The 140,865-nt window shown below is 46.6% G+C and overlaps 4 protein-coding genes and 1 long non-coding RNA gene across 10 annotated transcripts; 1 reads left to right on the forward strand and 4 right to left on the reverse strand.

Moving 5' to 3' along the window:
• Positions 1 to 4,464: 4,464 nt before the first annotated feature.
• CASS4 (Cas scaffold protein family member 4) lies at positions 4,465 to 39,706 on the reverse strand. 2 transcript variants are annotated; one of them, XM_059133074.1, is made up of 7 exons: positions 39,362 to 39,706; positions 19,047 to 19,469; positions 13,546 to 13,647; positions 12,187 to 12,267; positions 9,751 to 11,061; positions 8,215 to 8,292; positions 4,465 to 6,375 (listed from the first exon to the last, which is right to left on the reverse strand). In XM_059133074.1, exons 1-7 carry the CDS (start codon positions 39,395 to 39,397, stop codon positions 5,965 to 5,967), a joined length of 2,442 nt encoding a protein of 813 aa, XP_058989057.1. In that variant the 5' UTR covers positions 39,398 to 39,706; the 3' UTR covers positions 4,465 to 5,964. The 2 variants fall into 2 exon arrangements, with proteins under 2 accessions (XP_058989057.1, XP_058989058.1); XM_059133075.1 differs by lacking the exon at positions 19,047 to 19,469.
• A 7,008-nt stretch (positions 39,707 to 46,714) lies between these two features.
• Positions 46,715 to 57,699, reverse strand: CSTF1 (cleavage stimulation factor subunit 1). 3 transcript variants are annotated; one of them, XM_059132836.1, is made up of 6 exons: positions 57,562 to 57,699; positions 53,679 to 53,879; positions 51,817 to 52,094; positions 51,473 to 51,670; positions 50,258 to 50,648; positions 46,715 to 47,313 (listed from the first exon to the last, which is right to left on the reverse strand). In XM_059132836.1, exons 2-6 carry the CDS (start codon positions 53,845 to 53,847, stop codon positions 47,054 to 47,056), a joined length of 1,296 nt encoding a protein of 431 aa, XP_058988819.1. In that variant the 5' UTR covers positions 53,848 to 53,879; positions 57,562 to 57,699; the 3' UTR covers positions 46,715 to 47,053. The 3 variants fall into 3 exon arrangements, with proteins under 3 accessions (XP_058988819.1, XP_058988817.1, XP_058988818.1); XM_059132834.1 differs by lacking the exon at positions 57,562 to 57,699 and adding an exon at positions 57,387 to 57,531; XM_059132835.1 differs by lacking the exon at positions 57,562 to 57,699 and adding an exon at positions 57,353 to 57,484.
• Positions 57,700 to 57,755: 56 nt separating this feature from the next.
• On the forward strand, positions 57,756 to 76,174 carry AURKA (aurora kinase A). Of its 3 annotated transcripts, none has more exons than XM_059132839.1 (9): positions 57,756 to 57,983; positions 62,025 to 62,071; positions 64,710 to 64,989; positions 66,266 to 66,320; positions 67,536 to 67,727; positions 68,599 to 68,737; positions 72,575 to 72,723; positions 74,963 to 75,137; positions 75,266 to 76,174. In XM_059132839.1, exons 2-9 carry the CDS (start codon positions 62,030 to 62,032, stop codon positions 75,449 to 75,451), a joined length of 1,218 nt encoding a protein of 405 aa, XP_058988822.1. In that variant the 5' UTR covers positions 57,756 to 57,983; positions 62,025 to 62,029; the 3' UTR covers positions 75,452 to 76,174. The 3 variants fall into 3 exon arrangements, with proteins under 3 accessions (XP_058988822.1, XP_058988821.1, XP_058988823.1); XM_059132838.1 differs by having other exon boundaries at positions 57,756 to 57,974; XM_059132840.1 differs by lacking the exon at positions 57,756 to 57,983 and adding an exon at positions 61,450 to 61,470.
• LOC131807464 (uncharacterized) lies at positions 66,315 to 74,967 on the reverse strand. Its single transcript, XR_009344502.1, has 2 exons — positions 73,383 to 74,967; positions 66,315 to 70,062 (listed from the first exon to the last, which is right to left on the reverse strand). It is a non-coding gene; the product is annotated as an uncharacterized LOC131807464 (long non-coding RNA).
• A 1,676-nt stretch (positions 76,175 to 77,850) lies between the features above and the next one.
• On the reverse strand, positions 77,851 to 87,634 carry FAM210B (family with sequence similarity 210 member B). The gene is made up of 3 exons (XM_059133202.1): positions 87,390 to 87,634; positions 80,579 to 80,754; positions 77,851 to 80,170 (listed from the first exon to the last, which is right to left on the reverse strand). The coding sequence occupies exons 1-3, from the start codon at positions 87,573 to 87,575 to the stop codon at positions 79,954 to 79,956; spliced, it is 579 nt and encodes a 192-aa protein (XP_058989185.1). The 5' UTR covers positions 87,576 to 87,634; the 3' UTR covers positions 77,851 to 79,953.
• Positions 87,635 to 140,865: the final 53,231 nt, after the last annotated feature.

Raw genomic sequence — 140,865 nt, forward strand, 5'->3', positions numbered from 1 at the left:
TAAACCAAGAGGAAGTACAGACACATTCAGGGAGGGTGACAAGTCCAGTTTTGGCAGTCCCTAAATCTGGTGTAAGTGCTATGAGAATCCATTTACAAGGTAGGAAATAAAAGCCAGGAATGATTAAGGGATTTAGCCAAGGTCCCACAGCTAGTAAGAGGGAGAGCTGAGACTAGGTTACAAGATTAGTTTTCTCCCCTCTGTCCCCGAAGGACAGAAAATCAGGTTACAGAATACCATAAATGCAAAGATCTTTAGACAGACTCTCAAACCAGTGCTCTTTTCTGGCGGCTTAATCTTCCCTTCACCAAGTTCATTTGGAGAAATTAAAATAAAAATAACCACTCTTTATTAAACCATGACTCCACTGGGGGATTTGGAGGCACTGTTTCCTCTGTCTTTGTAATTTAGGACATAGGGCATATAATGCCTTCCATTTCCCAAATGACAAACCTGAGACTGAGGTGTACAATCTTGGGTCAGGGGCACACAGCAGTTGAGTAAAAGGAGTGCAGGTTAGGAGGCATTCTCAGATGAGGCTCTTGTGATTATGCCATGTTCCTTAGCCTCTCCCCAAAAGCTTCTGTGGCGCCCCGCAGGGCCAGCTGGGTGGATGCTGAAGCTCGGGCGCTGGATATTTTTTCTTTTCCTCCTTGGTGTCCTCATTTAGAGTATTGGTTTTTAGGCTACTCTGTGCTGCAGACAGTACACAGCTTAAGGTTTGAGGAGTTAATATCGTCAACAGCAACTAATTTGTGTTGAGAGCTGGCTGAGTGTCAGCTCCGTGACTTGAGCTGTTTTGTTCCAGGCACGGTGACACACTGATGTCATTAGCTGCTGTTACTTTCCTCTGTTTTTGCGGAATGAACCGATGCAGGATATTCCCTTGCAAGGATCTTTGGTGACAACTTTGCCCCAATCGAACTGTGGATTTAAAGGACAGGAAAGGAATAAAACCAGGAAAGAGAAAACCATCATCCTCTGGCAAAACCAGTATTTCTTAACCTCTTTGGTGTCATTGGACCTGATAGAGAATTTGATGAAAACTTTGGACTTACTCTCCAGAAAAATATCCAGTAGTACATAGAAAATCTTGCTACAGTTTACACATCTATGTATTTCATGCTTCCCCTGCTGAGGCTCAGGCTAAGAACAAGTACTTTAAGCGCTCCTACTGCCTGTTACAATCTTTCCCAAATGTTTCAGCCTCCTGAACGTTGAGAGTTTGATTTCGTTGAGGGTTTGATTTCGGGTGAGAGCTGCCCTCCCATAGTGCTCTCCCATAGCTGGAGTTTACAATTCTGTCTGGACAAGGCAGGCATGCAGAGTGACTCATTTTAAGAGTTAGCATGAAAAAATGACAAAAGCCTGTGTGTTAGGATTTTTCGAGAGTATCACAACCATCATGTACGGTTACACTTCTGAGGATGTCCCAAAGAGGGTTAAAGTCAAATAAAGTGGAAAGCTAGAAGTAATTCATCCTGACATAATTCAAGACCAAAAACAATTACTTTTGATTTTCAGTTTTAGGGAAACATTAAAAGTATTTCAGGAATACACGGGCCTTTCATGAACTGGCCTTTAGCTACCCATCCCAGCTGATATCACCCATGTTCCCTTTCCTCTCTTTGTTCCAGCCACATTGGTCCCTTCTCTCCCTTGAGAGCTCCAGGTTCATTTCCACTTCTGGGTACTTACCTTGCTGTTCCTTCTCCAGGAACTCTCTTTTCCCACTGGTTTCCAGATTGCCTCCCTTGAGTGACTCAGTGTCTGCTCCTGGCAGGAGGGGTGGGGGGGTGTATCCGTAGAGCTTCTTCCCTGATGTCTCCCAGTAAAAGAGCACCCCCCCCCATTCCTCCATCCACTACCACCACCTTGATTGAATTTCATCATTGCACTTACGCCACTGACCTCATGTTATAAATCTAAGTTGGTATCTTGTTTAACATGGACTTCTTTGCACTGGTTGTGATTTTTTAAAACATTGCCTCAAAATTCAATGTATCTTGATTACAAAGGTTTGGGGTGCCCCCTTATGTTTTGCATTCAAGAAGAGTGCTTCACTCATCCCACCTCTCCCTGGCCCTGGATTCCCATCCCCCTCAGCTGGAAGGAAGGCTGGAAGGTGCAGAACCTGTGGTTTGTCCCCTGTAGCAGCTCTAGTGATCAGTAGAGGCCTGGTGGATAGGAGATGTGCAATAAATAGTTGTTCAAGGAATAAAAGAAAGGAAAAGGGCATTAGCAAACCACCTACACAAATGGGCAATCTTTGTAAATGGACAGATTTTGGAGACCTGGGTGGATCCTTGGGGAGAATATGAAATTTTAAAGAGATGTTTTATTTAAAAAAAAAAAAAAAAGAAGGCTAGTTGCCCCCAAACCAGACCAGAAACACAGCTCCCCGGTGCTTGTCACACAGAAGATCTCTCAACGAGGGCCTTCACCACTTCCATCCTCCTGATGAAATTCAGCTTAATTGAGGTCAAGTTGCTATCACCACCACACCACCCACCATTTCCTCTTCCTACTTTGAGAGGAAGTGGCACAGAATTCTGGGCATAAAAGAAAACTACTTAGCAAAACATTGTTAAAAGTTAAAAACTGTGATATTACTTTTCAGTGTTTTTCAGAAACAATTATCCGATCGAATTAGAGGAAACTCATCTCATAACTGCCCTTCCTAAAAAAAACAAAAAAACAAAAAAAGGGAAGGAAACACATTTAGCTAAGAGCAGCAGCTTTCATTATTTTCAACCCAATGGTTTTGTATTTTATCAACAAGGGCTTGAATTGGTTAGTTTGAACTCGTCTCAAAATACATGCAGAGAAACCCCCCCAAATGTTACGTAGACAGATATATCTCCATATATATTGATCTGCCTATCTGCGTACATACATCGATAGTATTCTGAAAGCAATGGGGATCTGTTGATTACCTGTTAGAGCCTCTCACGTATGAGGGACCAAAAGAGTTAAAACAGCTAAAGCATTAAGACAGGATGTGGAATGTAATAGTCCCTTAATAAATACGTGCTGTTATTACTATGGTGCAAAAATCATCTTGCTGGCTGGAATACAGGTACTAGTGCCTCCCTGCACCGACCCTGTCCCTGCATGTCCTTCCAGCACAGGCATTGGTGAAATTTTGTTCTGAATTACCCCTTCAAGGTGATTTTTAGCAAACAGTCTTAGAAGACAGAGATCATGTCTCTCTCCAGAGCACAAAGGCAGGTTTGCTTGCTGTCCAGTATCATAAAGATCCTGTCTGCCTCTAAGGCAAGTCTTGGTTAGGTTTGCGCAGAGGCTGCTAGGAAAGACTGGGTCTGCCTGTGCTAAGCTCTTCGGCTTTGGCACAAACTCAGTGTGCGAGTGGCATCACCCGTGCCTTCTTTTGCTCTGCCCTGGGACATGGGGTGAGGTGGAAATGATATAAGCATAAGCTGCTTGCAAGGCTGTAAGGAAAATCCCGTGTGTCTGGGTGGAAGAGTTGACATAGAAAGCCTAAATAATATTCTTAGAAAGGCTGGCTTGCCAGGATGACCTTTGGTTGTTTGTAAAAACTTAGATCTGGGGAGGGTTCCCACCATCCCTGGAGTTGAGAATGGGTCCACGTGCCAAAACTGTTTGTACACACAATGTGGTTCATACTGGACACCTGCTTGCCTTTGGAGAGACTGGAATTCGGGAATGTACCATGTAAAGACTGCCAACACGATCAACCCCATGGAGTCCTGGAGGTGAGGCTCTCATGACCTTCCCTGGCTGGCAACATCTCATGGATGTTGTCACAGTTTGTTGCTGAGGGAATTAAAAGTGCCCCCTTGTGACTCTTGGCCACTTCAGCCTGGTTTCCTCTGTACCAAACTCTTTGAGCTTTTCCCTCTGCTGTCTCTTTTCACTGTACTAGATCAGAGTCATGAGTAGGAAACACAAGGCTAAGTCTTGGGATTCCTCCTTGTGAATCACTGGACCAGCCATGGTCTTGGGGACCCCAGACATAGTTGTTGACCCCAGAATCTTATGTCTTCTTGAAATATCCATGTAAGTGGCAGGCTAACTTGCTAATTAAAAGCAGGGGGATCCCAGACATGTCATAGCTATGGCAGGGCTCTTCTTTCCTTCTCTCAGGACACATGGGAGAGAGAGAGAGAGAGAGAGTGTGTGTGTGTGTATGCGCGCACATGCATGTACACATGGGGAGGGGTGAATCCCAAGTCTAGGTCAACCTGAGTACTACATTCTCTCCTTGTCCTGGGGATTTCAGGGGCCGGCACCTGCTCTAAGTTAGGCTAAGTAGAATCAAGCCTCTTTCTTTTCTTCCAGCCACAAACAAAAGACATAACCTGGGGCAGCCACCTTGCAATCACGAGAGTTAACACAGAGAAAGTGGGACTGAAAAACTGGGCACCCACACCAGCTGTCCTTGAAGCCAGTCTGTCCCTGGGTTATTTTAAGACACTTGAGTCAATAACTTTCCTTTATTGCTTAAGAAAAGTTGGATATGGTTTTTGATCACCTGCAGTAGGAGTTCTTGCCAATACAGATCACAGCTGTTCAAAGAATGTGGCATCTCTGTTCTAGTGCAGAGAACCCAGCGAGCTTCACAAAGATGCGATCCTTCTTTAGAGACCCTAGGAGCAACTCGGTGAAAACAAGCAGCTTTCTAACAGTCAACCACTTAGAAGTGCCTGTTAAGTGCAGAGTAGCAGGCAGGTTGGTGACATTTCAGATAACTTCCAGCCTGAGGATGCTGGTTCCAGGTTACAAAGGTGTTTGGTGGCTGGGATGTATACAGGAGACATGGACCTTCACTTGAAGCAAAGTAGAGATGGTGTCACCATAGCAACGTGAGCTACAGACCCAGCCGCAAGGAGAGGAAGAGCAGGTGGTTTGACTTGAGGGGAGCTCTGCACCGCTTTCAGATCTGTGCCCAGCAATGGGTATCCTGTCCACACCACACCTCCCGTTGCCTCACCACGAGTGATGGCTTTGTTTTTGCCGCACTAGCCTCGTGCATGAGCACCTGGCCTCTATGGTATCTCCTTGCACACTTTGGGGAGAGACATTTGAATAAGAAAAGCAAACATGGGTGGCTTCACTTTGATATCAGAACCTGGGTGACATGGATGGATCACCAACTTTTCCGAAGAGAGGATTGCTACAAAGAATGCTTCAGTTCATGATTATATTTACATAACATTACAAATGGTCACAGATTGGCGACTGTTGTAATACAAGCCTTTTCTGAGTAAACATACTGAATTTATCAACATAGACTATTACATACAAAATAAATTAATAAGGAACCCAACAGAATACGTTATGTTGTAAATATAAGGTGTATCTTTAACTCAGTTAAGGTAAAATAGCATATATATATATATGTTGTATAAGATGCAGGTACATGATTTGTACCAAATCTTAATTCAATTCAAAATGAAAAACTTATCACATCTGCTAACGGATGCAACAGAAATTCATCATTTGAGGATCAGTCCCTCCTCCTTCACCGTCTTGCTAACACCTGACAATTTGTGCATGTAATCCTTCATCACTTACCGTCTATCTCGCCACTAGACTGTCAGCTCCCTGAGGGCAAGGTCTCTGGCTCACGGCTATATGCCCAGCACCTAGAATCTGACATAAGTAGATGCCCAATAAATAAGTCCTGAATGAATGATTTTAAGGCAGGCATACATTTGACCAATATAAAATTGGTTTCTACAACATCCCTGCATACACTGACTCCACAGGCTATGCTAAAAACTCCGCAAAGCTCTTTCTTAATACCTGGACCTCTCCGGGCTAAGTCAATGTCCTGGGGTTGTTTAGCCACTCGATAATACCAGCGTGTACTCAATGGTGCATCCCCAGGTTGGCTTTGCCTGTAGGACAGAGTTGCACATGTCAGGCTGGGAAAGCTGAGGCTAAGAGGTTAACGAGGAGACAGAGGGGGAAGGAGGCTCATTCTAAGGTCCCTCTGAATTGCCGAGTGTGTTGCTCCAGCTTCTGGGCCTCGGCCTGGAGGTGCCCCAGGGCTGCAGGGCTGGGGTACTTGAGCACGGCGTGCTTGGTGGCCAGCGCGAGGTTCTTGAGCAGGCTGCACAGGTGACTGCTGCCGCAAAGAATCTCGTTGCGCACGTCCCTCTCCTGGGTCTCCTTGCACAGCGTGTCCACCAGCTTCTGTCCCACCATGATGACCAGCTTGCTCTGCGTGATGAAGACCTCGGGAGGCTGGCTGTTGCTGAGGCTGTGGTTAAATACGCTGATGGCTTTGAAGAGCGCCCCAAAATAGAGCCGACAGTGTTCAGAAAGTTGGAATCTCTTCTCAGGATTCTGCTGACTCAAAGGTTGCAGGATGAGGGAGCTAGGATTCTGGAAAAGGGAAGAAAACCATTAGTGAGAGACAGATTTGATCACCAGGCTATGGTTGTCTCCTGTTTCCTCATTTGCTCAATTTTCTAGACTTTTTATAAGAAAAAACACAGTTTTGTTTGGGAAGCTCCGCAGTGCACCATCTGCCTAACAAATTAATCTTTTCAAAGCACTGTTAACATATGAATTATAGTATTTATATATACAATCTTACATATTTTGTTGTCTATATAATTTCATATGTTAAGTATATAAACTCTTTTTCAGTACTCCCAACAAACCATTAGCTGCCTATTCCATTAGACAAAACATTAGACAATGTCTAAATCTATAACTTAAAAAAAATAAAAGAAAACTTGATGGTGAGATTTAAAAATTTACTCAAAGAACAGATTTTAAAGGATTTAAGAAAAATCTTTAATTCTGTTATCAGCAGTAAACCTGAGCCCCCAAAATTTCTAGAAGAAATCCAAGTATGTTGACCTAGCTCCCTAATGTTATGATATTTCTCCAAATTTCTAGTAAGATTTCATCTAGAATTTTACTTCCGTGAGTTGTATTTTCCAAAATGTGGAACCAGTATCCCCCCAAAGCCCAGGCACTATTGAAAGGTTCTCAGCATCTAGCTTACGGGCAGTCACTCCAGGTAACCATCCAAAGACCCTTCATTAGGACAGGTGGGGAGACTGGAGCTCTCTGAAGTGGGGGGCCTGCACGTGGTCATTCATTTAGCAAAATGAAGAGCCAGAGCTCTAAGCTGAGCCTGCTAAGTCTTTTCATTAAACTGCTCTCTCTCATCTACCTTCCATCTCAAAATTCCTAGCTTGGCAGCACTGACAGTGTGCGGGTCTGATTTTTTTGTGCCTCCTCCGCTTTGTTGAAACTCTACCCCATAACATGAAGGTAGTGGGATACGAGCCCGTGGAAGGTCCCTGGGATAGGATGAGGCCATTTGGGTGGGGCCTCGTGATGGGAATAGTGCCCTTGTCAGAGGTCACTTTCCTTCTCTGCTCTCTGCACGAGAGGACAGGAGAAGACAGAGGAGAGCCCTCCCCAGGATCTGACCATGCTGGCTCCCTGACCTAGGACTTCCAACCTGGGGTTCTTGTCCCAGCTTGCCCCCGAGAAAATGAACGATCTTGTCCACATCATGAGGCATCCACCCTCCCTCCTCCACCCCTACCCACCCCCGGCCGGGGAGCTGACCTGGCTCAGTGATCCTGGGTTTCAGGTACTCAGACAACTTTCACAACTGATGCCCTTTTTGTCTCCCTTTTAACCTGACTTGCTCCATCTTTGTCTTTAAAGGAATTTACTGGTTTTACTTATATTCGTTTAACGGAAATGCTTCAAATTGGTAACTGGAAAATCATTGTCATTTGCCACCAGTAGAAGGTAACCAATAAAAATAAGCACAATGATAACATCTTTGACCAAAAAAAGAAAGAAAAAGAAAAAGAAACATCAAGTGTCAAAAAGGTGTTGATGATACACAAACTCCAAACCAAAATATCTCTTCTCCTGTAATCCGAAGCATTAAAAGAAGCTGTCAAAGGGAGTGGGAGTCCGAGCTGCCAAAGGTCAGGTCAGTCCCACCTGTGATAAACCTGCAGACAGCCGAGAACTATGTCACTAATGGTTCAAGATTCGTGCTCCATGTCCTAGGCTTCACTGGACTTGTTCAGGGCTCCTTCTACTGCAGACAGGAAAAACTGTCACAAAAACAGCTACTCCCAAGGGGGTAATGACTAGCACGCCAACTCATTCATAGCAGGAGGCATCTCGAGGGATAAAAAGTGTGTGAGTCAGAAGTCCGGGAGACACGGTGCTATCACTTACCTGTCCTTCCCAGTTTTTGTTTTCATCCGACCTTCCTTCCGAGATGGGTGTTTCTGTCTCTTCTAGGTTAGACGACTTCTGAAAAATGAAATCCCTTCCAATTACCAATGTGAGTGGTTTTTACACTGTACAGAAGTTTTTTTTTTCCCGAAGATTTTATTTATTTATTTGACAGACAGAGATCACAAGTAGGCAGAGAGACACACACACAGAGAGAGAGAGAGAGAGAGAGAGAGAGAGGAGGAATCAGGCTCCCTGCTGAGCCGAGAGCCCCATGTGGGACTTGATTTCAGGACCCTGGGATCATGACTCGAGCTGAAGGCAGAGTCTTTAACCCACTGAGCCACCCAGGCACCCCTGTACAGAAGTATTTAAGTCCATTTTAAAAAACTTGAACATTTCTCTTTATATTTTTGCCAGTGGTTCTGCCTCCAGATGCCTTTTTTAAATTAAAATCAACAAAGGAAACTTTGCAAGACCAAGGACTGAATTTTGCCTACCAACACGGCTTAATACAAGGACATATGAGTTTTTAAAAAATTATATATACATTTATATTTGTATTTATACTTATATATATCATACCTCTTTATATCTATGTCTATATTTTTAAATTAGGGAATGAGAAATACCCAGATTTCTAGCTTCTCTAGAATGTGTGAAAGCTGTACTATGAACCAGCATGCACTTTAACAAAATACTATGCAAGACTAGGGCTGAAAGGGCCAAGTCATGTTATCCCCAGGTTACGTGCCATGCCTCTTGGCTCTCGCAATCCTTGAATGAGAGGCTCTCTTTCTACAGAGTCCAAACTCATGCAGCAAAGAATTTCTAACAGTAGCTGCAGTCTGGAGACTGCTAAGACCATAGGCAGTTGGAAGGGTGTTTACACTTCCTCTTCTGTTTCTAAGAAACACAAAAACAATGACTAAATCAACAGCTTTCAAAAATGCAAGGAAACTGGGTGGTGAGATTAAAAAAAGGGGCTCAAGGAACAGATTTCAAAAGGTTTTCAAAGTCCTTCCTAACTCTAGTATTAGGGATGATAAACCCCATGGGACTTTCCAGAAGACATCCTACATGCCTTAATATTAAGTGTTTAATCTTACTTTTTTTTTTTTAAAGATTTTATTTATTTATTTGACAGACAGAGATCACAAGTAGGCAGAGAGGCAGGTAGAGAGAGAGAGGAAGGGAAGCAGGCTCCCCACTGAACAGAGAGCCCGATGTGGGGCTCAAACCCAGAACCCTGGAATCATGACCTGAGTGGAAGGCGGAGGCTTTAACCCACTGAGCCACGCAGGCCACCCCTTAATCTTACTTCCTATTAAGATTTCATTTAGAACATTACTTTCATGAATTTTATTTTTTAAAAAAATGGAACCAATGTCTCTCAAAAATTATTGAAAGATGAGTATCTTTCAATATCCAATTATTGAACTATCTAACAGTGAAAGCTTCTTAGCATCTAACTGATGGGCGACCACTCCAGATAAAATTTGAAAGCCTCCTTACATTATACCACCCTGAACTCACCGGTTCACACATAATTGTCCCATTTTTCTTTAGTAGCTCAGGGGAGTGTTCATTTTCCTTTTGTTTATTAAAAGGAGTACTTCTTTCGTATGGTTCCATTTCCCTTTGGGGAAGCTGGATGCATTTTGCAGGTTTCAGTTGTCCATGGGGGGTCATCTGCAAGGTATCTTCCTTTTCACAGTTCTGTTTGAAAAGGAGCCTCCCATTGGCAATGACAATGGAGGCAAACCTCTTGATGTCTTCTGGAACCATCCGCGCCACCATGACAAATCGCTCGAGGTCATCTGGGCTATTTTGGACTTTGTCCGTCACAAGGACTTCCAAGGACCACTTGCAGTTATCCAGGCTTTCCTTCGTCCCAAGCAGGATCTGGTAGGAGCTGGAGATGGTCTGTAGCTGGTCCCTAATCCTGGCCTGAAGGTTCGTGTCGCTGAGGTTACAGGCGGTCCCACGGACGCCGCGCGCAAAATCCAGAAACGCTCTCAAGGATTCTTCCACGCGGTCGGCCGCGCTGCGGATGGCGCTGAGGTTGGCCTCCAGGTAGTCTCGGAACCTCCACTTCCTGCTGACAAAGAGCATCAGGCTGGCGACAGAGCTGGCCACCTCGTGCTGCAGAGCCACGACCGTCTCTCTGGCCAAGTCCGGGTCCAAGGAGAGCTCCTTTCCTGACTCCTCCAAGCAGGAGCCAGACGAGGAGTCCGTGGACGTGGAGGAGCACGAAGAGACCACGCTGGCTCTGCTGTCCGAGCTGGAGACGGAGAGCCGGTCCGAGTCCGGAGACAGCGACGGGGCCCGACCCGAGAACCAGGAGGAGCTACCGTCCGCGGCGATCTCCGGAGCCTCGCCGACTCTCCCCGGCTCGTTCACCGCCTGAGGGTCGCTCGGTGTCGCTTTAGGGATGTCGTAGATGTTGGGCTTGGTGTTCTGCTGCTCCACCCGGGGGATCAGAAAGCTTGAAGGCACCTTGTAGCCAGCATCCTCATCCAAGGGAAATGTGTCCCTGGGTGCCAGGGCTTTATAAGAAGGAATTTCGGGGAGGCTGAGTTTTTTCTGCATGGGCACATTTTTATGCAGGTGCGGATAGTGGGACCATGTTCTGCTGTTCAGAGGATTCTGGAAGCTGGACATGGGCCCTGGGGGACGGTGGGGCTCTGACTCTTCCACAAAGCTGCTCAGAGATGCATTTGTGCCTTTGGCTTTTTCTGGAGACACTGGCGAGTCATACATCCATTCTGATTTCTGGGGACTGGGTAACGTGCTGTAGCCACCTCGCCTCGGGGTGATCGCTGATGTCGGGGGCGCACACTGTCCCTGTGAAGAACCACACAAAAATGCCCAGGTCAGAAGCAATAAATACAAAGAGGATTCGAGCAACCCATGTGACAAATGTATATCACACTGGGGGCCTACTAAGTGCCGGGTACTGTGCTTCTTGGAAATCTGATTGTCATTCCCCTCCTCAAGCACCTTCAGTGGGTCCCCATTGTCATGATCACTCAAGGCCCTTCATTATCTGGTTGTACCCACCTTGAAGCCTCCCCAGCATGGCAGGCACCGGCCTCCTTAGGGGTCCCGTCACCCCCGCGGTTCACTTCCCCTGAACTCAGAGTGCTCTCTTAGCCCGCAATGGTTCATTTTGCTCGAACTAGTTCTTCTGTTCTACATGGCCGCCCGACCCTTTCCTTTCCCTCTAACAACCTCTTCTACGTTCCTCACGATACTGCGGAGATGACATCTCTTTTGTAAGGCCTCCCCCAGAACACTTGGGAGTAGGTATATGTACTGTAAATGTGTGACAATTCAACAATGAATGTGGATTCCAGATTTTCAAATTAAGGCATGTCCCCTATAAACAAATAAAAATCTACCACCTTAACACAACATATCTCTGAGACGAAGAAGAAGAAAAAGGAGGGGGAGGGGGAGGAAGAGGAAGTCCTTGATTGGTTAAGGTATAATTATTGGTCAGGATGAATATACTATTACTAGGACATTTTGGAGCCAGAGCCAAACTTTAAAAAAATTCAGCAATAACAACTACATGCGAACCCGTACAGAGTCAGCAGGAAGTGGAGGTTCTGAGACTGACCAAGTCAAGAGGAGGAGAGGCAGGAGGAGGAGAGGAGGAAGCATTTACCTAAGATCTACTGAGCTTCTGCTCCGTGCCAAGCACCGCACCTGTACTGGGTCGTCTGCGGGGATTATCTCAAGGCTCGCAGTTAGTCCGTCATGAGAAACGGAGGCACAGAGAAGGTAGAGGACTTGCCCAAACCATGTTGCTCACCTTGTTCCTGAACACCGCTGCCCTCGGGGGTTTCAAATGAGATCAGCTCTACTGTGAGCAATTTGCCTTCCCAATCTGACCAGGCTAATAAAACATCCCAGAGGATGCTCCCATTTTCCCAGCATCGAATCTCTGGGCCTCGTCATACTCACACTCAGTTGGCTGGCCGAGGGACCCAGTCCTGCCTTCTGGGGGCTGGGGGGTATATCATATAATTGCCTCTTCTCTGGCTCCTGGGGGAAAGACAGAAAAGGATAACTTGGATTTTTCCTTCCCAATGGACGCACATCACAAACTCTGCCCACACCAGCATTTTTGTTTTTGTTTTTGCTTTGTTTTGTTTCCAAATGAAAACAGAAACCACCAAGGAATTTGGGGCTTTTGGTCATGATGTTCACATGGTGGAAGTTTATGTAGTTCTGTTTTCAACAATGTGGACTTTGTGCTTTAAAAAGATGCCTTCTTGGGACACCTGGGTGACTCTGTCGGTTAAGCATCTGCCTTTGGCTCAGGTCATGATCAGACCATGATCTCAGGGTCCTGGGATCAAGTCCCATGTCAGTCTCCTTGCTCAGCAGGGAGCCTGCTTCTCCTTCTGCCTGCTGCTTCCCCTGCTTGTGCTCTTTCTCTGTCTCTCTGACAAATAAATAAATAAAATCATAAAAAAAATAAAAGAAGAAGAAAGAAAGAAAGAGCGAGCTGGACTCTGGAGAGGGGTTTTCTTTGGAGAGAGCTGACCTGGGAGTTTCCCACTGATTCCTCCCCACAGGGGAAGGGTGCGATGCATTTCGTTCCCCTCAAACAGAGTGGAAAGGGCACCAATGGGACCTTCAGTGATGAATTGTGCCACCTGGGTGTGGGGTCGATGTGCACAGGGACTACCTCCGGCTTGGGCAAAGGTTAGGGTGAGAATCCAATGGCTGTGCTGGGGATGGCCTGTTCCTGGGCAGGGATCAGGATGAAGAACATGGCCACAACTGTTGAGGGCCCCCCCCCAAATTCTTGGTCATCAAGATAAATAATAATGGAATGCGAGATTTTAAAAAAATCACAATGTGCAAAACTCAGGATGAACAAAATGTCACCATTTTCAGTAAAGGCAGTGTCAAGAGGGCGGGGGTGAGGTGAGGTGAGTCCTGCAAGCGTGTGTCTTTATTTAAGACTTTTGTGCCCAAGGCCACCTCGCTCTGCTGGCACAGCTGTGTTCCCCGGGAGTGTCCAGGAGAAGGGAGGGAGTGAGCTCATCCACGGGCCAGAGGCAGATCACACTGAGCTGGAGCAAGGAGTGTGGGACATCTCAGGAGTCTGAGCTTAGGGATGACCAGCCCCCCCCACCCCAGGGAGGAGCCTCCTGGGAACCTGGCACCTGTGGGTGAGAGACCTCAGCCACCCGGGGGGGGGCGGGGGAGGCAGGTGTGGGGAGAGGAGAGGCGGGGCGCAACTTGCCCCAATGCAGAAAAGCAATCTGCCTGCCTAGGGAAACCCCACAGCTGGGCCAGGCCGACACTCACCTTCAGGGCTGGGGGGCCCCGGCTCTGGGCCGGAACGTCATACACCTGAGAAGGCAGCGTTGGCAATGAGGCCCGAGCAGGTCTGGGCATCGTGAAGAGGGCCTTGGAGAGAGAAGAGCAGAGGGAAGGAGACGTCACCGCAGAGTCCGCAGATCAAGCTCCAAGCTAGCCTCGCACAACAAAGGCAGCCAGAACAGCGCAGAGGCCCTGTCCCTGCGCCCACCCCTGACTGGCGGCCCTGCACTCCAACCGCGGGCCTGGACGGAGGGAGGGGAGGCCCCGTGGTGGCGGGGTGCCCACAGCTGCCTGCATCAGCCCCACCTGGGAAGCAGGCTAGAATGCAGATTCCCGGGCCCCGCGTCCGGGGTACTGAGGTCTCTGAGTCCTGCCGGGGAGCCTGGGAATCTGCAGTATCAGGGAACTTCCCAGGTGATTCTGATGTTCTCGAGCGATCGAGGCTGTGATTTGAGTCTGGGGTGTTAACTATTCATCTGATGACGCAGGGGCCGCCGTGGTGCACCGGACAGGCAGGTGGGGTCCAGGGTGTAAAGTGGAGGGACTTGCGGGGGTGGGGAGGGGGCAGGGGACCTCTCGCAGGACTTGTCGCTGGGGATGAGGGTCGATGGGGCAGCAGGAGGAGACGGGACCAAGGGTGGCCCTCAGCCATGGTGGCTGTGTCTGTCACTGGACTCCAGTGAATCCTCTAGAAGTCATGAATGTCCCCACACCGGGTACCACGCTGGCTGCTCCCGGCCGCAGCTTCCAGACCTGGCCAGGGAAACCAGGGTGGGGCGAACTTCAGAATGATACAGTTGCCCAGCTCCACATCAGACCTCTCTCAAACAAGGACCTCTCCAGGAGGGGCCTGGCAATGGGTGATTTTATAGGGAAATGGGTGCTGTCTGCCAGGGTCAGGGTCTAACAGGGGAGGAATAATGTGTGGACACAGGCAGGACACAGGCTGGAAAGCAAGACAGGGCCTTGAGGAGAGGAAAGGGTCAAGTCCGGAGAAGCTGGCAGAGGGAGCCTGCATTTCCCACCAGGTCCCCAGGAACCGGTCCCTGGAAAGGGCTTTCTGAATTGGATGGTGTGGCTGGTGAGGACCTGAGTCTGTGCAGACGGGGAGGGCCAGGGGCGGAGCAGCTTATGAGGACAGGGTCAGAGTCCCTTTGCTCACCAGGGCGACCCCGCATGGCATGAAGGAAATGCGAGTATCTTCTTATTTATTTGCTTGTTTTGGGTGAAAGAAAGTGCACAGCTTGAGGCAGAGGTGGGGGACCCGCAGGTCCCACCACCCGTCAGGCTGGAACCATGGACGCAGATAAAGCAGGTGCAAAGCAAATGGGCCGACATTCCTTCCCACAACACAGCTGTCAACTGTCCAGATAACCTTCCCGCGAGTGATGACTGCTTCCGTACTCACAGAGAAAGCTGGTTCTCTAAAATCCTGGACTCTCGGGAGCACAGCAGACTGAAGTCACGTCAGTGAGAAGAGAACATCCCGCTCTCGTGAGAGAAGCAGGCTCGCTTTCCGTCCCCACCGTGGAACTTGTAACATGGGGTATCAGATGGGACACTCCCCACGTACCCCATCCCAAGGAGAAAGCAGTCTGCTTTGCAGTCTGGGCTGAGGCTGATCCTTGACACACTGCCCTGTTTTGCAGAGAGCCCATCAAGACAGCCCTTGGTATACAAAGGGTCATGGTCCGTTACCTCCACCTCTGGCTTGTTCTGACACCCCAAGCTCTCCCCTACCACGGAGCTTTTCCAAATGCACCCCCACGGCCTCTTCCCCCCTAAGACCCAAGCCCCTTGTCTTTCTGTAGCTGACTTTGTGGGGAGATGGCCCACAGAGAACAAAGGGGTTTTCCTGGGTGTGGAATTTCAGGTGGAGGAAGCGGGTTCAGAAATGCCCAGTGTTTCTTGGAACATGGAGGTTCAAGGTGGCAGTCAATTAAGGAACATGTTTTAGAACCACAATTTCAAAAGGTTTAGGGGCACAGACAGGAACTAGTGGGTCTCAGAATAATTCCACCAGGAAGTTGGATCCTTTTACTTGAAATATGAACGATTCCCCTTTCTGAATGCAAACCAACATCAAATGGGTTCTTTGTATGGTGATTAAAAAGAAAAAAAAAGTCAAGCCAGCATATTATATTAAGGAAGTTGGAATAAAAAGTAAAACAAAGCTCAAGCCAGTGGTTCCCCTAGAGGAAGTGACCAGGAGAAATCGTGAGGGGCTTCTGGGGGCTTCTTTTGTTCTGTTTCTCCCTCTGGATCCTAGTGACTAAGCTACCCCCTTAGGATCTGGAGGTTACGTCTCAGTAAAAAGTTAATTGTGAAGAAGAGAGAGCGTCAGCCACAGAGTTAGGAAAGGGCTGGGCAAGGGCAAGCCGAGTCCAGGGGCGTCGGCAGCCACGCACGGGCGCAGGGAAGCTTTGGTCCCTGGAATTCCTCCTCCCGGGGCCTAGTTGGGCCCCGTCACCTCCCTGGGAATTGGTTCCCTCATTCCTAACATGATGAGTCATTCTCAGGACCCACCGCGGTGTCTTTTAGCAACAAAGATGTCTGATCCTGTCACATGGATTCCTTGATTAGAGAACTTGAGAAACGGGACGTATTTTCACCTCCTTGGTTTTTGATTTTTGGCTCACCTTAATCTAGTGGTTGTCCATGCAGGGCTAAGGGCAGTCTGTGAAACAGGTCGCCTGGGCCAGTTCCAGCCTGTGAACTGCCCGTTGGAAAACAGCTCAAAGCTAGTGGCCAGATTTGCTGAGTTACCCCCCTGACCGCACGGACGGGGCAGCACAGTCTGCCTCTACTGTGGAGCAGAAGCTTCCGAACTGGGTTTCATCCACTCTTTCTAGCTCCTTTCTTCTTGGGGTTGAAGGAGATATTTAGAATCACTAGAATCACTAGAAGGCACAACTTTGAGGAGCCCTTAGAAATGGGCAAGACAGGGGCACCTGGGTGGCTCAGTGGGTTAAAGCCTCTGCCTTCAGCTCAGGTCATGATCCCAGGGTCATGGGATCGAGCCCTGCATCGGGCTCTCTGCTCAGCGGGGAGCCTGCTTCCCCTCTCTCTTTGCCTGCCTCTCTGTCTACTTGTGATTTCTGTCTCAAATAAATAAATAAAATCTTAAAAAAAAAAAAAAAAAGAAATGGGCAAGACAGAGAGGTACAGAGGGGTGCTGGGACGGGTCCACTCTCCCAGCGTGGCGGTGGCTGCCCCACAAGCCAGGTGACCTCTGGTACTGCTGATTTCCCAAACCACAGGTGGCATCGCTTGCTCTCAGAGACCCCCATCCCAAGCACAGAGAAGGCGATACAAATAAAATGTTGGGGAGGAGGGAGCAGAAATGTTGATGGGGCAGCAGCCACGGAGGAAACGGAAACAGGAGAAAAAGGCAGGAAAGTTCCCCAGGTGTTTTACTGGGCCCACCTCGAGAGTCCCTGGTTTCTGAATTCCCCCATCGGGCTGTGGTTTCTGCCCACGGCCGCAGCCATGCACAGGGGAGGGCTCCCATCACAGACACGCTTCGTGTCAAGGACATCTCCCAGCCAATGCCCTGACCCTGTGCTGAGTTAGGTTGAGAGAGTAAATGCATCCTTCTCTTTATCGTGATGCCCGTCTAGAAGCTGGGGTCCACGGTCACTTCATTTAGAAAACATTCAAATGGTAGGAGCCTGCCTGCCCGGGGCCCAGGTGCCAGGGCCAGCTGGCGAACAGCAGGCGCAGCCCTCGTTGGCCTTTTAGGGAGAGGGGGAGCCTGGATTAACTCCAGCAGAGGCCACTTGTCGAGGGAGGACCCACCACCCAGGCCCCCGCTCTGAGTCAGCTGCTCTAGCAGCAGCTGGGTGGGCCAGCTGTCCCAGGGCTGCCTCGTGGGCTGCTGCAGAAGGCTTGACCCGCTTCCGATGGGGCTTTGTAGTCAGCCCCTCTGAACCGCAGCTGTTTTGTGCACAAATGTCTACTTCTCTGCCTGGCAGCCCTGGGGGTTAGAAAATCTGAAGCATTCAAAATATTTTAAGAAACCAACACCTTTTAGGGCACTTGGGTGGCTCAGTTGGTCAAGCGACTGCCTTTGGCTCAGGTCATGATCCTGGAGTCCTGGAATCGAGTCCCGAATCCGGCTCCCTGCTCAGCAGGAAGTCTGCTTCTCCCTCTGACCCTCCCCCTTCTCGTGCTCTCTCTCTCTCTCTCAAATAAATAAAATCTAAAACCAAACCAAAACAAAATACCTTCAAATTTAAAAAAAGAAAGGAAAGAAAAGAAATCAACACCTTTCCATGGTTGGAGGTGCTGTGGGGAAGGCTACAAGACCTTCCCAGGGTCCCCAGCTCGTGCGTCAGGGGCAGGGTGGGATGGGGTGGGGGTGGCGGCCGTCCTGGACACAGACCTTGCCAGGATCCCTGCCCTAAGCTTAGGCCAGGTAAGACCAAACTGCAGGAAATCCCCACAGTGACCCCAGACCACAAAAATCTGTTCTGCTTGCTTAACACCTCATACGGCCTAGGCCTGGGGACAGCAATCCATTGTTTTCTTCCTTTCTTCTTTAAATTCCTTTCCATTAAAAAAAAAAAAAAAAAAGTTTTCATTTTGCAATTATCTAGTGCTTCTTTTCCTCTGTTTCTTTTTAATTGCTATTTTTGAAAACTGCTGATGTCATGCATACTGTATATAACACACAAACCAACTTTCTGATCTCTCGGCTCCTTGACTGTGTACCCGCCCCAAGCCAGGCACAGTCGCAGGCACAGGAACCATACGAGTGACCAACTCTACTTCTCAAGGGAACCTTAGTCAGTGAATGAGCACACACACTTATATACACACAGATCATCTGGTTTCTTTTTCTTTTTTTAGTTTTTGTGTGGTTGGTTTTGTGTAAACGGTTATTTTCCCCCTTCTACATGCCTCCTAGAACGACTTCATCTTTCTTTCAACAAGTGCCCAGTATGTTGCAAACATTTATATAACCAGTCGCCCCATTAACAAACATATAGGCATCTTCGATTTTTCCCTATAACAAAAAATGCTATTATGGCCATGGCCTTCTCCACTCAAATCTATGTTTGCCTCCTTGGGAATTTCTGTAGTAATTCTGGAAGTAAAGTTTCTTGGCTGAAGGGAATCTAGATGTTAAATCTGTTGGGTAATTTCTTGCCTTTGAACCCATCAGAAGTCCCAGTGTCTGAAGGGCCATGGTAAAGGTCCTTAATACTTTCATAAATACCCTCACTAAGCATTCGATTTCCCAGCGAGCATGGGCTTCTTGGAGAGCCGGGGTTGGGGGGGGAAATCACTGGAGTGCTGAGAATATCAGCAAGAAGCAAACTGGGCGCCAACGCAAGCCCACCCATCATCACCCAATCAAAGGTGTCCAGGTTCCCATTTTGCACACGGTTCCTCCTGCTGGACACCACGAACTGAAGGGCGAGGTCAGCCCCTGGGTGTTACATACCCCTCAACGCATCTGTTTTATCTGGAAACATGCATACCTGTTTCGGAAAGCTTAGAGTCTTTTCACAGACGATCCTGGCCCCCGCCGGTGGGTCAGGGAATTCGTAGACTTGGGTGGCGGTTCGTGGAGACCCCTCCACCCAGCTCCTCATGTCCTCGTACACGGGGCCTGCAGTCGGGGGCTTGAGTAGGGTGGGCACCTGGTAGGTCTCCTTGGAGCAGGTAAGAGGTTCTTCCAGGCCTCTCAGGAGAGGGGCACACGGCCTGTCTGCGGGAGCCTCAGGGAGGATTTGGAGGCGGTTGGCAGGGGCCAGACCTTGCCTCCCGTGGAGCAAACACTTCCACCAGCCCTCGCTTTCTGGCACGTTTTGTTCCAGAATGGTCAAGATGTCTCCTCTGCAGAAAGCCAGCTCGTAGGAGCAGTCTGGGTGGTTGTCAAAAAGCGCTCTGGCCAGGAGGGTCTGGGGGCGGGAGGAGAAAGAGCTCATTGTGATTCCTGCTGCCAACATCCACTCCGTCAAGGCCACTGGCTTGGAAACACATTCGAATGTTTCCCTGACCCCATAGGCTCTTGTCCCTACTCTTTGCCTGATTCCTTCCGACCCATCCTTGCGGACTCTGGCGAAATGTCCTGTCCTCAGGGCAGTCTAACTTGTCGAGTCTCCTGAATGTGCTCTCAGGGCTCTGTTTCCACTGTGACGACCCCGAGCTGCGTGGGTCAGCGCAGCAGAGCACGTAGTCGAATTGAAATCCTGGCTCTGTGACTTCTTAGCTGTGGCCTTTGAGCAAGTTAGCTACTCTCTCTGGGCCTCAGTTTCCTTGTCTGTTAAATGGGACTAGTGATAATATCTCCCAGGGCGGGGTGGTGGTGGTGGTGGTGGCAAGAATGAAAAGGACTATTATGTACATAAAGCTCACTGAACAGAGCCTGGCCGTTAGCAGGTGCTCGGTAAAGGCTGTTTACTGTCCTCATGATCACGGTGCTCTTTGTCTGGTTGTTGTTATTTCTCTCCTGAACTGGATCCTAAGTTCCATGACTGCTGCGACCCTATCTCCCTTATATGCTGCTCGGTCCCCAACATCAAACTCAGATTCAGATGCCTGGGAGTTGCTCAGTCGACCTTCCTTAGCGGGGGAGTGAGGAAGGAGAGACACGGGAGTTAGTGACTAGTTTGTGGCCACACGACCAGGATCAAAACCCAGTCAGGGGCGCCTGGGTGGCTCAGTGCGTTAGGCATCTGCCTTCAGCTCAGGCCATGATCTCGGGGTCCTGGGGTTGAGCCCCGCGTCGGGCTCTGCGCTCAGCAGGGAATCCATTTGTCCCTCCCCCCCCCCACAACCATGTTCATTCTCTCTTTCTCTAATAAATAAGTAAAATCCTAAAAAGAAAGAAAGAAACCCAGTCAGTCTCCCTAATTCTCAGATTCATTCTCTTCCTGTAAGCCACACACACTGTCCTGCCTCAGGGACAGCAATGGGTAAGCCTCCTTCTTATTGGATTTTGTTACTATAATTACATGAAGACAGTTTGTTTCTCGGGGTTTTAACATAACCACCTGTTACTACGTCAATGCACACTTTTCACAGAAAAATTAGGAAATGCAGAAGAACAAAAAGAGGTGAAAACTACGCATAATCCCACCACTCAGAGGTAACTTTTTAGACCATTTGGTATTTAGCCTTCTGGTTGCTTTTTTCTTTCTTCGACTAAATTTAGTTAATTATACCTTTGATAGTCATTAACTCCTAGTACATACAGTTTATAAATAAGACAAAGCAAATTGACCTGCTGCCCCATTATGTTTGTCAGGGAGCGTTGCTTTTTATTTATTTTTTTGCGTAAAGTCTTTCTGTTATGAAAACGGAATTGGAGGTCCAGCTGCGGAAAAGTATCGTTTTAAGCACACAGTGAGGTCTCTGTGCATTTAGAGAAACACTATCACGTGTAAATCCAAGCATAAGTCGAGTCAGGTCCTGTGTACAGACACTGATAATCCCACATTAAATCTACTGCAGTTGAGGTCCCAGGAGATCAGGAATAAGTTCTGTACCTGGAACTTTCTTCTTACCACAAAAGCAGTAAACGTTCAGGACAGAGAGAGTACAAAGTAATGATGAGCAAATAGAAGAACGCAGAAGTGCCTGCCACGGATGACCACTGTCACTCCTTGGGGTCGTCCCCTCTCGGGTCTTGTGCCTTTTCGTTCATATTATGCGCAGAGTCAGCCGTGTTTCAAAAGCCTCATGCATGGAAGAGCTTGCTCTTCCTGGTTCAGGGACATTTTAGCTAATTCCAGTTTTTAGTTATTACAAACAGTGCTGGGAAGATCGTCTTTCTCACTAGATCTTTGCCACGTTCCTTATTTATTTCCACAGAGAAATGCCCAGGGGGCTGAAATCCTTAGGACGCCCCCTGCCCTCATGGCCCTCAGACACGGCTGACCCACGGACCCTTCCATCCACTGTGAACGGGACCGCCCACTTCCTCACACCCCATGACCCTCGGCAGGAGCTCTTGGTTGGATGGTACATTTGTTTTAAAAATCTTTGTCATGGAAACTTGAGATTTTTTTTAAAAAAACACATTCTTGGCAATCAACTCATTTTTAAAAAGAAGGAACACAGAGGTTGAGCCTCTGCCTTCGGCTCAGGTCATGATCTCAGGGTCCTGGGACCGAACCCCGAATTAGGCTCTCTGCTCGGCGGGGAGCCTGCTTCCTCCTCTTTCTCTGCCTGCCTCTCTGCCTACTTGTGATCTCTCTCTCTCTGTCAAATAAATAGATAAATAAAAATCTTTAATAAAAAAATAATAATAAAAAGAAGGAACACAGTCCCGAAGCATTAGAGGTGTGTGTGTGTGTTGCGGAGGACCTTCCTGCCTGTGGGCCTCTCTCCTTCTATCCTTGAAATCTCCCCTGAGAGGCTGTGCCAGGTTACACGGAAAAGCAGAGAGCCCAGTTAGGGCTAATAAACACTGATTGCCTCCGGGGTGTGAGGGACTTCATGAAGTGTCCCCTCGGCCACCTACAAATTCTTTGTTAAGAGCAGCCGACCTTGGCTGAAATTTTATGAGCTACAGCACTGTTCTGTGTGCTTGAGTTCGGAGATACCAATTTTGATCATGTGGTGGTCCACTCTGTACGCTTTCCACGGCTCCCCCGTAGCCCGCGCTCTGCCCAAACCTTCAGACCCTGAGAGATCCCACTCCCGCCCACATCTCCGGGCTCGTGGTATCACTTCCTCATCAGCCCCACAGGAGCACACCCTTTGCGTGGGCTTGAGTCCCTCACACAGGCTGCTGCCTCTGTCTGAGAGTCAGCAGCTGTGTGCCGAATCAGACCCACTCATCTTTCCAGACTCCTCTTAGATGTCCCTACTTGGCAGAAGGATTCCTTGACACCCAGACTCCTTCAGACTACCCTAGTTCTCTCCATTTTTTTTTGCTCAATGCTTTTCCGTGTCAGGACTGATGACATTGGCATATAATTCATTAAGTAGGTGATGATCATCTATTCGGTGTCTCTGTCCGGGCTAGAGCACCGACTCCGGAAGAGGAAACCGTCCTCACTCTAACCGCATCCCCAACTTCCGGCACATGGCAGGTGCTTATTGGCGGCTTTTTGAGTGAATTGGGTGGATAAGGCGGTGGATAAGGCCCCTGTGTGCATAAAAGGACACACAGCTGAGCTGAGAGCTCCTGTTTCTTTCTAGAGTAGGATAAAAAGGAGGGTCTCCGAGACTCTCTGCCCATCCCATTAGGTGGCCTTTGATGGGAATGACCACCACGATGTCCAAAAGATGGGCCACAGGACCTGGCTAGTCTGCTTACTCGGCAACTGTCCCATGGATGTGGTGCGGGCGTGTTTCCAGCCTGGGGAATCGAGCAGAGCCAAAGCATTTAGAGGGAACAGAATTGTCGGTTCTTATAAAGAGTACCAATTAGGGCGCCTGGGTGGCTCAGTCGTTAAGCATCTGCCTTCAGCTCAGGTCATGATCCCAGAGTCCCAGATTGAGTCCCAGATCGAGTCCCACATCAGGCTCCTTGCTCAGCAGGGAGTCTGCCTCTCCCTTTGACCGTCCCCCTCTCATGCTCTCTCTCTCTCTCTCATTCTCTCTCTCTCAAATAAATAAAATCTTAGGGAAAAAAAGAGTACAAATTAAAGGCCAGGATTTAGTGAAGTTCTCTGTTATTTTGTAGATTTTTTTCCTAGTTAATAGTAATCTCTGTATAGTAAGAAAAGAACCTGAAAGGTTACGGTCTATTACCTTGTCAGACTTTAACCAGATTTAATAATCGTTATTCAATTGCCTGCGGCTACCTGGATTCTTAAAGGCTCTCTGACCCAGTTTGAACATCTTCCTGGTTCTCTCCTTAACGGATCCGTGTAACAAAATCCATGGTACCTTCCTGAACATTACACTGCAACCGTTCACACTGGTGGGAAAACAAAAACACAGTCTCCAACCAAGCATCACGACTTCACGAAATACACTTGGCACAGCCGTAAAAGAAAAAGCAGATCATTGGAGAGCCGCTGGCATTTGTTTAGAAATAAGATCACGTGTGTGTCCAGACAGAGCAGTTGCCGCATTATGGCCGCTGCTCGGAAGCACCCAGACTGGCATCAGCTTCTGCAGCGGATTTGCCTGTTACGAGAGGCAGGGACTGCTTCCTGGAGAACAGCTGGCTCGTACAGTCAGCCACTCCACGCAGCACCCACAGCTGTCCACGACGAGAGCCACCATCTTACGACTCTGGGCCTCCCGCCTGCAATCTGCAGGGCAAACACGCCTCCCTAACAGGCTGTAAACTCCAGGCAAAGGAAAAATCCTATGCATGTTGCTATCACTTAACTGTCTTCGTTCTAATTGGCAGGGATGTCTCCGGACACCTCGTGCAATCAGCCAAAGTCTCAAAGTTTTAATAGCAAAGCCCATCAAAGTTTCCGTTCCGAAAGAGGAATCTAATACAAGTGAGGCATCTTGGGGGCTCTTCACCTGGGAAACAGAGGACCGTATTGAATGGGGCCCTACTTTGCATCGGGGGCGATGCGGTCATTATACCCCTTATGGATGCATTTTCTTATCCTCATCTTACAGAGGAAGAGGCTGAGGGTCAGAGAGATCAAAAGACTTGTCTAAGGTCACCCTGACTCTAACGGCTCTCCTCACATCCATTACTGCCCCGTTCATTCCCCTTACAATCCATTCTCCAGACATTCAAGCACATAAGTATTTAAATCCTTAAATCAGATCATGCTGGTTTCTTATTTAAAAACCTCCAGTGGCTTAGAAATACACTTAGAACAAAATCTACATTCCCTGTCTGGCCGCCCTCCTGGCCCACCACTCCGCCTGTTGACTTTCCTTCAGCCACATTGTTTTCTCCCTTTTCCCAGACGCACTGGGCTCGCTTCCACCACAGGACCTTTGCTCTTGCTACTCCTCCTGCCCAGAGCACTCTCCCGCCAGACCTTGCCTGACTGGCTCCTCTTACTGATCTCAGCTCAAAGGTCACCTCCCGAAGAAGCTGTCCTTGCATGAAAGTCACTTCTTGCTGAAATGTCCCTGACCACCCACCCAACTAAGGCCAATCTCCTTGTCGGCGTCCTGATGGGACTGAGATGCTGAGCCTTTAGGCTCACTGAGGAAAGAACGCAGTCAGGACAAGCCAGACGTTTTTGGGCCTACGGTCGGGGTAGGGAAGGGAGGAAGCAGCAGCAGCAGCAAACACTCAGCATTCACCTATGTCCCTGGCACTGTGCTAAGCTCTTCATGGATAACACTTGGAAGCAACCGCCAGCCCGCCACGAGGGAACCTCACCACCATTGCGATACTCTCTGAGCCCACTCACCAGGTGTTATTTTAATAGGGTGTTAATGTGGAAATGTCTGTGTAGATACTGAGAAGATGAAGGAAGACGTATGTTTATACTTTTGTCCTCTGTGGCCACACTGACAGAGTCTGTGAGCAGTGAAAGAAATATTCCTGACTAATTTCCAGAAAGAGCATTTCCCTCACATGCCCCACCTCATGCAACAGCTGGGGAGGAAAAGAAAATGAAGATGAATTTGGAAGAAAGAAACAAAGACGAAGTATAAGATTTTCTGGAGAGGGGGTGCCTGGGTGTGTCAGTGGGTTAAAGCCTCTGCCTTCAGCTCAGGTCATGATCCCAGGGTCCTGGGATCGAGCCCCACAGGGACTCTCTGCTCGGTGGGGAACCTGCTTCCTCCTCTCTCTCTGCCTGCCTCTCTGCCTACTTGTGATCTCTGACTGTCAAATAAATAAATAAAATCTTTAAAAAAAAGAAAAAAGATTCTCTGGAGAGACCTTTACACAACCGTCAGATGCAAGGCATTCGTCTGTGTTGAACGAGCTATGGGAGTAACTAGCTACAGCTGGAGAAATCTGGGATGTTTGTTCATTCATTGATTCATTCATTCACCAAGATCGTACGGAGCATCTACTATATACCCAGGGCCCTGCTAGGGATACAGCAGTGAACAAAGTTCCTGATCTCGTGTCAGTCTACGTTCCAGTGGGGGAGACAAACCTAATCAGATTTTCCCAGAAAGCAACAGAGGGTTTCTGCCCTTCTTCCGGACAAGGAGGGAAATACAGAAGTTATGAGGAATGCGGGTGTAGTGAGAACAGAGCCGTGGAAATTGTGGAAATTGTGCTCTGAGGGTGAGGGGGTAGGAGTTAGTCAGCTCAGGAGTCATCCAGGCGAAGGAAGAGAAAGGTCTGAGGGCTGCGGGGGCGCGATGGAGGGAGAGGGTGTGTGTGGAGCGGGCGGCGAGCAGAGGAACCGAAAGGTGGCGGGGCCGGAAGGGAGAGAAGTAAACAGAGGATCCAGAGCTCGAGTCCCAGCCGCTGAGGCTTGCGTCTGGTTGCCCGGTGAGAGGGATCGGAGTCGGAGGGAGCGGCCGCGAGACCAGAGAGGCTCATCAGGGCCAGCGGCCCAGCAGATGAGGGCACAGGCTGGGTTTAGGACAGCCCGGGGAAGGCGGTGGTGAAGGATCGCCTGCGATCTCTACGGCAAGTCTCGAGAGAGGGGAGGAGGAACCCAATATGGACCAGGGAGAGTAGCCGGTTCTCGTGCTTTCTGTCTCCTGCAGTGGCACAGAGAGCCAGCCGCCGCGGCTGCAGCTCGAAGCAGAACCACAGGGAACGAGCCCGTGGAGGGGCCGCCGCGGAAGCTTCGGCTCTGTGCCTCTCTTAGTCATCACGTTCTGGACCAGCAGGGTGTGTGCAGCCTCTATACCTTCCATTGTGCTTTCCTCCCTGGAAAGAACAAAGCTGCAGACACTCAGAGCCTGAGAGCAGGGCGGGGACCCAGGACGCTGTCTTCAGGGTTCGCCTCATTTGAGAATGTTGCATGCCTCAGACCAGGAGAGGTTATGCCACCTGCCTGAGGCCACACAGCGGCGGGCAGCAGCGTGTCTGACGCCAACGCCTGCTTTGCCAGCTCGACGCACGGCCTCTCCAAATCGAAGTCAACCTCTTGCTACTTACAGAAGAAGCAGCGAACTCACATGATGATAGGAGCTGGGCAGCAAGCGTACTGAGGCCAGGGGTGGGACATTTGGGAGCGCTGGAAAGTGCAGCGAGCGCACACAGATTTTAAAATATAACTTCTTGGGCCAAGCGAAGTGTGCTGCTCCTGAGTCCAGCCACCGCCGGGGTCTTGGAGGCCCCGTGCTGCCCTCCTTTGCAAACCCGGAGCTCATGCGCAGGAGGCTGGAGCATTTCTGCTCAGTGCAGGGCTCCCGAGTGAGCAGATGATCTGTTTGATGTGCCCCCTACCCCGCCCCTTACGTTATGGCCAAGACCACGCGCTGACTCCTCACAACACAAGACTCCTCTACCCTTTCCCGTTGCTCCCCTCTCCCCTTCCCCACGGACACAAGTGCTATCCCCACCCCTATACTCCAGGATTCCTAAGATTAAAAAGTTAGTAGCCGGGGGTAGGAGAGACCCTGAGATGATTTCCTGCAAAGTAGGCAGAAGATCGTCATTTCCTTGGGAACATAAATCGTACCACAAGGTCTCCAGTGCATGGCCGGAAACAGTAAACATACTAAGCGTTCGAGCAAGAGATAAGAGACTGTACATGTGGCAAGAACCGTGAGCCCCAAGTGATGGCTGCCCCCCTGCTCTTACACTGTCATAGAATCTCCTCACTGACAAAATGAGCATCTGACTTCTACTGAACTCCTTCTCTGAAAAATGTCTGTGTTTAGCATTTTAGCCTCTTCCTCAGGGATTCCATGACTTGTTTCCAAGAATTCTTTGTTTTAGGAGAAGGTAGCAGAATTGTTCATACTTCCCCTCTGAGGATCATGAGAAAATAGTAACATATAAACCACATTTTTTTTCAAAGCACACACTGTAAATATTCGAAGACTTTGACAGATGGCAAGTATGGCTCTCTGAAGTTCGTACAGGCTTCCCCTGGGTGGAGGAACTTTGACTCTGAGATCAGTGAGAGCTTCCCTCATAGACCTCTATGGGGCGGCTGAACCCAGACTCGGGACACCAGGAGTAGACACGGAGCCGAGAAAACCCTTTGATCCTCATAGGGACAATAGTCTCCCTCGAAAGCCCTGGAAGAATTCACTGGAAGTATCTCATGCTGGGGAAATACACAGACTTAGAAGGATCAAAGCAGGGAGAACGGTGCCATTGGCTTGTTTGCACGCTTACTTTCCATCGTTTTTAAACGCACATTATGTTTAGAAAAAAAGAAGTTTCCAAGAGTATAAGCAAAATCCCCTCACCACCTCCATTTTCTCATCCGTATTCTCCAAAAAGGAGAGAAAGACAGAAGAAGAAGGACAACCCTGGGGAAGAGACAGAGGGACAGGCGACTCACTTTGTGAGAGGTTTTGGCGGGGAGCGGCATTCTGTGAGGTAAGAGGATAGGACAGGTGTGTTTTTAAGGAGTCATGGCAGAGATGGTCTGGAGAGGATTCCCAGTGCGCAACCCCCCATACCAGTGCAGCCTACTCCGCACACACGCTGTGTGTTAGCTGCTACTGGTCTCCTGCAGTTAATCAAAGAGAAAAGAATCCCCTTGACTCTGGGCTGCATGTTGAGTCGCATCACGTTAATTTCGGTTTTTACTACTTAGCCACTTGCCCGTGGATGAGGAGAGGTCACAGTCTTCCGACTTCTGGGCCAGACACTGCAATAATTCGCCTACATTATTTCTCCTGGTATTTACCACCCCACGGAGCAGTTACTGTGACTAATGTTCTGTTCGAGAGATGAGAAAACCAAGGCACAGAGAGGGTGATAAAGTATCGTAAGGGGCTCAGAAAACAAGACGCAGAACGGGAATGGAACACAAGCAGTTTGGACTCTGCAGTCTGCCCTTGGCTCAGTGCTTGGCTCAGCCAGCCAGATGGCACGTGCGTCTTGACAGACGAGCAAAGGACAAAGTGTGCCTCCAAGAGAAGGATGGTAAGCGGATAAATACATTTCATTTTATTTTAGTTTACTTTTTAAAGATTTTATCTATTTAACGGGGAGAGAGATACCAAGTAGGCAGATGCAGGCAGAGAGAGAGAGGGGGAAGCAATCTCCCTGCTGAGCAGAGAGCCCAATGAGGGACTCGATCCCAGGACCCTGAGATCATGACCTGAGCTGAAGGCAGAGGCTTAACCCACTGAGCCACCCAGGCGCCCTGATAAGTACATTTTAAAGATTTTATTTATTTGTTAGAGAGAGAGAGAGAGAGATACAGAGCGCAAGCACAGGCAGACAGAGTGGCAGGCTAGAGGCAGAGGGAGAAGCAGGCTCCCTGCCGAGCAAGGAGCCCGATGTGGGACTCAATCCCAGGACACTGGGATCACGACCTGAGCCAAAGGCAGCCGCCTAACCAGCTGAGCCACCCAGGCGTCCGGATAAGTATATTTTAATTAGGTATGTACGTTGCATGGTCATTTATCAGGATTAGATCTTGCCCTAAAAATTCAGAACACAGCTCACAGGTTATTATTGGTAAAGAATGATACACTTTCATAATGGAATACCATAAAGCCATTAAAAAGAACGAGGTAGAATTTATATGAGTTGAAATGGAACCATCTCCAAAATATAGTATTAATTTTAAAAAAATCAGGATGACTAAGTGTGGGTATGGTGTGTCCCCATTTATGCTATTGTGAGTATAACATCTTTGTGCAAGGTGACATAAGTTTTTGGTTGGCACTTTCCCTCTCTCTGGCTGGGGGACCAGAGCCCAGGAAACCACAGATATTTGGGATTAAAGGAAAACATGCTTTTAGCCCATGCTCACTGGTAGTTAGAATTTTGTAAACCCTGGGTATGTGTTTTAGTTTTAAAAAAGGGTTCTATTGGAAGAAAATGGCTTTACGTTGGTAAACTTGAGTGACTGTCATTAATCATTCCTGTCCATTAGAGAGAAGAAACCTTGCCTCCAAGTCAACTTCATCTCAGCTGAAAGCAGTTTTCCGCACAAGTCATACCACCAACAGAGAAATTAGGACGATGTTGCAAGATACAAGAGCAGGTGTTGTGTGCCTGTAACGTGCCTGTAACGTGGGGGCGACCTGCTGCTGCTTCCTTCCCCACCCCCAGCTGTATTCTGAAGTCTGTCGTTGAGCTGGGACCACCTTCTCTTCCTTTTCTCCACCCCCCACCACCCCGTTTCCCGTTTTCCATTTGTCCCTCCTTTCTTCTTCCCTCCTCTTGAAGAAGCTCCCCTTGAAACAATTGTTCAAGAAAGAAGTTGTTGCCTTAACTTCTGTTTTCCCTCATGGTTTCAATAACTTTCCAGAGCAACGCTGACATTGACAAGTGCAATTCCACAAGGTATAGGGAACTAGGTGTCACGGAAGATAGCAAAACGGTACATTTCATAATCAGAACGCGCCCTGGGACTTGCAACGGTATTCACTACTCACCTTTCATGGGTCATGCCTAATGTGCTGAGAGAGCTCGTTGGTGCTATTGTGGGGCTCGAGACAACTCTGCGACAAGAATCTGCATTTTAGGGGCGCCTGGGTTAAAGTTTCTCTGCCTTCGGCTCAGATCATGATCCCAGATCCTGGGATCGAGACCCGCATTGAGCTCTCTGTTCAGTGGGGAGCCTGCCCCCCCCCCCGCCTCTCTGCCTACTTGTGATCTCTCTCTGTCAAATAAATAAATAAAATCTTTTTAAAAAAAAAGAATCTGCATTTTGGTGGGGGGTTAAGGGTAGGAGAAGAATAAATGAAGCAAGATGGGATCGGGAGGGAGACAAACCATAAGAGACTCTTAATCTCACAAAACAAACTGAGGGTTGTCGGGGGGGTTTAGAGAGAGGATGGTTGGGGTTATGGACATTGGGGAAGGTATGTGCTATGCTGTGACGTGTGTAAACCTGGCAATTTACAGACCTGTACCCCTGGGGCCAATAATACATTATATGTTAATGGAAAATAAAAAAAAGAATCTGCATTTTAGTCTCAGAAATATTTGGGCTTTTTTTTTTTTTTTTTTTTTTTTAATGAGGTGACAGCTAAGTAATTTCTTGCATCATTCTACGGCATAAAGAAGAGTTGTTTCTCTTGGAGCTGGTTTTAAAGGCGTAGCAAAAGGAGAGACACGGAAGGAAAGCTGCTGTCGCCTGTCAAGAGAGGCTGAGGCTGGCAAAATCAGCGAGTTTGGGCTCCAGCCGCTGCTCTGAAAAAGTGGACGCGTTCTCCAGTGACAGGCTCCAGAATGCGGACAAAGTGACCCCAAGTCACTTTCACTGAGACACCGAAATACCCTTTTCTCCCAATAACCTTTATGTTTAGAGTAACACTCAGGCTTAAAAAAAAAAAAAAAAAAAATTAACCGAGTAGCATATAGTTTTTTAAACAAAATATAAATCCTCTCTTTTTGGTTCCGAAGCCAAAAATGGGCCATAGAGCAACTTTCAATTGCTTGAACTGGTGTGACAGCCCTTTGAGGACGATCATTACTGGCACTCTTAACTTAGGGGAAACATTTGAAATAACAAGTAATAGACCCCTTCACACGGTTAATGTAGAGTCCCAAGCAGTTTGAATAGTTGCAAGAAATGGATGCCCACCAAGAGAAACGCTGATACTCACATTCACCTTCATCTTGATCCTTTAAAGAAATTATTTTTCAGAGTGATTATTCCATATCCTGAAAAACACCGGCAGAAACCTCTTGGGAGGGGAAGTCCTTCGGTGGCAGTTTAAGCCGGAATGCTGAGGGGTGTGGGTCTAAAACAGTTGTGCGTGAACCGTGTGCTCCTTCTGCAACTGTTCTCGCCAGCAGATCTGAGCTGACCGCAACAGCCCTACCAAAGGATGGGGCCGGCCACAGCAGGCCTTCCCTCCGCCTGTGCCCTGCTCCCCGCCCCCATCCATCGGGTGCCAATAGCTATTGTGGTGGGAACAATCCTGACGAACATGGAAATGAGACGCTACATGAGAGAAAAAGAACACCTTAAGTCAAAGACTGATTCCTTGTTCTAACACCTGTAAAAATGGCCCTGGTTGATGGCATCCTCTATGAAAAAGCAGAAACGTGAAGTGATTTCTCCACCGTAACGTTGACCTCTGAACCCTCCAGCTTTGAAATCTTCTTGAAGGTTCAGATGAGAAAGCCCCTTATCCCAGGACTTCCGTAGCTGTGGAAGGTCCTGCCCACGGATAAGACTTTGAGGAAGTGACTGACCAGAAAAAAATTCCGAAGCCGACCAATGGAAGTGAAGTATTTTCTTCCCTGAGGCCTGAACGCTGTGGTTTTCCAGTAGGTTTGGGTCTTGACCAGATCCACTTGTTTGAATCTACTTCCCCTATTGATGGGAACCTTGCTAGAATGCACTTTTCGTGCTTCATTGATTTGGCAATCATATATTAAATCCCTACTGTAGGTTTGACACCGTATGCTGGGGGCAGTGAGCAAAGCAGTACAGGTCCCCTTGATGTAGCCTCAGGATAGAAATGACGCAATGAGAAACCAGGCCTTCCAGTAACTGATATTTAATTGGTTGTGGCCCAAGATGGGTGTCTGTTATACCAAACTGTGTCCTTCAGTCCACTGTTCCTCACCGCTCCCTCCTCCACCACCTCCACGTTAACTCTTGGCCAGTCACATCCCTGGGTTATCGATTAAGATACCTTGTTTGGAAAAAAAAGAGAAGTTGGAAGCAACTTCTGGAAGTGGTTGAGGTTGAGCCCTTGCTCGTGAGAAGCGCAGGGAGGGAGGAGGGCGAGTGACTGGGAACTTCTTGGGGCCTCCACAGCTGGGTTCTTTCCCTTTTAAGCTTCCTTTCCTCTCTTCCTGTTTTCTTTCTTTTTTTTTTTTTTTTGAAGGAAAAAGAAGAGGAAAGACAGGGGCTACAAGAAGGTGTTTCTGTGCCATTGTGCCCTGTCCGATGAGGAGGACACTTTGTCTAGGATGGCACTTGTCAACTCCGTGTGTCTATTAACTGCTTCCCGTCATAGCCATGTGTCATCGTTCTTGGTACATTGTTTTACTTAGAGTAAAATGTTAAAAGAGACCAATTACTAACAACTCTTCCTAAGCTACCTTGCCTGTAAAATTGTTTGATGAGCTAGTATTCTTTTTTTTTAAATGCATATGAGAATACATAACAGACGTTAGAAAAATGTTGTATCTGTGTCCCGCATCTAAGATCGTCTGGGAGGCTAGCAGTCAAGGGCCCTTCAGGGTGTGATTTTTTTCCATCTGATTGATCAGGAAGAATTCAAAGCTGGCCCAAGCTGTTTAACAGATTACAGAAAGATAAGGGAAGGTTCATACCTGTTCACTGAACTCTCTATGCCCCAGGGTCATTTTTAGGTGTGTTAGGAAGCAAGGAGCCACCCTGTTACTTGAGCTCGTGGTCTCCCCTCTGTGGATGTAAATTTATCCCAGTGCCTGGACTTACCCACTTTGTTGTCAGTAATGAGCTATGGATAAACCCGTCGCAGGTCTTACTTGGGAAACCACACGGACAGTGAGACACTGGTGTGTGTAACTGGCTGCGCTGACCTCACAATATTCATTAATCTCCTCACTTCGGGCAACATCCATGCAGGAAAGAACCAGCTGGAAGTACTCGCTGTCTATCATCAACTCTTATGCCCTTTCAACCTCGGGGCAAGTTTACATTCTGAACCTGAAGTGAACATCCCCCAAAGCCCTTTTTACTTTCTGTTAACTGGAGGGCAAAAATTGCCAAGGGAGAAAGACCCTACTGCTTTCTTGTCTCATTCCTTCTGTTTTCTTCTCCCTGGATGACAGATTGCCTGTAACAGATGCAGAGCAAAAGCTGCTTTTGGTTCTACGGAGAAACAAGACTTTCAGGAAAAAGAACAATACTGTCTATCCAGTAACTTCTAAGCTCACGGAGACATTCTCTCGGGAGTGCGTGGCCACATGGGTAGCCCAGACGTGCCCGTGGATGACTTTTCAGTGGTTTCCGTGTTTTTCCTAGAGGAGTCTGCAGAGACTGCAAGCCTTTGCCCAGAAGCCCGGATGCCGGCCCAGGTGCGGGACACACTGCCTTCTTGCCATTACTTCTGTCCCCATGGTGTGGACCCAAGCCTCCTCTTCCACTCCAGCCCAAAATGACTTATGAGCAATACAGATGGACACGGTTCCTAAAGTATTTATTTCCCCTTTTTGCAACTCATGTTGGAGTATCCAAATATCACTTCTCCCCGCCTCCCACCTCCGTCCTTTGAAGTTATTTCCCCTCCAGGCACTTGTCATTTCCTCCCTTAGTCATCCTAGTTCCAAAATGACCATGTTCTGTTTTTAGGGCTGCTTCCCCATTCGATGATCATGCAGACTACTTTTCTTTGAATAGTCTGGTAACTTTGGGGGTCGTGAGGGTGTTCTGTTGAGTTCTTTTTTTTTTTTTTTTTAATAGTGAGCTCTCTAGCAAATAAACTGTTACGAGAATAAAAGTTATTAAACAGGAGTGATCATACAATATGATGGGTATTTTATTCACTAAAATGACAGTTTATTATATTGGGAAACGGGTGGTGTTTAGAACAGTGCACGGCACAGGGCAGGCACCCGTTAATTTGTTGAATGAATGAAAGGTATATTGCCTGGAAATAAGGTTGGTAGAAAACAAACATCAGTTTAAAAGGATGCGTAGCATGTGTCGTTCAATAAAAACTGTTTACATCTTTCTTTGGTCTTCTTTCTGTTCATTTCCCCTGACAGTTTCAAAATGTCAAAAGTTTTTTCAAAGGACAGGGAAGGGGTTTTTGTTCGTGTGCACTGGGAACAGCACGGCGGCCTGCAAAATGGAAGGAGAGACCCCCGCCCTTGTCTCCTGACTCATCCTCCGCTTCTGCTCTTCTTGGCCAACATCCATTTGTTGCATAGCAGCCTGAGTGATGTCTTAGAAACATAAGACCATAAGACATCAGATCATGTCATCTCCTTCTTTAAATAGGCCAGTGGCTTCCTTAGCACTTAGAATGCACCTTAAAGATCTTACAGGACCAACAAGGTCCCACGTGAACAGGACCCTGCTTCTCCCTGCAGTCTCGTTTCTGCCCACTCTCTCTCCTTGTCCCTCTGCCCCAACAACGTCGGCCTTTTTGCGGATCCTCCAACAGGCTGAATCTCTTCCTGCTGTAGGGCCTTTGCCTTTGCCGTCTCCTCTGCCTGGAATGCTTCTGCCATCGGACAGGTCTCCGGGGAGGCCCTCTCTATCCATCACCTCGATCAGATCACCTTGTTTTATTTTCTTCAGGGCAGTTCTCAACACTGAAGTCATTGTGTCCAGTTACTCATCTACTGACTTTCTGGCCCTACTAGGACATCAGCTCTGTGTTGATCATCCAAACCCCAGGATCCAGTAACTACATTGGATCCCGTTGCTGGGTAGATGGCTAAACTGTGGACAGTGAACTGTGTTCTCTGGCTGGCTGTCATATCTGGGATGTTTTGCCTTGTGAGGCAGGTAAAGGGATGGAACTGCTGGACAAGGTCACAGGGAGGCCGCAGGTCCTTGTGACCTTGACTTCAGCTGCAAAGGCTCAGATCTAAGGCAACTTCCGACCATGGGAGTGAGAAGGGGGCCAGTTCTCGAAAGTCTAGGCTGAGTGGATCAGGCTGGGGCCAGGTAGCGGTTAGGGAGCTTAGAGTCGTGGTGGCCTCAGTTCCCAGGTGTCTGACAACTAGGAAGTACTGTCTCTGACCTTGTGGCAGGGCAGGGCTATGTCGCAAGTGTTCCATCTGCACTCTCTGTGACCTCCCACTTATTCACACACAACTCAAATTGTTTATTGGGCACCTATGGACAGGTACTGCTGTAGGCACTGGAGACCCAGCCCTGAGTAAGAAAGCCCAGAAGACATACAAATGGCTATCAGACACATGAAAATGTGTTCATCATCATTAGCCATCAGGGAGATTCAAATCAAAACCACATTGAGATACCACCTTACACCAGTTAGAATGGCCCGAATCAACAAGACAGTAAACAACATGTGTTGGAGAGGATGTGGAGAAAGAGGAACCCTCTTACACTGTTGGTGGGAATGCAAGTTGGTACAGCCACTTTGGAAAACAGTGTGGAGATTCCTTAAGAAATTAAAAACAGAGCTTCCCTATGACCCTGTAATTGCACTACTGGATATTTATCCCAAAGATCCAGATGTAGTGAAAAGAAAGGCCATCCGTACCCCAATGTTCATAGCAGTAATGGCCACAGTCACCAAACTGTGGAAAGAACCAAGATGCCCTTCAACGGACGGAATGGATAAGGAAGATGTGGTCCATATATAAAATGAAGTATTATGCCTCCATCAGAAAGGATGAATACCCAACTTTGGTATCAACATGGACGGGACTGGAGGAGATTATGTTGAGTGAAATAAGTCACGCAGAGAGAGTCAATTATCATATGGTTTCACTTATTTGTGGAGCATAAAAAGTAACACTGAAGACACAGGGAGATGGAGAGGAGAAGTGAATTGGGGGAAATCAGAGGCGGAGATGAACCATGAGAGACTATGGACTCTGAGAAACAAACTGAGGGTTTTGGAGGAGAGCAGGAAGGGGGTTTAGGTGAGCCTGGTGGTAGGCATTAAGGAGGGCACATATTGCCTGGAGCACTGGGTGTGCTGCATAAACAATGAATCTTGGAACACTGAAAAAATAAAATAAAATAAAATAAAATAAAATAAAATAAAAAATGAATAAAGAAAGCCCAGGTCTGTCCCTTGTGGAGCTGACACTCCAGAGGGGACGACAGATGATGAATAAAGGGAGAAACAGTTGGGAAAGATGATTTCAGACGTTGATAAATGAAGAGGAGGAGGAAGCTGAGAATGACCAGGGAGGGTGTGGCTGGGGACGTGCCTTGGGTGGGGAGGTCCAGAGAGGGGTCAAGCTAGTGAGTGAGCGAGTGTGGAAGATGCTTTCGGGGAAGCCCCATGGCATCCAGCCCCCAGATGGAGCGTCTCAAGGTGGGGGAAGGGGAGGCAGTGAGGTGGGGGATTTGGCGGGAGGAGGTCAGGTTGGCCTTGCGGCCGTCGTAAGTTCTCTGCACACATTCCCGCTGCCATTCCTCAACAAAGACTGAGTGAAAACGTCTTGCTTCCCACCTCAGAGGTCCTAAAGGCACAAGGGGAGCCTGCAATTCTCCCCGCCCGCAAGTGACATCCGCAGTGCGCAGTGCGCTTGCCTGGATGCGCCGAGGCAGGCACCGCCTAGCTGTTGGGCCTGCCTGTGTCTAGACAAGCCCTGGGAACGTTGGCAATCTTTACCGAGCCCCTCCCTGAGGGGCTGGAGGACCGCTCCACCCAGAATTGGGATGGAAGAGAGCTAAAGGATATTTGCTCTTCACTGGAGGTGGAACCTGAAATGTTAAGGACATCTCAGAACACTGAAACGTGCGTGAAACATAAGTATTATTTTGATCAGTTCTCTGGACAACCACCCTTCAGAAACAGGGGAAAGACACGTGTTTGAAAATTCCTTTCAGAAAACCAAGTGAGCCTACAGCCATATTGACAGAAGAGAGAAAGTGCAGGTCTGGGGTAGAGAAAAGTGCAGGGCTGGGGCAGGTAGAGAAAATACTGTGAGAAAGTAGGTATAAAATAGAATCAAATTTCAGAAATTCTCAGAAAGCGAAGGAAAACTAATACCATGCTTATCTGACTCTCCTTCAATTCCAGCCAGACAAAGATGTCTGTGCCCAAAGTTGCCAGTTTCAACATGAGCTCTAATGGTGTGCACGGGTACACACACACTCAGAAGTGAATACAATTTGTAACACACGGGACCCTGTCACTTAAGTACACGCAAACTCTGTTTTCATAAATAAGGCACTTGTAAAACTACCCAAAATCCCAAACAAGGCTTTACTTATAATAAAATCACTTATTCACCCTTTTAGACCTAAATTTCCAGCATTTCTTGAATGGAGTTGAACATGGAGGCAACCAGCTACTGTCCAGTAAGCCAACGAATGACGTGTTAGATGCAGCACTTTGCCACCCGTGACGAGCTACTACCTCTGTTGCGAATGTACCACTCCCCAAGTTTCCCGACACTAATACCATCTTATTTACTTTCCATTTTTCTTTTGGTTTTATGTGAGAATTAGGGAAAACCTAATCAAAGTCAGACAACTACACGAAGGCTGCTGGTCACAAAGGCGGAGACTCTACTGACACAGAACAGTTGGGTGACAAGCAGCAGAACCAGGGGACAGCCTGATAGGCAGTCACGGTCACCCCCCACTGTCCGCAGGCCACCTTCAGGGTATGAGAGGCATTCCGGGATGCCCCCAAAGAACCTGACGGTGCTTCAAAGCCAAATGCGCTGAAAGCTGAGAACCACTTACATGGTATGACCCCTGACTGCATGGTGTCCCTCTAATAAAAAGCAATTAATTAACAAAGGAGATCAACTGTGCTAAAATAAATGGAACTCTAATAGGTATTGCTCATTGTAAAAGGTGAGAAGCTCAACAGTTGTTCCATTAGTGCTCTTACTTGTAGAAAGCCTTTAAATAAGTATATTATATCATACGTGCATTGATATGTTTTGTAGGCATCCCAGAGCCGAGGTTGCCTCTGGACTAGGAGTTGAAGATGTGGGTTCTTGCCCTACTGCTGCTGGTATGGACTTAGTGTTAGAAGGACATTATTAATTCAACGTTAAATTTTCTTGCCTGTGATCAGATTGGAGTTGTACAGAAGAATGTCCTTGTTTTTAAGAGATACATATTGATGTGAAGCGTCCTTTAGGGGTGAAATGTCATTATGCCCAATCGATTTTCAAATGGTGTGACAGTAACAACAAAGTGTGCACACACCTCTGTAAATACACACAAGGAGAGGCAGACAAATGTAGCAAAGTGCCAGGAATCAGTGAATCTAGGTAAAGGCTACGCAGGGATTTACTGAATTACTGCCCCCCCCCCCCAGGTTTCTAATGGTTTAAAATTTTTTCAAAGAAAATAGTTGTGTATAAAATTCCAAGGTTCCTTAAATATTTACACACAATCCATATGAGTGAGGCCGGCATAGGTTACTCAGCGGTAAATTTCACTGGTGACATCCATTGTTATTATTTTAATACTAAGTAACATATTCGTAATTCATATAAACAAGCTTCCCCTTTAGTAACTGTTTCACTTCTTCCTGTTCTACTTCACATTTTAAAAAGGTGCAGCAAGATCATCCTTGAGCTTCATTTTCCTTGTGTCCCAGCTGTTTTTCCTTTAAAGCAGCCAACACAACTTTCTAAATAGTGAATCTTTTTTGATTCATGACACAGACTTGAGCCCCACTCATACGTATCAGTACAAAAGTTCTCGGGAATTAGTGCGCAGAATGTTCCCTGTGGACCCAGCCCCTCGGGGGCTGAAGCCGGAGGTAGACTCCGCTCTGGGGAAGGAGCACGGGATCAACCAGGACACCTGGGAGAGACACTAACTGTCTGCAGGGCCCAGAGAGAGGGGAGGCCAGCGTGGGCGGAGGCCGAGACTCACGTCTTGCTCAAGAAGTTTGTTAGAAGGTGAATGGTCGCCAAGGGATGGGTGAGTTGTATCATCAACCCCATAACCTGCCTTCTGCTAGGAAGTCATTTCATCCGTCTCTCAATCAAACTGGCAGAGGCTTTAGAACACATATCTTTTCCACACTTAGACTTAGTTAAACTTGGTTAAACTTCTCCATCTCAAACTCACATGCACTACTATTAGTACGACCTCAAACTCACACTCACTACTATTCACCTTTCAACTTCATTAGAAACTTGGAGTGCAAATCGGTCCCTGTCCTTAGCCATACCAGGGTGTCCCACCGCCCGCCCCTCCAAGCAGTCCCCGTCACTCACCTTGGGCATACCATCCATGACGCCTGCTCCTTTCATCGTGGTGTGAAACAGCTCCCGTGAGCTCTCCGGCTGATATCTCCGGCTTCAGAAGAGGATTATGCAATGTCACTGCATGCCTCTGGCCTGTTCTCAGAAACTGAATTCTGTGGAGCTATCTGACAACACGGGAAACTGTCAAAATGATTCTCCCAGCAGGCAGACTTTCTGGAAAGCACGATAAGAGTAAAATAAAAGGGATGATGGAGAGGGGACAGAAATCCAGGCCACACTCACTCCTCAATGCCTGGCCTCTCACTTGGTCTAGAAGTAGGGATTGTCACATTTAAGCTATGTGAAACCACAAAAGATGAAAAAAAAAAAAAAAACGCTCTTCTGCTTTATAGGGTGAAGTTCCTACTTTGAAAGCTCAGCGTATGAGCGCGTTGCATTCTCGTCCCCACAAACACTATGAACAACTTCCACCAGACAGAGCAAGTTCATTTTTTTGATTAGAGGCCGCTAGGCCAAATTTGCGATCGTGGTCAGCCTCTCTTCCTTCCTGCTTCCTAAACTTGCCCCACAAACAGCTGGGAGAAAACAAGTCAAGGGGGGTGTCCTCAAGGACCCCGTCCCGACTCATCTCTCCTCTGGTACATACCGCTCCTTGCTCACCGGCCCACCCAGGCCCACCTCCTGGTCTCGGCTCACAAAACTTCATGACGAACATTTTGCGAGTGCTGACTCTTTACCAGGGCTCTCTGCTGAGCACTTTTCTCTTATCTCTTAAATTGTCTCTTAAATCTCACCCATCCATCATCTGAACTTGAAACCACAGCACGGGCTCAGTGCAGTTCAGCATTACCTGCTAAGTATTTTTACTTTCCCTGAATTCAGAGTAAACGTTCAGAGAGGACATACAGGGAAGAAGACTTGCTAGCCACAGTCACAGCACCACGAACTGGTACCCATTCTCCTGAGCGTGGCTCAGGTTACACCTCCAACAGTTTGTCTCTCCCTGTTGCTACCTTCGTGCCGTTAGGGCCCTCCCTGTCTGGTCTGCTGAGTACCCACCCCCGTGTCGTCAGCGCTCCCACGTCTGAGCACCAGGAAGGATTTACTGGAAATAGCCAGCTGATTTCTGGCTGAGACAATTCATATTTTAAATTGTTATCATTGTTGGAAGTTAACTCCTGGGGCCAAGTGACGGACGTGTCACAGATGGGAGCCGATCAACGGGGAGGGAACAACGAGCCCACAGGGTGAGGACACGAGCTGGCTTAGCAGCAAGTTCAAAGCGGAGATTCACAGGGAGGACGTCAGAGATGGGAGAATGGGGAGTCACGGAGGGCAGGTTTCGCGAGGAAGGTATGACAGGAGAGGCGGGGCAGATCGGTCGAGAGGCCGAAATCGCTCCCAGCTGCAACGCCATGAATATGCAAAAAAAGAGATGAGGTTAGCAAGTTCCATTGAAGACATCGAAGCAGGGTCGGATGGAAGAGCAATGAGTCAGAAGGGCTGAGGTTTTGAGTGACAGCCTGGACTAGCCGACGGATTTTATCCCGTTGGTCTTTTGCAGATAGGATGACTCATGCGAGCGGTACCCCTGCCAGGCGTACAGCGGGCAATGCTTGGCAGGCAAAGGCCTGGACAAAATGGCAGGTGATGTCCATGTTGTTGAATGTGAATCTGGACATTTTTCCGGGGTGTGCCTCTTTGCTCCTTTCTTCTGGCCCTAAACTGCATGTCTGTGTTGGTGGGCGTGGATGCTTCCTCTCAGATGAGGAAGATGCGGGCACTGCTGGGCTCAGGTTGAGGTTCAGGCTTCCAGGGTGGGAATCCATTAACCTTAATTTGAGGCTTCTGTGTCCGTTTAGTGGACACACTAAATGGACACAGAATGTGTCCATTATGTCCTGATTTTGTTTTGAAAAGTCCTTATCTCTCAGGCACACATACTGGAATATTGACAGATAAAGATCCGAGATTTGCTTCAGAATAATTCAGCAGAGGGGAAAGTGGCTAGAGGTATAGGTAGAAGAAGATGAGCTATGAGTAGCTGGCTGGGGGGGTCGAGTGATGGCTACATGGAAATTCATTATATTGTAATCTTGACATCGAATTACAAAAGCAACAGCTTTATTAAGACAGAATTCACATACCGCAAAATTCATCCTTTTAAAGAGCACAATTCAGTGGTTTTTTCTTTGTTTTTTGGTATATGCAGGGTTGTGCAACCATCAGCACTATCTAATTTGAGAAAATATGATCACCTTGGAAAGAAACCCATAGCAGTCACTCCTCATCCCTCTGATGGACTCCAGCTCCCAGCAACCATTGTTTTTGTTTGTTTGTTTGTTTTTTAATTGTATCATGCACCTTCACATATATTTGAAAAGAAGTAAAAAGGATGGACAAACTTGCTCAAGGTCACACGGTGATGGGACTGAGGCAGAAACCAGACCCAAGCCTCTCAGAAGAAAGCTAGACTTTGCACAAGGTCCAGTCTGGACGGTTCCCGCCATCTCCTCAAACTCCCAACAGTGATCTTTCCCACAACTGAAGAACTGACCCTTGAGTTCCTAATACAGGTTAGAATGCTGTAATTTGCATGTCTTATTTACTTATTTAGGAGAAACAACCTAAATTAAGAAACAGAATGAAGTCACAAAAGCCACAGATTTGGTCCCAAAAGGAAACAGACTCACGCTTACACAGACTCCTAGTTTTGAATTTTGTGAATGAGGGGCTTGGCTTCTCAGTCTCCTATCTGGCCCTGTCATTTTACTGAATGAAAGCCCTTAGACATTTTGCTGCAATCCATTCGTATTTACTTCTTTAGGCGAAAGTGTCCTCCTGTGCACAAATATTCCAAGAGTTTGCTATTCCAGGAAGGTAGGTGGCTTTCGTATCATTCCGCTGACTGAGGGTTGAAACAGCTGCAGTTCAAGGGAACCGAGTCCGAGACTCTAATGAGATAATTTTCCCCCTTCTCTCGACAAATGCTACTGAGAATGGTATTTTGGATGAATTTTGTCTTCAAAGCCTGGGGCATCTGACCACTTCACTTCTAGAGCTCCTAATAAATGTGCAGGAAGGTTGACTGCTTTTGTAGATGGGACTGTGTTTTGGGTATGCTTTATACTGTTTTCACGTGCACTTCTGGCTAGCATGCTCCTTGAGGGGTAGTTTTCGGACGCTGGGCACTCAGTGCCCGAGTTTTTCAAGTGCAGCTGGACACCAGGTGAAGAATGTCCAAAGCATTAAAGGCTTAGCAGGAAACTTCAGACTGCATGGTTTAAAAAAAAAAAAAAAAATTATTTATTTATTTGACAGAGAGAGAGAAAGAGAGAGAGAGAGAGGTCACAAGCAGGCAGAGAGGCTGGCAGAGAGAGAGGGGGAAGCAGGCTCCCCGCCGAATGGAGAGCCCGATGCAGGGCTCGATCCAGGACCCTGAGATCATGACCTGAGCTGAAGGCAGAGGCTTAAACCACTGAGCCACCCAGTTGTCCCTAGACTGCACGGCTTTCAAAGCATCTAGTAATCTGGCGGCTTTTAACCTCAAGAAGGTAACTCAAATTCAGCTCTTTTGGGGAAAGCAGAATTTCATAAATTGTCAACAAATTCAGCTAAATTCTCCAATGCACAGATGAAACAGGGAGGACTGAGATTTTAAAGGTCAGTGATGACTCTGTTTAACAGTTTGAATTTCGATGTCATGGTGGAGGGGGTTAAAGCAAGCACGACTTGAGAAACAGGATGCAAAAGAAACGCTGAAGGCATCAAGGGGGCCAAAAGCTGGAGGAGAGGGGGGGGAGTGTTAGCAGGAACACAAGAAAATCCCTGGGCACCACACGGGGCCGCAGGCAAGGGGTTACTGTCAGGTGAGTGGCCAGCTGAACAGTGAGTAAGAGGTTCACTGGATTAGAACACCCACCAAGGGAGTCAGAAGGTGAAGTAGAAAAGCTCCAGAAAAAGGCCAAAAGCCCGAGGAATTAAAGTTATAGAAACGTCAACTATTGGGGTGCCTGGGTATAGCTCCGTGGGTTAATGTCTGCCTTTGGCTCAGGTCATGATCTCAGAGTCCTGGGATAGAGCCCCATGTGAGCGGGGAGTCTGCTCAGCAGGGAGTCTGCTTCTTCCTCTCTCCAACAAATAAATTTAAAAGATCTTAAAAAAAAAAAAAAGTTGATTATTTTCTACAAGGTTTTTGTTGTCCAGATCCTCTTGATCACTTTTTAAAGTCTCTTGGTCCTCGGTCCGTTTCATCTCTTCATGGTCGATGTACTCACATACCATGCATCTGATTAATTCCAAGTCTTCAAGTCTGACTCTCGGGTCTAGTTTCTACTGCTTCTCCTCATGGGGGCAGTTTCCTTAAATACTTGATTATGACCCCGTGATTCTCAGAGCTGGATCTGGGACACTGGAGCCTGGGGGAAAGTTGTGTTCTTCCTTCATTGGTGTTGGCTTTAGACTCTTGGGTTGCTTGTCTCCAGCCACAAAGGTAGTATGAGTTGTTTGTTCCCACCTTAAGTGAGATGGGACTGTCAGAGAAGACCCGCCCCACACACCTGAGCCAGCACCCAGTCAGGCAGCTTTCCTCTTCCCGGGAGGTGGAGTTTTTGTAAAGTTCACCCTTTCAGGGAATAGGGCTCCTTCCGGGTTCTAGGCTTTCCTACCAAGTCTGGACCAAAGCTCCCACGTGAGGTCACAGCTCAGAAATCATTCGGCTTCAGGGGCTTGACAAATGTCCTCAGTGCAAATGGCCACCCCATAGCTCTTGATTATCTAGATTTGAACTTTCTGGTTGCTTTTGCCTCTCAAAAATTCCCTGAGAACTTATTGCTAGCTCAGCCTTTTAGAGATTAAAAATAAAAAGAAATTCTGTACAGGTGTGTGCTGAAAAGGTTCTGAGAGTATCCGGTTCACCATATTTTCAGAAACAGAAGTCTCCCTCCCACCCCAAATCTGTTGCTGAGACACCTCCCCCACCCCACAACATCACCTTTCCTCGGCTCAACTGAAGTCTAAGGCGAAAGGTTGGTTTCTCTGAGTCATCAAAAGATATGGAATTATATTTAGTTTTAGGTAAGGCACATAGCTAAAGGAGGTTTGGCTATAGAAATCTGACTTCTAAGCAGAGACAGTCAATTATCATATGGTTTCACTTACTTGTGGAGCACAAGGAATAACATGGAGAACATGAGGAGATGGAGAGGAGAAGTGAGATGGGGGAAATTGGAGGCGGATACAAACCATGAGACTGTGGACTCTGAGAATCAAACCAAGGGTTTTGGAGGGGAGGGACTGGGGGGTTGGGTGAGCCTGATGGTGGGTATTATGGAGGGCACAGATTGCATGGGGCACTGGGTGTGGCGCAAAAACAATGAATTTTGGAACGCTGAAAAAAAAATCTGACTTCTAGAACAAAACACTAAAGAAAGTATGAAAAGTACCAAAGTCATAATTGCTATATGAGAATATAGAATGGAAACATTCAAAGTAAGGTCCAAAAAAAAAAAAAAAAAGAACTAGCTTTAAATTATTACATACAAAAAGTTTATTTTTTAGAAATCACATATCTTTAAAAAAATAACACAGAAGTTGTAAGTTCTGACCCTGACTTATTATTCACTGTTTGAAAGCCAGGGTGTTATGTGGTACAGTTAATGACATGCTGATGTCATGTCCATGTAATATAATATTCCTGGCCTTTATACCAGTTCAAAATATTAATGTGATTTTATTTTTTAAAAGATTTTATTTATTTGAGACACAGATATCAACAGAGATAGCAAGAGAGCAGGAGTAGCGAGGAGAGGGTAGAAGCAGACTTCCGGCTGAGCAGGGAGCCTGACGAGGGGCTGGATCCCAGGACTCCGGGACCATGACCTGAGCTGAAGGCAGAGGCTTAACCGGCTGAGCCACCCAGGTGTCCCAAAATGTGATTTTTAAAAGAAAAAAGAAAAGAAAAAAAAAAGGTCTGTTTTGGAAACACACGAAGTATCTTGATCTTGTAAACGGGAGTCCTGAAACTATAGATCCACTGCTGAGACCACTCCAGAAACTGGAAAAAGCAGGCATCCTTATTTAAATTCATCAATAGTTAAAAAGACCCAGTGGAGCTTAAATCAGGAATGCTTCGGGGTCACTCTAGTGCATGTGCTGGAGTAGAAGGTGGTCAACCTCTGTTGTAGTTTCATAGGGCTGAAAGCAAAAGCAGCAGCAAAAAAAGAAGCCAGGAGCTTTGGCTGGTAATTTTCTATGGAACTGGTTATTCTTTTTCCTATTCAGTAGGTTTCTTCCAATCTTACAAAAGCAGCACCTGCAGATGGCCAAGTCCAAATGCTGGAGAATCAAGACACAGAATAAAAATAAATCCAAACTCCCTATAGACTAAAAAATATCGCTCTTTGGAAATCTGAACTAAAACTCTGATTTAACATATTAAGAATGCCTAAGATGGTTTCCTAGTCCAAAGACTTGAAATGATCCTTAAGGCGGATGACTAAGAATTTTTATGCAGTAAACCTCAGAAGATTTTAAAGTTTCTAAAACATAAAACACTTTAACTTTAATCAATTTGATATTTTTATCAAATGACCCTAAATTCTAATTCTAGATATTCCTACCCAGATCATGAGGTATTTGTATTTGGGGATAAATATAAACCAAAGTCTATCTTTCAGAGGAGAGGTTAGGGTTCCCTGATCTAGCTTGAGCTGAATCCAGAGAAATAGTGTCACATCCTAAAAAGTTTTGAGAAGAAGAAAACCCCCATCGGTTGGTTAACTGCAAAAATCTTCCAAGAACAGAGTTGCTGTGTGCATCCACGATGAGTAGTGATGATTCATGCTGAAGAGAACTGAAAAACGAGATTAAAATTACACAAGAACAAAGTCAATAGGTATTAATCACCTGTGAAACAAGTGAGTAGCTGAGCAGCCGTGGGGTCACCTAATTTTGATTAGATTGGATGGATCTTCAATTAGGTTTTCTATAGACCAGCAATAATCTTATTAGAAGTATTCACTGAAGATAAGCACAGCAGGCACGGAAAGGACAATGTGGGAGGTACAATGAAACATCTGGTCTCCTACACATCTTCAGGAAAAACTGGCCGCTATTTTATTGAAGTGAAAAAGTGTAACACTAAAGTCAGAGATCTGAGCTTTATTATCAGAATGATGTCATTTTAGGATAGAACTGATGGATGCTCTAAAATGGTTTTAATACAGCACAACACTCGATTCTCAGAGCTGTGTGCCCACTTGTCGGTCGATATGTATTCTGCATGGAGACACACGGACAAGGAGGGTGGAGAACAGGTACAAAAGGTGACAAAAATGCCAAATGAAAATTCCTCGGGACAGGTTCAGTTGAGATCTAGAAAGCACTTTAATACTCTATCCTTCTTCAAATGATCAAGAGATTCAAGAGAAATGGCAAGTCCTGTATTTACAAAACCGATGAAAATCACACTGTAATAATCAGTGAATGCAGAACCACCGCACAGATCTGCGTTTCCAACTTTTCCCACCATGATTCTACATCAAGGTAAAAAAAGATTCTTTTGTACAAATCCAAGAAGGACGGAGAGATGGCGGCACACCTGCCAGGTGGTGCAGTGACTTACGACCGGAGCTGCTGATGGGGCGCGGGGGCAGAAGGGGCACAGTCCTCGAGACAAGAACCCTAGATCCTGGAGGCGGGTTAGTCCGTGGTGGATCTCCGGTACCAAAACCGTGCTCGGAAGTCGTCGCTGCACGTCATGAAGCCGGGGTTGGTGGGCGAATGCACGATGCAGCGCACGATGTTGTTGTGGCCCAGGGAGAGCAGGTTGCGGCGCTCGGCCGTGCGAGAGTCCCAGCAGCACAGGCTGATGGTCCTCTCGTCGGGGAGCAGCACGTAGTCCTCAGTGTGGTTGAACACGGCCTGTGTTCGGTGCACCTGCCGCCCGCTCAAGCCGGCACCTGCACAGAGATGAGAGGTTACGGGTCTGAGCGCCAAGGCTAGCTGTCCACGTTGATGTTTTCCATCCTCGGACTCTCGCACGTTGGCTAACTATCCTGTCCCTGGCAAAACAGCATTTTAAAATGGAAGGAATACACATTTGTTGTGCAATTTGGGATGCTCCAGGAAAGCATGCAGACCAAAATCACCCCAGCTTGCTACCTCGGGCAACTAACTGTGAATGCTCTGATATACCTCTAGGCATAAAAACATCTTAAGAAAAGATACAAAATTGGTGCTACATGTCTTTTCTGTCACAGTTTAAATCAACTTTTTGTTGGGTACATTCGTTCTTCCATGTTTTTTACTGGCTGCAAAATGCACCATTGTTAGGAAGCACTATTACTAGTTACTTCTTCTCCTGCTAGGCATTTAGTTTGTATCTGATCGCAAATAACACTGCAACAAATTCTTTGTACTGAACACATGATTTCCTTGATTAAATTCCTAAAACAGAATTACTGGGATGTATGGACATCTTCTCTCCAAAAGGAAACTTTAGGCTTTTTTAGGACCAGGAAAATACAGATTTTATGTTTAAAATACTGTATGAAGCATAAAAAAGAACTGCCTGATAGTTTTGCACCCAGAGTCAGTATTCTGATGAACACCCTTTCTCCAAATCTCTACGTTGTCCGTCATCTGTAAAGCAGGGCACACACCACTGCTTTCATTCGACAGGCTGGAGCAGAGCTCTGTGAGGAGGGACTATGGTTTCATGGATAAAAATACAAGTGTTGGTGTCAGATCTGGACTCAACACTTATAAGTGATGCGAACATGGACAGATCACACCGCCCTGTTATGCCTTCAATTTCGCTTCTGTTCTGTGGAGGGTAATGACAGCACCCACTCACACGGTGGCTGCCAGGATCTGCATAGGGTACAACACACATAGAGCTTTGCAGGGTGTTTATTTTTCAAGGCTGCATACTGTGAAAAGGATGCCGAACAACAATTCACTTCATTCTCTCCCTTTCACCTACTCTAGATTTCGTTGGCATGGAACCTTGCTGTGTGCGCACGTGCATGCTTGCTCAGAGTCTTTTTAGACTAAATTTCTAAGAGTGCACCTCGTAGGCCTGATGCTGAAAATTTTGATACAGGACACCAACCTGCCCAGTGGAAATACTTTACCAGCTGACACTCCTAACAATAGGATATGTAATTTCCTAAAATGTTGATCAATACATTGTAACAGCAATCTTATAAATTCCCGCCACCTGACGCATACAGAAAGATACTTCCATTTCCATTTCTTAGGTTTACAGAACTGCCAGTCACCTTGCCCTCTCCTGGAGCTCACTGACTGCGCATATGTCCACTTCACAAGCTCTGCGCACTGCTTCCCTGGTTCAGCATTTTTAGTGTTCTGAATTGATTTTTAACATTGAAATTTCTAACACTTGATAGTCTTTCCTTGTCTTTCAATATTTCAAGAACCCTTTGAATTCTAACTAGACACTCGAGCTGGAAACACAGATCTAAGCATGCTGCCATGGAATCTTAGCCTGTGAATTAGAAAATGAGGGAATTTGCATACAAATTCCGTAGAATCTCATTTTGACATCAAATCCCAATTCTCCACCAAAACAAACTCATCAGCCACATGTAAGCATGAAACATCCCAATAGTGGGACGCCTGGGTGGCTCAGTTGGTTAAGCAGCTGCCTTCGGCTCAGGTCATGATCCCAGCGTCCTGGGATCGAGTCCCATATTGGGCTCCTTGCTCCGCAGGGAGCCTGCTTCTCCGTCTGACTCTGCCTTCCACTCTGTCTGCCTGTGCTCGCTCTCGCTCGCTCTCTCTGACAAATAAATAAAATCTTAAAAAAAAAAAAAAAAAAAAAGAAACATCCCAATAGTCACAAGACAAAACAAACACAATAAATCTCGAGACTCTAGCATGCACCCTTCCTGATACACTGCACTCAGTTACTTCTGAAGATGGAGGTTTTCCCACTTTCACTCCGATCACTTTTGTATCTTCTTTTTGCAACAAGCATACAGTCCTTGAACAATAAGAATTAAAGAAATTCTTCAAAATAGCTCCATACAATAGTGTTTCAACAAAGTCACCAAGAATTATGATAAAAATGACTTTCCACAAGACTTGTCAGTTGTACCGCCTGTGTCAGAAGCCAGACAGATGGCAGGAAGTGAACTTGGCGGCCAGGAGACAGATCAGAGGGGGTCATGCTGCACCCTAGTGGTTCAGATGTCTCAGTCTCCACCTCTTCACTTTTCTAAAAGGCTAACTAATAACCACCACAGCCAGGCCCTTATAAATTGTTTTCTTATTAAGTTCCGGTCCTGGTGATTTTAGTGTATGACACAAACATCTCACAACACAGGAAACTAGCTGAAGTTTCCTAGAGGTTTTCTACCAAACAATAGCCTTGGCAGCTCTGAGGAACAGGGAATGAGACACAGTATTTTACCAACATTCACTGCCCGAGTAACTATTAGGGTTACCGGCTGTCTTAGGAATAGGCCAAGATCTTCCCTCTCAGCCTTCTTTCCCTAATGCATATATTTACTGTGACGCACTAACTCAGGCTTTTCTCTGGACTGCTCTATGTCTGAGGAAAGAAGGCGGACCACTGGTTTACAAATGGACCACCAGAATCTCAAATGTTAATTGCATGGAATCAGATCTCATTTAAGCCATAAAGTATGAAGAAGAATAAGGTTATGAAACTATCGTTCTATTTCCAGCTCTGCTTCTTATGACCTGCAGCCTTGGCTGAATGACCTAATGTCTAAGCCTCGATTTCTTATTTAAAAGAGGAATCACACCTGCCTTGCTCAATGCATACATTTACTCTGTGGCTCTCGTGAGGATTTAAGGGTTCTGGAAACCATAAAATGCTTCAGAAACATTAAGTAATAGCAATTTTTCACATACCTGTGTATCTGACCAGCGTTCGTCCTGTGGATATCTCCCAAAGTTTAGCTACAGAGTCTTTTCCACTGGAGAGAATGTATTTCGAATTTTTGGAGAAAATGGCAGAACAAACTTCAGCACCATCATGGGCTTTCTCAAAAGTTGTGATGCATCGATTTGAAACACCATCCCATAGCTTGATGCAGCCGTCCTTGCTACCAGTTACATACATATTGGCGCTAGGATTGTAATTCACGGAGCATATAGCATCGGTGTGTTGATCTTGAGGATTGCATGAGACAAAACACTGAAATGTATTGATATCATAAAGCCGAAGAGTAGGGTGCTGAGTCCCAACAAGTATAAAGTCTCCGGAAGGATGAAAAGAGATGGAGCGTAACATTTCGGCTTCCTGTTAGGACAGAGACATTAAGTAACCAACTGGTGAACAATTAAATCCGGAGGAAATGCGGAAAGTATTTCATTGATGGAAAGAATACTCAAGACAATGGTCAGATGTTACACAGGTATAAGAAGGAACAATGAACTTTCTAGAGTATCATTTGAACAGAGATTTTAAAAACTATTTCCTGGTGAGATTACTTATTCCAAAAACCGCAGGAGCGAGCTTCATTATTTCCAAATTAACATCGGGTGAACTCAGAATGGAACACTATCGGGCTAGAATACATTCACATATGAACGAACAAGGATAAATACAACTTGTACACGGGAAGAGCTTCTTCAGTTTGTCCTGGGTCTCCAAATATTGAGTAAAAAAACTAAGTTAAATTATAAAAAGGTAGAAGCCACTACCAAAACATTAGTATTTCTGAGCTTCAAACTCAAAATACAGTACCAAATGTCACTTTTCCGGGAAACATCTGAGTTTCAATGGAATGATTTTTTGATTGCCATTAAGTTACACTTCAGCCAAGTTGGTCTGTTTTATCTTTAAACAGGGTTCTGCAACCCTTAAAAAGTGACATAGATTGTGAACCCTTGTTGCATACACTGTGGCCAGCAGTCCTGACCAGCCACGGAGGTGGGCACAGGAAGCATGCGGACCACGAGTCCATGCAAATCGGATTCCCGAGCAACCTGAGGCATGCGTCTTTGTTGCTCCTGTTTTATAGGATGATCACTGAGCCTACTTTAAAAAAGGGAATAGTCATACAATAATAACTCTTAGTTTTTAAGAAAAAAATGTAAAGCTCCTTTCCAAACATTCCTAACCTGAATGTATTTGAAGGCTCTTTTTGCAGATGGCTTGGAATAATCAAATAATTTAAGAGTATAATCCCTTGAGCCAGAGGCAAGGATCTGTTCTGTTGGGTGGAAAGCGAGACATGTGACTTCATCCACGTGGTCGTAAAGCGTTCGAATCACTGGGTGGTTTTCCATGTTCTGCTGTGCAGTCTCGTTCATCATGACCTAGACCAATGAGAAAATAGGTGCTCAAACTCTAAAATCTGTCTGATTCAAAGTACCCAACTGTGCTAAGTTAAGTCTGATCTACTGGTCTCTCATTCTCCCAGTGAACAACAGGCACACAGCACACGCGTCACTGGCATTGTTACCTCTATCGGCATGGCACTTTTGGCCAACATTCTCTCTGTGTCAAGTATCTTTATGGAAGCGTCAGCAGATCCAGTAGCTATTAACTGCCCATCTCTACTGTACGTAGCTACGCGGCACGGTCCTTTATGGGAAGTGACATAGCACGTTTCGTACTCTGAAGCCTCTGGGGACATGGTCTGGACATCTGCATCAAATTCCAGGTCAATTCCTGTGCCCGGGGCAACTGTATCTGAACGACCAATTGCATACTGAACTGCGGTATCATCATTTTCCATTCCTGAAAGGAATAAAAATTAAGTGCATGAGGGGTGCCTGGGTGGCTCAGTGGGTTAAGTGTCTGCTTTCAGCTTGGGTCATGGTCCTAGACTCTTGGGATCAAGCCCTGCATTGGGCTCTGTGCTCAACGGTGAGCCTGCTTCTCCCTCTCCATCTGCCCTTCCCCTTGCTCATGCGGTCTCTCCCCTCAATAAACAAATAAAATCTTTAAAAAAAAATTAAGTGCATGAAAAAATGTTACTTTAAAAAGCCAAGACGAAATTCTGGATCCAGTGTCACTTTACTCTTTCTTGGAGCTGCAGGACATCTAGCCCTTCACAAAATAATGTCTGCCGACCGAGGTGCATGCACAGTGACAACCCTATAGGCAGTAAGGATCAGGGAAGCTTAGATTCCAAGAGGTTCCATCAGCTCCCCCAATTTCTGCCTCCAAAATTTCCTACTTTAATTACAACTACAGAAATGTAAAAAAAAAAGCAATTCTGTAGTTATGCTGTCCATTTTTTCCCATTCTGTATTTTAGTATTTTAGTGCTGAGACCTGTTAGTAGCAGCTTTGAGGCTCATTAAGTCAGATACATTGTTAGCAGTAACACTAGTGAAACATATCTGAAAGAATGTTGATATTTAAATAAATAGAAGTTTCTCAAGAAAATGCATTTTAAATTTAAAAATAACTTTACATATCACATAAAGATTATGTTTATTAAGTATAAGAAAAATTAGGAATACAGATGAACACAAAAATAAAAATTATCTTCTATTAGATCACCCGGAGATAGTTACTATTAACATGGTGGAATGAAATTCTTCTGGACCTTTGTTACAATTCTTAAAAATAGAACCACACTATATGGTATTTTGTAAGTTGTTCATTTACTCAAACAGAATAAACATCTGGCCAGTGTAATGTTTATCTATATCATGTTGCCGGACCCAATGTGATGGATACAAGAATACTCACAACTAACTTCTTATTTTTGGGTATTTCAGTTGTATTCATTTTATTTCCTCAAATTCGTATAAAAATTATCAAAATTAGCATTGCTAAGTCAAAGGGTATAAACATTATGGTCATTCTATATTTTACTGAGTGCTTTCTACAACCCAGGCAAGCATCAGGATATCCTGTTGAACAAGACAAGATCCTGGTCTTTATTGAGCTTACTGTCTTTTCTGGGGAGTACAGACTGCGTGGGAAACAACCTGAAACAGTGAAGAAAATTTCAGACAGTGATTCTATTATGAAAGAAATGGAAGTGTTGTTTTAGAGCACCTGGGGAGGTATTGGGAAGATAGCAGGTTATTTTAGAAGAGGAGAAGACGACTCTCTGAAACACCATTCGAGCTGAAATCTGAAACCATATTACAATGAAAGAACGCTTCAGATAATTCTTACACAGAGCTTGAGGCTAGAACCAGCACGAAATCGTCATAACTTGGAGTTTGCTTACTCTTTCAGTATCTAGCACTGAACTTGACACATACTAGGCACTAAAACGAAACAAAAATAATCTTGAACAATTCTGATTGTGAAAACATCGGGAACCTTGTCACGGAATCAATGAATCTGCATTCAAAGCTACCTAGTTTGATGAGATGCAACAGCTGCTCCGAGGGCGCACAAACAGACTGAGGCTTGATTTCATTAATGAGGCCATTAGCAATGCTGATGTAGCCATCATAGAGCAGCTGGCTAATGATCAGCTTGTAGAGCTGCTGGCGGTCCTTCAAGCCCACTTTGGTTCTGTACATCTTGGAGAAGAGGAAGCCAATCTCCTTGCCGGCTGCAAGATGAGAAAAGAGGGGTGGTGAAGGGCAGAAGCACTACTAAGTCACAGAGGCAACACAGCAATCTGGTCAGACGTGTGGGGAGCACATCCCAGCTCTACTAGTCGTGTCATCTTTGGTCATCAACCTCCTTCCTCTGAGATCATGTTCCTCAGCTGTTAAGTAAGTTAGTGAAGGTTAAATAAGAATGGTGTGTGCAGAGCAGTGAAATCATGTTATTCAAATTCATGTTAGCTAATATTTACAGAATATTACAGAACTTTTTGTCAATTTTTTTTCTGTCAAACTACCTGCTTGCCATTTTAATTCTATATTGCTATCCTAGAATCTTCTATTTCTTCTGTTAAAAGACACTAACTGGGCCACCTGAGTGGCTCAGTGGGTTAAAGCCTCTGCCTTCGGCTTAGGTCATGATCCCAGGGTCCTGGGAGAGGGGAAGCCTTCTTCCCCGCCCCCCCCCCCCCCGCCTGCCTCTCTGCTTCCTTGTGATCTCTGTCAAATAAATATATAAAATCTTAAAAAAAAAAAAAAGACACTGGTTTTTGCAATAGGTAAGACAGCTGCTATTGCTGAATGTCTAGACACTACTGTTTCCACCAGCTGAGCTACATGTTTACTCATGTCAGTTATGTTCATTTTTTAAAAATAGGGTTTATTGGGCGCCTGGGTGGCTCAGTGGGTTGAGCCGCTGCCTTCGGCTCGGGTCATGATCTCAGGGTCCTGGGATCGAGTCCCGCATCGGGCTCTCTGCTCAGCAGGGAGCCTGCTTCCCTCTCTCTCTCTGCCTGCCTCTCCATCTACTTGTGATTTCTCTCTGTCAAATAAATAAATAAAATCTTTAAAAAAATATATATAAAAATAGGGTTTATTTATTTATTTTACAGAGACACAGCGAGAGAGGGAACACAAGCAGGGGGAGTAGGAGAGGGAGAAGCAGGCTTTCCACTGAGCAGGGAGCGCCAGGCGGAACTGGATCCCAGGATGCTGGGACCATGGCCTGAGCTGAAGGTAGGCACTTAACGACTACCCAGGAGCTACCCAGGAGCCCCAGTTATGTTCATTCCTTTAAAAAAAAAAAAAAATAAATCATTTATTTATTTATTTATTTTACAGAGAGAGAGAGAGAGAAAGAGAGAGAGAGAGAGAAAGAGTGTGTGACTGAGAAGCAGGCTCCCTGATGAGTGGGGAGCCAATGTAGGACTTGATCCCAGGACCCCGAGATCATGATCCGAGCCGAAGGCAGATGCTTAACTGACTGAGCCACCCAGACACCTCCCAGTTATGTTCATTAAAACACATTTTAAGGTAGGAGGCCAATGCCTTGTTGGCTCAGTGGGTTAAAGCCTCTGCCTTTGGCTCAGGCCATGATCCCAGGGTCCTGGGATCAAGCCCCACATCGGGCTCTCTGCTCCGCAGGGAGCCTGCTTCCTCCTCTCTCTCTGCCTGCCTCTCTGCCTGCTTGTGATCTCTTTCTGTCAAATAAATAAATAAAATCTTAAAAAAAAAAAAAAAACCACACATTTTAAGGTAACTAAATCTGTTATATTACATAATATAATTACATAGTAAAGAGAAACACAAGGGCACAAAAGCCACGATGCTATGAAAACTAAATCAAATTGAATGCTTTGGAAAGATTCAAAGATGAATTGCTTAATAAAATACTGGCAAAAAGGATATGGCTAAAACAACAATAAAAACATGAATAAAAAGGGCAAAAATCTGAAGGATTGTGCCCTAAGATTGGTTCAGAAGTGGTTAAGGTCTTCCTTAGAAAGTAAAATGAAAACTGCAGATGATGGTTTCTGATCTATGCAAAAAAAGTCAGTACAAATGGTGAACATGAGTGCATAATTTGACTTCCAAAAATCAATGTCTGTATGTATATGTATGTCTGGACAGCTATCAGAGGGCCACAAGAATTTGGGGCTGTTAATAAAGAAGAGAAGTTGCAGGCAGACAAGAAACTGCAAGAGCACAGGGGAGAGAGAGGAATACCAGAAAGGAGTGAGCAGTAACACTAGCCCTGCCTGGACTTTACCGGACTTTACTGGAACGGGGGTGTCTTATAGTAATGGGGTGGGGAACCATGTTTTCTAACTCCCTCTGGAGAATAACTGAAGCTATTGATCCTAAGAATAAATAACAGGTACTGAGTATTTAGCATGTTTTTTCTTACTTAGTCCTCAACACCACTCTGTAAAGGAGATCCTGTAATCTTATATACAGATCAGAAGGGAAAATAACTTGTCCAGGGTCCCACGACCTTGGAGTGCATGGAGAAAGCGGGACTGAAATACAGATGGTTTAACTCTAGACTGTGTTGCTGATGACTACTTGTAGCGCTCCTTGAAAATTTAATGACAGAGGCGCCTGGGTGACTTAGCCCATTAAGCTTCTGCCTTGGCTCAGGTCATGATCCCCAGGGTCCTGGGATCCATTCCCGAATCCGGAATCCGGCTCCCTGCTCGTGGAGGAGCCTGCTTCTCCCTCTGCCCCTCTCTCTGCCCCTCCTGCTCCCTCTCTTGCTCTCAAATAAATAAAAATCTTTAAAAAATCTAATAATTTTAAAACTTTAAAATCTATTAGACATAAGTGTAGTATATAACACACAGCGTGCAAGCAACCTGTATGCATTATCTCACTAAATACTCACCTAATCCTGTTTTAGAGATAGGCAACCTGAGGTGCAAAGAGGTTAACTCACCCAGGCTATCTGACCTCAGAGCTCCAGGCCTTATTGGGCTGCACTGACCGGTGTTAATAACAGCTGCTAACATTTATTAAGTACTTGCCAGGCACAGTGTTAAGCACTTTACAAGCGTTAGCTCACTGAATGAAATCGAAGTATTTAAGCACACGTAGAAACAGCTGTATACAAATCTATGCTTGTGTAGACAACACTTGGACACAAAAGAGATGATGAAACCGGCACAAAGAAGTTAGGAAACTGAAAATAAAATGTGGCTGGGTAACGCGTCAAGGGGCCGCCAGGACAGCCCACAGCAGCGCCCAGAACTTAACCACAAATCTCTCCCGCCTCTGCCCTCACGCCAGGAGCATCACGGGGCACACAAAGATTAAGAAAGAAAAGGACGAGGCCCGCTTCTCAAGTCTCCCAGAACGTTCGCTCGCTGGGCTACTGAGTGCCCAATTACCGCCCCCAATTTGCAGATGAGGACGCCGAGGCCCGAGGACGGGAAGCACAAGCCGCAAGAACTGTCTACACCCGGAACTGGAAGAGGGACCAGGGCGGGGACACACATGGCCCCTCACGAGGCTCCGCTACCATCCCGCGGTAGAAGCGAACTAAGGACGGAGTGAGGGACGCAGCGAGGCCTTCGAGGAACAGAAGGGGGTGTGCAGGCCCGGCCGGGCAACTCAGGGCGCATGCCAACCCTCTCACTATCCGGCCTTCCCGCCCCGCTCATCTTTCCTGTGGTCCCATAAAGACCCCTGCGAACCGCACCAGCCGCTCTCCATGCATCCCAGGGCCCCAGTACCCTCTAGTCCGGCTCTCTTGATCTCCCGCTCTCTCCCAGAAAAATGGAGGCGCGAATTCTGCCCAATCGATCGCTCTGAGCGCACGTTCCCTGCGCACGCGCAAAGGGCGAAACGCCGAGCGCTGCGCTATCGATCGGCCTCACTCTCTCCTGCCCCTCTCGCCATCTTACTTACTGGCGCGTTCGAGTGGTTCGTTAACCTCCTCGGACTTTCCCTCTTGCGCGACAACGTTGATTGACACCAGGGAGATGCTGTTTCGTGGACAAATGTCGGATCCCGGAGAGCACCGCGGGCGCTAGAACGGCCAAAGCCTGGCGGGCGGTTGGCTCCACCACTTCCGGGGCCTTACCGGGCAAGTGCGCCTGCGCGCCGTCACCGCCTTGGATGTGACTCAAGCCGTCGGGTTGGCTGTGAACCAATCGAAAGGCAGCGCCTCTCTGGCCCAGGCCAATCAGCTTTCAGATCAGAGGGTTTAACTCCTATTTAAAATGAAGACTTTGAATCTTAACGGCTGAGCTCCAAGGAGCACTCGGCTGCCTCGGGTCGGAGGCAGGAGCCGACGAGTTCGTAGACCCCGGGACAGCTCTGTGAGACGGGTGGGCGAGGGCGGCGGGCCTGGGTGGATGTTCAGCGGGCGGCGGAACGGGTGGGAAGGAAGAAGGCGGTGGGGCTGCGGGGCCCGCGGAGAAGAGTGGAGGCGAGGCCTCCCTTGGTGACTCCGTCGCCACTTTGGTCCTCCTCTGTCCTCTTCAGCCCTCCTGTTCCTCTCCCTGCTCCTCTCCCCGCCCCCCCCCCCCCCCCCACCCCGTGCTTTCCCAGCTCTGTCCCCTCTCCTTCCGGGTCCTGGGGCACCCGGTTAGATGCCGCTTGGTGTTTACTAAACACCCGCGGTGCATGGGGTTGTTGGGGGCCTTGGGGGTGGGGGTGCTTTCTGATGGGCTTCTCGTATTCGGTGAGCACCTGGGTAAGAAAAAAATAGGAGGGCTTTTGCTCTGCGGTAGTTTGTGTTCTAGCGGGGGTGGGGCGCCAGACGACGAACTGACCCGAGAACTTGCAAAAGAAAACCGTAGTGTGGCTTACCGGGGGCTCCGTTGGGTAGAATAGCCAGGCGGGACCCTCAAGGGGATGAATGGATGGAGGAGGGGTGAATAAATGAAAACTTCCTCCAAGAGGCTTTCTTTGGGGCGGTGCTTCTCAAACTGCAGATCTTGGACCGCGTTTAACGGGATTCCTAAGGGTCCTTGTGAAAAATGTAGACCCAGCTAATGAATCACAAGAGCTTGGGCATAGAGGACTCAGGTGTCTGTAGTTTGTCAGGTTTCCCAGGTGATTCTGATGTTTCGTGGACAACCAGTGATCAAGGCCAAGGCGTACTAGACGTCTGGGGATGTTAAAATGCAGAATCTGATTTATTAGGTCTGTGGTTGGGTCTCAAAGTCTCCATTTCTAACAAATGCCCTCCAGGAGTAGATGGAGCTACTGCCCTAAACTTTCAAGGGTTTGTCCTCTCTCCTTACCCTTTCTTGTTCTTTGAATTAAATGCTTCTCAGCCACATACTCGTTCCCATTCTCCTCTGAATCTGTGCAGACACTAGCAGGTTTGGTGAAGAAAAAGTCGAAATGCACAGTGCTGTACAATCTTTAACAGTTTCCTGTTTAGAATAGTAGGATATGTGGTTTGAGTTGCAGGGATCTTGTGAAGGTCATTGGGTCATGTGACCCTGGCTGTGCACTGGAATCATTTGAGAAACAGTTTTCCTGGGGCTCTCCAGAATCTGTGGATCAGAATCTTACTCCATTCTCTTTTTTTATTATTCATCTCCCTGAGAGGGTAAACTATATTCAGTTGGGGCAAATATCTAGCTTTTGTGGAAGACTATTGAATGAATGTCTTTAAGCCTGTGTGATCTCATTAGTCTGCTGCTTGTGATCGTTCGGGAGAGTGAAGAAAGCATAAGAGCGTATGTGAAATTAATGTTTGCGTAACACAAGCTTGTAACTCCTTTTTCCTTTCTGTCATTTCTCCTAACCCGTTTGATATAAAGACTCCTTGCTCTGTAGCTGGCGGTCCATCTTCAGGGCAGAGTTATTTGCTTATTTGTGAAATGGATGTGAAAGTGTGTGTGTGGGGGGAACATTTTCTGATTGGATTATAGAATTAGGGAACACCTGGGTAGGAAAAATACAGAGAGGTTTCTGTTTTCTTGGAGTTTATGTTCTACCTACTTGATAGGTTGCTGTGTCTGATTCACAGTATGGGCTTAGTAAGTGCTATAAACTATTTGCATTATTGATGTGCTTTCTTAATGGATTAACTCATTTCCCAAACACTGGTATAGGAACTGTGCAGACATGTTCTGAGGAGGCAACATAAACAAAATGGGACTAAGCCCTCACTCTCATGATGGAGCTTACAAGTACAAGCAATGTTATGTTAGATGTTAAATAAGGGCTATGAAGAAAATAAAAGCAAGATGGTCAGAAAGGCAACATTTCAGCATAGACTTGACTGTAATGAAGGAGCAAGCCACACTTCTATTTGAGGGAAGAGCCAAATGGGTAGAGAGAACAGGAAATACAAAAGCCCTGTGGCAGGGGACTGCTTTGAGGAAAGAAAGAAGCCCTGTATGGCTGGTGTGCAATAAACAAGAGGAGATAAGGCAAAAATGGTGGTCTGGGTCCATACTCTATGAGACTCTACGCCTGTCTATGCAAGTAGGATTTTGAATTTGCGTTGAGGGTCCATGAGGGGCATCCAAACCAAGGAACTGACCAACATAGCTGACTTAGTAGTGTTGTGCATGGACTATAATGGGCAAGGGTGGAAGCAAAGTGACCACGGGGAGCTTGTTGCAAAGAATTGAAGGGAGAGAGCATTGGTTTGATCAGGTGGTAGTATTAAAGGTGCTGAGCAGTGATTTTTTCAATGTAGAGCCGACAAGATATGCTGATGGATTAGATGTGGGGTTTGAGAGAGAACCGTGTAAAAGACCGTGAACTGAGCAACCGGCAGGCTGGGCTTGCCAGGAACTGAGATGGGGAACTGAGATGGGGACGTCCGCAAGAACAGGGTGGGAGAGATGGGGTAGGGAGGGAGCAGGAGTTCAGTTGAGACATTTTAAAATTGAGGGATCTCCGATTAAAGGTGAAGGTGTTTCCTAGGTGGTAGGAGTTCAGGGGAGAGTTCTGGGCTAGAGGTGGAAGTCTGGAGGTCCTGAGCCTCTGAATGTTTTTGAGGGCCAGGAGACTGGATGAGATCCTGTAGGGAGTGAGGAAAGCTGCAAAAGAAAGTGTCTCTGGGCCCGAGCTCAGGCTGCTCCTGAGAGCAGAGGGGAAGAAAAGCCAGAAGGAGGAGGAGGTTCTTTCCTGATGTGCTGGGATTGAGGTGTTTGACAGGCCTTTTTGGGGAATGCTGAGCAGGTAGGTAGGAGTCTGGCGGTCGGAGGAGAGGTTAGGGTAGAAGATGTAAATTCATATCATCTTAAAGATTGTTTAGAGCCCTGGTGCTGGATGAGGGACCCTAGGAAGGGTGGGGATGGAGAAGTGGGGTCAAAGGACTCATTCTGAGTCACCCCCAGACTTTCAGGTTGGCAGAAGAGAGGCTGATGGAGCGAAGGAGGTTGCAGTAGGGCAGCTGGTGGTGTGGGGGACCCCCCTGCAAGCTAGCAGAGGTTGGGAGTGGGAAAAGAGCCACCCAGTCAAACGCTGCTGGGGGACACCAGTTTGGTGACGCTAGAGGTCAATCATGAGCCAGACAGAATTATGGGGGAGGGCCAGTGGCTGAGAGGAATGGTGGATGTGGTGAGTGTGGATGACTGTTCTGGAGCTTTAGTGTTGAAGGGTGAGGGCGAAGATGCTGTCCTTGCCGGAATCTGTTACGGGGAAGAGAGGATCTGCCTTTTTAAAAAATATTTATTTATTTGACAGAGAGATCACAAGCAGGCAGAGAGGCAGGCAGAGAGAGAGAGGGAAGCAGTCTTCCCACTGAGCAGAGAGCCTGATGCGGGGCTCAGTTCCAAGACCCTGAGATCATGACCTGAGCCGAAGGCAGAGCCTTAACCCACTGAGCCACCCAGGCGCTCTGTGAGGACCTGTTTTTATTTTTATTATTTTATCTTTTTAAAAGATTTTATTTATTTATTTGACCGACAGAGATCACAAGTAGGCAGAGAGGCAGGCAGAGAGAGAGAGAGAGAGAGGAGGAAGCAGGCTCCCTGCTGAGCAGAGAGCCCGATGTGGGGCTCGATCCCAGGACTCTGAGATCATGACCTGAGCCGAAGGCAGAGGCCTAATCCATTGTGCCACCCAGGTGCCCCAAGGACCTGCTTTTAAAAGGCAGCAGGGTTGGAAGGAGGCTCCTCACTGACGGATGTAGTCCTTTAGAGACGAGCTGGTGGAGCTGGTGGAGCGGGAGGACCCAGGGAGGGGAGGCGGTGTAGGCTGGAGGCCTCACACCTGTCCCTTATGTCACTCAAGAAAACAAGGCTCCCTTGCTAGCTTCATTTGGACAAAGAAAAAGTATGAAATTCTGTATTGTGGAAGCTTTTTTCATCAGGAACTATAACCGTGATCTAGCATAACAGCATTTGGAAGCATGAGGATTTGTATAAATTAAAGGTGGTTCTTTTTCTTTTCAGGCATCATGGACAGATCTAAAGAGAATTGCATTGCGGGGCCTCTGAAGGTAAATTGAATAATCTGTAATCTCGATCAATTTATAAAACCCAAGAGGTTGGTTTTATATCTGGAATTCCTTTTACTTTTACTTTGGATTGTAACTTTAGAACTCTCTACTCCATTACTGGATGTCAGTCCCTTTTCTTGGCATTCAATACTTTTTTGTGGATTGTCACTGTAGCTTTTATTTTGTTCTGCTTTGTCTTCTAGCTAGCTGTTTAAGTATCTGTATCCCTGCATTATGTGGAGGATAACACTGTACACAACAGGTGCACAATACCTGCCTGTGCTTCCTTGCTTGCCAGAAATGAAATTGCTTTGCCCTAGTTTGTTCTGGGCAGCATTCGGGGAATGGTAAGCTCAGAGGCCGTCAGGCTGCGTTGTAGTGAACATTTCCTGGGTGCCCACTTTAAGCCAGATGCTGTGTCAGATGCAGAGATGATTACATGGTGAAAAGCACATGGTCTTTCACACTGAGGAACTTAGCCCTTTTGGGGAGTTATGTGAGCCAGTACACGCCTTCCCAAAATATGTGTAAATGAACAGACCTGAGTAGTTCTGCCAAGGGGTGCTCAGTACACATTGGGCTATGTTGGAACCCAGGAAGGCTTCACCTAGGAAAGACCCCGGGCTTTAGTGAGTATTTGTGGAGCAGCTGGGTGAATGAGTCTTTATAGAAACATCTTTAATGTAAACAATCCCCAGATTTTATTCCTTCTAGGAAGTCAGCATAAAAACACAAATCTTCTTGATTTGTGTGTTGGTGGGGGGTGGTTTCTTGTTTGTAGAAGTTTTTCTCTTCTTTAATTTTTGTGTGTGTGTGTGTGTGTGTGTGTGCGCGCGCGCGCGCGTGTTTGTGTGTGGTTTTTTTTTTGTTGGTGGTGGTGGTTTTCTTTTTTTGAGTGAGCATGCATGAGCAGGGTGTGGGAGGTGGTGGGAGAAGAGGGAGAGAGAGAATCTTCGGCAGGTTCCACACTCAGTGCCGAGCCTGACCTGGGGCTCGGTATCTGGACCTCCTGAGATTACTGGAGCGGGAGCCAGGAGTTGGATGTCCAACCTACTGAGCGACCCACATGCCCCTATTTTTCACTTTTGGAGGAACCTCCATACTGTTTTCCACAGTGGCTGCCCGAGTTTGCATTCCCACCAACAGTGCACGAATGTTCCTTTTCCGCCACATCTTCGCCAGCACTTGTTTCTTGTGTTTTTGATTTTAGCCATTCTGACAGGTATGAGAAGTTTTCATTTTCAAATAAATGGATACGTAACCTTTTTTTTTTTTTTACTGGCTGGAAGTCTAAAATAACCAATCAGAAAAAGGCTAACTTGAGTCCTTATATTTGATTCTCAATTCCTATGATAAAGCTCATTTTATTTTTTATTTTTTAAAAGGTTTTATATAGATATATATGAGAGCCTGTGAGTGAGCACATGTACACCAATAGGGGGAGGGGCAGAGGGAAAAGGAGAAGCAGGCTCCCCGCTGAGCAGGGACAGCCCCCCTCCATGCTGGCTGATCCCAGGACTCTGGGATCATGACCTGAGCCACCCAGGCGCCCCTGATAAAGATCATTTAAAAAAAACTGCTCTGTGTGAAGTGTTTGTCACTGCCTGAATGTCTGCTGTGTTGTGGAGGTTGCTAATTTCAGGAGTAACTGACTTTTTACTTGGAAGTTGGAAACCATCTCTTATGAGGCGCTCTGAGGCTTCCCTTGCCAGCATTGTTCCCCCGTTTGTGAGGAAATTTCCTCCATTGAAGTTTACTTTGATTAGTTGAAGGTCTTAGAATTAACGATATTTTAAGCTCGTGATCCCCTACTTACAGGCATGTAAATAGGATATTTTGGCATAACTTTTCGAAGAACCCATTTATTTCCTCTTTGCCATAACTCTTTTGGCTCAGACCTATTTTGTAAGTACTTGGACGATGAAACATTAGGAAATAATTAATAGTAGTTAAGTATTTTGTGTAAAATCAGGTAAATGCAAAAACTCAGACTTTTATTTTTTTAAAGATTTTATTTGACAGAGAGAGAGCGTACAAGTAGTGGGGGAGCAGCAGGCAGAGGGAGAAGCAGGCGCCTTGCTGAGTGGGGAGCCCGAGGTGGGGCTCGAACCCAGGACCCTGAGATCGTAACCTGAGCTGAAGGCAGATGCTTAACCACCCAGGCGCCTTTCAGACTGTCTTCTGAAACCTAACCACTGATGAATATTTTGACATATTTCTTTGTCTTTTTTTCTAAATATCTGTATGGTATCGCCAAAGAAATTTTATGGAATTGGGATTTTTGGTATAAAGTTTCTGTGTTGTAGCTTTTTGGTAAGTAATAATTTCTGAGTCATTGAGAATTCTTGATAAGTGTTTGATGTCTCACTCTTCAGATGGAAGTTGAGTAAATGAAGAGTTATTTATAGGAGCGTGGTTTTAGGGGTGGGGTGTTGGGGTGGGTGGGCGGCACCCTTAATACTCCTTTCAGCTGTATATTAACCAAATCCTCTGGGAGTGCTGATGCAAGTAGCTTTCCCCTTCCATGGATTATCAGTGACCTTCAATATTTTGTTATACTAGAAGACAGACTTTGCAAAATTGTCAAAATACTCAGCTTTTGTTCATGAAGACATGAAATTTTTCCCTCCTAACCTAGACCACGATTGCACTCGGTGATGGTCCAAAACGTGTTCCGGTGACTCAGCAAATTCCTCCTCCAAATCCGTTATCTGCAAATACTGGCCAAGCCCAGCGGGTCTTGTGTCCTTCAAACTCCTCCCAGCGGATTCCTCCACAAGCACAAAAGCTCGTCTCCAGCCATAAACCGGTTCAGAATCTGAAGCAGAAGCAATTGCAGGCAACCAGTGTCCCTCGTCCTGTCTCTAGGCCACAGAATAATACTCAAAAGAAGGAGCAGCCATCATCATCAGCCCCTGGTAAATCAGCTTTCAAGACTTCTATTGGATAGTTACTCTTCATCTTAGTTGCTTAAATAAAGGGGATGTGAGTGGGCAGGTTGCATTTTCTGTCTGGAGCCCTCCCATGTACTTCATCGTTATCGCGGACAGGAAGAGAATCTGATGTCGGGTTGGAGAGCAGTGTCTCCTGTGCGCCAGCCCCACACCCAGGATAGAGAGCGGCTTCCTACCCTCCTGTGTGCTTGAGGAACTGAAGAGTTCCGAGGTTGGGCATGGGGAGGGCGGTCAGGGAAGTGGATGGACTTGGACGGACTTACCCAGCCGGGTGAGGTCACGGTAGGCTCTGTGGCTGTGTCGCGGAGTGGGGCGTCAGCCCCTGCGAATGGGGAAATTGCTGAAAGGTTTTTGAGCAGAGGAGGGGCTGGCCTTTCAGAAAGAGGCTTCCTCTGGATGCCTGGAATGACGTGGAAGGTCCTAGCACTGCACTGCAGGGTGGCTGACAGGAGGCGGGCTGGTGGGGGTTCGGTCAAAGCCTGCAGCGGCCTCAGCCGGGTGCAGCAGGGAGGGTAGTCTCGGGGATCATTTACCAGCTTTGTAGATGGGACCGTGTTTTGGGTCTGCATCATACTGTTCGCACGTGGACTTCTGGCGAGCATGCTCCTTGAGGGGCAGACTTTGGATGCTGGGCACTCAGTGCCTGAGTTTTTAAAGTGCAGCTGGACACCAGGTGAAGAATGTCCAAAGCATTAAAGGCTTAGCAGGAAATTTCAGGCTGCATGGCTTTTTTTGTTTTCTTTTTTAAAAAAGATTATTTATTTATTTATTTATGTATTTGACACAGAGAGAGCGAGAGAGGTCACAAGTAGGCAGAGAGGCAGGCAGAGAGAGAGAGGGGGAAGCAGGCTCCCCGCCGAGCGAGATGCAGGGCTTGATCCCAGGACCCTGAGATCATGACCCAAGCCGAAGGCAGAGGCTTAACCCGCTGAGCCACCCAGGCGCCCCCGAATCTGCATAGTCTTAAATCTTGAAATTATCAGAGGGCCTAGCTGTATATGTATCTGCTCATCTTTACTTCAGAAATCTATAAAGACTTTACCTGGTATGAGTCAGGTTATGGTGTGATAATCTTTTTTCTATAAAGAAAACTAAAAATAGCCCAGACTGACCGTTCTGGGCATACCATTAATATTTTGGTGACCATTCTTCATTTCTGTTCATGGGATTTTAATTCTTACAGTTATTCTAAAATAATTGTAGTTATTCTAAAAATGGATTTTTAATTTATTCTACATAGGAAGTAATTCTGAAAAGGAACTGGCAACAAAACAGAAAAGTGAAGAATCAAAAAAGTAAGCTTTATCTTACTTACAAAGTTCTGTGCTATCATTTTAGTAGAATACACCATTGCAAGTTTAATTATGGGAACATGTTTAAAAAGCTCTTTATATTTTCACTCAGAAAATAAAAATGTTTCTAAATTCTAAACTTGCAAAAAAAAAAAAAAAAAAGGAATTTTAATGATGTTTACTAGGGACTCAAGCTTAGCTTTTCTTATTGCTTTCCAAATTTAGAAAAGAACCTGTATGAATTTGTTACAGAAATGTGTAAAATAAGTTTCTCTCTACCCTCAGAAGTAACCACTACAGATAGTTTAGGTATGTTTTTATGTTTCTATTCTTATACAAAAGAGCAAGTTTGTTAAACAAAAGGCAGTCATGTTGTAAAACTATGACACATGTATATGTGACTCTGAATAATTGTGACAGTATCAATTGAATTATTCTTTATAATATCTTCCCCAGATATTTTACAAAAGTCTGCTCTCAATTTCTGAACTGTTTCTTTTTTTTTAAAGATTTTATTTATTTATTTGACAGAGAGAGATCACAAGTAGGCAGAGAGAGAGGAGGAAGCAGGCTCCCTGCCAAGCAGAGAGCCCGATCTGAACTGTTTAGACTCTAGAATGTAGAATGTAATTTCTAGAATGGAGGAGGAGGAGGAGCCAAGAATGAACCCACAGGCTTTTGTGCTTTAGCTGCCTATGATAGCAGCTTTCTGAGAATCTAAATCCAGGGGTTCTCACCTCACCGCCCTGTAGGATCCAACCCCCTTGATTCATCCACCCCAGATTCTGCACCCCAGAGAGCTTAGCTTCTCTGGAATAGAAGAGGAGGCTGTGTTTAGTCTTTGAGAGACCCACAGACAGATCTGAAGACTTCCTCCAGTTATTACCAAACCTTTCCTGTGATCTTCAGTGCTGGTGGTAATGGGTCTGTAATTCAGAGTGTAGTAGTGCCTTGGGACACTTTGCATTAGTGCTTTAGCTCTAAAAGTCCAGATTGTTCCTTGTCACAGACTCCTACAATCATTGGCAAGTGAGGGAGTGGGGGTTTCAAGTTGGTGGAGACTCACACAGAGTGGTTCTTGGATTGGTTCTTGCCCAGGTACATATTAAGTATGACTTCAAATATAAAATTATTGATAGGTATATCTAGAACTCCTTAATACATTGTTAGAAAAGATTTGTTTTCTTCATATTTTAAAATGTTCACATTTTTTCCTAGAAGGCAATGGGCTTTGGAAGATTTCGAAATCGGCCGTCCCCTGGGGAAAGGCAAGTTCGGCAATGTTTACTTGGCCAGGGAAAAACAGAGCAAGTTTATCCTGGCTCTTAAAGTATTATTTAAGGCTCAACTGGAGAAAGCAGGAGTTGAGCATCAGCTGAGAAGAGAAGTAGAAATACAGTCCCACCTCAGGTGAGTTTCCAGATTGATGTTCCAAAGCGTGTGGTGCAGAACTTAGGCACTGAGAGTTAGTGATGGCAGCCTGCTCCGTAGGACTGCAGAGTGTGATTTGATTGGTCATTTTTTAAGAATTTATCTAGACAAGTGTGGTCCTTAAAAATCCCTTTTATTTACGTTTTATTTACGTTTATGCTTTGTTAATGAATTATGTACATGTGTAGCCAAGTTTGTGTGTGTGTGCGTGCATATGCGTAATGAAGGGGAGTGAGGACTTCTGAGCTCTAAGCAGAGGTTGCAGACTGGCAGCCTCTGCAGGCGGACTTTGGCCAGTGGGTCTTTTTTTTCTCTCTTTTTTTTTGCTTTCACTATTTTTCGCAGACTTGAATCAGTCGTTAATACTGACAAATCTGCCCGCATCATGCCTGTATCTTTCCCTGGCAGCCGCTGGCGGGAGCTGAAGGCTGTGGTCCTGGGCCGTGTTCTCAGCTGCCCAAGTCCTCAGCTGAACATGGCTTTGAAGTTGTGTCTTCTAGTGTTTGGGGATCAAAATGCTGTGGGAATACCATGTCTCTCTTTCTCTAATGTGCAAAGAATTAACATTTAGCTGAGTTTTTCCTCCAAAGAATAAAGATGGTCTGAAGGAAGGAAATCATCTTAACTAAACCCAAGGTCCATTAATACCTTGTAATGTTTGTCACTGACTGCAGATGTACTTGTTTTTTTTCCCCGATTCTCAAATCAGGTGGGGGGTATGTGTCAGGGGAGGAATCTGTGTCCAGGACCAATTTTCATTAGTTTTACATGAGAGGGTTGGTTAGTAGTTAGTACAGATTTTTGGATCTTTTCCAGAACCAGGCGTTAAAGCATGCATCCTTTGTTGCAGGCATCCAAACATCCTCAGACTGTATGGCTATTTCCACGATGCCACCAGAGTTTACCTAATTCTAGAATATGCACCTCTCGGAGCGGTCTACAGAGAACTTCAGAAACTGTCGAAGTTTGATGAGCAGAGAACTGCTACTGTAAGTTTTCATTTATTGTCCCGACTAATTCTGTTTACTCTGTTCCTGTGCTACGTAACAGTGTGTCCAGCGGCTTAAGGGAGCCTAATGGGGTCAGGTATTTGAGTGAAGGAATGAGAGTACCGTAGTTGTACCCTAAGTATGGGTAAACTCGGGTACCAGGTAAAATACTGGGGCTGGTTTGTGTCTACAGCTGCTTTTTGTGAAAACGTATATATGAATAGTTGCCCTCTTTTTAAAAAACAATTTATTTTAGAATAGTTTTGGATTTCAAGAATGTGGAGATAGTGCAGACTTCTTTTCTCTTGTTCATTGTCCATTAGTGTGGTCCCTACTAGAAACCTGGCTTATGGCTGGGGCTCTTGGCTTTGGTGACCTGGCTGAGGTGTCACACTCATTAGATTTCTCTGCTGGCAAATTATTCTTTCTGTCTTTCCATGCTGTGCCGTGCTCTGTCCCACCGACACTGAAGAAGGAACGTGGCTTGATCCCACCCCCACATCTGTCGCGTACATCATGTAGGGTTCTTGTGCCTTAGATTGGTCTGTTCTCATTTACTCCGTCATTTGTTAATGTGGACTCATGGCTATTCTAAACTTCGAGTTATAATCTCATACTCTTTGATTTTGCTGGTCAAATTGTTCGAGCTTTGGCCTTTGGCATCCCTTTCACATGGTCCCTGTTTTAGGTTTTTTTGTCTTACCCCCCAACATTGTTCCTTTTATCGAAAAGTGTTATTAGAAACCAAGATCTGGGAGCTAGATCTGCTCATTGCTGCTGGAGTGTCCTTCTGTCTAGGCCCTCAGCAGACAGAACAGGGACATATATGTGTATATGAATCTGTATATATTCACATATCTGTATTTTTATCCATTTGTATCTACATTAAGCAAAACATGAGTCCGGTGCCATGTGGCTCATTCTACCCTTTTCCCCTTATTTATCTGTAGCCTCCCATTCCAACCTTGAAAAATCTAGATCCTACCAGCCACCAACCATTTAATTATTCAGTTCCTATGTATATGGGTGGTGGTATCAGAATGATGAGCCAGTTAGCCCGGGGCGGGGCAGGGGGGACAACTCTAAGCCTTGAAGGGTCACCTGTGTCCTTCAGTGGGCATAGGGCGCGGTCACGGGAGCTCACTTGTTATTGCCGAAGAACTCTGCAGCACGATGTAGTTTGGTTCATGTTGAAGGTTATCTTGGTCACTTCCAGTCACTGGTGATCATGAATAAAGCCGCACTGAGCATCTGCATGCGTGTTTTTGTGGGACGTAAGTTTTCAACAGATTGGAAAACTGGCTTGTGAGTAAGATCATGTGTAGCTTTGTAAAAACAAAAAACCAAAAAAACTGTTAAACTGAAGGCAGACCATCTTTGCGTCCCCCCCCATGCATGTTTTCCTGTTCCTCCTCCTCCTCCACTAGTGACCGGTGTTGTCAGTGTTCTGGATCGCAGTCATTCTCATCGGTGTGCATGGGACCTCATTTTAATTTGCAGTTCTCTACTGACCAAAGATGAACATCTTTTCATGTGCTTATGTGCCATCTGTATATCATCTTTGAGGTCTCTGTCCGATTTTTTGCCCATTTTCAATTGGGTTTTTGGTCGTCTTGAGTTTTAAGAGTTCTTGTATATTTTGGAGACAAGTCCTTTATCACATGTGTTTAAAGCTTCTCTCCCTGCCTATGGCTTGTCTTTTCATTCTCTTACCTGGATCTAATCTTAAAGTCCAACATAAGCAGGTTTTTGTTTTGGGATTTTATTTTTTCCCCTGTGGATTGCACTGCTTTATTTGAGTGAAATTACTTGTTTGAAGAAATAGAGAGTCTGGGCAGTTCTTTGTTGAACTGACAGCTGATTGTTCTGGGTAGTATGGACACTCAGTTGCTTTTTGGCATTGGTTTAAATGGCATTACTTTCAGGTGGTTATACTTTTGAAATCATAGCTTTATTGGTGAATGACCCTTTGGTCTTGTCTCAGCAATAAGACATTTTAAACTCAAGGGACATCTGGGTGGCTGAGTTGGTTAAGCGTCTGCCTTCTGCTTCGGTCATGATCCCAGGGTACTGGGTTCGAGTCCCATGTCAGGCTCCTTGCTCAGCGGGGAGCCTGCTTCTCCCTCTGCCTGCTGTGCCCCCTGCTAGTGCTCTTTCTCTCCCTCTCTGACAAATAAATAAATAAAATCTTTAAAAAAGTCCTTTTAAACTTAAGCATTTGCTTTTTAGCTAAGTAGAAATAGATTCATTTTACTTTTCAAATATTAGCTAACCTAATTACTTGTCTTATTTAATTGGCAGTTAATACTTACACTACTACTACCTTTTGTTTAATCCAGATGGAGTTTATGTTGATATAAGCACATAGTTATTGGAAAGGAAACTTGGTTGGTTGGTTCGTTCATTCTTTCTTAAGATGATTTATTTGACAGAGAGACCTTGAGAGAGGGAATACATGCTGAGAGAGTGGGAGAGGGAGAAGCAGGCTCTCTGCTGAGCAGGGAGCCTGATGTGGGGCTCTTTCCCAGAACCCTAAGATCATGACCTGAGCCAAAGGCAGACACTTAATGACTGAGCCACCCAGGTGCCCAGCTTGGTTCTTTCTAGATTGCCTAGTAGTTAGAATGAATATTTATTTATACACTCCTGTTTCCCTTTTCTGATTAATTCAAATAGAACTAACTGTAGAGAAATATTAGGGACTTTTACACATAGTCACAGTCTGATAAGGGAGGTAGATGCTGGAGAGCTCTAACACCAGCTTTTTTTTTTTTTTTTTTTTTTTAAAGATTTTATTTACTTATTTGAGAGAGAGCATAAAAGTAAGAGACCACAGGGACACCTGGGTGGCTCAGTTGGTTAAGCAGCTGCCTTCGGATCAGGTCATGATCCCGGCGTCCTGGGATCGAGTCCCACATCGGGCTCCTTGCTCCTGGAGGAGCCTGCTTCTCCCTCTGACTCTGCCTGCCACTCTGTCTGCCTGTGCTCGCTCTCTCTCTCTCTCTCTCTGACGAGATAAATTAAAAAAAAAAAAAAAAAAAGGTAAGAGACCACAAGCAGGGGGAGTGGCAGAGGGAGAAGCAGAAGCAGGCTCCCCTCTTAGCAGGGATACCATAAGGGACTCCATCCCAGGACCCCAAGATCACAACCCGAGCTGAAGGCCGATGCTTAACCAACTGAGCCACCCAGTCTGCCCCTGATCTTGGTTTTAAAATGGGAATTGACTACTTGTCAAGTTTTTAAAAAAAAAATTTTTTTTAATTGTTTACATGTCCGACTCCCTGGTTTGTGCCAGTTTCTCAGTATTATCATAATTCATTGTTATTAGGCCATAAATTGCCATGTGGTGATGAATTCTAGCTTATCAGTTTTTCCCTCCTCCTTCAGTATCCTGTCTGCTGTATTAGCAAATAAATAACTTAGTATAGGATAACTAGTGTTTTATGCTAAACACTAATTTGATTCGAAAAAATTTTTTTTATTTAAGAGTCATCAATTGTTGGGGCGCCTGGGTGGCTCAGTGGATTAAAATCTCTGTCTTCAGCTCAGGTCAGGATCTCAGGGACCTGGGATCAAGCCCCACGTCGGGCTCTCTGCTTATCGGGGAGCCTGCTTCCTCCTCTCTCTCTGCCTGCCTCTCTGACTACTTGTGATCTGTCTGTCAAATAAATAAAAATCTTTAAAAAAAAAAAAGTCATCAATTGTTTCTAGCTTTTGCCTCAGAATTTACAAAACCTGTTAAATCTATGTTGGGCTTCCTTTCAGAAGAGATGTCTAAAATTGTGTCACATAAAATGTAAGATACAGACTTTCCATACTTTTTTATTTTTAAAATAGTATATCACAGAGTTGGCAGATGCCCTGTCTTACTGTCACTCAAAGAGAGTCATTCATAGAGACATTAAGCCAGAGAACCTACTCCTTGGATCGGCTGGAGAGCTTAAGATCGCAGACTTCGGGTGGTCGGTACACGCCCCATCCTCCAGGTACGTACCTTTACAGGTGGAACTTACTTACTTTAGTTAGCAAAAGCCCTGGGGACTTTCAGGAGCTAAATAGAAAAACACTTGAGCATAGATATGTGCATTCGGGGCAGGTAACTGACTGCACATGCTTTGAAGTAACTTGGGCCCAATAGAAGTGTCTTTGAGAATTCTGCAACTATTTTGAGGCTGTTTAATGTGTCCTAGGCCTGGGTTAAAGATGTTGAATGTCTTTAGAAACTAATGAAGGGGGCCTGTGTGAGGAGTACATGACCACGGAAGTGCAGGATGTGTGTAGGGGGTGATGACTGCAGCGGTGGGAAGGGGAGACTCTGCTACTTCCTGGACAGACCAGTTCTGGGGGCAGCAGCACACACACAGCTAGAACCGAGAGCACAGTTCTCTGGGGGAATTTCCAAAACCAAATTAGTTTGGATAGAACTTTCAGGGTGGTGGTGAGGATTCTCTGTGGTTTGCCTTTGTCAACAGCAGAGTCCTTTCGTGTCCCCTCTTAACAGAGTGAGAAATCTAATGAAACAATTTAAATCTTACCTTTGCAAACAAGAGCTAAAACACTGTTTTAGTTTAATTTGGGTTTGATTAAGCTTTTGAGGCCTTGTGAGGTAGAACATTAGAAACACAACATGCATGTAGATGCTCACCTCACCCCACCTCCCCCGACGTGAGCAACCATGAGAGCTCCCGGGTGTGGTGGTGCTCGAGACCCTCCGACTCGGGCCATTTCCGCCATCTCCGTGGTGCTGCGGGGATAGAAGTCTGGAGACGCAGCGCCTTCATCCCAGGCCGCGGGTCACCACTGAGCTCAGTGCGCTCTTGTGTGCTCTTGGGGTGACAGGCTTGGTGACCAGCCTCAGCATGACCCCCTAGAAGAGGCAACGGCAAAGAATAACTGCTAGGAAACAATGAAACCTACATGGTGTTTGCGCCTAGTTCAATGTGTGCCACCCTCCGCTTACTTCCAGGCTTCGTTGTTAAAAACTCAAACATACAGAAACGCTGAGCTGGTGGTCGGCTGCTCACTGTCCATCCCATGCCTGCCCTCAGCAGGTGGCCACATTTTGCCATACGTATGGCCGCACAGCCCACTTGCTATATTTGGCGGGGTCTGTTTTTCTGGTGAACCTTCAAAAATAAGTTGCACACCTCATGCTTCCTTCTCTGAGCACTTGAGTATGTATCTCCTAGAAATCAGGACGTTGTCCTTCTAACCACAACCATTGTGACTCCCAAGAAAATTAACTGCCTTGTTAGTATCTGTTCAGCCCATGATTCAGTTTCCCTCGTTGGCCGCAAAATTTTAGAGCTGTTCTTTTAAGTTGGCATCAGCCAAGGTCCATCCGGGTGTTATATTTGATTATGTTTCTTTGGTCTAAGTTTGCACCAGTTGCCCCACAATTTAAAATGGACTTTTCTCACCTAAAATGGTGTTACTTGGTCCTTCATCCTCTGTAATTGCTGAGAATTGGAAGTCGGTCAAAAGGCCTACACAGTGTTTTTGGCAAGAATACCTCATAGGTCACCCCCAAACTGAAGTGTCTCTTTGGTAGAGGCAGCATGTATCAGAGGCCAAAAGCTGGTGCTTCCTCAGTGGCACAGTTTGTAGTTTCTTGTCACTCATGCCTCCTGGCTGTTGAGCTGCTTAGCCTATCTGTAATGTAAAAACAAATCTGGAACTCTAAACTGTATTCACAGAGAATTCTGACGGTTGCTTTTATATAGTAGGGATTCTTGAAGTTTCTCATTTTTTAGATCATTTAAGAAGGTTCTGGAGTTGGACACCTTTGGGGTGTGACTTGGTTGCTAGCTGTGTGATGTTGCATATCTCTCCATCTGTTTTCTATCTAAAATAGGGGATTTATTTTTTTTAAAGACTCATTTATTTTAGAGTGTGTGCACACATGCGAGCCAGCAGGGCAGGGAGGAGCAGAGGGAGAGGGAAAGAAAGAATCTCAAGCAAACTCCCACTAAGCGCGGAGCCCGATGTGGGGCTTGATCTCACGACCCTGAGATCGTGATCTGAGTCGTTGCAATCAAGAGTTGGACACTCAGCTAACTGAGCCACCCAGGCACCCCTCAAACCGGGGATTTACGTGCCTCGTAGCGCAAGATGTGGCCTAGGAGGAGCGCACACTCAATGTTTGTGTCGTTGTGAATGGCGTTTAGCCCCTCTTGTGCTGATAGGAACAGGAGCATACCAAGCTGAGCCTGCCTCTGTTTTTAGGAGAACCACCCTCTGTGGCACCCTGGATTACTTGCCCCCAGAGATGATTGAAGGCCGAATGCATGACGAGAAGGTAGATCTCTGGAGCCTTGGGGTTCTTTGCTATGAATTTCTCGTTGGGAAGCCGCCTTTTGAGGCAAGCACGTACCAAGAGACCTACAAAAGAATATCACGGGTAAGACCTAATGAGAAATGATCCATTGCTTGTGGTAGAATTCTTATCCGCCTTAACTGTGCCTGTGAGCCAGCGAGCCGCACTGGTCTAAAGCCGCGTTTTGTGATTGTCAACTTGTTGTACTCCAGGTTGAATTCACATTCCCTGACTTTGTGCCGGAAGGAGCCAGGGACCTCATTTCAAGACTGTTGAAACATAATCCCAGCCAAAGGCCGACTCTCAAAGAAGTACTAGAACATCCCTGGATCATAGCGAATTCATCAAAACCATCAAGTAGCCAAAAAAGCAAAGAATCAACTAGCAAACAATCTTAAGAATGGTGCACGGGGAGGAATCTGAGAGGCAGGGCTGCCACCTGGTGTCAGCAAGGCCTCCCTGTGCCCAAGGGCACTGCTGACAAGGGCCTACTGAGCAGGCGCTGCCTCAGTCTCCCCACCCAAGAGTCCACTCCAGTGAACACTGCTCTGGAGTGAAAGGAGCCACAGGAATTGTGACAATGTCACTAGTTTCACAACCCGGAAGCGAGGTTCACCTGGAGCCCCTCCCCACAGCCTGGCTGGAGCAAGGCCTCCTTGTGGAGGGGGGACCGGCTCGGGGCCTGACTGCGGGGAGAGTGGCCACATCACCGTGACTCCGTCAGTGACATAGGCGTGCAATAACCTTCTGAGTCCCTTCGTGTGCGTGTAACTTATTGGGTGGCCAAGCCTGGGAAAGCCGTCAGGATGAACATGTGATTCTTTCTTTTAATGTTAAAATAAAGATTTTTGTGTCGACTTCTATCTTCATTTCCGTGGCATCCCTTGAGGACTGTGCTCCGTTCCAACACGTCTGCCAGACACGAGCGGTGAAGACTGGTTAGCGGAGTTCTCCTCGCCCCTGAGACTGTGATACAGAAACGTGTGCTCTGCCCTCATCTTGGGGCTGGCTAGAGCAGACCTGTCTCAGCTGTTTCTAAATGTTAAAGGGCTTATTTCATGGTTTTGAGGTTTTAATTTTTGTAAAGCACATTAAGTCACCTATAAAATGATTACACTTCATGTTCTCCTGTGTCTAACTTTTTGAAATGATCATGCATTTTGCAGCTCCTTCTACCCTTTGAAAAATGCCAGGCTGAGCATGGGCCCACTGGGAGGGTGGGAAGGCCCCTCCGTGGAGCTGCCAGGGCTGCAGTTCTGGAGCTGGGCCGGCTTGTGAGCATATCCCCTCTGACAACTGGGGACATGACTGAGTAGGGTAGCCGCCAGCCGGAGGCGGGGAAGAGGGAAAGGTCAGGGAGCCCACGAATTCTGATGGGTAATCAGGTAGGAGAGGCAGCTGGAGGGAGTGGCATCTGAGCCAGACTTGAGGGACAGGGAGGATTGAAAGGGTGGAAGCAGGGAAGGCAAGAGGTCCCCGCAGCCCAGAGAGGGAGCAGTAGGCAACATGGCAGCACAGGGGGCAGGCACGGGGCTGTGAGACTGGGTGGTGGAGGGGGAACCAGGAGTCAGGCTGTGGGGGTGGTTAGGAGCATGAAGCCAGCACCCTCTCTCTGTCCTGGAAACTGTCCTGTGTGCCAGAAGTGTGAGTTTTGTAGGCTCTGGACCTCCAGTGCCGGAGCACAGTCCAGTGCATGGAGCTGGAATCTTGGGTGGTTCCTCACCCTGGGGAATCAGTTGCGTCCACAGTAGTTCGCAGACGTGGGTACAGCTGGCCTGGCCTGGGAACTTTCAGGGTTCACTAGAGCTGCAGGTGGTCAGGACAGAGGAAATCTTCAACTTCTATGTCCATACCTGCTTCTGACCATGTTTTCTTTAAGATGCAAAGAGCTTTACACGTGGGGTAAACTAGTTCTTTGCAAACTGATTTTACAAACATGGGTCTTAATTCTCTGAAGGAATGTTTGCTTAATAGAACCCCCTCATTTCCAGCCATGGGGGATCAAGCCTGCTGCCCCTGCAGTGCCCCTGGTAGAGGATTCCTTTGCTCCCCTTGTTATCTGGCTCCCAAGGGACACCTGGCAAGTTATTAAAATTTATTACTTTGGAGTTATGGCACGTATATAAACTTTTTTTTTTTTTTAATAAACTTTAAAAATAAGGACGCAAATACATCTAGGCTGCACGGGTAATTCTGTTCACTATCGGTTCATTGTTGACCTGGAAATGAGCAGGTGCCATGGAAGGAGCTGGTGTATCCCTTTCCGATCTCATGTGCTATGTGCTCCTAATGCATAAAGCTACATATCTGTTTCTAGCTGCCATCATCTCCTTGACCAAAGAGGGATGAACTTGACCTTGGAAATGTTGAAGTTCCTGAAAACTAATACAGAGCTATGCTTTCATGGCTGACCTTTGTTCAACACAAGGAACTAGATATTAGAAATGACTACTTCCATGTCAGCTTTGGTGACACCTGACAGAAGCTTCAGAACACAACTGAGTAAAGCTGCAAGTGTCCATCCGGTTAGCCCCCTCAGGATAAAGGAGCTTTCCAGTCTTGAGTTAACCAACTTTTACATTCCCAAAGTAGTCTTTCATGCGCCATCCACCCAAGTGATAGTTAATATGACATGACCAACTTTACCAGTGACACCAGCTAAACTTCTGTCATTTCCCCAGAATCCCACACGAGCAAAGAAAGTAGCTCATTGTAGTAGCGCACCATTAACAAACCAGTCACAGAGCCGCTTCCTAGTCAGCAACAGTTATGGCTTAACCAGACGAGGAATCCAAAGTTCTTCACTACACTACAAAGATGTTTATTTGTTTCAGGGAATTTAAGTGGCTCATTTGGTCAAATACAAAATCAGGGGTGAATGATGGCTTACATTTTTAAAATAGATCGTGTTTTATTCCCTAGTTCCATAAAAACAGTGTAAATACAAGCATTCTGTACATCTTGCTGGTGAAGTCACATATTCCCTGATCTTCTCCAAGTTCTTTGTTCTGCTGGGGCCACTGGCCGCAGGAGTGGAGCGGAGGTGGGGCTTTGAAGAAAAGGCCATGGCTGTTTGGTTTGGTGACTGGTTTTATTGCTTTCTTGTCAGTCCACTTCCATTCCTCCAAACATGGAGTTAAAGTTTAAGATTTCAGCCCTTGAACCTGTAGGACTCACTGTCAGCTTTTTTTTTTGCATAGGCAAACTAGGGGTCTGAGTGGTAGGGAGTCTGTCGGGAAGGTGGTTAGGAGCATGAAGCCAACTGTCCTTGGAATTAGATCCCAGAAAGGCAGTTCCATCTTGAAATCGATAAAGCCTTTTGGCAATGGGCTAATTGCTTTAAAAGGGTGGCGGTGAGGGGGGGCCCAGAATCCACTTTTAACGATCTTGCAAGTGGAGAATTTGTTCCATAAAGCTTCTTGTAAAAGTTGACTCAAGTAACGGACATAGGTTACTAAGGCTTAATCAGGGAACGGTCAGCAGCCGGGTGGTAAAACCACAATGGTCAATTTATAGTTCCTTTAGTCTTCTGATTGTCCTTTCTGTAATTAACCCTCCTCCTACAAAGTGGATCTCCCTCAACCAGGGTGGCAGGGCAGAACTGGTTGAATTGGGGGTCCCAGTGTGGACGGTGCTGTGGGTGGATACAGCCCTGAAGGGAGCACTATAGGAATCCCACAGAAAGGCATTCCCTCCAGTCCGCCTGCTTCTAAGCATTCCAGGGACAAAAATGTCCATTTGAATCTGTGTGCTTATTTCTGTTTTTAACTAATAATGTCCCTCACAGCAAGGCGGGGGGGGGGGTGTGTGGGGGGTGTGGGGGGAATGGGAAGCTCAGATCAAACCTCCTTTATCAGGTAAAACTGGCTCAACAGAAGGTGATTACACCTGCCCGCCCCCTCCCTCCCTGGCTTGTATTATGTTGTAGTATTTCCCAGCTGCCTCCCATTTACAGCAAGTGCCGCTCAGTTTCCTTTTTAGAGAGTGATATAAAATCTTTTTCTACATAACAATTTCAACTCAAAAAAATGTAAGTAGCAACACAATGTAAACATGGTGATGATAGTTCTGGAATGTCTGACGTTAAGCAAAGATTGTCTTAGCTTTCCATGAGTGCAGTGTCCAAGCTCACCTGTGGATTAGGCCGTCAGGAGCCACGTGATGCCATTACTAATGAACAGAATTTCCATTTTTCACCCCAACAGAGACAAATGACCCTGACCTACTTCAGTGAAATTTGAGAATGTCCAGACTGGAAGGTGTTTTAGCATCAATGAAACACCAGAGATACTTGGTTATTCTTCCTCCCTAAAAGAAGGGTAATGAACGTCGAAGCATTGATGCTAATTTAGATCCTGATTACATATTGTTAAGTCTTAAATTCGGCTTCATTAACGGGAACACCGGGAGCTGTTCTGCAGCCTACTGTGTATGAAACTGCAGGCAGCCTGGCAACAGATATTGGAGGAAGGGGAATTTTAAAAACCGGCTTAATGAATCGTTGCCCTTTAAGAATTTGAGCGAAGATTAACCCCTGAGGGTTTTCGCAGACTAGAACCTCAACAGTGATCTTCCAGAAGGACCATTTGTAGGCAAACAGTTTTGTTTGAGATGACAACTCAATTTGTGATGACAACTCAATTTGTGACGTTTCACTGACATTTTAGATTACGCGTACAAATCCTATGAGGAACAGCATTAACAACATTTGTAAAGCAAAATAATTAGAATTATTAAAAAACCTGAATTTTGTTGCCAAAGGGAAAACTTATTCATGAGAACATAGCAATTAGCTTCCTGTCCCCACCCTACTCCTAACCAACCCCCCCCACCCCCGAAAAGCTCTATCCTAAAACTAACCCAAAATTTCTATTTAAAAGAAACAGGTTTGAAGCGTTCATCAAGGCTTTGCAGCTGGAGGTTTAAAAAATCCCACTTTGCGAAAATATCTGACGATGAAGGGCACGGACACTAAGGTGATGCTGATTCGCACGGGGGCAAACAGCTTGTGGATGGCGTAGGCCACGACGAAGGTGCTTGTGCCTGCTGCCATCTTCGACTGCACTAGTGACTCTTTAAATCCGAGTTTGAGCAGGATTGCAGACATGTCCACACCACTGCGGAAGGAGACCATCGACAACAAAAAGGATTATCACAAGGGGTTAAATTAGGCAATCGGTGTGGCTCTAAGATTTAAAGTATTTATTTTTTTTTCAGACTTTATTTATTTGACACAGAGAGAGAGAGATCATGAGTAGGCAGAGAGGCAGGCAGAGAGAGAAGGGGAAGCAGGCTCCCCGCAGAGCAGAGGGCCCGCGGGGCTTGATCCCAGGATCCCGAGATCATGACCTAAGTCGAAGGCAGAAGCTTAACCCACTGAGCCACCCAGGTGCCCAGATTTAAAGTATTTAAAAAACATGCTGGAAGCAGCTACACGAATACACATTCACAGGAAAAATGTTCTCATTTGCAAAGAATCCTACATGACCTAAAGAACAAAGGGATGTTCCTGCCAGAGCTCTTACCTTGAAACCACCATGTAAAATATCCCCAAGGAGATCAGAGAGATTCCGATGTGCAGCGACACGCCAACGGCACCATACTCTTGGAAAATCTTTCTCAGCTGCTGTGACTTGCTTTGCTTTTCCTCCTCTGAGCTGCTGACAGGAGGGGCTGGTGTCCCAGTGCTCTTGCTGGGGTCCTGCGCACCAACAGAAGGGGAGAAGTTCTGGGGCAGCAGCAAGGCAGTTGGCGGCCGTCAGGAGCTTTCTTTTTTCTTTTTCTTTTTTTTTAAAGATTTTATTTATTTATTTGACAGAGAGAGATCACAAGTAGGCAGAGAGGCAGTCAGAGAGAGAGGAAGGGAAGCAGGCTCCCTGCTAAGCAGAGAGCCCCATGCAGGACTCGATCCCAGGACCCTGAGATCATGACCTGAGCCGAAGGCAGTGGCTTTAACCCACTGAGCCACCCAGGTGCCCCGTCAGGGTCAGGAGCTTTCATATCGCGCAGTGTTCCACCCTCCCTCCTGCCCAGCGATGGACCAGTTACTCCCTACCTCCTCGGTCAGCTGGTGCCCACTTCGTCACTGAGCACGCTGAAAGGCTAGGTACTGGGTATGATCGGCAGAATGATGGCCCCCAAGATCTCCGGGTCCTAATCCCCAGAGCCTGTGACTATGTTACCTTACATGGCAAAGGCATTTTGGAGATGTGACTAAGTTAAGTATCTTTTTTTTTTTAAAGATTTTATTTATTTATTTGACAGAGATCACAAGTAGGCAGAGAGGCAGGCAGAGAGAGGGGGGAAGCAGGCTCCCTGCTGAGCAGAGAGCCCGATGCGGGGCTCGATCTTAGGACCCTGAGATCATGACCCGAGCCGAAGGCAGAGGCTTCAACCCACTGAGCCACCCAGGCGCCCCTAAGTTAAGTATCTTGAGATGGGCAGGGCATCATGGATTTTCTGAGTAGGACCAATGTCATCACCAGGGTCCTTAATCAGTGAAAAGAGGGAGGCAGGGGTCAGGGACAATTGACTACAGTAGCAGGGTCAGAGATCTGAGGAAGGGGCCACAGGCCCATGAGTGCATGTGGCCTCTAGATGCTGGAAAAGTCGTGAAATAGATTCTTTCTTAGAAATTCCAGAAGGAACAAGCCCTGCCCATGCCTTTAGCCCCTTGAGACCTGTTCTGGACTTCGGGCCTCCAGGCCTGTAAGACAATAAATGTGTGCTGTTTGAAGCCACTGGATTCCTGGTAAGCTGTTAGAGCATCAACAGGAACTAAAACCTTGGGGCACACATATTTGGGGACACTGATGGTGCTTTACTGAGTACTCTCCCAGCCGGGCATGGCTCAGATGCTTCTCTCCATCTGCTGTCAGCTTCCATCCTCATGACCACCCTCTAGGTAGATACTGTTTTTTTTTTTTTTTTTTTTTTTTTTTTCCCACTTTCCAGAAGAGGAACACAGGCATCAAAGGCCAAAGAATTGGCCCAAAGTCACCAAAATAGAACCCAGGTCACCGGGGTCCACAGCCTGAGCACATGCCACCCATCCTAGACGCCACAAAACAAGGATAGTGGGTGCAAAAAAAAAAAGAAAAGAAAAAAAAATGGAGCAGAAGCTACAGTATATTTACTACCAGAATCAAGGTTTTCCCTGGAGATCTGAGCAGATACAGGGAGGGCCAAGTCCTGGGCCATAAATGCACTGGCCTGAATTGGCACAGAAACAAGCCACTGGACTTGGCTTCTCTTAACAAGCACCTACATGGCCTGGAATGTTTGGGAGAAACAGAAAACCCAAGAATGCTGGATTTCTTTTAAAAAAGTCTCCTCGGGATGCCTGGGTGGCTCAGTTGGTTAAGCAGCTGCCTTTGGCTCAGGTCATGATCCCAGCATCCTGGGATCGAGTCCCACATCAGGCTCCTTGCTCAGCAGGGAGCCTGCTTCTCCCTCTGCCTCTGCCTGTCATTCTGTCTGCTTGTGCTCGCTCTCTCTGCCCCCCTCTCTCTCTGATAAATAAATAAGATCTTTAAAAAAAAAAAAAAAGTCTCCTCAATATGGAGAGTGCCTTTTTTTCTGAAAAGATCTCTAGAATCCCAATGACCTGTCTCCGAGCTCTTCCTGGGAGGAAGTATCTGGGTCAATGAGCTCCAGTTCTGCCGCACAGCACGATGGCTTTTTCTTTGTATTTTTAGAGCAGGCTGCACCCGAGCAGCATTTCAAAGGCAAGAGGGAGGAGTACGACGCCCAGAGTCCCTGGGAGGGAGGCTCAGGACTCCCCAAATGAAAATGAAACAACATAAGGGCTCAGAGCAGCCCCTCCAGACCTCACAAGGCTCCCCAGGGCTGCAGGGGACCTCCCAGCCCTGTCCTGCTTCAGGAGCCCCTGCCCTGCCTGTGGGGTGGGCCGGGGTGGGGGAGCTTTGCTCATGAGCTCCCAGTGGGTTCAGGTGCTGCTGGTCCACTTGTATCTGTGTCCAGGTGCCCAGCGTCTGCTTTCGTGTTCTGGGGAGAGCACTGGGCACTGGGATTTGTTATCAGGTGTCCAGGGTTGCCAGGTAAACCCCTGCTTACCAATCCTGCCTCACCTTGCCAGGCTTTCCCCCGCTCAGCATGTTCTCCAGGGGGGCCTTGACCCAATATGGGGCTCGAACTCACAACCTCGAGATCACGAGTCGCGGACTCCACCGACGGAGCCAGGCAGCTGCCCCTTAGAGAGTGCATTCTACTAGGCAGTAGCGCATAACTTCCTTCGAAAGTTTCCGGGGAAACTACCTGTGTCCTCAGGTTAGGTCCCCCTCTACTGAGCCAGGTGCTGGGCTTAGCGCTTTAAAGGTGTCATTTCATAAAAAGCCTCACGGTAAGCCCCATGATGTGGGCACGTCTGTGGCTCCCACTTTGACAGGAGGGAGAATGAGGTTTGGGGGTGGGGGAGAGTGGCGAGCTGGCCGGCCACAGGGCTTCATGTCCTGTAAGAGCTGGACACTCTGAAAGTTCTGAAACACTTGTCCAGGACTTCAAGGCTTTGGCGGGGAGAAGGAAAACCAGTCAGTCTCCTGAAGGTTGGCCAGCACGTGTGACTTCCCCTTTTCTTCAAAGCTTTCGCCTGCCTCTTCCTCCCACCCGCCAGAATGGCAGCTCAGAGCTCAGGTTCTTTCTGATAAACACAGCCCCACCCGCCTTTGGCTGCTGAGCAAGCCGTGCCGATGGGAGAGCTGCCAGACGTCGGGCCCTGATAGGACAATAATCTCCAGTCCCCAGTCCAAGTGCCACACGGCGTTCTGAGGCTGAGGAGGGAGAAAGCCCCTTTCACTTCCCACCCTTGACACTTGGCCCGACCAAACTTAATTATGCCCCATCTGTCCATTCACCAGAGCCCAGTGGAGCTGTCTCTGTTGAGGGCTCTTTTCTTTACAACTTCTATTTTGGCAAAAGGCCTTTTGGCCACAAAAGAAAAATAAAGAGGCAGCCAGACTTCCAGCCAGAGAATGACCCGCATCTGCTGCAAAACAATGGGAGGGGTGAAATATTCAGACACAATGGACCACTTCCTGGTAGCGGGTTCTTTGTGAACCTAGAGTTAGAATCTTGGGACGGGGCGCCTGCGTGGCTCAGTGGGTTAAAGCCTCTGCCTTCGGCTCAGGTCATGATCCCAGAGTCCTGGGATGGAGCCCCCCATGGGGCTCTCTGCTCAGCAGGGAGCCTGCTTCCCCCTCTCTCCCTACCTGCCTCTCTGCCTACTTGTGATCTCCATCTGTCAAATAAATAAAATCTTGAAAAAAAAATCTTGGGACAATTTTCTTCCTTTTATTGTGGTAAAAGGAAGTATCTTCAAGCACTGTGAACCAGTCCGTTTTCTTCCTAAGCCTGGAGGAGGCTGAAGAAACTAAAATAAGGGAATTTCTGAGGGGGTGGCTTGCGAGGAATGGAAACTTTTCAGACATTCACGTCTTTGTGAAATACTCCCCCTAAGTCCCTGTGCTATGTCGTCAGGCACTGCCCTGGGTGCCTGTAACATGACACATGCCCCTGGTGTCTGGACTCAGCCAAAGTGCCTTTACAAATCCTTGTGTGTGCCTGTGTGATTGCCACCCCCCAACCCCAAGCCAAATTATTATTAAGGTATAAAAGGCTCTATCAGAAGGGGCAGGAACGTTTGAAGAACAGAACGTTCGAAGAATAAAGCAAAGATGTTGCTCACGAGTTGCTCACATTGGTTGGAGTACCACCTGTTTTCATTCTTTCAGTAATAATAATAATAATAATTATAATAATACTAAACACAACACTACATTGTATTTATTTTGTACCAAGCACTCTTCTGAGTACTTTGAAAATATTAATTCAGATAATCCTCACAACAACCTTGTGAGATAGGCACTATATCATCCTCCCTGAGCAGAAGAGGAGCCTGGAAGCCCAGAGAGGTTGAGTAACTTCCAGAGGGTCACACAGGAATTACCTGTCAGGGGTGGGATGGAAGCCTACCGGGTCCAAGGCTTTTGCTCTTAACAACTATGCTGTGCTTCTCACTTAGTCAGGGATAATTGCTCTATGAGGGGTGCTGCTCTAATTGGGGGGAGAGAACAGTGAATGAAAAAGAACTCTACCCTCAAGGGGCTTAAGGCTAGTGGGGGAGGGTAGCGACAATAAACAGAAAAGGAAAGTATCAGGGCTGCTAGATAGGACAAGTGCAATGGAGAAACACAACGGAGGGGAGGCAGACTGGCTGGACTGTCGGGAGGGATGCGGCCAGTTTAAGGTCATCAAGGAGGGGATCCCTGAAAAGGCAGCACATGAGCAAGAACTGACAAAAGACACGGGGGCTCGACGAGAGCCAATCGTTTGCCCAAGATTTCCCTCCCGTACTGTAAGTGTAGGCGGGCTGGGCTGCTCTGCGAGGTGACATGACACGAATCAGGTTAAGTGAAAGGGGCAGGATTCTCCAGTGGCTTTACCTCCTTCCTCCCGATTAGAGTGGGGACCCCACTGAAGGCAGACGTGGGAAGGTCTCTCAGGTACTTGATTAAAATCCTGGCATGTTTGGAGACCCTAGCTGCACTCCCTCCTTCCAATGGCCAAAAACAAGGTGCCTGTGGGTAGCCGGGAGCAGCTGACAGGGGAGATCCCTGCACCTGCTCCCAGGCCCCAAGGGCGATGTATTTTCTCAAGAAGATGACACTTTGAGTAATGAGCATCTTTTGCCCTAACATCCTGTTAGGTTCTGACCCCACTTGGATCCTTCCCATCTACCAGATAGCAGGAGAAACAAGCGCAGCTCGTGGGGCCCTGTGATTTATACATTTATTGCCACAGTAACATCAATAGCTAACATTAATTTAGAATGTCCCCGATGGCAGGTTTCACACTCATGCTCTAAGAAATGTGAATTATTAACATCCCATTTTACAGACGAGGACACTGAGAAACAGAGAAGTGGGGGAATCTGATCAAGGCCACAGAACGATTGAATAGTCAGGAATATGGGGAGCCTGAGACCACACTCGTTACTACTATATGCACATATCATGCCCGCACATACGCATGTTCACGCGCGCGCACACACACGCGCACACACACACACACCCCTGCCAGTGCCAGGGCCTGTGCTGGGGGCAAAACTGATGTGGCTCGTGGGACAGACAATCAAGTTAGGAGACCATTCCAGATGAAGACTGCAGAGAGAATCCACACCCAGGGGGCTGAGGGAGGCCAGTGGAGGCTCCCAGGGCCTCTCTGGTGGTCAGGAAAGGCTTTCTGGAGGAAGAGACAGAGGGGCTGAGCCATAAAGAATGGCCAGGAGGCAGCCAGATGTGTGTGGAGGGCTCAGGGTTTAGAGACAAGATCTGCTGCCGTTGGAAGGGGGAGCAGATGGCAGGAGGCATGTTAAGGGTGTGAGTCAAATCCCCCTGCAACATTCATTCAGGAAGCTCCACCGGCACTGGGCTCAGGCCTGCTTCAGCTCATGGAATCGTCCCCCAACTCTAGTTGGGAAGCCCACATCTGTAGCCCTCTGAAAGGTCAGCAAACAGGCTCAGAGCCTGCAGCGGGGTGAGGTCACAGGCTAGTGAGTGCAGGCGCAGGGATCCCATTCTTAAGCAAAGAAAGGGACTGCAGGAGGCCAGGTTCTGCGTGTTCCAACTCGTCAGTCCTGTGTCTCCAGACTGCGCTACTTACTGTTTTTCTTTAAGGAGACAAACTTCAAGAGAAAAAAAAGCAAACAAACTTAAAAACATCTTTTTTTTTTTTTTTTAAAGAAAGTCCGGATTACCTTCTGAAGGGAAACCAGTTTCACGTATCATATAAAGAAGGTAACCACGATGAAACAGGACAGAACACTGTGTTTCTTGCCAGAGTCTCGCCTGAAGCCCTGCAGGGAGGCCTGCTCTTTTGCTTAGATAACGAGGGAGTAGCAGCAAGTGATGGGGGTGTTCAAGACAGCAGCACCCCCGGAGCCGGTCTCCTCGGCTCCGTGTGGAGGAGGATCGAAGGGGAAACAACTCTAACAGCCATGTGAGCACGCTGAGAGCAAGTCCAGGCCCCAGGTATAATTCTCTCGGCTACTGCCACGGTGCCGGCCCACGCTTTGGGAACCTGGGGCTCTGCCAGAGACTGTGTGACCTTGGGCAGATAACCAGACCTCCCTGAGCCTCAGTTTCTCCAGCTGTCAACTGGGAGATCGTTTTCTTGGCTTGTAGGGATTGGGGCCTCGGGAGCCCTGGAGTGGGTGGGGGTGTCTAGGTCTCGGAGAGCTGGACGACTAAAGCTCTATTTTGGCGGAGATGGAGCGGGATCCGGGCGCCCGGGGGCTGGGATGGGGGTGGGGAGGCTTACCTGGCGGCCGCGGCTGTCCCCGCCGACCGCGCGCAGCAGCGGGGCATCGGGCCCGGGCCGGAGCAGCGGCAGCAACAGGGGGCGCGGCGCGCAGGGGGCTGCGGCTCCCAGGAGCCAGGAAGCGCGAGGCCGAACCCGGGCGCCCACCCTGCCGGCGGGGCCCAGGAGCGCCAGCAGCCCCGCCATGGCGCGCGGCGAAGCGCTGCCGCGGCCGCAGCGAACCGGAGGGGAAACGAGCGCCGGTGGGCGGGGCCCGCCGGAGCCGGAGCCCGGAGCGGCGTGGGCGGGGCCGGAGCCGCGCGATCCCTCTCTGGCCCTGCCCACCGGCCCCGCCCCTCCGGAACGGCACGCGGGGTGGGCGGGGCCGGAACGGAGCGAGCCCTCCAGACCCCGCCCCTCCGGGGCCCCAGGCACACGCGGGGTGGGCGGGGCCGAGCCCCGAGATTCCTCCCAGGCCCCTCCCCGCCCCGCCCCACCGGAGCTCCAGCCTTGAGCAGAGTGGGCGGGACCGGACCCCGAGCGCCAGGCAGAGTTCGCCGGGCGGGAGATTCGTGCCTTTTCCATATCCTTGGAGTTTTGGCGGTGTCGACTCGGCTTCATTCTTTTGGTTACAAGAGAGTCAGAGGACAGCCGAGATTCAAGAGCGAGGGGTTAGATTCCTCCGACGTGATGGCAAGTGGCGAGGTCACCTGCGGAAGGCTTCTGGGATGGGAAATACGGCTGTGACCATCTTTGAGAGATGCAATGGGCCACAGTACTCAATAACTATTAACTGATGATAATGATAATAATAATCTTTGGTCTCCATTCTAGAGAAGAACTGAGTTTCAAAGAAATGGTGACTTCCCTGAGGCATCTTCATACACTTTTCATGCCCAACATCTTTAGCATTTTTTGGTTGGAACTAGAGGATTCTAAATGTTTCTAGATCTTTGCTATTTTAGGCAGAAAATAATTTAACACAGGGAATTAGTGCTTGGAAAATAACTGGAAAAGCTAGAGGAGTGGGCACTAGGCTCTTCCCCAGGAAAGACTGCCTGGACACAGCAACACTGGCCAGCCACAACCGGAAGGTGGGCATCAGGAGTTGGCCAGTGGAATGAATGTGCTCTAGAACTCACTGCCACAGCTCTGATCCAGGGTTCAGAACTGCTTTCCAGCTCCCACAAAACACGTCACTGGACCCTATAAAGGCAGTCAGGCTGCTGTCTCTGCCACAACTGCTTGTCCACATCCATGGCCTGGCGACCCGCACCTGAATTCTGTTGCAGAAAACCCCCAATCTCTGCAAACTTGTTTAGCAGCAGCAAAGAGCTCAAACCACAGGAAGATGCCTCTGCTCCGTTTCTGCCTTCAAAATATTGTGCAAGCGCATCCAATCCGCAGAAATGAATTCATATCCAGAAGCCCAACTTCCCAGACTTCCCAGGAAACTTTGGCTTTTCTCCCAGGAAGGTTCTGGAAAGGGATGGGCCAATTTGCCCAAATTCAGTAGGACAGCAAATAAAAACCCTTTCTAGAACCCCCCACCCCACCTCTTACCATGAGAAGCCCCTTCTGTCTCATTGGCTAGAACTCTGTCTGTCACACGATCACTCTTAGTTGCAAGGGAATCTGGCAAAAGGAAGCTGAGTTGGCAAAGCAGTACTCACATTGTCTTCCTAACACAGTTGAGGTTCTGTTGGCAGAGACCTAGAGGGAATGGCTGCTGGGACGTAAGGTGGTAACTCACAGATGGTGCCACAGCGGGGCTGTGTGTGCACGTATGGTGGAGAGTGAGTAACACGGGAGGGCATGTTTACAAGTGGGAAGCGGATCACTTGAGTGTGTGTGTCCACTGTTGAGGAGGAAGGGGGTGAGGTGCTGAAGGAAAAAGTTTCCTCCCTTCCATCAGAGGAACCCCTTTTTCCTGGTTTCTAAGGGAACATGTTATTAATCTACTCTGGAGTCTGGGGCCTGTGATTACTCATGTGGCTTGTTTCTATAGTAATGTGGGGGATAGATTCCTGAGCCCAGGCAGAGGAACTGTGTTAACATGCAGAGTGGGCAGCGTTTGGGAGCAACTGCTGAGTTTTCTCCCAAGGCATATTCTCCGATCATACCCAAGTCTTCCTGTGGACCAGAGCATTTTTATTCCCGTTCTCTTTCTCTTTTAGATGACGCAATGACTGTTCCAAATGTTTTTGGCCTGTCTGGAGTCCTCCCATCTGTTTCTCTCCTTTTTCCCAAGGCAAAACCAACCACCCCAGCCCATCCATCATTTCTTGTGTCCCTCTCTGTTCATTTCCAATCAGCACTTATTATTATGATGACTCTGTGTGCCTGCTGCTGTGCTGGCAGCGAGTGACACAGTGCAGGGAAGGTCTTGTTTTTTAGGATTTGGTGGTTAGCCTCATGGCTTTGGTGCAGTCCAGGCCTGGCTGAGAACCTGGCTCTGCCACGAACCTTTGCTAAGTGACTCCAAAGAAGTCTCTGCTTCTTTCCTTGTAGGAAGTGGGAGTAAGAGCACCCATCTCAAAGGACACTGTGAAGGTTAAATGGGATGACACACTTCAGGGCTTGTAGAACTGGGCCTGGAATGGAGTAAGGACTGAAGAGATGAAAACATGGCTGGTAGTTCTTCCTTTTTTTGTCTACTCAGCTCCCTCTTTGTATTGAGGAGTGCACCTCTTTCCCTGTCGTAGCTTGGGAGCAGCTGTCAAAATCTGAGTGCTCCACCTGCCCTCTGGTCAGGCTGGACCACAGGATCCAGGTGTTGCTAAATATGCATTGTCCCTGGTATTGAAAAGAATGGGGTCGTGCTGCAGATGCTGGAGAGGATGCGGAGAAGGGGCCCTCCTACGCTGTTGGTGGGAATGCAAGCTGGTGCAACCACTCTGGAAAACAGCACGGAGGTTCCTCAAAAAGTTGAAAATAGAGCTACCCTATGATCCAGCAATCACACTACTGGGTGTTTACCCTAAAGATACAGAGGTAATGATCTGAAGGGGGCATGTGCCCCCGAATGTTTATAGCAGCAACGTCCACAATAGCCAAACTATGGAAAGAACCTAGAAGTCCATCAACAGGTGAATGGATAAAGAAGATGTATACACACACACACACACAGGAATACTATGCAGCCATAAAAACCCCGAAATCTTATCATTTGCAATGATGTGGATGGAACTAGAGGGTATTATGCTAAGCGAAATAAGTCAACCAGAGAAAGACAATTATCATCTGATCTCTCTGATATGAGGAATTTGAGAGGCAGGGCTCGGGGCCAGAGGGGGAGGTTGTGGGAGGAATGGAGGGAGAAAATGAAATAAGATAGTATTGGGAGGGAGACAAGCCATAAGAGACTCTTATCTCACAAAACAAACTGAGGGTTGCTGGGGGTGGGGGAGGGCGGATGGGGTGACTGGATTATGCACATTGGGGAGGGTTTGTGCTATGGTGAGTGCTGTGAATTGTGTAAGACTGATGAATCACAGATCTATACCCCTGGGGCAAATAATACATTATATGTTTGAAAAAAAAAAAAAGAATGAGGTCATGCTGTATAATTGTATTATAACATGACTCTTTTTACTTCTTATGTCACTGTTTTCTTTCTTGTTGAAACCACAATAGTGGAATATTATTTAAAAGCTGCAGAGTATCCTATAGTGTTGATGTGTCATGACTTATGTAATCCAAACTCCTAGTAACGGATGTTATGGGCTGAATGCTTGTGTCCCCCCTCCAACCCACCTCTTCAGATTCCTGTTTTGAGCATTAAACTTTGCTATGATAATATTCGGAAAGGAGGACTTTGGGAGGTAAATAGGGTTAGGTTAGGTTAGGTTAGGTTACAGCATGGGCTCTCATGATAGTATTAGTGCCCTTATAAGAAGTGGAAGAGACCCCGAGCTCACTCACTGTCTACCGTGTGAGGCCACAGCAAGAAGGCCATCAGCAAGCCGGGAAGGGGGCTTTCACTAGACCCTGTCTGAGCTGACACCCTTCTAGCCTCCAGAACTGTGAGACATAGACTTCTGGGGTTTAAGTCTCCAGTCTCCCAGTCTGTAGTGTTTTATTATGGGAGCCCAAATAGACTAATATAGATTATAATGGACATATATAGGTGAATTTCTTTTTTTTTTTTTTTAAATAACTCAGACTTAATGGCCAAGTCTCCTAGCCCTTTTTAAAATACCCATTATTTGTAAGATCTTGCAGCAACAGATCCTGTTAGCAACCCTCTCCTTGAAACAATCTCATCCATTCACTTACCGGCTCACTCACTGTGCACTTACTGGGTACTGATGACGTGTGCGGGGTTTGCGGCCATCACGCCGTGCCTGCGGATTCCTGTCCTGTCCTGTCCTGTGAGGCAGGGTCTTTGGAGGCAAATAGGTCAGAGGTGGGTCCTGGACCATTAGCCATGTGTTCTGGAGGAAGGTATGCAACCTCCTTGAGGCTCAGGTTTTTTTTCTGTAATGCGGAAATAACAACAGTGCTTCTGTGGCTTCCCAGGAGGATAAAAATTCACCCCGTGGGTGCATGGCGGGGGGGGGGGCGGTGTAAGTGCCCCAGAGGCTTCACTCCTCAGCCCCCTTCCCTTCATCTCAACACAAGTGGCTTTGCGGGGGATAATGGAAGAAGGAGGAAGGTGGAGGGGAAAACATGACTCTGCAGACCAGTTTTTTTTTTTTTTTTTAAAGTAGGCTTCATGCCCGGTGTCGAGGCCACAGTGGGGCTTTAACTCATGACCCTGAGCTCAAGACCTGAGCTGAGATCAAGGGTCAGGTGCTTAACAGACCAAGCCACCCAGGTCCCACTTATAGACAACTTTTGAGTTGGAAACCATGAAAACTTGAGCTATGTAGTTTCTTGTAAAAGGAGTTGAGCATTTACTCATTTGTTCAGCAAACAGCAAACTGGTGTTTGGTGCTGTGTTAGGCAGAAAGGGGACTAGAGAAAAAGTACAGGTCAGGGCTCTAGTCATTGAGAAGACAAACACAGAAGAAGCCCTCAAGCTCCTCCATTCCTAGGAAATGCCCCTCCCCCCCCACCTCCCGCCCTTAAACTGGTGTGGAGAAAGGTCACCAATGGTAGTGGTGGCCTCTCACTTTCTCCTTCTGGCTCCCATCCCGTGGTAACTCCCTCCCTGTTTGCACTTGGACCGACTTTGGGTCCCCTTCTCTGCTTTTCTCCATCTCTTTGAGGAAGAATCATGGCTAAGAACATGGTCTCTGGGGGCAGATGGGTCTGGATTTGATTCTGAGGCAGCCAGTTACTAACTGTGGCACCTTGCGAAGTCGCTTCATATCTCAGTGTATTCGGTCCTCATCTTTGAAACGGGGACAGAAAAGTACTCCCCTTGGTGCTGGTGTGAGGCTGGAATGGAATCGGTCTTTCCAGGGCTCACCCCAGAGCCTGGCCAGGGACAGGAGCTCGACAATGTGAGCTGTTAAGGGGATTCTGAATCCTCCTCCCCAGGGTGTCTGCCTGGTTGGGTTTTCTCTTCTTTTTTTCCACAAATAAGGTAGAAGATGGACCCAGTGCTTTGGAACTAATGACATTTTGTGGTTTGGAGCCAAGGCCTGGGGCTTTGGGGTCAGATGGCCTGGGGTGTCCCACCACCTTCCTGTGTCCTAACCATGAGACTAAGCAAGTCACCCAACATCTGTGAACATCAGTTATTCTCTGCGAACCGGGAATAGTTATACAGGAAGGGACCTGCCCACCTCACAGGGTTGCTGTGAAGATTCAGGGAAATGATGCACATATGGTGCTTGGCACAGGGCCCGGAGCATACTGTGCCCTCTGGAAAGACAATCATAGTCCACATGGGGACCGTTAGTGTTTCTGTTCATTCATTCACTCATATTCATTCAGAGAGGACAGTGAGTGGTGTGAGCTTGATGTCAATAAAGGTCTGGTGGTGGAGGGCCCAAGGCATGGGACCTGAATGTCCAGTTCGGTGAAGCTGCTCAGGGAGACAGGCTGCTTTTAAACCCCACCCTGAGATAAGTGGTAGTTTTTGGAGTTGGAGGATGGAGCTGTTGAGACGCATTGAAGAATCTCCTCCGTCTTTGAGATAAAAACAGATTATTCTTGGGATACCTGGATGGCTCAGTTGGTTGAGTGTCTGCCTTTGACTCAGGTCATCATCCCAGGGTCCTGGGATCGAGTCCCACATCTGGCTCATTGCTCAGCAGGGAGCCTGCTTCTCTCTTTGCCTGCTGCTCCTCTTTCTCTCTCTTCCTCTGACAAATAAATTTTAAAAACCCCACAAACAGATCATTCTCTGTGCATAGGAAGGCTCTGGATTAACTGGGACTGTGTTGTCTGAGGTTTTTTGTTTCTTTTCTTGTATAATGTCTGAAACAATTGCTAATGAGAATGTCTGGAGGAGTTCCTAGTCCTGCTTTAAAGACTACAACTCACATCTGAGAAGCCTAAGACTCATAGGACATAAAATCAATATCCATAAAGCAGACCAGCAACTCACCTGTTCTCTTGGCAATTGTGGTGATTTTAAAAGCTCAATGGATTTTTTTTATTATAACAATACTTGCTCATTTCAAGAAATCAAATTCAAACAAGGTGGCAGGTTAATTTGTTTATTCATTCAATAAACACATTTTGAACACCTGCTCAGTGCTGGACCTTTCAAGGTGCTGTGGACACCTGAACTAGGAAGACAAAAAAATCCCATGGAGCTTATGCTCTAGTAGGGAAGAGATGTTGGGGAAATAGAATTAAAAAAAAAAATCGCCTGCCAATCCAGAAAACCTTTCCACAAAAAGAGAGAGCAGTTTTATTGTTGAATAAACATTAAGGCAGAATGTGATGCATGTCACAGGCAATTCACTAAATAGAGTGCAAAGACAGAAAGAAATCTCACCCTTTTATGTCGCTCAGCAGATGCAACACATTATACCCACATCTTAAGATAAATGATAACTAGGTCTCATGTAAGGGGACTGGACAGCACTACTTGTCACACGTATTTCATCTTAAATCCACTGGTAATTGGGATGGCCATTTGTGATTGCTAATTGTCTTTATCTGAAGGAATAATAAACTTCTCATGTCTCTACGACAAGCTTGCAATTATAACAGGGAGCTACACCTAAGTGAGACCCTCAGCTAGACTAGGAGTTCAGGATACTATCTTTCTTCATGTTTACATTTCCAAGATATGGCTCTCAGGTGCTTAAGAAACCCATTTCTGGGTTGTACAACCGGCAAGAGCTTATTTCACCTTTAAAAAGGTTTGCATGCATCTCATAGGGGCAGAAAAGAGATTTTTAAGTTTTCTAAAGGAAATATCTAAGAAGGAAGGGGGTCTCTTCTCTTTTCGCACCATGGAAAATTAACTTTTTTCAGTTTGTTTTCACCCTTATACAGACAGGCAAGTAAACCAGTAAGTATACTCCATGGGGTCCAGCAACAGGAAATGCCTTGTGGGAATCAGGTGAAGAATGGGGAGTATTGGGGGGTGGGGAAGGTGGCTTCAAATAGGCTCGTTGGGCAGATGTCACTGAAGAGTTCCATGTGCCCTGAACTGGCAGCAAGAAGACCAGGGAAGGCTCTGCTAACCTCAGCCAGTCTTAGTGCTTTTGTGTCCTTCCAGGCAGGTTCCTATGCATGAATGATGGTATCTAGCTGTTCTCTTATTTGACTCGAATGGGACCCTAATGTGTCCTTCTGCTTTTTCAGTGACTGTCCTACCAAGGACGTCTATTCGTGTGAGTAAACCCAGAGCAGCTTCATCTTTCTTGAAAGGGCTGCACTGTCTTCCCTGCGGTGGCCCTGGAGGAGTGGTATACCTCTTTCCCCACATGGCAGACATTTACGGTCTTGGAGTGGAGGCTGAGAGTTAAGTCTGGCGTGAAGCCCAGGTTCAAGCTCTTCCTATATGACACTGGGAAATGATTTCACCTGTGCCTCAGTTTCTGCGTCCAGGAGATGGGAGAGTGAGAGCAGACATATGATGGGGTTACTGTGAGGAGTAAATGTATTAACGCGTGTAAAGCGTTTAGAATACAGTCAGGCCTGGAGCAGGCTTGCCCTGGTGATGGCTATTACTACAAATCATATCAATAATTACTGGTAGTTCTCTATAGGGTTCTATCAGTCTTCCCATTCCACTCCTCTCTCCCTGCCTCCCTCGGCTCCTCTCACCCCTCAGCTTTCAGTGGGAAGAGGCTGCGGAGCAGAGGGGTGGCGGGGGCGCATTTCCGAAGAGGTCAGCTTGGCGTGTTGGCGGCAGGCAATTCAGAGGCCCGAGTGGCCGGGGGCACAAGGAGTGAGGGGCATGGCCGGGCAGGAAAAGGTTGCCGGGGTGGGGAATTTGGCCAGAGCAGTGGGTTTTATTCTAGATGAAGGGGTTAAACATTGCAGGCTTTCATCCCAGGAGTGAGACAACCCGGAGGAGGCAAGACAACCCGGAGGAGACGCGCCGAGCCGCGGGCAGATTCTGCAGACTTTCGAGGGAGGGAGGAAGAGGAGGACAGAGAATGCGCCTTGGGCTCCGGTGGACGTGAGGGCCACGTGGCAGGACGTGAGAGCCACGTGGGAAGCGTGGGGGTGGAGCAAGGAGAGGCGGCTCTGGGATTGGCTGCGAGGTCACCGGAGAGCACGTGATTCTGGGGAGAGCACGTGATTCTGGGGGCTGGGCTGCCAGGTGGCCCCGCCCACCGATCTGGGCCAGGAACCCCGTCCGAGGTCGCCGCCTCAGGGAGTGAGGTGGGGTTGAGCCCACCCGGGCGCTGACCCAGCTGGGCTGGGGCCTTTCGGTAAACTTTAAGCTTCTGGCGGAGAGGACGGAGGGCAAGGCCCCCCACCCGCAGGTTCCCCTGCTGCCTGAAACTGTCACCTGCCCCCGCGGCGACCTGCCTGGCTCCCGTCTCTGCGCTCCGTGCAAGGCCAGTTTCGGGTGCCGCGGGGACCCCGGCGTTGGAGCCAGCGTGGATGGCTTCAGGACTTCACGCCCTTCACCCCGAGCTCCGGAGGGGCGGCTGGCGGCTGGCTGGAGGGGAAGAGTCGAGAAGAGCCGGCCTGGCGGGTGAGTCGACATTCTCTCTTTCTAAAGGTTCTGTTCTAGGGTCTGCGAGGCATCAGAGGCAAGAGTTGCGCTCGGCTGGGCAACCGCGCTGGGCTGGTTCTCAGACGTGGACATGCAGGGAAGTTTTAAAGTGATGTTGGGGGATGCCTGGGTGACTGGGTCCGTTACCCGTGTTAGGCTCAGGTCATGATCCCTGAGTCCTGGGTTCGAGGCTCCCACTGGGCACCCTGCTCCGTGGGGAGTCTGCTTCTCCCTCTGTCCCTCCCCCTGCTGGTGCTCTCTCATGCTCTCTCTCTCTGTGTCTCTCAAATAAATAAAACAGTCTTAAAGATGAAAAATAAAGTGATGTGGGTACTATGAGCAGGGAATGCGTGTGCGCGCGCACCTCTCTCTCATTTGTCTCCCAGGACTATGAAAGTGTTGCTCATTAGCCTTCCTCTGTTGGCCTCAAGCTTCTGCACCATTACTTGGGTTTTGACCCTGGTCATTGTGGCCTGGAACACTGGGTTCTAGGCTGGCTTCTGGGAATGACAAGCAAGTGATGTGAAGTCATTAGCTTAATACATCCTCAGCATTTTCTCCTGTAAGATGGGGGACAAATACCTAGGGCCACACCATGCCAGTGAGGAACTCAGCAGGCAGCAAAAGCATCCTAGAGGGGTGTGGGGGTTAAAGTCGTTTGCTTTGCTTAGTCCCCTACCCCTTAAAAAAAATATTTTAGTTATTTGATGGAACATAAGCAGCGAGAGCAGCAGGCAAGAGTGAGAGGGAGAAGCAGGGTCCCCACCAAGCAGGGATCCCAGTGTGGGGCTAATCCCAGACCCTGGGATCATGACCTGAGCCAAAGGCTAATGCTTAACAGAGCCACCAGGCACCCCTAGTTTCCTTTTTTTTTAAGATTTTTATTTATTTATTTGACAGACAGAGATCACAAGTAGGCAGAGAGGCAGACAGAGAGAGGGAGGAAGCAGACTCCCCGCTGAGCACAGAGCCCAATGCGGGGCTCAATCCCGGGACCCCTAGGACCATGACTTGAGCCGAAGGCAGAGGCCTTAACCCACTGAGCCACCCAGGCGCCCCAGTTTCAATACATTAAAAGAAAAAGGGTGGTCGGTGGGGAGGAATTTGACCTGCCAATAGTTATGCAGGAAGAAAATTTTTAATACTTCCAGACAAAGGCTGCTGGCACTTGAATTTTAGCTCTGTTAGTTGCTTAATCACTGAGTTAAGGTAATAAATGTTGGGGCGCCTGGATGGCTCAGTCAGTTAAGCCTCTGCCTTCAGCTCAGGTCATGATCCCAGGGTCTTGGGATGGAGCATTGGGGCTCCCTGTTCAGTGGAGGGTCTGCTTCTCCCGCTCCCTAAGCCCCTTCCCTCTGCTCGTGCTCTGTCACGCTCTCTCCAATAAATAAATAAAATCTTAAAAAAAAAGAAAAGAAAAGATAATAGGGGGCACCTGGGTGGCTCAGTTGATTAAGTATCTGCCTTCAGCTTAGGTCATGATCCCAGGGTCTTGGGATCAAGCCCCACATCGGGCTCTCTGCTTGTCGAGGAGCCTGTTTCTCTCTCTTCCTCTGTTTGCTGATCCCCCTATTTGTGCTCTGTCAAATAATAAAATCTTAAAAAAAAAATAAGATAATAAACATTATGGAACATAGTAAACATCGTGGAAATGCTTGTTTCAACGCAGGTAAGGCTCTTGGAATAGAGCTTGGTAGGTAATAAATGCACGGTACGGGCTATTTTGCTCCTGCTTGAGGAGGGGACTACTACTCATCATTGTTGTTATGGTATTACTCTTAGGCAGAGGAGGTTCAGGCCTCCCATTAATAGCTGCTACTTCTGCACACTCTGCTGCCGGCCTCTGGGTACTTAGGGATGGTCACATTTGCACTTATCAACAACCTCTGGGGTTGGTATTATCATTTCCATTTTGCAGATGAGGCAGTTGAGGCTCAGGGAGGTTAGGGAAGGGATATTTGGGGCTGCCGAGCCCTCCCTGACCTGGGTCGGTGTTGGGGGGAGGGCTTCCTTTCTTCCTGCAGGACGTGAGCTCATTGAAGCCCTTTCCCCGCCGCATCCAGGGTGCGCTGGGGGGCTGAGGACTGAGCGCTCGCGCACGAAAGGTGGTCTGAGCCCTGAGGTGGTTGGGATTGCAGGGCTGGGCCTCCAGAACGTGCGTCAGGGGCCCCGGGGCCGCGGGCTTGCGGCTGGGGTGTCGTCGCGGATTTCCCTTCAATAGTGCTCACCGGTAACCCTGTTCTAGGCCTCCTCGCCCAGCAGGTGGCGCTGCAGGTCCTCCCGAGGCTCCGAGCACCCAGGGGTTAGGCGCCTGCCAGAAGGCAGGTTTGCAAGAAAAGCTGCTGAAGTCCGCCCCCTTCGAAGTCGGGGTCCCACAACCCGTTCAGAGAATCGCTTCCGAGGCTGAGTCTTCAATTCCCTTTTGTAGGAAGCCTGCCTTAAATTCAGAGCCGAACATGGAAATAGCCTTACCACTCACTCTGAGTGCTTTTTTGGGTTGTTGTACTTTTGATTTGTGTCTAAATTTTTTGTTACACCACCATAGGTCCACACTTATGCAACATGAATAGAGGGACTAACATAATATCTTTATGGAGAAATATGTGAACACAGCAGGTACAGTTTTCCAGCAGAGAGCCTGAGGCTTGGACAGAAGAATTCGTGGAGTGGTAGAGCTTGGAGGGGATTCAGGTGCTCTGGCTCCAAGGCCATTTCCCCCTCTAAGTCTTTCCCCCTTTTTAGTTCCCCTTCCCCTCATTGATCTCCCAGCAGCAGGTGGGTTCTTTATTGGCGCAGGGGTGGGCGGGGAGGAAACAGGATAAAGAGAGAGGGGATGTTTTCTGAGACGTGAAAAGTGATCACAGCAGCGGTGTTCATGGCTGGGGAGGGTCTTTGGGATCTGTGGAATGTGGTGTCGTTCTGGGATCAGGAATGGCAGAGCCTGCCACATCGGCACAGCCAAACCGTGTGTAAATGAGTGAGCAGGGGCAAGGCTTGGGCGGAGGGGCCCTGCCAGACCCCTCCAAGGGGCCAGCTGTGGCTTCAGCACATCGTGTGCCCAAGGTGGTCACATGTACTGAATCTTACGATGAGCGGTGCGGCTGGGGAGCCTCGGTGGTTCAGTTGGTTAAGCATCTGCCTTCAGCTCAAGGACACTGGGCGTGGGACCTGAATGTCCAGTCCAGTGAAGCTGCTCAGGGAGAGACTCGGCTTTTAAACTCTGCGCTGAGGAAAGTGGTAGCTTTTGGAGTTGGAGGATGGGGCTGTTGAGACACACTGAAGAATCCCCGCTGGGGCGTCTTTGAGATGAAAACAGATCATTCTCGGGGTGCCTGGGTGGCTCACTTGGGTGAGCGTTTGCCTTCAGCTTAGGTCATGATCCCGGGGTCCTGGGATTGAGTCCCACATCGGGCTTTCTACTCAGTGGGGCGCCTGCTTCTCCCTCTGCCTGTCGCTTCCCCTGCTTGTGCTCTCTCTGTCTCTCTCTCTCTCAAATAAATGAAATCTTAAAGAAAAAACCAGAAAGATAAGATGTGTAGTCAATGGCAAAGGTGACCGCAGATTCTTCCCCTCCCATTCAGAGGTGAAGGGGGATTTCCACCCCTTGAATCTGGCTGGCCTGTGACATGCTTTGGCCAGTAGAATGCAGCAGAAGTGATGGTGTGTGAATTTGGAGTCCAAGCCTCAAGGGGCCTTGCACACTCTGCTGTTGCTTCTAAAACCCGTGATCACCTTGTGTGCAAACCCGGGCTAGCCTCCTGGAGGAGGAGACCAAGTAGAATGGAGTGAGTCATCCCAGCCGGGGCTATCCTAGACCAGCCAGCCCCCACCTGAGCTCCAGTGGACTATAAATGCAGGAACAAGCCCAGACCCACATAGCCATCTGGCTGAGTCCAGTCCAAATTGCTGAACCACAGAATCGTGAGACAACAAATGATTGCTACACAGAAAATGCCAATGACCCAGGCCCGCTATCTGCATCTAAAGAATGTAAAATCTCCTGATTTTTTTTGTTTTTTAATTCTTGAAACATTATTTGAGAGAAAGCATGTGAGTGTGTGCAGGGGAAGGTGCGGGGGAGAGGGAGAGAGAGACAATCAAGCAGACTCTTAGCTGAGTGTGGAGGCCGACGTGTGAGGCTCCATCTCAGTGCCCTGAGATCCTGACCTGAGCCTAAATCAAGAGCCGGGTGCTTCATTGACTGAGCCACCCAGGTGCCCCCAAATCTCCTGATTTTAAAATGTTGTCAGTGAATTAAAAGGAAGCAGGCAGACGAATCAGCCCACACGTCCAGAGGTGGGTGTCCAGAGGTTGAGCCAGATATTTCCGAGATCCAGGTGGGGCCCCCGGAATCACGCGTTGGCAAACCCTGCCATAAAGCCCAGCAAACCTTGGTTTGCTGTTTGCGGTCATCTCGCACATGTAAATCGTGTTCTGTTCATAAATATTAATTGAATGTTAGTGTGGAAAGCAATTACAGTGCCGGCTTCCAAAGGGCGCTCCTCTCTGTGGGCTGTCCTCTGGGGTACGGAGTTTCAACTTTTCTGTCTGCGGGTTTCTTTGTTCAAGATCATCTTTTGGTTCTGTTTAAAAATAGAATCTTTATGCCTCAGTAAGGCTCACAGTCCTAATCTTGTTACCCACTGCAGTGTGTCTGGGTACCGGCAGAGTTTCAGCTTCTGCTCATCAGTCTGCTTTAATAACTTCAGGAGCGAATAATCAAGGGTATTGACAAGGCAGAGGAAATGAGTATTTTGAATCAGCGTCCCTGAGTGGAGCCAAGCGAGGCAGCGGGAAGGAACCAGACTCGTGTTTCACCCTTAAGGTTTTCAAGGTTTCCAAGTTGTTTTCTCTGCATTGTCTGTGAGACTTTAAAGAGCCATTAAAAACAGTCTTGGTCCTGAACACCTGATAGAATGAACCAGATGTCATTTGCTCAGATTTGCAAAACTGGGGAAGAGAAGAAGAAGTCTCTGGGAGGCAGTAGTAGCCCCTGAGTCTTTCAGGGAGTTCGTCCCTGAGTTATTCACTGGTGGATCTTTTATGAGGCCGAGAAAGGATTGTGATTGTACCTGTTTTACATAATGGAGCTCAGCTTGCCGTCCTCTGCTTCAGACTTGGAGAAGGCCTGGCTCATTTATGCTTGAATACTTTCAATGTTACTCCCATTTCACAAGCTGCAATCACTTCAGCTAATCGGTGGGGGGAGCGGAGACACTGTGTGTGGAGCAGCTTTTCTCTGTGTGTGGTTGGGGCCTGCCAACATGAGGATCACCTGGGTGGGGGTCGGAGGACGGCTTTTTTTCTTTTAATTGTGATGTAATTGACATATAACCTTGGGTCAGTTTGAAGTGTACAGTATATTGGTTAGGCTGAAATAATGCAATATGATCACTATAGTAGCATTAGGTAACATCTTTATCATGTTCCAGATTTATCAGTGTGTGTGCGTGTGTGTGTATGTGTAGAATGGTTAAAATTTGGTCTGTCAGCAACATCGAAGTTTATAATGCAGTGTTGTTGACTGTAATCCCTGTGTTGTATATTAGGTCTCCTGAACTTACGTGTCTGCTAGTTGTAAATTTGTCCCTTTAAGCATCTGCCCAGTTCGCCTACTCCCTGACCCCTAGTGATCACTATTCGACTCCTGTTTTTGCAAGGTCAGTTTTTTTTTTTTTTTTTTTTTTTTTTTTTTTTTTTTTAAGATTCCACATGTAAATGAGGTCATACAGCATTTGTCTTTCTCTGTCTGACTTATCTCACTTAGCATAAGACCTTGGAGGTCCATTCATGTTACAAATGGCAGATTTCCTTCTTTCTTTTCTTTTTTAAAGATTTTATTTATTTATTTGGCGGAAAGAGAGATCACAAGTAGGCAGAGAGGCAGGCAGACAGAGCGGGGGAAGCAGGGTCCCGCTGAGCAGATAGCCCGATGTGGAGTTCAATCCCAGGACCCTGAGATCAGTACCTGACCCGATGGCAGAGGCTTAAGCCACTGAGCCACCAAGGAGCCCCGATTTCCTTCTTTCTTATGGCTGAATGGTATTCCATTGTCTAACGCCACATCTTCTTTATCCATTCACCTGTTTATGGACACTAGGTTGTTTCCACATCTTGGCTGTGGTGAATAGTGCTGCAGGGAACGTAGGAGTGCAGGTATCCCTTTGGGATACCGATCTCAGTTCCTTTGCCTGTATACCCAGGAGTTGGATTGCTGGATCATATGGTAGCTCAGTTTTTAATTTTGGGGGGAAAGTGCCATAGTCTTTTCCATAATGGCTGTACCAATTTACATTCTCACCAGTGGTGTAGAAGGGTTCTCTTTTCTCCACATCTTCACCACATTTGAGATCTCCTGGGGGATGGCTTCTTGAAAAAACAGATTCTTGAGTCCAGACTAAAGTCACTGATTCAGAATCCCTGCAGATGGCAACTTGAAACCTGTAGTTTTAAAAAGCCACTTAGGAGTGCCTGGGTGGCTCAGTGGGTTAAGCCTCTGCCTTCGGCGCAGGTCATGATCTCAGGGTCCTGAGATCGAGCTCCACATTGGGCTCTCTGCTCAGAGGGGAACCTGCTTCTCCCTTTCTCTCTGCGTGCCTCTCTGCCTACTTGTGATCTCTCTCTCTCTGCCGAATAAATAAATCTTTAAAAAAGCCACTTAGTTGATTTTTTGCAGTGTGTTAAGAGGTAAGGAGGGAACAGGCAATGTGGTGCAAAGTGAGCTCTGAAAACCTTTCCCTTTGTTAAAAGGTCCAAGTTTAAAGGTCTCAGTGAGATGCTGACCGATAGCCTAGAATGTACAGGGCTTTGGCTTTGGTTCTGCCACTAGGATCAGGAGAAGATTTTGCAGATACTTAAAACCAGGTGTTTACTCAGACTAAAAGGACTACCTCTGGTTGAGAGAGCCCCATCTCTTTACCTGACTTGGGATACTGACATTTGGAACTAGCCATGTCCTGTGAAATACAGCTCTCCAGCAGGATGGCTGGCGCTGGTGAATTGCCGTAGTTATGTACTGCTGCACGACACCTTACCCCAACACGGAGGGGCTTACAACAATAGTAAACATTTATACTGTTTACAGTTTGCATAGGTCACAAATTTGGAGCTAACTTGACTGGGTAGTTCTGGCTCAAGACTTTTCATGAGTTTGCTGTCAACATGGAGCCACGGCCACTGTCATCTGAAGGTTTGATTGGGGCTGGAGGATTCACTTCCAGAGTGGCTCCCCGATATGGCAGGCCAGTCGGTACTGAGTGTTGGCAGTTCCTTTCCACCTGGGCCTCTCCATGGAGCAGCTGGCTTTCCCCAGGCCAAATAATCCCAAGAGAACAAGGCAGAAGTTGCAGTGCTCTTTATAACCTAGCTTTGGTAATCATGCAGACTAACGTCTGCAATATCCTATTGGTCAAGTAGGTCAACGCTATTCATTGTGATACGTTTTGGGATTACACGAAAGTGTGAATACTGGGAGATGAGGACCACTGGACACCACTTGGAGGCTGGCTACCACTTGAACAGCATTTGCCTCGTCATAACAATAATAGCTACTTTTGATGGAGGGCTTACTACATGCTGAACACTGTGCCACGTTCTTTACACACTTCATCCCATAATAATATAAGTGCTATCTCTTGGTTTTCAGTATTTAGACTTGATTCCCAAGCCAAGCATGAAAAACTTCGCTTTTGTGTTTAGAGGACAGGGGGAACTGAAACTCAGAACTGTTTAGAAACATAAATGCGAAGGTGTTTTGACAAGACACTGTGAAATGTGTTGGAGGGACGAGGAGTGGGGAGAGGGGAATGGGATCTAATGAACATCTTATCAAGGCAGGGGGTCAGGAGATCCTGCGGAAAGTTGGTAGAATAAGGAATGGAGGGTTGAGCATATCATCTGAATTTCTAGAGTCATGGAGGGACCAAAAACTCAAGCTATAAATACCAGATGTTAGGAGGAGAGGGAAATTTTGAGCTAACTTCTCTTGGTGGGGAGGGAATATATATGGTCTAAATCTGGAAACAATGGTATAAACATACTATTTAGAGCTATAGAGGTGGGCACTGGGGTTTGTTAGTTGGAAATTGGTGCTGTGGGCTCAGGTGGAATGATTCTGCCAAGGGGGGAGCTGTGGAGGAGAGTTGGACACTTCAGGGATCTTCCAGAGGAAGTGAGCAATGGTCTCAAGCTTGAACTTGCACCTATGTTGCCTCTTGGGCTTGTTAGAATACAGACAGTTGGGCCCCATGCCCAGAGCTTCTGCCTCAGCTGTCCTGGGGTTGGTTTTGTAAGAGAAAAAAAAATCCTTTTCCCTTTGCCATTCACACAGAATGCTTCTGTGATCAGATGTGTAGGTTTTTTGTCACATGAAACAGTTCTCCAGATACCAGCTGGATGTCGTACAATTCATTTAAGTTTGGACACTGTCAACCCGGAGTGAGTGTCAGATGCCACAGGTTAAGGGCTCAGTCCCACAGGACTCATCCTCTTCAGATGCTGGTTACAAGTATCAGGTTGTCACTGGTCCTTCGGACAAAGTGGCCGTAAAGTGGGGTTCCCATGAGCCCCCTGCCTTGAGTTCAGTAATTTGCTCGAACCTCTCACAGAACTTCGGGAAACACAATACTGTCTTCCTGACACTCAGCCATGTCTTGTAGCCCCCTACCTCCTGAGCCTCTTCCTCTGGGGAGCTCTCCACCTGATGCAGAAGGTGGCAAGATGCTTCAGTTTTTAAAACTGAAAAGAATAGGGGTGCCTGGGTGGCTCAGTCATTAAGCCTCTGCCTTCGGCTCAGGTCATGATCCTGGGGTCCTGGGATTGAGACCTGCATGGGGCTTCCATGGGGCTTCCTGCTCTATGGGAAGCCTGCTTCTCCCTCTCCCAATCCTCCTGCTTGTGCTCCCTCTCTCACTGTATCTCTCTGTCAAATAGAGAAATAAAATCTTAAAAAAAATAAACTTAAATAAAAAGGTGCTGATGGTAGGACTGATATCTCCCTGCTTTTTCTGTTCACATCAAATTATTATATAGAAGAGTGAATACTTTTGAATTGGCTGATCTTCCGCTGTAATTTTACTTCAGAACAGTGGCTTCTTAGAGGTCTCCATGGTACCCAGGGAAATGATAGAAATGAACCCAGATACTACCGATTGGATAGTGATACTGTCTGTGTAAAAGATTACCTCTTGCCTGGAATACGTGTGGAATGTTGGCTCCTTGGTGTCACCCATTAATTTGCTCATTCATTCTTCCATCCGCTGAATATTTACTGGGTGTCAGACACCGTGTTCAGTGCTGGCAACACCACAGTGAATAAGAAAGGCAAAATACTGCTCTGAGGACACTAACATTTAGCAGGAAGAGGGACTATGAACAAGTAAATATGGGGCACCTGGTTGGGTCAGTCGGTTAAGCATCTGTCTTCGGCTCTGGTCATGATCCCAGGTCCTGGTATCGAGCCCCGAGTCAGGCCCCCGGCTCAGTGGGGAGTCTGCTTTTCCCCTTCCTCCTGCCCCTCCACCTGTTTATGCTCTCTGGTTCAAAGTAATAAATAAAATCTTAAAAAGAGAATTAACCTATTGATAACAAATGAAGGCGTTTTTACTCATTACGGGGAGCAGAGTCAAATGGCCTAAAACAACACTAGTCCACAAACAAGAAAACAAATGAGCTTCTGGAATTTAAATTGCTTAAATTTTATTTGTTAAAATTTAAGATGTTTTGCTACCCCACTTCTCAGTGCCAATCTGTTTTATGTTACTGTTTTAAACTAGTCTTCCTCTACTTTTCTCCATCTCTGTAAATGCCAATTACCTGGTTCCTCAATCCAGTCCTTTCTCAGGTGTCATGGACTTTGTCTCCAACCATCTTCTCGGTGCTCAGTTTTTCCCATTAGTGCTGCTGCTACTTCAATACAAGCCACCACCACCTTTCTTCTTGGTCCGGCTAATTAAATGTACCACTCTGTCTTCTGCTTCTATATTTTTTGCAAATGCTGTTTGCATCTGGAATGCTCTTTTTCTTTTGTTCACGTGGTAAGTCCTTCCCTTACTTTCAAGTCTCCTCTGAGGTCTTCCTCCAGACATGCTTTTTGGCAGAGGCTGTGGTGTGCGATGCACATCTGGGTCAGGGTGATTTCAGCACCCCGGTGGTGGACAGTTCCTTGCATGGGCCGGCTGGCAAGGCTCATCTGTGCCCGGAAGCTTCAGATCATTGTCCACAGTCCTAGCAGGGATGCCAGTGTGGTCTACGGGTGCTGGAGACTTAATGCTTCTGGGACCCATCGTCATACTCTTTTAGGAAGAAAATTTTGAGGCATATTCTATACAGTTCTTCAGTCGATTTTATCAAAATTAAAAACGTCTGTGTTCCACAGGACACCATCAAGAAAATAAGGTAATACACAAAATGAGAGAAAATATTTACAAATTACCTATCTAATAAGGGATTGTATCCAAATGTACCCTTTTTTAAAAAAAAAAAAGATTTTATTTATTTATTAGAGAGAGCACGAATGGTCTGAGGGGCAGAGGAAGAAGCAGACTTTCCCCTGAGCGGGGAGCCCCATGCAAGGCTCAATCCCATGATTGCAGGACTCTACAATCATGACCTGAGCTGAAGCCAGATGCTTAACCTACTCAGCCAGCCAGGCATCCCTGTGAAGTACTCTTAACCATAAGAAAACAACCTAATTTTGAAAACAGGAAAAGATTTGAGTAGCTAGATCTCCAAAGAAATACGTACTAATCTCTAGTAAGCACATAAAAAGGTGCTTAACACCATTGGTCTTTGGGGGAATTAAAATCAAAATGACAGGTAGTTACCATGTCACATCTACTAGGATGGCTACAGTAAGAAAGATGAGCAGCAACCAGAGTTGGCAAGGATGTAGAGAAATTGGAACCCCTACGCACACTGGGAGGGAATGTAAAATCCTGCAGTCCCTGTGGAAAAGAGTTTGGCAGTTCCTCAGAGAGTTAAACATGGCATTGTCCTATGATCCAGTAATTCCACACCTAGCTATGCACCCAAGAGAACTGAAGAAAATATGTCCACATGGTAACTTGTATGTGAATGCTCCGGGTGGCATTATTCATAATAGTAAGAAATGGAACTGACCCGAATGTTTATCAGTGAATGTCTGGATAAAAAAAAAAGTGCTATACATACAACTATTCAGCCAGAAAAAGGAATTAACTGCTGACACATGTTAGATGGTTCTTGAAAGCACTCTGGCAGGTGAAAGTAGCCAGACACAAAAGGCCAAATATCATATGATTCGATTTTTATGAAATGTACAGAAATAGAAAGTAGACTACTCGTTGCCAGGAGTGGGGGACGGTGACAGTGAGGAGTGACTGCTAATGGGCATGGGGTTTCCTTTTGGGGCAGTGAGAATGTTCTGGAATTAGGTAGCACTGATGTCCTTGCACAACTTGGTGAATATTCTCAAACCTACTGAATTGTACACTTTATAAAAGGATGGCTTTTATAGTATGTAAATTATATCCATTTAAAGAAAGAAGTAATCTTTCTCGCCTTTTCTTTTTTGATCCTTGTGTTTGTCAGTGTGCTTTATTTTTGTGAATTGTCAAGGTCCCCTGTTCATGAGTTGCCCAAAGGAGCAGATGTTGGAGTGGGCACTCCAGAGGTAACTTTGGATACCCTGATCTCTTAGCTCCTTTCTGCAAAGAATGGCCTTCCTCTCAGCACCGCTGAGCACTAACACACAGAGATGTGTTGTGCCTAGCTGCAGGAGATGTGCCTGGCATTGTCTCAGATGAAGGACACAGGTCACTTTGTTCCCATTGCCCCCAAATTTTACCTGAGGTTCCTTAGCTAACCAAATGACGAACAGCATTTTTCATGCAGACCCCAAGGCGGGGTAACAGGAAGCTCGCTCATGGTCCACTGCAACTCCGAGCAGTTTGAGGCAGGAAAATGATGGCAGCCTCGAAATGAGGACATTACCAAACTGAAACCTCAGATAACTCGGGTAAAATGTAAGAGGCCGCACGCCAGAGTGGAAAGAGTTCAGGTTTTGGGACCGTGAAGACGCAGGCTCAAGTTCTAGCTCTCCTAAGTGACTTCACTTCTTTCTAAGCCTCAGTTTCTTCACTGAGGATAATGCAACCTCCCTTAAGAGTTTGGGCTGGACTGGAGGCCGTGAACATAGCATGTGTAGCACAAAGCTGGTACCCAATTGTATTCAGGCTTGGTATGAAACATTAAGTCGTGGTGACCTCGTGGACCTGGTCCATTAAACCTGGGACTGGAATTAATTTGGCATTGGATAGAAAGCACAGCAAAGAATTGATATAAATGAAATCCATCCCTTTCATTTTGTAAAGAATTTACTAATGAAAGGGACTTTCTAACCTGTGAAACTGCGAGGCCCAGGGAACTCATTGGGGATAAAATAACATTTAAATGGCATAAAGCTGTGCATTTTGTCTCTCAGGCAACCAACAAGGTAAATTTCCACTTCCAGGTTAAAATAAATATGAGTGTTCTTTAGCGATGTTTTGAACTTAATGCACATGTATATCAGGGATCACATTTCTCAACCCCAGATCCCAACCAGGCTGATAGAAATGTAGATAGACTCAGCACATTGTGATTATATAGCTACAGTTCCAAAACAGCCCAGGCTGAGTGAGCTCAGAGAAGAAGTGCTCTGACAGCTCTGTTCCTCCTGCTCCGCCCTTTGATCTCTAGCTGTTGCCTCCCACTGGCCAAGCCAAGGGGCACTTGGGCCAGCCGGTCCCCAGGATCAGCTTCAGGGCCCTGAGCCAGAGTAATGGGGGAGATGGGGAGTGGACTCAGTAACTCCAGATGCAAACATAGTCAGCTGGAGTCCACAGAACAACCAAAGGTCAAGGAGAAAACCTAACCCCTGCCCCCACAACTACAGACTGAGAGGATGTATTGAGGTTTTGTGGTAACTGCTCAGCTGAGTGTTGGCTGGGGTAGATGTCCACACCTTCCATTTCTCTGAAAAATTCTACTCTTGAATCTTTTATTTTTTTAATTTATTGAGGTCAAGATTCTCCTGACAATTTCTTCAGAAGAAAATGCTCCATGCATTAGAGACCTACTTTAAAAGTCAGCCTCTAGATCGCTCTGACCCCTGCAGCCTCCCTGGTCTGTAAGGTGTAAGTCACATTTAAGCAAAGGGCCCCACGACTTCCACTTTGAACCCTCTTTCTCCTGTGAGTGCTTTTTCTTCGGGTGTCTTGCTGGGAAGTGGAGTCAGCATCCCCGATGGAGAAGGCCTGACATTTTAGGATGAACACATGTTTGTTCCTCTTTACCTTTGAAAGAGGGGAGAAAGGGTACGCGAGGAATTCTATTTTGGACTCCGTGTCCTCACCAGATCCTGTTCTTTATCGTTCATTAGGAAGTTGCTATCAGAGCTGCCAGACACGTGTGTTGTTTAACAGTTCAGATAAGAAACTGCTTGGGAGAATGAGATGCTAAGTATAAGAGGTTTCACAGTGGCACTTAGAAAATTCTTTGATGTATGCATGGCTTCTGTATTACTTGTTCGTGGAGAATATCACAGGCCTCGAAAAGAGAAACCTTGATCTTCTCTGTACCCCTGAAGCAAATAATATATGTTAATAAGATAAAAAAGAGAAACCTTCATTTTTATTTTACTTTATTTATTTATTTTTAAAGAATTTATTTATTTATTTGAAAGGGAAAGACAGCGAGAGAGGGAATACAAGAAGGGGAGTGGTGGGGCGCCTGGGTGGTTCAGTGGGTTAAAGCCTCTGCCTTCGGCTCAGGTCATGATCCAGGGTCCTGGGATTGAGCCCCGCGCATCGGGCTCTCTGCTCAGCAGGGAGCCTGCTTCCTCCTCTCTCTGACTGCCTCTCTGCCTACTTGTAATCTCTGTCTGTCAAATAAATAAATAAAATTAAAAAAAAAAAAAAAGAAGGGGAATGGGAGAGGCTCTGAGAGTGCGGGGAGTTTGGGGCTGGATCCCAGGATCCTGGGATCATGACCTAAGCTGAAGGCAGATACTTAACGACTGAGCCACCCAGGTGCCCCTTTATTTTACTTTAATTCAGCAGCATTTCTAATGAAGGAAGTATCCTTCCCCATTGTCTTTGTTGTGGTTTATGGTATGGCTGACCCCTTCAGTCCCAGAATCTCTCATTTTGAGTGTTAAATACTCCAGTCGAGGCTGAGAGAAGACAGTGAAGCCCCATTCCAGATGAAATCCAGATGGGACTGTAGCCACATAGCCGGGAACTTGAATTTGGCAAGTGCTTCAGGAATGGGCACGGCCTGGGCTCCCAGGCTCCCATCGGCCCTTGCATTGTCTCAAGGTGACCTGCAGAATTTTCCTGACTCCTCCCCACATTTCTCCTGAAGCTGAGTTGATCAATTTTGTACAGGAAAGGAAGGCAAGCATAATGTCCTGGCAAATTATGTCCTTGTTCCTGCGAAAGTCCCTGAGACTTTTCATGCTTTTCAGCTTTGTGCTAAATCACATTTCAATAAGGATTAGGCTGTTAGATATAATTCAATGGTTCTCACAGAGTTAGGAAAGTGATTTTGAGTTCAGAGGGAACATTTGGAGACTGCCCGGACACATTTGTGGTTGGTACAACGTGCAGGGTGTGTCGGCATCAAAAGAGTTAAGGCTAGGGATGTTGCCAACACCCCACAGGGCACACAGCTGGCCCCCCAACAAAGGATGAGCCAGTCCCAGATCAGGGGTGCCCAGGTTGAGAAGCCCCAGTATGAGCCCGAACCAGTTTGGTTAGCAAACCCACGTTTGGGATTCTACCCAAGTTGAGACCCTTGCTATGATATACCTGTGAACTCCTGATTTTTTATATTCACATTTGAATTCTTGCACCAATACTGATTGAATGTCCCTCATATTCTGGGCACTGTTCTTAGCTCTGAGGACACAGCAGTGAACAGGACCAGACCCCTGCCTGCATGGAGTCCTCAGTCTGCAGGGAACCCCTTTCTCCAGTGGGGGCACATTCTCTGCCTGTTGCTTTGTTACCTCTGCACATTCATTTTAGCCAGATTTCTCTGACTGTTGTCTTCTCTTCCTGGGTTGGGCACGGACTGGAGGCTGTGTGTATGCGGAACGTGAAGAATTGTTCAGAAGCCTTCTCTCGAGGACTGGAGGCCGTGGACACTGGCGGGAGGGATGTGGATTTTTGAGCCAGACAGAAGCTGGCTCAAATCTTGGCTCTGCTTGTTAAGAAGCTGTGTGCCCTTGAATCTCTTTGTGTTTCACTTTTTTCCTCTCTAAAGTGGGGCTAATAGATAGTCCTATCTTGATAAGTGACCACCAAGACTTGGGTGGAGTGTGTCCAGGGTTCAGAAAGGACAGTCCTGCAGTCTCTACACTTTGCTGGTCTTATGCGGGGGGCGTGGCAGAGAAGCACTCTCTTGGGTGAGAAGTAGTCTTTCTTGCCTTTATGCTTATCGAGTGCCTTCTTGGGGCTGGCACTCTGCTAGATGCTGGGGAAGCGGAGATCAAACAGGCAGACGTGCTCCCAGTCACCCATGGTGCATACATTCTAGTACTGAAGATAGAGGGTGAATAAGTGAACAACCAAATACACGATCTAAGCCCAAGTTCTTGGCTAAGATGGAAGAAAATGTGTGCAGGGATAAGGTATGGAGGCACCAACTTTGGGTTGAGCATTTAGAGATTGCTTCTTGGAAGCCTTCCAATGCAGGAAGAAATGACTTTTCTGCTGGATCTGAAGGAGGAACCACCCAACGCAAGAGACAAGAGAAGAACATTTCTGGTAGAGGGAACAGAAGGCGGGAAGGCCCAGAGGTTGGGAAGAGATAGACATGTTCCAGGTACTGAAAGAAGGCTGATGAGACCAGAATGTTTTTGATAAGGAGGGGACTGGAGGGGAACAAGCCAGGGCTGTTGACAGGAGTAAGTCTTGCTGGGGTTAGTGGGCATGGTAAGGAATTTTGCCTTAGGGTAAATTAAAAGCAAACCAAAGACAGTACAGGAGGGGCACCTGGGTGGCTCAGTGGGTTAAGCCTCTACCTTCGGCTCAGGTCATGATCCCAGGGGCCTGGGATCGAGTCCCGAATAGGGCTCTCTGCTCAGCAGGGAGCCTGCTTCTCCTCATCTCTCTCTCTGCCTATTTGTGATCTCTCTCTCTATCAAATAAATAAATAAAATCTTAAAAAAAAAAAAAAGACAGTACAGGATATGGATGGTCTAGCCCTTGCAGTATATGTGAATTTACAATTTTCTTGAGCCATCTTCCCAGCTGTGTGACCCCAGTGTCAGTTTTCATCCTGTTTGTGGGGGCTGCCTTGAAGCTCATGTTCATTACATGTTGAGCTCAGTAACTCAAGGGAGACTGTCTTTCTCCCAGGCTCATCCTAATCAATAGGCAATCCATCCTCCTCAGCAAAATGGGAACTCAGAGATTCACAGAGCTAACCGGAAACCCCTCCTGCTTCTCAAAGGCATATATTAGTTTTCTGTTACTGGGTAGCAAATTACCACAAGCTTAGTGGTGCTGAGTGGTACTCATCATCAAGTAAGTGCAAATCAAAACCACAATGAGAGATCACATGCACCTGTTAGGGACGGGTGTTACCAATACCAAGAAGATATTGACAAAGTTGTGGAAAAAAGGAACCTGGGTGCATTGTTGATGGGAATGTAAATTGACACAGTCGTTATGGAAAACAGCATGGAGGTTCTTCAGAGAATTAAAACTAGGACTCCCAGACGATCCAGCCATTCAACTTCTTGGTATTTACGGAAAGGAAATGAAATTGGTATCTTGAGGAGATATCTCTGCTTCCTTGTTCACTGAAGCATTATCCACAGTAACCAAGATATGGAAACAACCTAGATGTCTATTGATGGACGAATGAATAAAGAAAATATGACACATGATGGAAAATTATTCAGCCATAAAAAGAATGAAATTCTGCCTTTGTTAACAACGTAGATCAACCAGGACATTATGCTAAAGGAGATAAGCCAGACACAGAGGAACAATGCTGATTTTGTTTGCAATGCAATATGACCCGCTAAAAAACATGAAGTCTTCTTAGACTCCCTTGCAGCTGGTGACCATGGGACACAGGCTTGGCCAGCAGGATAGAAACAGAGTCCTGCTGGGACTTCTGGGCAAGTTTTGACTTCCTGACGTAGTTTATACTGAAGGTGACCTCGAGGCAGGTTCTAATGCAGGTGGTTTTATCTGAGAGGTGATGTCAGCAAACACTGGTAGGGGAGTGGGAAGGCGGGGCAAGGGAAGAGAATACCACGCATCAAGCCACTGCGGGCCACGCTGGGAAACAGTGTAGATAGTGTACCTGAGAGTTATCCACTCAACGGCTAAGGGGGCTGGTATATGATTTACCCACCAGCTTCTACTGGTTGTTGATGGAAGGCTGTTCGCTGGGGCTGTTAATCTTGTAACATTTCCAACTGCCCTGCACAGGCCAAGCAGGCTGTAGGGGCCAGAGAAAAGAGTCACATGTCGGGCCTTTAGATGTCAGGCCAGAGAGAGGAAAGGGGGTACCCGAGGGGAACGGGGCAGAGCAAGGACAACATCTGGTCCATGTGCTGCCTGGAGGGTGACCGGCCCCTCCTCTCTGGCTGGGGCTTGCCTGGCTTTTACACGTGTAGCCCGACTTCACCTCCCCCACCTCCCCGGCCCTCAAATGCTGCGGGAGGAGAAGGTGAGTGAGGGCACGGGAGAGTTGGTCACATGGGCACTTGGACGTGTGGAATGGTTGTCTGCCTCTGGCCTGGAGGGTCCTGAAGACAGGTGAGTGCCTGAGCAGCCCGAATGGTAGGAGGTTGAGAGGAGAGGGTGCAGAGGAAGCTGCCCGCATTTGCTCAGCTGGGGACTGCGATACACACTTCCCCAGGATTAAGCTGGTACTGAATAAGGTAGTTGTGTGTGTGTCCCACTGGGAGGTCAGCCGGGGCAGGGGGTCCTAGGGGAGTCACTCTAGGGTGAGAGTTAGGAGAGCATCATAGCAGTGGGCCAGGGAATCACAAGGCCCCTTCGGAAATGATGCCATTTCAGAGGTCTTTAGAGGAAGGGATGGGAACCCTCTCTCTCTGGACTCTTTCTTTTCCTCCTGGAGCCAGTGTGAGCTTCAGTCTCCCATAATCATCAGCAGAACCTTGGATGAGACGTCCAGTTTCAAATTTACTTTATTCCCCCATCTATTTTAATGACATTTCTTGTTCATTTTTAAATGTACTTGGTGCCATGCGTCCAAATATGAAAGCCTGGGATGTTCTGCTCCCGTGAAGGGACAACGGCAGGACTCAGGCTTGTTTCCCTTTGCCTTAATGAGCAATTGTTTGAGCAGCGTTGAAAGTATGATTCAGTAGTTCTTTGCTGGAACTGATTGAAATGAGAATGGATTCTGGCCCTGACATTTTCCCCTTCCCTTTCCTTTCTTTTTTCCCCCTTTTTATTCCATTTTGATTTTGTAAACTTCTCTCTCTGTCCTGGACCATTCATAGGAGGTTCCTTTGGAATTGCAGTTCCGATAAGGCGTCAGTTCTACTTATTAATAATGGGACGTCTGTTCATTAATAATTAAGAAAGAGTCCATTATCAACAAACAAGCAAACTGAAGGCTGGCTGTGCACCTGTCTTTGCTTCTCAGCCTGAGCTGAATGTGAGTCTCTGGGTTAGATGACTGTATCTGTTTTTATTTGGGAGTATAATTTGCAGAATGAACTTGGGCTAGTCAAGAGAAGCCAAGAAGCATTTATGCAATGTATTTCTTTTTTTTAAAGTAAAAAAATCAATAGTTTCAGTTCTATGAAAAACATGGCAACATTATTAGAATGCTTGGTGATTTTGTTGGTGAGTGTAAGTTGGTAGAATCCCTTTGGGGGGCAATTTGGAAAAATCTATTAAGAGCACATGGACACTCTGTGGAGGTGCAGTTCCACTTCTGGGAGCTTTTGCTATAGATATATTCCCAAATGAGCACAGATAGGGATGTTGAAAGTTCAATGCAGTGTTTTCTTTTTGGTAGATATTAAAAAAAAAAAACACAAACCCTAAGTATTCATCAGTAAGAGCCAGCTTATGAAGTGCGAGAGCATTAGGGGAACGTTAAAGAATGTGCAGTATTTCTAGACTCTGTGAAGGAATGACCTTGAGTGAGAAGTGAGAAGAACTAAGAAAACAGAATGATGTGTATACTCTGCTCTTTCTGTATGAAAAGAAAGAGGTTCGCACCCCCACATGCCGGCACACCCCATCTCTGCATGTCTATAGAAGGAGGAGTGAGTGGTCGGGGCACTGACCTGCTCCCATGCAGGTGTGAGAGGAAGACCACCCAATACCCTTTTGTACTCATGCGTTTTAGTATTTTTTTTCCATATGTACCTATCACCTATTGAAAAAAATTTGTATCTGGGTAATTTACTTATTACAACCCTGGTTGTTTTAGATTTTGCTTCTGGCACAAAAATTCATAGCCCAGGGCTCCTGAGTTGGTTTACAGATGAGCTTTAAGGGGAGGGCTTCCAGAACTGTCTACATAGCTGTGAATGTCTAGGTGCATTTTCAGGAGAGGGGATCCATCATTTTTGTCAGGTCTCAGGGTGGTCCGGGGTCTGCAGGAGGTTAAGAACTGCTGCTTTAGAGAGAGAGAAAAGCTTCATCCACGGCAAGCAGGGTGAGTTTGGACAAGCTGACAGCCCCACTTCTGGCTTGCTCTGGGACACTTGGCAGATCAGTTCAATCTTGCTGAGCCTAGTTATAGCCAGCTTTGTCCAGAAATTAATGCTGAGTGGGAAGTGTCCTCAGTACTTGCTGTTGACTGACTTCTTAGCTCAGGCCTTGTGTTCAAGGCCGTCCTGGATCCAGGGTGCGGTTTAACTGCCAACCTCTTAAGGGGAGTATGGTGTAGAGGACCAGCACACACCAGCTTTGGCATTATATGGGAGTCCAGATCAATGCCTGGAATTTTTCATTATGAACAATAAAAAAGGAACAGGCTAGTTGACTTATTGACCCAGGAAGGGGCAACACCATCCTTCTACTTGCTCAAGACAAAGATCTCAGAATCAGTTCCAACTCCTTTTTCTCTCTTATCCCACATTACCAAATCTTGCTGATTTTACTTTGAAAATATATTGATTATTGACTACTTTGGACCCTTTGGCTATTCCTTGAATGTTTGGGGGATTCTCCTGCCTCAGGACCTTTGCACTGGCTGTTTGCCTTTCCTGGAACACTCCAGGCATTCCTGTAGCTCACTCCATGAAAACTTTAGCCCCTTGCTAAAATGTTACCTCAGTGTGATCTTGTTAGATCTGGTTATCTTGTTAAAGTCTTAATCCCATCACTTACTGGAAGCTTGGGTTCCTCCTATCTTGCGCTATTTTTGTTTTTTTTCCTCTATAGCATCCATTACTGTCTGACATGCTCTGTAGGTTGCTTGTTTATTATTTTTATAGGCTGTCTTCCCCAAGTAGAATGTAAGGGCGATGAAGGCAGAGATTTGTGTGCCTGAAATAACACCTAGGACACAGGACACTGAGGAGCCCAACAAACGCTTATTCAGTACACGAATGCCAGGTGCTGAGCTAAGTGTTTTGTGTTCATTAACTTATTTAATCATCACAACTGTGAAGGATGTGCTGTTACTATTTCTATTTTATACGTGAAGAAACAGGCCTAGAAAGCTTAAATCATTGGCTTAAGATCATTTATTTAGGGACGCCTGGGTGGCTCAGGTCATGATCCCAGGGTCGTGGGATCGAGCCCTGCATCGGGCTCTCTGCTCAGCAGGGACCCTGCTTCTTCCTCTCTCTTCACCTGCCTCTCTGCCTACTTATGATCTCTGTCTGTCAAATAAGTAAATAAAATCTTTTTTTTTTAAAAAAAGATCATATATTTAAAAAGTGGCAGAGGGGCGCCTGGGTGGCTCTGTCATTAAGCATTTGACTCTTGGTTTCAGGTTGTAATCCCAGGGTTGTGAGATCGAGTCCTTTGTCAGGCTCTCCCCTCAGTGCGGAGTCTGTTTGGGAATCTCCCTCTCCCTCTGCCCCTCCCTCACTTAGCACTCTTTCCCTCTCTCTCTCAAAAACAAGCAAACAAATAAAATCTTTAAAAAAAAGTGGCAGAACTACAATTGGAAGTAGGCAGTCTGGCTGCCAATCCAGTTGGGGTGCAGAGAATGGAGATGGCTTGCCCAGGGGCGAGTAGAGGGTTCGTAAAGCTGTGCGCTTCAGGCTTTATGGTTATGAATTTGCTCACGCTCTGTAACTACACAAATCCCTGGATGTACCTGGTACAAAATCACTGATCACAAGAAATGAAACCTTCCAATTACAACTATGTTGATAGCAATTTTATATTTTGCATTTAAAAAAAGATTTTATTTATTTATTTGACAGAGAGCTCACAAGTATGCAGAGGGGCAGAGGCAGAGAGAGAGGGAGAAGCAGGCTCCTCGCTGAGCCCAATGTGGGGCTCGATGCCAGGACCCTGAGACCATGACCTGAAGCTGAAGGCAGTGGCTTAACCCACTGAGCCACCTAGGTACCAGCTTTTGGTTGGTGTTTCGGCTTTCAAAAGCTCATCTTTTGCTTTCAAGGGGAGAGGATCTAGAGAAACTGCCTACAGGAATCTTTGTCCTGGAACAGCTCCCATAATGTCTTCCTCAGGCTACATGGTCGAGCCTGAAAATTCTCACCAGATTTTAAATAGGCATCGGGACAAATATTGAACCAAATATTAAATCAGTTTCAGCAGATTTGGAACAGCAGGTTCTTTGAAGAAAATTTTCATTTCCATTCCGTAAGAGTTTCCCCCCCCCCCCCCCCAGCAAGGCAGTGAATATTACATCAAGGCACAGATCTCATAAAAAAATGAAGATTTTCTTTTTGAGTGTATGTGGTGAAAACATTCAGCTTTGAAAGGACTTCTTTGGCAAAATCCTTGCTACAGATACCTAAATGAATCAATAGATTTACAAACAAATGCACGTCCCTTAGGCCACGATAAGATGCCTTTCGGAAAGAATTCACTTCTGTAGTGTTTTTGAAAACCTCAGTGTGCCTGTTCAGTGCTGCAGAGGCAAACTCGTTCTATGGACGGATTAATACTCCTGCAGTAAACTAGTATTTCGGGGACATATACAAATATGTTGAGCCAACGACTGTTGATATATTTCTTTATGTAGTAGAATAGCTTTAGGACCCAGGTACTGTTATTATCTGAATTTGACAGTTGGGGCGTGCCGATTTCCTGTACGTGCCCCTCCGGATCCTCCTTACCACACTACCTTGGTAGGATGATCTGTAGGGCTGCTTCAGCTGTGCTCTTTTGTCCTCTGGATTCCAGTTAGGTTTATCCAGTGGGAGCCATCAGGAGATTGAAAGTCAGGCATAATATTATGGGGGGCGGCCGGCCGGGCTTCCTGCCTGAAGCCCCAGCTCCTGGCAAGTGGTCCAGTCCTCTCGATTCAGTTCTCACCAGATTCTGGCCCCACTCCTTTCCCTCACCCTTTACGGCCCAGGCTGATGATGGCTTTTTGCTGTTGCCAGCTCTGGGGTAGTTCCCCAACACTTGTTGGTTTCTCTTTAATGGTGTCTTTTGAGTGTGCCCTTTATTTCGTATCTGGACCTTGAGTGCCACACAAGGGAGCATTAGCACAGAAGGGTTAGGAGAATCGGTCATGGTTACCCAGCCCAGTGGAAGGTCGAGGGGGGATAAGAACACAAGCAGTTGGATTTAAGAGTTAAATAGAGGTTTCACTAAAACCTGAAACTGAAACAAATACAGAAACTAGAATTCTTTTCCTCAAAGAATTTTGAAACTGACTTAATAAAATATCTGTAAGAGGCCAGTGTTTAAAGTGGTCACATATTCCTTATCTTAGAATAGTTTTGCAAACCATGAGAAAGAAGAAGAAAAGGTGGGGAGACAGGGAGAGTAGCTATTCCTGTAAAAGAAAACCATAAAAGCACAGTGTTTTCTCATTTCTTTGTGAAACGGAAAGCTCAAGTATCAGATTGCTGTGTGTAGAACTGCCGTCCTCAGAGGTGACACACAGGTCTGCGGTTATCTCCGGGGGTGGGGAGGGGGCAGGAGGGGAATGGGATGGGGCATTAGCTGTAACTGTAATATTTTATAGAAGTTTCACTAATGAAAAGAGTTGAAGCTAATATGGCAAAATGTTAAATTTTGTCAAATTTGTAAGGTCGGTACACTATCTGTTGTGTGACTTTTGGCACATAGAACAGATTTCATAACTACAAAATGTTCAGAAAGAAACCTTTCCTACCTCACAAGACTTTTGGCAGAACAGTTGACAGCAGACCAGTGGTACTCAGCGTTCTCTGCGTCTAATGGTATGTGAGGGATGCCAGCCGCTTGCGCGAGCCTCTCCCAGGGCTGTCACCAGATGGTGGCGTATTCTGGTCAGGATTGGCAAAGCTGTGTTGAGGTAATAAGCAATTACAAAATTTCAGTGGCTTAACACCATCCAAGTTGACTTCTATCTGGCTGCGTGTGTCCAACACGAGTGGATGGTGGCTTCTTACAGCTGCCGATGAGTCACGCTGGGAGTCTTCCCAGTGGTGGAGCTCCACTCCCTGGAGCTCTTACATGCTTCGGCTTCAAAGGGACACATGGCGCTTCTGATCTTCAATCACTGGGCAGAACTAGTCACATTGCTCCAACCTACTGAAGGGGGTAGGAAATGTAAAAAAACACAGGGATATTTGGTGGGGAATGAAGGCCTCTGCCACATCACAAAAACAAGGGAGCCTGGATTTGTGCTTTATTTTAGGGGCTCTGGCTGTAACATCATTCATCCTTTTGAGGTAGCATTTTTGAATATAAGTGAGGAGAGGACATGTTCTTGAAAGAAAAATCTTGCATCTGCTGTACCTTGGGAAAACTTGGAAATCAGTCACAAACTTTGGAGCTGTTACTTATGGTCCACCTCACAGCTGATCAAGACACATTTGTGCATCTGCCTTATGCATTGAGAACTGTTAAACTGTTGTACCATGCTGTGTGCACGAACCATTTGAAGGGTAAAACCTACAAATGTTGATTCTGAGAAGTGTTCATCTTTTGTCCATCCGTGTACCCATCCATCCATCCACCCATCCACCAACCTATCCATCTGTCCATTCGTCCATCCATCCATCCACCCACCTACCTATCCATCTGTCCATCTGTCCATCCATCCATCCATCCATCAACCTATCCATCCATCCATTTACCTACTTATTCATCCATCCATCCATCCATCCATTTTTCCAGCCAGCTCTGGCCAGCCAGCCAGCCAAGAAATATCCACTGGATGTCTATAATGTGGCAAGCATAACATGTTAGATAAAAGAGATGTGAAAGTTATAAAGACAGACATTGCTCCTGTCCTCATGGAACTTGTAGCCTATTGAGGCACAGGAAGATAACACTAAAAATATCACAAGTGGTTATGTGATAACAGTTGTGGCAGTTATTAAGGAAAACAGTACGGCATGAGGAAAAGAGACAGCAGTGGACTTTCTCTCTAATAACTGCTTCTCCCCAGTGTGCGCATATATCTCTATATATATATAGATAGATAGATATATAGATATATATAGATAGATATTAAATTTAATGATTTGATATTAATTGTGATCAGAATTCCTGGGAGCTACCTTAATAATGAAGATAATTCTCTTGGAAACTGGAAATTAGTGGTGTTTAATATTTGTATCTTTTTTAAAAAAAGATTTTATTTATTTATTTATTTGTGAGAGAGAGAGAGAGAGAGAGAGAGAGCGCGTGCACGCGCACACACACAAATGGACAGAGTGGCAGGCAGAGGCGGGGAGAGAAGCAGGCTCCCTGCTGAGCAAGGAGCCTGATGTGGGACCCCATCCCAGGACCCTGGGATCATGTCCTGAGCCAAAGGCAGTAGCTTAACCGACTGAGCCACCCAGGTACCCCTAATATTTGTATCTTATTTTTTAAATTGATCTATAGATTCTGTGATAAATCTTTATTTTCAAATTGTGCTTCAAATGTTAATATTAGGTAAATAGAAAAGTCAAGATTAAGTAAGCAAAAATTTCTTTGCAAATGCCAGAGAACACAAGGATTTTGCTTTTGATTTTGTTTTTCATTTGCCAGTTCCTCTGCAGTTTTCTCCTGGGACATCTACAGTTCACCCTCCCCCCCGACCAGCTTCCAGACTTGGGAATAACTTGGAGGCCACTCATTAAGTAGAGCACAAAAATTAAACCTGAGCCAGACCCTGGTTTAAGCAGTGTGAAAACCTTAACTCATTAATTCCCCGTGAGGTGGGCACCATTATTATCCCTGTTTTACAGGAGGTGAAATAGAAACAGAGAGGCTAAGAAACTTTCCCAGAGTCACAGAGCTGGAATGCCTGCTTCCCCTGAAATCTTTTTAGTTTGTTTCACGGTATTATCACACTGACTTGTTTGGGTTTCAGTACCCAGACGTGAGTGGGAGCCTACTTAGTGCCAAGCACTGTGCCTTGGAGACTGAGCCCTTGGAAGGCGTTTGGTGTCAGGTCTAACTCATCCTCATACCTGCTGTAGCACGCAGCACATCGTCGGCCCAAAGAAGTGTTTGACAGACTCACAGGTGGGCACTCCTTACTACTGGCCTCGGAGGAGTTCTCACTGGTCAGATTGCCTGGCCCCCTTACTTGTATCTGATGTTTGAAATAAAGCCTTTTTGGAAACGGGCCTGTCACCAAAAGCTCCAGCATCAGCATCCCCTCCTCAAACTTGTGTCCCATTATTCTGGTGAGTCTAACCAGGAAGCTATTTTATTTTTTCTTTTCTGGAACACATGAAGCTCTTGTGATTAGGAGACACAGTTGGAACTCAGCAGAGAGGGCCATCGTGAAGCTGCATTCCAAGGGAGTAATCCAGCATGAGTAAGAGAAGGTCTCCAAAGGGCTGAACAGGTAGAAATGTCCCCAAACAACATGTCCTCTGACCCACGGAATGTCTGGGGCTCAAAAAACAAGTCACCGTCCTTTCAAAAGCTTAAATGCTCAATCCACTCTACACAATGCAGTGAAATTACCTCAAGCTTCTAGGTTGTTGAAATTAGCTGATTAAAGTAATCCACGTAACGATTTATGAACCACATTCTGGCTGCATACTTTAATAAAAGCTGCCCTCCGTTCAGCGATAGAAACAGCTGTGTTTCCCAATAGTGCTTTGGTTTCACATGTGCATTTTGCTTAATGACTGTTGAACAAATTCAATCCGGTGCTGACCTCTGGATTATGACCAAGAAAAGGAGGGGCGGGGGTGGGAGTAGAATGTGCTGCGGATGTTAAAGGGGCAAGCTAGGGAAGAATTACAAAAAAAGATAACCCAAGAAACATTTGCAGGCTGGCATTTGCAAAGAAAATTATTTTGTTTAATCAAGTGTTTGTTGATTTTAGAAAAGCAGAGAAGAGAAGGAAATTATCATTCACCATCTGCCAGAACGAGGGCGCTAGGCATTTGGACACAAATGAGATTTTATCTAGTTGGGTGGAAGGGGAAGATGTCTTGAGTGGGGAAGGATGTTTTATGAGGGGGTTTGGGGCTCATGCTAGGAGAGAGGATCCATTGTGCTGGTAGTGGCTTTCACATAGGGGAGGAGGAAGCACAGGGAGACAGGGACGGAAGCCTGGAGACAATCGTCCCTTGCTGCTTCTCTGGCTGCTGTGTCGTGGATGGTGAAGTAATGCCCAGAGTGATGGTGGGGAAAGGGAAGGCCGCTATGCTTGTGTTTTCACAGCATGCCATCAGGAGCTGACGTTCTCCGAGTTACGTGGTTACACTAGACTCATCGGAAAATTCAGGGGCCGGAATGAATCATCAGCACCCCCTCACCACCCCCAAACACACCATGGCTGCTTTTTTCCATTAGTATTTCTTGTTGTTCTCTTGCAAGTACTAGATGTTTTTAAGAGACATTTCAGAAATAAAGTGAAGCAGAGAAAATATCCAAGTTCCACCACTGAAACACTAAAATGCTAACATTTTGGTATATTTTCTTCTAAACATTGACTGCTTAATTTTACACAGGCAGAACCATTACATATATGGCTTATTTGGTGTCCTCATTTTTCACTTAAATTAGGTTATAAATATTTCTGACCTGTCATACTTTGGGACCATTAGTTTTAGAGGGAGATAGTATTCACCCAGTGCATGTATGAGAATTGACCTTATTATTCCTTTCCTTGGTCAGTTGTCCACTGTTTTCCCCCTCAAATAAAACAACCCTTGGGAATATAATCTTGTGCATTTTCTCTTAAACTCCTGGGGTTTTGATTCTACCCATCAAGTGGCAGAGTTAACAGCCAGAGAAAATGAGCAAATAGGAAGTCCGTTAAATAGAAAGATGAGTCAGCTGGGATTGAGATGAGCAGGCACCGAGGAACACCGGCGTCTGTGTTCAGTATTTTTTATTTTCCCTTCCAGATGCCCCTCCATCCATCTCCACCTTGCTTTCTATCATCAATGGCTCCTTTCCCCTCTGGTTTCAGGTTGGGTGTGACCAGTGAGAATCCACAGCAGAGAACTGGAGGGAGGGATGAGAGTGAGGAATGAGGTCAGAATGCCTGTTCCCCTGGCTCTTCCCTGCAAGTTTGACTTGGGATGGCTGCATTCCTTGGCTCAAGAATGTGGCTCCAGGGGCACCTGGGTGGCTCAGTGGGTTAAGCCTCTGTCTTTGGCTCAGGTCATGATCTCAGTCCCACATCGGGTTCTCTGCTTGGTGGGGAGCCTGCTTCTCCCTCTCTCTCTCTGCCTGCCTCTCTGCCTACTTGTGATCTCTCTCTGTCAAATAAATAAATAAAATATTAAAAAAAAAAAGAATATGGTTCCAGGTGGGCATTGGGCAGCTGTCTCCACATGGAGCTCTCCCTCAGGTTGTGGTAACTGTTCTTTCCTCATGTTCCTTGAGGCTTCAAGGGGTATCTGTGTATTCCCTGTAGAGCTGGGGCATTTCCTAACATTTGTGACTTTCCTAACCTTTGCATGTGGGCCTTTTATTAATACTTCTTGAAATCACCCAACCTGAGTATGCCTGGATCCTGATGGATATGATTCCTTATCTTTAGTTTAGTTTTTTTTTTTTTTTTAAAGATTTCATTTATTTATTTGACAGAGACAGAGAGATGACAGGTAGGCAGAGAGGCAGGCAGAGAGAGAGGGAAACAGGTTCCCTGCTGAGCAGAGAGCCAGATGTGGGACTCAATCCCAGGATCCTGAGATCATGACCTGAGCTGAAGGCAGAGGCTCAACCCACTGAGCCAACCAGGCACGCTCCTTATCTTTAGTTTTAATGAAAATTCTCCCCCCAAAGCCTTGTTGCTTTATAAGTGGCATAACTTTCTTTTGTGACATTTCAGTGTTTTAATTTTTTCTTTTCCTGTGCAGCTGCACTCATTGGAATATAGTATTGGCTGAGCAAGCAATAGGTTTCAGAGGAAGCATCTCTCTTGCAGCCACTTAATTAGAAAAGAATCTTTTTTTTTTTTTTTTTTTTTTCATAGTGAGCCAGTGCCAGTGGAAATACGTTTTCCTGTCTTTGTATTTGTATGAAAGAATTAGCAGAACTCCTTGGGGAAGAGAATGTTGCCCCTTTCTATGACTGTGGGAGGTTGTACTCGGCTGGGACTGGGGAGTCACACCCACCCAAGTAAAGCAGTTGTTTTGATTGATGTCCTGGCTGCCAGATGCTGTGCTAAGCCAGTCACAAACATTTATCTCAGTTGATCTACGCAGTGAGTTTGTGAAGTCATTGACATTATTTTCCCCATTTTATAGGTATCTAATGTTATTAGTAATAATCTAGATGATTTTTTAAAAAGATTTTATTTATTTGACAGACAGAGATCACAAGTAGGCAGAGAGGCAGGCAGAGAGAGAGGGAAGCAGGATCCCTGCTGAGCAGAGAGCCTGACGCGGGGTTTTGATCCCAGGACCTTGGGACCATGACCTGAGCTGAAAGCAGAGGCCTTAATCCACTGAGCCACCCAGGCGCCCCTTAGTGATCTTCTTGACGAGCTTCCCTATCAGAGAGGATACCTTCTGTACCAACAAGGCAGAAAGATCCCAAGCCTGAATTTGTCTTCTGGTCATCCTGATAGTCCCCAGTGTCTTTCCAAAGAGGTAGGAGTCTCTCCACTGTAAGTCGCTGCTTAGAATGTCTCCTATGGAGAAGGTGTTCAGTTTCCTCTTGTCTATCTTGATTTATCCCCCTCTATTCTTGGTCCTAAATAGAGAACTTGGCTTTTGCCTTCTTTTTTGCTGCCACTATGCTCCGGATACACAGGCACTGTGGTGTCTGTGAAGATTAACAAGGTGGTACTAGCTCTCATTTAACCATATGGTCGCCCATCAGCCTATCCCTCTGTCTCCCTCTGCCCAAGTAGCCGTCTCTTTGAATCTTGTATGCCTTGTCATTGCTTCCTTTCTCTCTTTTTACGCAGTTTTGTTACACTTGTATGTACTCTTAAGATGTATATTTTAAATTTTAGTAGTTCTTAATTTTATAAAAAGGGTATCATGCCTTATGCAATCTTTTTGGACTTTTTAAAAAATTTACTTATGCCATGCTTTGTGTGTATTACTTCCTATTGCTGCAATGGACACATACCTTACTTTTTTTTTTTTAAAGATTTTATTTATTTATTTGACAGACTGAGATCACAAATATGCAGAGAGGCAGGCAGAGAGAGGGAGAGAGAGAGAGGGAGGGAAGCAGGCTCCCCGCTGAGCAGAGAACCCGATGCGGGGCTCGATCCCAGGACCTTGAGATCATGACCTGAGCCAAAGACAGAAGCTTAACCCACTGAGCCACCCAGGCGCCCCCATACCTTACTATCACCTGCTGTCTCGTTGCACGAGTACACCCTAGTTGACTCATTCACTGTCCTGGTGGCCAGTTATTTGGGTTGACTTGCAGGTTTTTGCTTCTGAGAACAGATCTGGCTTTTGTATATTAATCTTTTATTTGTCACCTTGTTAACTACTCATATCCTGTTTCATAATCGTTGGAAGAGTGAGTCTTACAGTCTTGAACGGGTGTTTTAAGACTGCTTTCAGCCAGGGCACTGGTGTGCTGTGGTGGTTGTGGTCAGACTGTGTGTGCATGGGGTCTTCGCTGCTAATGTGGTTGTCCGCTGAGTGATGAGCGTTGCTGTTACCGCAGGTCTAGCTGCCATTTAGAAATGTCTTCAGAACACCACACCGTAATTTGGCATCAGAGTGAGCAGCTGGGAGGCCCGCGGAGAGGCTTGGGCAGGGAGCAGCAGGTATATGTTTCTCTGAGGCGGAGCCGGCGCCTCCCGTTGGAGTGGTGACACCACAGCTTCTTGCGGAACGATGAAGGAGCACGTTAGAGGCCTGGAAAGGAGGCTGGCCTCATCTGAGGACGCCGTGTGAAGTTTTGTGACCGGGGTACGCAGGAAAGGTTTTAGTCTGGGGCCTTCACACTTGCCGTCGCTCCTGCCTGGATTGCCCTTCCTTGGGTCACTCCCTGCACGCCTGCTTTCCTTGTTTCCTTCCGGCCTGAGCTCGTGGGTCACCTTCTTGGTGAGGTGACTCGACCTCACTGTTTCGGAATGCAGTGCACATGGGCCCTACTCAGACCTTTCTCCTCTCGTCTCTTCTTACTATTGGATGTAAAATATATTTTATTCTATTTTTTTGTTTATTGTCTGTCCCCCACTAAGGTTTCGTTGGTAGCTCACTGCTTTGTGTTGGGCACTGACGTTAGTGCCCGCCCTGGAGAAGCAGTTCCCTCCAGCGGAGGAACCCTTGGGTGTCTTCCATGCCCCAAGGCAGTGGCCTTGGGAGGCTTGTGGTCTCAGCATCTGAGAAAACTTGCTGCAGTGTCACCAACAATGTTGCTTCTGCTTGACAATGACAGGTAGCTTCCCGGGTGATCCTGGAGGGCTCTTGACTGCCCTTTATCCTGTGGCTTCTTCTTTTTTTACATTTATTAAAAATTTTTTTTTAATTTATTTGTGAGAGAGAGAGGGAAAGAGTGCACACATGCACAAGCAGGGGGAGCAGCAGGCAGAGGAAGGAGCAGGCACCTGCTGAGCAGGGAGCCTGATATGGGACTTGATCCCAGGAGACCCTGGGACCGCGACCCAGGCTGAAGGCAGCTGCTTAACCGACTGAGCCACCCAGGTGCCTCCATCCTGTGGCGTCTGTATTGATGAGAACGAACACATCAAGCTCACACCAGTAGAGCCTGGTGTGCAAGTCCTTCTGGACTCTGTGGATGGGCATGTTTGCAGATAGTGAGACCACGTGGGAAGAGACAGTTTGGCCTTGTTCTTCACCATCAGGACAGAGAAATGGAATTCTACTGAGATGGGTCAGATTTGGTTTTTAGGCCCAAGACCTTGCGGCTCTGTTTCAGAACCATAGGGGCTTTGCCTTCCTGGGACTCAAGTTGGTTGTGTCTTCTTAATTCTCTGGGTGAATGAGAACAATTGCCAAGATCCTTTCCCTGCCTTATTGATGGGGTCCCTCTGCTTCTCTTGTCTGCCTTATGGAGAAGAGCCACGGCAGAGTGTCTGCAGCCAGGCGACGACATTTCCTGGCCTGTCTTTCGGAGGTGGGCATTGAGCTGTAGTTCTTCCACCCCATGTGCCTGCCCCGCTCTCCAGACACATGCTGCGGTGAGTGTGAGTCTCACCCGGGGCTCCACTGTGGGGCCTCTGAGGTCCCGGGAGGGGGTGCCCTCAAAAGCTCAGTGATCCGTACAGCCAACAATAACCGATAATCGGTAATCAAACACATGAGAGGAAGTGGCCTTGAGGATCAGTTGGTGGTGACTTAGAGTGCTGCGGGTTTTGTGAAGGGATTTTAGGCCACATTTGGCTCATTGGACAAGAAAGATGGAATAAATTCACTTGTTTGGGGTGGTGGTGGTGAGGGACATTGATTATGTTTTGTAGGGAGCATTTTTATTTATTTAGGGGGGATGTTTGTGAGTTCAGAGCATGCAAACAGGCTGCAAGGCAATACTTGAAAAGTTATGGAGTTAATGGGGCACCTGGGTGGTTCAGTTGTTGAGCATCTAACTTCAGCTCGGGTTGTGGTCCCAGGGTCCCGGGATCAAACCCCGCATGGGGCTCCCTGCTCAGCGCGAAGCCTGCTTCTCCCTCTCCCACTCCCCCTGCTTGTGTTCCCTCTTGCTGTCATCTCTTAAAAAAAAAAAAAGAAAGAAAAGAAAAACTGTGGAGTCAAAACTGGGAGGGAAGATTATTCTATCTGAGCCTCATAAAAATCCTGTAACATAGATCCAGTAGGTGTATGGCCTTGACCCTGTTTGAGAGACTGGAGTGCGTTCGCCATAGCTGGCAGGCAGATTTTGATTCAGGTCTTTATTCTTGAGTTACAAGGTGCTGGATGGGGAGCCGTTGGAGTCTGGGCTCAGCTTTATTCTATGCTGGGGCCGAAGACACAGACGAGTGTGTGGCTCTTTGCTTCAGGTCGAGTTGGGGAGACAAGGCTGCCATGAGGGAATTCAAGCAGGACAGCAGCAGAATAGTGTTGAAATCAAGGTCTCACAGTGATGGGAATTGGCAAATGACACAGGCTAATGGCTTGGATAGTTTTCTTATGTGCATACTCTGCTAAAAGTATTCTGAAGCACTATGAATTCTCTTTATACATTTTGAGGTTGACATTCGGATTTTTCTTTGTAAGTTTAATGGCAAAGAATATTACCTTTGGCATAATATGAATTAAGAAAGTTTACATATTTATTTATTTATTTATTAAAGATTTTATTTATTTATTTGACAGACAGAGATCACAAGTAGGCAGACAGGCAGGCAGAGAGAGAGAGAGAGGGAAGCAGGCTTCCTGCGGAGCAGAGAGCCCGATGCGGGGCTCGATCCCAGGACCCTGAGATCATGACCTGAGCTGAAGGCAGCAGCCCAAACCACTGAGCCACCCAGGCGCCCCGAAAGTTTACATATTTAAAGAAATTATATCCAGTAGACTCTAAAGACCATAATAAGTTGATACCACCATTATTCATTTAAGAATGGATGAAAACAAATTCTTCTATAGGTTTACATTGTCCCCTTTTTCTCCTCAAGTTTACAATTTCTTTCTTTTTTTTAAATTTCCACAGAGAATTTTATTCTAACCTATGCCATTATTCCCATAATGGCATATATTTTTGGGCTTTAAAAACTTTTATTGATGAAAAAAAATTCTTCTATAGGTTTACATTGTCCCATTTTTCTCCTCAAGTTTACAATTTCTTTCTTTTTTTAAAATTTCCACAGAGAATTTTATTCTAACCTATGCCATTATTCCCATAATGGCATATATTTTTGGGATTTAAAAACTTTTATTGATGGGTCGCCTGGGTGGCTCAGTGGGTTAAAGCCTCTGCCTTCAGCTCAGGTCATGATCTCAGGGTCCTGGGATCGAGCCCTGTGTCAGGCTCTCTGCTCCGCGGGGAGCCTGCTCTGCCCCCCACTTCCTGCCTCTCTGCCTACTTGTGATTTCTGTCTGTCAAATAAATAAATAAAATCTTTAAAAAAAAAAAACTTTTACTGACCATTTAATCATGGTTCTCTGTAAACAAATATAGATACCTCGAAGCCAAAACATGGCTTCCTTGAACCATAAGGCCTTTTGGGCTTAAAAAAATTCTTCCGGATTGAATTTGCAATTTAGTTATTGTTAATATAATTGGTCCACATAACAGAAATTCTTATAAAATGGGAGAAGTAATTATTGAGGATAAAATGTAACATTTTATTGGACTGCGTCTCTTAATAAGATGAACAGAGCTCTTTAAAAAGATTGTTCAAAAGGAAGAAATCACTACCATAATGACGCAGAATTCGACATTAATTATGTTCTCATTTTTCATTTTTTTTTATAGATGTAAGTTTGGAGAAACCTTGTTCACACATGAATAAATTGATGGAAATAGGAGTTTTGTTACAGCAGTGTCGCTCAGTTATTTAAACTCGTTATGTGCCAAAAATCACATGGTGATTTGTCAGAAAATTTATTTTTAATGATCTGTGAGTGGACAACTCAATTAAGTCCTGCGTGAAATATTGTTGCAAGCAAAGACTCAGAATCCACTGAACTGGTGGAGGGCTCTGTCCCCGATGTTAGGATCCTTTGTTTTCTGAATGAACACTTAACTTCCTTTTCTGATGGTCCTTAGTGTGGGGCCCTGGGAGGGTTTGGACTTGGGGTCAGTGTGCTGTGGCGAGATTTGGGGTAAGGAGAGGCGGGCTTCTGTAGAGTGGGACAGGGTGATTATGGAACCGGGGAGAGAGTGAGCAGGGAGCTTGGAGCCCCTCTGGGCTCCAGGAATGTGCTCACACTGGATTTAGAAAGGGTACAGATGAGTTTTGAGAATCTGGAAATCGATTTCTTGGATTTCCTTACCATTCGTTGAGGCCGATCCCAGAGTGTCTGAGGTGCTCACACCCTGGTGTGGCTGTTATCAGAGACAGCATGGGTTTGGGGCTGGGGAGAGAGAGCACTGTCAGTGGGGGGATTGGGGCAGCTTGGCCGAGGTAGTCTGGCTTTGCAGAGATCCCGTAAGCGAGGTGTAATTTAGACAATGGGAGGGTTGAACGTGTAATGAATAGGTTAAAAACATGGGTTTTGGAGTTAGTGCTCATTTCACATCCTGGCCCTGTGCCATGGGCGCAGAATCCCGGGAGTTCCTCACGCTCATCAACCTCTGTTTCTCATGTGCAAATTGGGGATAGTAACCACATGTCCAGCCTTGGCTCCTGGCAAGTCCTCTCTGAAAAGAGGAAGTGTCTGTGGCTCCCTAGTGTGATTAGCTGAGGAAGCCAGGAGGGAGGGGAAAGTCCTCTGCAGTCTGTCTTTCTGTCCCCACTCCTGCTCCAGAGCAAACTGTGGTTTTTGGCAGAAAAAGGAAACTTATTTCAAATTTGTTCCATCGGCAATTGTGTGGACAAGCCGTTGCATTACGGCTGTTCTGTTTTCTTTCTGTTTGGTTGTTGGGTGGCCTTATTTATCAAGCTAAAAGGATAGAACATATTTAACAACTTGTTTCTTCATTATTTATTTATTTATTTATTTATTTTTTTGGAGTTTACAAATACACATTTGAATTCTGGTTCTGAGGTTTAATTACTAGGGGGTCTTTTCCCCCCTTTTTTAAAAAAATTAAATTCAGTTAGTTAACATAGTTTCAGAGGTAGCGTTCAGTGATTCATCAGTCTTACGTAACACCTAATGCCTTCCTTAATGTCCATCACCCAGTTACCCCCTCTTTCTACTCCCTTCCCCACTTCCCCTTCAGTAACCCTCAGTTTGTTTCCTATGATTAAGAGTCTATTATGATTTGTTTTCCTCTCTGATTTTGTCTTATTTTTCTCTCCCTTCCCCTATCGTTTTTTGTTTTGTTTCTTAAATTTCACCTATGAGTGAGATCATATGATAACTGTCTTTCTCTGATTGACTTACTTTGCTTAGCATAACACCCTCTGGTTCCATCTACATCATTGCAAATGGCAAGATTTCTTTTTTCTGATGGCCGAGTGGTATTCCATTATATATCTATACACCGCTTTTTCTTTATCCATTCATCTGTCGATGGACATCTGGGCTCTTTCCATAGTTAGGCTATAGTGGGCATTGTTGCTATGAACGCCAGGATGCAGGTGTCTCTTTGCATCACTACATTTGTGTCTTTGGGGTAGATACCAGTAGTGCAAATTCTGGGTCATAGGGTAGCTGTATTTTCAACTCTTTGAGGAATCTTCATACTGTTTTCCAGAGTGGTTACACCAGCTTGCATTCCCACCAACAGTGTAGGAGGGTTCCCCTTTCTCCTCATCCTGGCCAACATCTGTCGTTTGCTGGTTTGTTAGTTTTAGCTATTCTGGTTGGTGTGAGGTGGGATCTTGTTGTGGTTTTGTGTATTTCTCTGATGCTGAGTGATGCTGAACCTTTTTTCATGCCTTCTTTGGAGAAATGTCTGTTTATGTCTTCTGTCCATTTTTGGAATGGATTCTTTGTTCTTTGGGCATTGAGTTTGATAAGTTCTTTATAGATTTTAGATATTAGCCCTTTATCTGATAAGACATTTACAAATATCTTCTCCCATTCTGTCAGTTGTCTTTTGGTTTTGTTGACTGTTTCCTTTGCTGTGCAAATGCTATTCATCCTGATGAAGTCCCAATAGTTCATTTTACCTTTGTTTTCCTTGCTTTTGGAGATGTGTCTAGCAAGAAGTTGCTGTGGCTGAGGTCAGAGAGGTTGCTGTCTGTGTTCTCCTAAAGGATTTTGTTGGATTAGTGTCTCACATTTAGGTTTTTCATTGATTTTGAGTATTTTTGTGTATGGTGCAAGGAATTAGTCCAGTTTCATTCTTCTGCATGTGGCTCTCCAATTTTCCCAACACCATTTGTTGAAGAGACTGTCTTTTTTCCATTGGACATTCTTTCCTGCTTTATTGAAGATCAGTTGACCATAGAATTGAGGGTCCATTTCTGGGGTCTTTATTCTGTTCCACTGATCTATGTGTCTTTTTTTGTGCCAGTGCCATACTGTCTTGATGATTACAGCTTTGTAATAGAGCTTGAAGTCTGGAATTGTGATGCCACCAGTTCTGGTTTTCTTTTTCAATATTCCTTTGGCCATTCAGGGTCTTTTCTGGTTCCATACAAATTTTAGGATTATTTGTTCCAGCTCTGTGAAAAAGTTGATGGTATTTTGATAGGGATTGCTTTGAATGTGTAGATTGCTCTAGGCGGCATAGACATTTTCACAATATTTGTTCTTCTAATCCATGTGCATGGAATGTTTTCCATTTTTTTGTGTGTTCCTAGTTTATTTTATGAGTGTTCTCTAGTTTTCTCTGTACACATTCTTTGCTTCTTTGTTTAAGTTCATTCCTAGGTATCTTATGGCTTTGGGTGAAGTTGTAATGGGATGGACTCCTTAATTTCTCTTTCTTCTTTCTCATTGTTGGTGTATAGAAATGCAGCTGATTTCTGTGCATTAACTTGATATCCTGCCACTTTGCTGAATTCCTGTATGGGTTCTAGCAACTTTAGGGTACAGTCTCTTAGGTTTTCCAGATAGACTATCATTTCATCTGTGAAGAGTGAGTGTTTGACTACTTCTTTGCCATTTCAGATGCCTCTTACTTCTTACTTTTGTTGTCTGACTGTTGAGGCCAGGACTTCTAGGTACTGTGTTGAACAACAGTGGTGAGAGTGGACATTCCTGTCATGCTCCCGACCTTAGGGGAAAAGCTCTCAGGTTTTCCCCACTGAGAATGAATAACCTATTATTCTAGTTTACAACTGAAATATCGACACTTCTGAAAATGTGTATGTGAGTTTGGAATTTTCCCTCAGATTTGGCCAGCTATTTTTTTTTTTTTTAGATTTTATTTATTTATTTGACAGAGAGATCACAAGTAGGCAGAGAGGCAGGCAGAGAGAGGGGGGAAGCAGGTTCCCCACTGAGCAGAGAGCCTGATGTGGGGCTTGATCCCAGGACTCTGAGATCATGACCTGAGCTAAAGGCAGAGGCTTAACCCACTGAGCCACCCAGGTGCCCCCTGGCCAACTATTTTGATGCAATAAATATTTTCTTAAAGAAGTGGAGGTGAGCAGGTTCTATTAAAATGCAAGTTGGTCCCTAATGGTGGCTCTTTCTCTTGACGGTGGCCAGTCATTCACCACCATACCAGGAAGAGTGGGACAGAGAACCCTCTGGGTCTCAACCGTGGCAGCACGCTGGAACCACGTGGGCAGCTTTCCAGTACACTGGTGATTGGGTCCCAGCTTCCTGGAGATGTGGTCAGCCCTGGCAGCCGGTGGGGCAGACGTACTGTCTGTCAGTTTCAGACCAGCTAAGGAAAGGTTTACTCCTTTTGGGCGGGAAGTATAGGACTAATCGATTGTCTCAGAATTTGGACTTTCCGACCACCACAACTGCCTCCTGACGATGGTCCAGCCATGTTGCTGGGTGCTAATAAATCTCTCGGTGCTTTAGCTTGGCCGCCTATATGATGGGCATAATGATGGTTTCTTACCTTTTAGAATTTTGCTGGGGATTAATAAATTTGTGAAATGTTGAGAGCAGCTGCTGGCATTGAGCAAGAGGTGCTTTATAAATAAAAGCTTATTTGTTCTGAAGGCACTCAGCATGAGTCATTGCTTCTGTGAAGGACTTGTCAGTGATAGATTCCTGGGGCCTTGATTCATGGGCTCAGTCTCCCTTCCAAACTTCTTTAGCAAAGGTACACAGAGTCACTTGATTTGTTTCTGGACATTTACCCACGAGAAACAACATGCGGCACAGCTCGGTCTGTACCGTCTCAGTGCAGGTGAATGTGAGAGCAGCATTAGGGAGAAGAACAACATGTAATTACCCAAATAGGTGATGTTGTGGGCTTAGCGTTGGCTTTTATAGAGCTTTTATTTTCCTGTCTGTTGGCCAACCTATTTTAAACTACTAGACTTTGGGTCTGTTGTTTTGGGTGGTGATGAGAGGGTTGAAATATCCACAGGGACACAGAGGACGTCTGTGTCAACATGAGGGCTGTCGTGCCTCCTGAAGTCAGGGCTGGCTTCATGGACCGTTGTCCCCCTGAGGTCGTGTTCTCAGGGGGGCCCTGCGCTTGGCTCAATGCCCTGCTCTCACCACCTTGAAACTCTTCACAATTTTGTCTTTGAACTTGTGTTTTGCAGATGAAGTCCAACGGGTCAAGGACGTATTGGCATGAGTACATACACACACGTGTGATGTGTGTATGTGCTGCAGCTTGTGTCTGTCTCATTTGCACGTCGCTGTTAGGATGCCCACAACCACAGAATTCCAGTGGACCCGCCCTGCCCAGGAGTCAGTAAAACTCCAAGGGAGTTCAAGGTAAGCACCTTACATCCACGACAGAGTAAACAGGGACACGGGTAGCCTCGGGAGGCTGATTGTCTTGTTTGAACCAGAGCCTGCTTTAAAGGCAGGAAGAAGGCAGTGTTGTCGGAAGAACACGACCAAGGGCCCCATCGTTTATTTTCTCGCTTCCCCGTGTCAGCCAGCCGTTTTGCTGAGGGTGGTGCATCGGAAGGAACGAGAAGGGCAGGGGCGGTCCAGAGGTCCTCTTCCTTCCAGTCTTCCAGGCAGTGGAAGGTAGGCAGGGTTGGTAGAAGGCACAGGTCTCAAAAAGTGAGATACACACAGGTGAGCTAGCTTTGTGCCATGCTTTGACTGTTCTGGTCGGAATGAGATGCATGCGTACATGTGAGCTGCCAAGTACAGATTGTGTGATTTTGATGGTTCTGCAGAGAAGTGCAACACGCTTCTATTTGCATTTAAACTGACATTTGCATAAAGGAAAGAGGAGCAGTGAAATTCATGCTCTTCATGTGAGATTTAGGTTTTCCTTAGGATGTTACATAGCGAGTAGAAGATACTGTGATCATATATGGACACTGGGGAGGGCATGTGCTATGGGGAGTGCTGTGAAGTGTGTAAGCCTGACGATTCACAGACCTGTACCCCTGGGACAAATAATACATTATATGTCAATAAAAATAATTTAAAAATGAAAAAAAAAAAAGAAGAGACCGTGATCAGTTGAGAGGCTACAGAATAAAGGGAAAGTTTTCTACTGCAGTACCTTTAACAGCATTTCCCCCTCTACCTTTTGAACAAGACACCTTGTGTTTTTATTTTGCACCTGCCCCTGCAGATTATGTAGCTGGAGACTGTCTGACTGGGGGCTTGTCGTTCTGCTTCCAAACTGTTGAGCTTTTCTCTTCAGCTGCTGTGCAGACCAGGTTGCTGCGTGCGGGCTTTTCTAGGTCTCTGATGGCGCATATCCTCTGCCTTCCCAGCACCCATTTGTTCATTTTTCAAGTCTCTTTTGGCAAGCCTTCCTCCAGCTTCCACCGTGTGCCTGGGTAGGGGGCCTGCAGCTCCTGGGCGGAGCAGGACCTGGGGTGAGGTCCGTCCCCAGCTCCTTCTCTCTTGGCCTTAGGGATTGGTTCAGGCGTGCGAATCAGAGCCCGCGGAATGCAAGGAGCCTCAGGAGGGAGTCCTGGGGCAGAACCTCTCATTTGTATCTGAACCTGGAAACAAGTTCCAGGCCACCCCGGTCTTGCAGCCGTGTGTAGCCTGAGAAGCCAGTTTACTGAGATGGAGGGAAACCATGGTTTTGTGACAGTGTCTGAATTATTTATAAAATGGAGCCCAAAGCCACATCTACCCTTTTTAGTTATACAAGCAATAAAATCTCTTTGTGTCTTAGCTAGTTGTTTTCTTATCACTTGTAGCCAAAACAGAATCTGGATAAATAACATGTGTTAGATTATGGAGACAAAGTGATCTTTGAATTTCTATAGCTTGTACAAATAAGACAATAATGGAAATGCAGCAGGATAATTTTTTTTAAGACATTAAATTTGTAATGTTTTTCTTCTGTTTTTCCAATCAGGTAGGGAGAAGATTTTAGGTTTTCTTTCTTTGAGGGAGGGCTCTGGTACTGCAGGAAGCAGGAATCGTAAGAACACTTTGCTTTCCCAATTTCTTTTTTCTCAGGGCCTAAGTGAGCCAAGGATCACAAAGACCTTCATAAGGGCCAGTGGTAGCCTGAAAGGCATTTCTAGTATAGCATTTTAAAGATCAGACAGTTTCACCCAAGCAGCTGGATTTCTGAGATGTCTAGGAAACTGGCAACTCGGATCCTAAAATTCTCCTAAGACAGCTCTGGATGGGTGCTCTGGGCAGTCCCCTTCTTTCCATGGACTGTGCTGACTTCACTCATTTGCACGTTCTCCTGGGCCCTGAAGCCATGTGACTTGTGGCTCCCGGCAGAAGCCCACCAAAGAATGGGCTGGAGGAGAGGAGAAATGCCGATGGGAGATGAAAGGATTTACCCAGATTTAAGAGGAAATTCTGGAGACTGGGGCAGGAGAAGGGAAGCCTTTGTTCTCAATGAGATCCTGAGCAGAATCCCAAGCCTTGTTCTTTGGAACACCCTTCCCCCACCTACGGTCTTAGAGGAGGTGGCCATCTTTACTTGGAGGGGGTGAAGGGGGAGTGTGTTCTAGGCAGGGGCAGTGGGCATCCCAGTGATGCCTGGCGCTGCACTTGGTGTGGAAGAGGCAGAGTAGGTGAAGCTGAAGGCACAGACGGTCTTCCTGGCTGTAGCTACAGTGGACAGACAACCAGACTCTGGGCAGCTTCCCAGTTGGTTGGTGCTGGAAATTTTCTAGCCCCTGTGCATGGTCCTAAAGGAATAGGTGATGGCGGTTAATGGCTGTAGTTTCAGTGAAACACTAAGAATACTTAGGGCTGAATTTCTTACTGGCCCAGCAGAATGAGGACTTGGATTTGAAATCAGTGGATGGCAAATAAAGAGCTACGATGCATTCTGCTTATATGAGTTTTTGGAGGGCAAGCAATTAAAATGATGGAAATTAAAATGAACCCTCTGGGGCCCAGGCTTGAGCATCAGACTTCTGTTGAGATCTCAGTTCTTTCAGGAACAAGCTGTATAGCACAGGGTAGTTTTTCGTCTTTCTGTGACCAGTCTCCTCACTGGTAATCTGGAGCTTGTAGTACCTAGCCTGTGGTCATTCTTTTCTTTCTTTCCTCTCCTCTCCCCTTCCCTCTTCTTCCCTTCTCTTTTTTAAAGAGAGAGAGAGAGAGAGAGGTTGGCGGTGGGGAGGGGCCGAGAGAGAGGGAGAGAATCTCAGATGGGCTCGTACCCAGCACGGAACCCAGCACGGGGCTCAGTCTTGCGACCCTGTTATCATGACCTGAACTGAAATCAAGAGCTGGATGCCTAACTGACTGTGCCCCCCTGGTGCCCATCTTGTGATGATTCTGAGGATTAAATGACCCAACGAAGCTGAAAGCACTTAACGCAATGACAGCACACAGACACTCCATAAACAGGACTAGTTTCCTCCTACTCCTTATTCATATATATATTTCTATGTTTTTAAAAATAAATATTGTTCATGTTTAAAGAGTATGTGATGTTTTCCTGGACATACACATGGTGAAGGAATTACTGCCGTCAGGCGAATATACACCCATCACCTCACAGTCACCCTTTGTTTTGGTTGAAAACACTTAAGATGTGCTCCCAGCTGATCTCAAGCATAGAGTACGGTATACAATATCATCAGCTGTCGCTGCCAGGCTGTATGTTAGATCTGTAGAACTTACTCCTTCTACGTGAGTGAAGCTTTGTGCCCTTGTAGGAATATCTCATTTCTCCCCAACTCCGGCCGTCTGCCCTCAGCCTCTGTGAGTTTTTGATGCCACGTATAAGTGAGATCGTGCAGAGTTTGTCTTTCTGCATCCATTTTAGTTCACTCAGCATGATGTCCTCCAAGTCCATCCATGTTGTTGCAAATGGTAGTAAGTATTTACTTTTTTAAGGCTGGGTGGTACTCCATTGTCAAGCACACATTTTTATAAAACAATTATCTCACTGTTGCATTTTTGTAATTTGTATTTTTTTGTATAGTATATGAGTTTTTCCAGTGTTGCTGGACAGTTTTCCTAACTGTTGTAGTGAACATCTGAGTCATGCTTTTCTGAATGGAGCTAATAATAATAATTAGGGGCATCTGGGTGGCTCAGTTGGTTAAGTGTCTGCTTTCTGCTTGGGTCATGATCTCAGGGTCCTGAGATCGAGCCCCATGTCAGGCTCCCTGCTCAGTGGAGAGCCTGCTTCTCGCTCTCCCTTTGCCTCTCCCCCTGGCTCATTCCCTCTCTCTCCATCACTCTCTTAAGTAAATAAATAAAATCTTAAAAAAATAATAATAGAGTGATGGAATTAATCCTTAGTCATAAGCAATGAATTAGTCACTTTGAATATATCATCTCAATCTTTAAAATACTATTGGTTCATTTTCATTGCATTTATTTTTGGAATTACTATCCTCCATGGCATGTGAGAGGGATTCTTCTGCTTGTATTTCTTTTACACTTTTCTGTCTCTGGCTCCTCTCCCTTTGGCAGGCAACAGCATCAAGCTAGAATTTAATAACATTGCTCATTCTTATTATATTTATTTTTGAATTTACTGGCCTCTCATGATGTACATGGGCAGGCATTTTCATGACTCACCACTGTCTGGTCTCCTCTACTTCTGGACACACAGCAGGATTGCATTCCTCTCAAAATCAGGCATGTTCATGTGACCTGCTTTGGCCAATGAAATGTGAGCTGAGGGCATGGTTGGCACTTAGATAGAAAAGCATTCAGTAGCCAGTGCTTAGCTGTCCAGTCAGTGACTGTAGATTCACATACTGATTTGGCAGGTGTCTGGTGAATGCAGTCCGGACTTCTGGGGTCTACAGAGAACTTCAGTACTGGAGAGGGTGGCCTGATGATGGTGGGCTTGGGTCAGTCGTGAAATGAGTTTCTAATGTGTAATGACACTGAGAATTTGGGATTGTTTGTTTCTACCACAAAACTCAGCAGATCCTGACTGTGGTACTGTTTCTGCATTTTTAGGAAGGGATATCCATTTTCCATTAAAAATACTCCTTTAAGTTTAAAAAGATATACTTTTTAAAATGTTAAGTCTATTTTAAGACAGGTTGTTGTAAGCTGATTTGGTCATCACCATGAAGGTGCTACAACTACAACTAAAATTTGGGAAAGGCAGGTTTAATGTAAAATAGAATAGCCAGTGCAGAAATGCTCAAAGGGATCTTGACTTAGGGCAGACAGGATTGTCTTCAGCTTCAGAAAGCTGGTAAAAACAATGACAGGCGAGAAAAGTGGTTGAGTCTGGTTAAAGTTGTAAAGAAGGAGTAGCAGCTTCAGGTGATGTCTAATGTGATGTGATTTTACTGAAAATACTGAGAAGATATAAATATGACTCTCTTGGCAAATGCCACCAGACAGATACCCACTGGGATTTTCTACTATCCTTAGAAAATTGTGCTTGATGTAGTTTTTTCCCTATACTTGAATGCCGGAGAACACCGTTCTCCAAAATGGCGGCCTCAACGTCTGAGAATCCAGGAAGGGACTTATGTGCCTGACTATTGGAAGCAAACCTGACTGTGGTGACAAATGTAAACCTTTTTAATTAGGAAGTGACTTATCCCAGCATTCTGGATGTGGGCAGACTGGGATGATAGTAAACACAGTGACCCATGAGGGTTTCCACTCCTCTCCCCTCCTCACCCAATTACTGCTTGGGGTGAATCATTCCTGCTTGCGTAAGTTTTAGCCAAGCTGCCTTGGGTAATTTTTACATAATACTTCTGAAACCTTCCTGTAATTGTGACTCATGGTTCTTCTTCTACTCAGAATTTTATTAAAGCTGAGCACTTCAGAAAGAAAAATGCTCAAGCAACATTGAAGCCTTTCAGAGAATCCAG

The sequence above is a fragment of the Mustela lutreola genome, chromosome 9 (assembly GCF_030435805.1).
Source record: "Mustela lutreola isolate mMusLut2 chromosome 9, mMusLut2.pri, whole genome shotgun sequence".
Classification (NCBI taxonomy): domain Eukaryota; kingdom Metazoa; phylum Chordata; class Mammalia; order Carnivora; family Mustelidae; genus Mustela; species Mustela lutreola.

Excerpts from the sequence above, each read along its gene's own strand:
- AURKA (XM_059132839.1), top strand. The coding sequence starts at position 62,030 with ATGGACAGATCTAAAGAGAATTGCATTGCGGGGCCTCTGAAG. Across the intron at positions 64,990-66,265 it reads GCCATCATCATCAGCCCCTG|GAAGTAATTCTGAAAAGGAA; the intron begins GTAAATCAGCTT and ends TATTCTACATAG. Across the intron at positions 66,321-67,535 it reads AAAAGTGAAGAATCAAAAAA|AAGGCAATGGGCTTTGGAAG; the intron begins GTAAGCTTTATC and ends ATTTTTTCCTAG.
- FAM210B (XM_059133202.1), bottom strand. The coding sequence starts at position 87,575 with ATGGCGGGGCTGCTGGCGCTCCTGGGCCCCGCCGGCAGGGTGGGCGCC. Across the intron at positions 80,755-87,389 it reads GGGACAGCCGCGGCCGCCAG|GACCCCAGCAAGAGCACTGG; the intron begins GTAAGCCTCCCC and ends GTTGGTGCGCAG. Across the intron at positions 80,171-80,578 it reads TTTTACATGGTGGTTTCAAG|TGGTGTGGACATGTCTGCAA; the intron begins GTAAGAGCTCTG and ends CTCCTTCCGCAG.
- CASS4 (XM_059133074.1), bottom strand. The coding sequence starts at position 39,397 with ATGAAAGGAGCAGGCGTCATGGATGGTATGCCCAAG. Across the intron at positions 19,470-39,361 it reads TCATGGATGGTATGCCCAAG|ACCCTCCTGGCCAGAGCGCT; the intron begins GTGAGTGACGGG and ends TCCCGCCCCCAG. Across the intron at positions 6,376-8,214 it reads ACAAAAACTGGGAAGGACAG|AATCCTAGCTCCCTCATCCT; the intron begins GTAAGTGATAGC and ends TCCCTTTTCCAG.
- CSTF1 (XM_059132836.1), bottom strand. The coding sequence starts at position 53,847 with ATGTACAGAACCAAAGTGGGCTTGAAGGACCGCCAGCAGCTCTACAAG. Across the intron at positions 52,095-53,678 it reads GTTGCATCTCATCAAACTAG|GAATGGAAAATGATGATACC; the intron begins GTAGCTTTGAAT and ends TATTCCTTTCAG. Across the intron at positions 47,314-50,257 it reads AACGCTGGTCAGATACACAG|GTGCCGGCTTGAGCGGGCGG; the intron begins GTATGTGAAAAA and ends ATCTCTGTGCAG.